The following is a 144,179-nucleotide window of genomic DNA, read 5'->3' on the forward strand; positions in this document are numbered from 1 at the left end:
AGGCGAAATCTGACCTTTCCGTGGTGGAGTGTAGAGCTTCTCTGAACCCGTGTGCTTGCGCCAGTTGGGGAGCGTTGTTCTGGGGCTCGCAGCTGTTCCTGGGGTGCCGCAGTTGTGGATTCTCAGGCTTCAGATAAGCTCCACTTTCCGGATCAAGATGGCGCAGACTCCGCGTCCAAGCCCGCAGCTCCGGGAGGGGACCCAGCCGCAGTTCTTGCTGCCAGGTCAGGGGAACCCCGTTCAGCAGTCCCCCACCTCCTTCTGGAATTCAGCTGTCTCCCAACCAGCCAACAAACACTCCTTGCGCGACCCTCAGCTGTTCTTTCTTTCTGCTCCGGGACAAGGCTCGGAACACGTCTGTCTATTCCGCCGCCATTATTCTCCTCCAATAGCACTGTCTTTAAATGACTACTTCTTGTCAAGGTAGCCTGCTCACAGTGCATTTGCAATGCAACTGTCAGTGATTTTCTCCCATGAATTCTTCACCCAAGTCACAACTTCTTGCAGTTTAGGTTTCACAAAGTTTCCACGCTGATTTCTCTCCATTCTATTTTCAATGTAGTCATTAATTTCCATGCACAAATTGTCTTTGAATGGCTTGTTTATTGCAATATCAAGAGTCTGGAGATAGGCCTTCATTCCTGCAGGAATCATTATCTGATCTATTTTTCTTCCGTGAAGAAATGTCTTCATGTCTTTAGCGCGGTGAGTGCTGGCTGCATCCCAGACTAGCAGACCTCTTTGGCTCCCTCACATAACAAGCGGCAGCATTAAATCGACCCACTTCCTTATAACTGCTTGTGTGGCCCAGGCTTTTTCAGTTTCAGGAATAAAAACACCCAAAACATGTTCAATCTTTTCCTTCTTGCCCTTAGAAATGATTAAAGGTGGGATTTTAGTGCCATCCAGATGAATTGCCAAAATACAGGAAACACGTGCACTTTCGTAAGCAGTGGAGGGAATGTACGCTAAGGAGGCACCCCGCTGTTCAATTGTTGTTTGAGATGATTGGCCCATAAACACTGCAGTTTCATCCATAGCAATCATGTTGGAAAGATTGTATTTAGAGAAGTCAGCATCATCAATAAAGGACTTGAATGCAAGTGCTCGCTTAATAACTTGAGTATCTTCCAACCTAAACAATGTTGTAGATCTTCTTAAAGACAGTTCACTTCACTGAAGGAAATTATCCAGCCAGTGTTGTGATGCTTTGAAGTCTTCGGGGGCTATGTCAAACTGTGGTGCCATTGCAAGGGCAAATTCTTGAATCTGAGCCCTATTCACAACCAAAGCCTTTGCTCTCCTGTCAACAACCCATTCACAGATCAGGTCTTCCAGCTCGGAAAATAATGGTTGCCGACCTGATCCACACTTGCGCTTTTTAGCATTTCCCTTGTCCACTTGTTCAATGAGGTTACCATACTCTGCTCGCCATTTTCGGACCAATTGGATACTCAACATCTTCTCTTTGCAGAAAGCAGTAAGATTTTGGCCCCAAGAGTCTTCCACGATTCCTTTCTTGTACTCCACGGAGTAGCTTTTTCTTTTTGCGCTCATTTCTAGGGGTTAAAAAAAAGGAATTGGGGTATCAAGGTGGGGGGAGGGGGATCACTCAAAATGATACAGGAGAATCAGAGGGGGGATTACCATTTTAGTAACCCCTTTTGATCCTCCTGTCATTTTGATTGTCCCCTCTGATCCTCCTGTGTCATTTTGATTGTCCCCTCTGATCCTCCTGTGTCATTTTGATTGCCCCCTCTGATCCTCCTGTGTCATTTTAAGTGATCCCCCTTCCCCCACCCCTGTGCCACTGAACACCTTCACCAGACATCCCCCCTACCCCTTTATCAGACATTTACCCCCTGGGGCCTGCCTGGGGACTGTCACTGGGCTTGCTGGGGCCTGGATCTGGGCTGGAGCAGGGTCTGCCACTGACTGAGAACCTTCAGTCATCATGAAGGCAGCCATGAGCATCAGGTAGTGTCACCAGAGAAAGACCAGCACTCACCACCTTCGCCGCGTCCCGTCCGCTCTAATCCTCCTGTTCTTCTACATGCATCTGCAAAAGTCTCCTCCTCTCTCCTGCCCCGCGCTCACCGCTCACTCCGACCTCCGCTCCGGCTCCACACAGCAGTGACGTCAGGACTCCGCGTAACGTCACTGGTTGCTAGACGCCAGTCGGGGCGGCCCTAGTGACCAGTTTATGGTAAATTAATTTTCATTCTGAGACAGAGCCTGGGGCCTTATTTTTGGGGGATGCCTTATATTTCACCCAGAAGGAAACCTGTAAGTAGGTCTTATTTTCAGAGGATGTCTTATTTTCGGGGAAACACGGTACTATTTTTTTTTTTTTGTAAATCAATCACAATTATATCTTTTTTTTTAATTCCTCACCTGAGGATATGTTTTTATTGATTTTTAGAGAGAGAGGAAGGGGGGTGACAAGAGAGAGAAACACTGATGTGAGAGAGAAACATTAATTGGTTGCCTCCTGACAGCCGATCGAACTGCAATACAACTCAGGCATGTTCCCTGACCTGGAATCAACCTGCAATCTTTCCGTGTATGGGTGGATGCTCCAACCAACCGAGCCACTGGCCAACGCATACCTATATTTTGGGTCAGATTGGCAAAAATGTATTTTTTGTTGTGCCACAGAATTTTTGTAATTCGTTTATATGTGCCATGAGATTAAAAAAAAAAAAGTTGAAAATTGCTGCTTTAGATGATACAGCTGTTTTAACAATGTTATTTCTTCCAATTCATGAACATGTAATAATGCTTCATTTCTTTGTGTCTCCTTCAATTTCTTTCAACAATGTGTCATCTTTTAGTGTGCAGCTCCTTCACTTCCTTGCTAAGTTTATTTCTATGTATTTTATACTTTTGATTGAAATTGTAAATGGGATTGTTTCCTTTATTTCTCTTTCTAGTATTTCATTGTTAGTATATAGGAATGCAAGTAATTTTTGTATATTGATTCTGTATCCTGTGACTTTACTGTATTTATTTATTGTTTCTAAGAATCTTTTGGTGGAGTCTTTGGGGTTTTCTATATAGAGAATCATGTCATCTACAGATAGTGACAATTTACTTCTCATTCCCAATTTAAATGCTGTTTATTTCTTTTTCTTGCCTGATTGCTCTGGCTAGAACTTACAGTTCTCTGTTAATAACAGTTGTGATAGTGAGCATACTTGTCTTGTTCCTGATCGTACAGGAAAAGCTTTCAGCTTTTCATTGCTGGGTATAATGTTAGCTATTGGCTTGTGATATATGGTTTTTAAAATATATACATATAGGTGTGTGTGTGTGTGTGTGTGTGTGTGTGTGTGTGCGCGTGTGTGTCTACTAGTGTTATTTTTAAGGAAAAATATTTATTTGGATCAGAATAGTCAAATATTAGCTGCCAGCCTTGTCCTTTAAAAGGAGGAAGAAACCACTCATTCCTAAGTGTGGTGCTGAACCAGACCATCCCTCGAATACCTTTCTAGTTGGATATTTCAAATTTCTCCAAAAGCTGTCTATGTGAAGATGTATGCAGATACCTGCTCTCTTTTCTTTTTCTTTTTGAGGAATATAGCAACCAACCATGTTTCAATTGTGGGAATCAGGAAGCACTTTTATGTAGCTGGAAAATAACATATTGCAAGGAGACCAGATATTATTGAGACTAAAAAAATGCAAATCTTAAAACACTACTCTATAGACAAGAAAATATTTCTTTAGGACAATACTTGAGAGGGGAAAAATTCTTGATCTGTAATAGGCAAAGTTGTTAATATTGACAGTAGTAATGATTACTTTAACAATAATGGTGTTTTCCCCCTGGGTTATTATGTTTTTAACACATCTGAAAATGTTTAGCATTCACAAGATATTAATATTATATATATATATTAATATATATATCATATATAGATAATAATATATAGATATTAGTATTAACATCATGGTAACCATTAACAACATGTATTATACTCATATTCCAAAATTTAAAAAAATTCAACAAACGTGTATTAAACAGCTACAACACATTAAATATGATATTATTCTGGACAGGGTAAGTCCTCTTTGCTCATGAATTTCCACGCAATGACAATAACCACTCTGATATTTGTGGTCATTACTTATAATGAAATAATGTTAAAGGACCTAATTTATGAATTTAGTAAGCAAATGGTTACTGACAACTTATTATGCAGATAGTATGCTGAGGAAACAGCATGAACAAAATGAATGGGATCCCTGCTCTCTGGCTGCCTATTAGTAGATAGAGAGAAGTAAATAAACTCTTAAAAAAATATATGTGTATATATATATATATATATATATATATATATATATATATTTATTTATTTATTTATATTGATTTCAGAGACGAAGGAAGAGGGATAGAGAGATAGAATCATTGATTGGATACCCCAATTCCTCTTCTGGGGATGGAGCCCATAATCCAACTATGTGCCTTGACCAAGAATCGAATCATGACCTCCTGGTTCATAGATTGATGCTCAACCACTGAGCCACATTGGCCAGGCATATATGGTACCTTATGCACTCATTATATTGAGAGGTTTTATCATAAAAGGGTATTTTATCTTGTGAAGTGGTTTTTCTGCATCTATTGAATTCATCATGGTTTTTATCTTTCATTTTGTTAATGCGGTCTATCATGTTGATTGACCTGCATACGGTGAACCATCCTTGCATCCCTGGAATGACTCCCACTTGATCGTGATGTGTTATCTTTTTAATATATTGTTGTATTCTATTTGCTAGTATTTTATTGAGGATTTTTGCACTTATGTTCATCAGAAACATTGGCCTGCAATTTTCTTTTGTTGTGATGTCCTTGCCTGACTTTGGCATGAGGGTAATGTTGACCTTGTGAAATGAATTAGGAAGCATTCCCTCTTCATCCACTTTTTAAAAGTGTTTGAGGAAGATAGGTATTAAATCCCCTTTGACTATTTGGTAAAATTCACCATGAAGCCTTCTGGTCCAGGACTTTTGTTTTTGGGGAGGTTTCTGATTACTGTTTCAATTTCCTTACCAATGATCACTCTATTTAGGTTTTACAGTTCATCATGACTCAACTAGGAAGGTGTATGGCTCTAAGAATTTTCCCACTTCTTCTACATTGTCCAATTTGGTGGTGCATCACCTTTTACTGTATTCTTTTCTAATTATTAGTATTTCTGTAGCATTTATCATAACTTCGCATCTTTCATTCTGATTTTTTTTAGTCTTCTCTCTTTTATCTAATGAGTCTAGTGAGATGTTTGTCAATTTTGTTTATCTTTTCAAAGAATCAGTTCTTTGTTTTATTATTTTTTGTCTTTTATTCTGTATTCCCATTATAATTTATATTATTTCCTTTTTTTCTGACTTGGGGCTTAGTTTGTTCTTCATTTTATAGTTTCTTAAGGTAAAATTATTTATTTTTAATTGGAGATTTTTCTTGTTTCTTGAGGTAGTCCCAAGCATTGTGGTGGAACCTGGTGGCAGCAACAGGATGCATCTAGCAGCACAGGGGTACCAATGGCCAACAGGACCAAGAGCCAGTACAGTGGGCTCATGAACCCAACTCCCCCCTCCCACCACATTCCTTTCACCACAGTGCTGGTGCCCCAAGACCAGCAGAAACACCCACCACCATAGTCACCAAAGGTATTAATTTCTGGGACCATGGCAATGCCCCACCACCATGACCCTGGAGGTGCAAGTAATGCCAGTAAGAGAAAATAAAAAGTTGTCCTATATCACCATCTACTGGTAAACGAAAGAAAGACCTCAAATTATCAACCTGTTGAATTAAGATAAAAACAATACCTAAAGAGTTTACTACTGCAGATGTGTTGGCAGAAGAAAAACATATCAGATATCATAAACAACCAAGGCAATCTGGTAACACAAAAAGGTGGCAAGTCTCCAGAAACCAAGCACAAAGTCATGGAAGACTGATTTAAGTGACAGAGAATTCAAGATTGCAGTCCTGAAAAAATTCAACAAGACACAAGAAAATTCAGAAAAGCAGTTCATCGATTCAGGAATAAAATTAATAGACAAAAAGAGTACTTTACCAAAGAGATTGAAACTATAAAAAAGAACAAGACAAATTCTGGAGCTGAATAACTCAATAGATAAGATGAATAATGCTCTAGAAAGCATTGGAAATACTAGTGAAGCAGACCAGATGGAAGAGAGAATTAGTGAGCTCAAAGGTAGAAATCTGGAAATGATTCAGGTGGAAGAAAAGAGAGAACTAAGAGGTGGGTTGTTTTGTGTGTGTGTGTGTGTGTGTGTGTGTGTGTGTGTGTGTGTGTGTGTTAAATGAAAGAACTCTATGAGAATTATCAGATTCCATTAGAAAGAGCGACATAAGGATAATGGCTATCCCAAAAGGATCTGAGAGGGAGAAGAAAATAGTGAGCTTATTCAAAGAAATCATCGATGAGAACTTCCCCAACCTAGAAAAGGAACTGGACATTCGGGTACAAGAAGTTCACAGAACACCTAATGATCTCAGCACAAAAAGACCTTACCTAAGACACATTATAATAAAACTGTCAAAAGTTAATGATAAAGAAAGAATTCTCAAGGCAGCCAGAGAAAAAATGGTAATTTACAAAAGAAATCCCAGCATACCATCATCAGATTTCTCAGAAGAAACCCTACAAACAGGAGAGTGGCATGATATAGTCAAAATATTGAAAGAGGAAAACCACCATTCAAGAATAATATATCCAGCAAAGTTATCCTTCAGATATGAAGGAGAAATAAAGGCTTTCCCAGAAAACAAAAGCTGAGGGAATTTATCACCATAAGACCTGCATTATAAGAAATGTTGAAAGGAGCTTTTCTACCTTAAAAATAAAGTATACAAAACTTTGAGAAAGGTTACAAACAGAAGCAGAAAAATTGCAACTCTATTTCAGAATAGGGTATTAAACAATTATAAAGGTTAAAGAGAAAAATAATAAAACTATTGCTACTGGAATTTGTTAATGAACACACAACAGAAAAAGGGATAATCTGTGAAGACAAAAACAAAGGGGGAGAAGGAAAAGGACTGAATTTGTATAGGAAAATGAAAATCAGATGCAATAAGAAAAAAAAAAAAGACTAGTTTATCTATGGAACATTTTGTACAAACCTCATGATAATCACAAAACAAAAAACCCAGAGCTGTGAGAAAAATATGTACTCTGCTATTGTTTGGTGGTATGTTATGAATATACCTGTTACTTCTAATTGGTGTATATAAGTTGTTCAAATCATCTATATCCTCACTAATCCTCTATCCACCATTGATAGTGAGGTCTCCAACTATTATTGTGGAATTATCTATTTCTCCTTTCAATGTTGTCAATATATGAAGTCATATTTTGGAGGTCTGATGTTCAGTTTATATATATTAATATACATGTATATATTTCTGTGAATTGAACATTTTATTAATAATATTGTCTTTGTCTCTTATAACAAATTCTGACTTAAAGCCTATTTTATCTGATATTACTGGGATATAGCCACCCCAGCTCTCTTTTAGTTGCTGTTTGCATGGAATATCTTTTTCATCCCTTCACTTTCAATATATTTGTGTCCTTAGACCTAAAGTCTTTTGTAAACAACATATACTTGGATCATTTTAAAATTCATTCTGCTGGCCCTGGCCAGGTAGCTCAGTTGGTTAGAGCATCCTCCCGATATAACAAGGTTGTGGTTTGATCCCGGGTCAGGGCATATATAAGAATCAACCAGTGAATGCATAAATAAGTATAATAACATATTGATGTTTCTCTCTCTCTCCCTTTTTTCCCTTCCCCTCTCTCTCTTCCTTCCTATCTCTTCTAAGTCAATAAATTAATTAAAAAAATGTAAATCCATTCTGCTAGTTGCTGGAAACTGATCATTGTCTCACTAATAAGAAAGGTGTGGACAAGGAACCTGGAAGGCGGGTCAACCTTGAAGCTCTGAAAGGTCAGAGCCAACTACTCCCTATCTAATTAAGACAATGGTAGCTGAAGCAACTTCCCCACCAAATAATCATGTAAATCCTTACTGATAAGATAATCTGCCTGTTACTGGAATTGCCTGCCTAAGGGCAATGGGTGTATCCCAAACCTGAATAAAAGGGATGGCAAGGCCAAAGCAAAGCATAGTCCTCCCACTAGAGAGTTGGGCTTCCGCCTGGCCCCCATTTCCCAAATTAATATTTTTCTAGTCTCTTTCATTTGTGTGCGGCCTTCTCCAGAACCTGAACCCTGAGCCGGAGCCCTGAACCACGTGGGATGTGAAAGGGGTTCCCACACTAGTCTCTATCATTTCATTGGAAAGTTTAATACATTTACAGTGAAAATAATTACTAATAAACAAGAACTTACTATCGGTACTTGGCTATTTTTTTTCTGTATATCATTATTTTTTTTGTTCCTCATTTCTTTCATTACTTTTTTCTTTGTATTTACTTGATTTTTATAGTGACACATTTTGATTCTTTTTTCATTTTATTTTGTAGATATTTTAATTGTGATTATCATGGCTATTAAATATAATATCCTAAAGTTATAATAATCTAATTTGATTTGATAGCAAGTTAACTTCCATCACATAGAAAAATGCTACTCCCATACAGCTCCTTTATGCTATTGTACAAGTTACAATATATTGTATATACAGTAGCTTAAACTTATAGTTGTTTTTTATGCATATATTGTATATACAGTAGCTTAAACTTATAGTTGTTTTTTATGCATTTGTCTTTTTATGCATTTGTCTTTTGAAAATATCATAAAATTATAAAAAGATTATAAACCAAAATTGCAATAATACTAGCCTACATATTTGTACACATACTCACTGGGGATCTTTATTTCTTCATATAGCTTTAGTTACTGCCTACCTCTTTTCATTTCAACCTGAAGCACTTCCTTTAGCATTTGTTGTAGGGCATGTGTAGCAGTTATAAACTCCCTCATTGGTAAACTGTGTCTATCAATGACCTTGCTATGTAGTACTTGGTTTTGCTGTGTACCTTTCAGGACCTGCGAGTAATAAATCTTGTTTTTTCAAAGTTGGTTGTTGCTGAGATACATCTTACCATCATAATAAGAACGGTAAGGTCTGGTCTAGCTACAACACTAACTCTGATTGGAGAAATGCCTCTGGGGGCTCCCCACAAGTAGTATGAGCCCAGGTGAGTGCCTCAGGCATCCCTAACCACTAACATTGCTATTGATAAGCTGATAATTACATAAAGCAGGAAGGAACTGCTTCTTTCTTGCTGTGTTGACAGTCTCCTTGTCTTTTGGTAGTATGGTTATAATATGCCTCAGGGTGAGTTTCTTCAAGTTTTTCAACTTGAAATTTGTTTATCTTATTTGATATGTAGATTTAGGTATTTCAGTAAATTTGGGAAAATTTCAGCCATTATTTCTTAAAATAATCTTTCTGCCCATTTTCTCTCTCTTTCTTATCCTTCTCCTTCTTCTGGAACTACCATACGTTCACTTGGTAGTGTCCTAAAAGTCCCCTAGGCTCCTCTTCACTTTTCTTCATTCTTTTTCCTTTTTGCTCCTCAGAATCAATGATTTTAATCACCATATCTTGGAATCATGGATTCTTTCTATTGCCTGTTCAAATTTGCTTTGGAATCTCTCCAGTGGACATTTCATTTCAGTTACAGTACTTCATAGCTCCAAAATTTGTTTGGTCCCTTTTATTTTTATTTATTTATTTATTTTTAAATATATTTTATTGATTTCAGAGAGGAAGGGAGAGGGGGAGAGAGACAGAAACATCAATGATGAGAGAGAACCATTGACTAGCTGTCTCCTGCAGGCCCCACACTGAGGATCGAGCCTACAACCCAGGCATGTGCCTTGACCCAGAATTGAACTGTGACCTCCTGGTTCATGGGTCAACACTCAACCACTGAGCCATACCAGGGCTGCTTTAAAAATACTGTATATAAAGAGAAACCAAGATGGCAGCATAGGTAAACACCTAAACTGCTGCCTCACACAACAATTTCAAAACTACAACTAGAAGACAAAACGGACATTATCCAGAACAACAGGAAGGCTGGATGAGTGGAAATTCTACAACTAGAAGGAAAGAGGAAAGCACACTGAGACTCAGAGGAGCTGCAGAAGTCAGAGGTACCAAGGGGCACGCGCGGAGAGGGCGGGCAACTGAGTACGCGGCTGGCTGCTGGCTATCTCAAGCGGGAGGGAGACAAAAGCTCCTGCCTGTGCTGAACTCCAGTTCTGGGCGAGACTCTGGGGACCCAGACTCATTCGGGGAGAAACTAGACTGTCTGGCAGCAGGCGGAACTCGAGGGCGGCTTTCTCTCAGAGGTGTTTGCAGCAATTATCATGGGACAGTGAGACACAGGGGCCTATAAGGGCAGGGCTGACGGGAAACCAATGCTGTCTGCTCCGTCCTGAGACTCCACCTCATCCAAGCTGAGCACAGAGGTTTTGCAAGTCTTGTCTCATAAGGGTGTCTCCAGCACAGAAGTTCTCCCATCGTAGACACAGCTGATCCTCACAGCCAATTGGCCTGGAGGTCAGTTCCTCCCAGTGATACCAACAACAATCAAGGCTTAACTACAACAAGACTGTGCACACAGCCCACAAAGGGGTGCACCAAGAGTGTCCACCTCAGGTAACTGGAAAGGCTGAGCCACTGGGCCGTATAGGACACCTAGCACACAAAGCCACTCTACCAACTCAGGGAAGCAGCCAAAATTCGGAGACAAAGAAACAGGTCACAAATGAAAGAAATGGAGGAAAGCAAACAACTGGATATAGAGTTCAAAACCACGGTTATAAGGTTTTTCAAGAATTTCCTAGAAAAGGCTGATAAATTTAGCGAGACCCTCGAGAATCTGAAAAAGGACCAATTAGAAATTAAGCATACACTGACTGAAATAAAAATATTATACAGAGATCTAACAGCAGACTATAGGATCGCAAGAATCAAGTCAAAGATTTGAAATACAAAGAAGCAAAAGAACACCCAACCGGAAAAGCAAAAAGAAAAAAAAATCCAAAAATATGAAGATAGTGTAAGGAGCCTGTGGGACAACTTCAAGCGTACCAACATCAGAATTATGGGGGTGCCAAAAGAAGAGAGAGAGCAAGATACTGAAAACCTATTTGAAGAAATAATGATCGAAAACTTCCCCCACCTGGTGAAAGACATAGACTTACAAGTCCAGGAAGTGCAGAGAACCCCAAACAAAAGGAATCCAAAGAGGACCACACCAAGACACATCATAATTAAAATTCCAAGAGCAAAAGACAAAGAGAGAATATTAAAAGCAGCAAGAGAAAAACAGTTAGTTACCTACAAGGGAGCACCCATACGACTGTCAGCTGATTTCTCAACAGAAACTATGCAGGCCAGATGGGAGTGGCAGGAAATATTCAAAGTGATGAATAGCAAGAACCTACAACCAAGATTACTCTACCCAGCAAAGCTATCATTCAGAATTGAAGGCAGATAAAGAGCTTCACAGATAAGAAAAAGCTAAAGGAGTTCATCACCACCAAACCAGTATTATATGAAATGCTGAAAGGTATTCTTTAAGAAGAGGAAGAAGAAGAAAAAGGTAAAGATAAAAATTATGGCCCTAACTGGTTTGGCTCAGTGGATAGAGCATCGGCCTGTGGACTCAAGGGTCCTGGGTTCGATTCTGGTCAAGGGCATGTAACTTGGTTGTGGGCACATACCCAGTAGGGAGTGTGCAGGAGGCAGCTGATCGATGTTTCTCTCTCACTGATGTTTCTGACTCTCTACCCCTCTCCCTTCCTCTCTGTAAAAAATCAATAAAATATATTTAAAAAAAAATTATGAACAACTAATCCATTTCTATCAACAAGTGAATCTAAAAATCAAGTGAATAAAAAATCTGATGAACAGAATAAACTGGTGAATATAATGGAATTAGGGGCATAGAAAGGGAGTGGACTGACAATTCTTGGGGGGAAAAGGGTGTGGGGGTGCAGGAAGAGACTGGACAAAAATTGTACACCTATGGATGAGGACAGTGCGGGGGGGGGGTGGTTTAAGGGCAGTGGGTGGGGTGGGAACTGGGTGGAGGGGAGCTATGGGGGAAAAAAGAGGAACAATTGTAATAATCTGAACAATAAAGATTTATTAAATTAAAAAATACTGTATAATATAAGAGTAACCAACGGATGCAAAACATTGGGGGGTGAGGGCATGTATGGGAGTGGGGTGGGGGGGCAATGGTAAGATATGTACACATATAATACCTTAATAAATAAAAAATACTGTATATATACACTGAGTGGCCAGATTATTATGACCACCCCATCAGTACTTCGTTGGGCCACCTTTTGCCTTCAATACTGCGGCGATTCTTCTTGGCATTGACTCCACGAGATGTTGAAAGGTGATGCGAGGAATCTGACACCATGCCTGATGTATAGCACTGTCCAGTTCTGTGAGATTTGATGGTTGTGGAACCAGCTGCCTGATGGCTCTTTTAACTTTGTCCCACAAATGCTCAATTGGATTGAGATCTGGTGATTGTGGGGGCCACCTAAGCAAGGCAAAGTCTCCCTCATGTTCTTGAAACCACTCCTGCACAATATGAGCACCATGGCATGGCGCATTGTTTTGTTGGAAGAAGCCATTTCTATTGGGATACACCATCAACATGATAGGATGAACTTGATCAACAACGATACTTAGGTATGTTGTGCTATTCAGACATTGTTCCACACGAAATAAAGGGCCCAAATCATGCCAGGAAAACATGCCCCAAACCATAACACTGCCCCCACACCTTGAAGGGTTGTACTCATGCATGTGGGGTGCATGCTTTCATGCTGTTTCAACAAAATTCTCACTCTGCCATCTGCATGATGCAACTGGAAACGTGATTCATCGGACCACATGACTTTTTTCCAATGCTTGACTGTCCAATCCTTGTGTTCCTGTGTGAATTGGAGATATTTTATCTTGGTAACTGCAGACAGCAAAGGTGTTCAAACAGGCCTTCGGCTTCCATATTCCATACGATGCAGTGTATGGCTAATTTGCTTACAAACGTCAGGTGGTCATAATAATCTGGCCACTCAGTGTATTTCTGTGGGGAAACAAAAGCTTGTAGCTTTCTATTCTACAATGTTGCTCAAACATCTGAACAAACAAATGTTTAATGGTTTTGTTCATATTATTTGCAATTTCTAGTTTTTTTTTTTAAATATTTTATTAATTTTTTACAGAGAGGAAAGGAGAGGGAGAAAGAGTTAGAAACATCGATGAGAGAGAAACATCGATCAGCTGCCTCCCGCACACCCCCCACTGGGAATGTGCCCGCAACCAAGGTACATGCCCCTGACCGGAATCGAACCTGGGACCCCTGAGTCCGCAGGCCGACGCTCCATCCACTGAGCCAAACCCGTCAGGGCTGCAATTTCTAGTTTTATTGAACTATAATATTTGTACTCTGTGGAAATTATTTAAGGTGTGTTTTTTTTTAGTTTTACTATACTTTTAAATATTTTCTAAATGCATCATCAACATTGGTTTATTCTTTATTTCCAGAGAACACAGTTTAAAAGACATCCTATATAATAGAAGTGTAATATGCTAAGTGTCTGGTCTTCCGGTCCAGACACTTTGTTCAATCAATCAAAGAGTAATATGCTAATGATATGCTAAGGCTGCTCAACTGCTTGCTATGACATGCACTGACCACCAGGGGGCAGATGCTTCGACCAGTAGGTTAGCTTGCTGCTGGGGTCTGGCCGATGGGGACTGAGTGAGACGGGTTGGACATGCCCTGGAGCCCTCCTGCGGTCCCTCCCCAACTGGCCAACCTCTTGTGTCCTGGCCTTGATTGTGCACCAGTGGGGTCCCTCAGCCTGGCCTGTGCCCTCTCACAATCTGGGAGCCCTCGGGGGATGTCGGAGAGCGGGTTTTGGCTTGATCCCGCTCAATGCAGGAACTGCCTCCTGGTGGTCAGTGTGCTCCCACAGGGGGAGCGCCACTCAGCCAGAAGCGAGCGCAGTGGTGGTGGCGGGAGCCTCTCCTGCCTCCGTAGCAGGGCTAAGGATGTCCAAATGATGGCTTAGGCCCGCTCCCTGCAGGCTCCCGGACTGAGAAGGCACAGGCCAGGCTGAGGGGGCCCCCCTCTCCCGAGTGCAAGAATTTTGTGTATTTAGATATTTATTAGATTCACTTTATAAAATATGCTATGTATATATTCTAGAGCATAGTTTCTCAAATTTATCACTATTAACATTTTGTACTATCATTCTTGCTTGTGTGTTTTTGGTGGTAGTGGGGGTGGTGTATGTGGTTGGCCTGTGCATTATGGGATGTTTGGTGGCATCCCTAGGTTCTACATGAAATAGTAGTAGCATCTCCCCCTCAGTTGTGACAAACAAAAATATCTGCAGACATTGCTAAATGTCCCATAGTGGGAAAAATCACCTTCTGTTGAAAATCATTCTTCTGGAGTTTGGATTGGCAACCTTTTTTTTTTTTTTTTTTCCTGTAAAAGGCTGGGTAATAGGACCTGTATTTGGAAACAGGGCCTTTACGGAGGTAATTAAGTAAAATGAGGTCATTATGTGTTGGGTCTAAACCAACAGGACTAGTTTCTCTGTAAGAGGAAGAGCCCCTAGAGATCTTTCTTTCTCATGTGTCCACAGAGGGCGCATGTGAGCACACGGTGAAGTGGCCATCTGAACGCCAACAGGAGAGTCCTCACAAGAAACCAACAATGATGACAACTTGATCTTGGGCCTCCAGCCTCCAGAACTGTGTGTGTGTGTGTGTGTGTGTGTGTGTGTGTGTGTGTGTGTAGGGGAGGGGGGATGTTTGTTATTTAAGCCACCCAGTCTGTGGTATTCTATTGCGGCAGCCCGACTAAACTAATACACTTATAAAAGAAAAAAAATTGAAAAAATATGATAAATTTAAAACTGCTGATCTTTGAAAGATACTATTAAGAATATTAAAACACACAGAGCCAAGCAGTGGTGGCTGAGCATTGACCTATGAACCAGAAGGTCATGGTTCGATTCCTCATCAGGGCACATGCCTGGGTTACAGGTTTAATCCCCAGTGTGGGGGTGCAGGAGGCAGCTGATCAATGATTCTCTTTCATCATGGATGTTTCTATCTCTCCTCTCTCCCTCTCCCTTCCTCTCTGAGATCAATTTTAAAAAAGAAAAACACAGAAAAATATCTACAAATCACTTACCTGAGGAAAGATTTTTATAGAATATGTATATAACTATGTCAATCAATAAGAAACAAATTTTTAAAGTGGGAAATAAAATCAAACAGATGTTTTACCAAACAGGCAGAGATGGCAAACAAACTAAAGACCTCATTATTACACATTAGAAAAATTTGAATTCAAACTAAAATGAAATATCATTACAAACCTAATATGATGGCTCAAATAAAATACCTGGCATCAAATGTTGGTGGAGATGCATTTATCATTATATTTGTTAATTCACTTTACAAGATTAACAAATTATATTTGTTAATTCACTTTACAATATTTCAGCAAAAACTAACAAAGCAATGTGGTAAAAGGTTAAGGTTTATTACCTGGAGAGCATGCTCATATTAAAATATTTTACTTATCTATGTTTCTCGACTTCCTGTAATCCAGAGAAAAAAGAATTCCCTCTCCAAAATGTGCCGTTTAAACTCCACTGCCCAGAGAAGTCAGGTACAAATAACTCTTGGGAATAAGGCTGGGAAATGTAAATAAGACACTTTGAACATGGAGCACAACAGTACTATAAAAGAATATCTGTTACCAACAGAGTTTATCTCAGGAAAGGGGGAAAAAGGCAAATTAAAACACACATAATATATGAAAATACGTACAATGCAAAATAGGAGAATGGCTTTCAAGCAAATCACATTTCCCAGCTCAAAGCTTATGTGAGCATCTTTTTTAAAAAACAACAACAAACATTTTTATTGATTTCAGAGAGGGAGAGAGAGAGATAGAAACATCAGTGATGAGAGAGAATCATTGATCGGCTGCCTCCTGCACAACCCATACTGGGGATCAAGCCCACAACCCATGCCTTGACTGGGAATCCAACTGTGACCTCCTGGTTCATAAGTCGCTGCTGGACTATGTGAGCAACTTGTTGGATTTTTCTTTTACACCAAGTTAGGGACATATGGGCATAATGTTACATATAGGAACAAATTTTTTCTCTAAATTACAGGTATTGAGCATGTATCTGGTCAATATTATTTCACAGCAATCGTTTCTTCCATGACAATTAATTTTAAAATTGAATCCTAGTGATGGGCGCGGGGAGGGGTGGGAGAGGGGGAGAGAATAGAGTCATCAAGGAGGTAGCGCAATCTATGTGAACAGACGCATAAAGCTTGACTCTTCAGCAGCTTTCCTAGGAAACCTCATCCCGCTCAGCTTGACACCCGACACTGGCGTGGTTTTCCTGGGACTTGCAGAGAGGCCGGCGATGCTCCGCTGGCGGTGGCGAGCGCTGCCTACCCCCAGCCCCGCGGCCTGCCTGCTTGGGTGCACTGCGTTTGGGGGAGTCCCCCGCAGTCCTGCATCTGGGCGCCTCCTCTGGCCTCGCTTGCTGGGCCTGGTCTTGGCGGGTCTCTCATGGTTCAAGGTCTGAGATGACCCCCAATCTCCCTGGCCAGGTCTCCAGCCAAAGTGAAAGGAGCCTGCGTTTACCGCAGCTGGGAAAGGAGCTCTGTATGTTGGTCAGTTCCCAATGATCATGTGAATGTCCCCTTAATCAGGGTGAATTTCCATCTTTGCAAAAATGGACCCTAGGGAGCCCTGTGTCATGTGGGTTCTTTATCCAAAGGACAAAAAAACGTATTTTCCATAAATAACATAATTGGTTTATTAGTAATCAATAGCCCTTCTTTTTCATTAAATGTAGCTTTCTATATAGAAGTACTTTTGAGCTTGCAATGCCAAAGATACATTCGACTATAATAAACAATCACTCCAACTATGTTTATTCGTGTTGTAATTAGCTTTGCAACTTGATATCGTATTGCCCTAAGTTCTGTGCTGAGCAAAGCTGTTTAATAAGCCTTGTCATTTTTTAAACACTTGAGTTGTCCCTGTTTATTTTTCTTTTTTTTTTTTAATATATTTTATTGATTTTTTACAGAGAGGAAGGAAGAAGGATAGATAGTCAGAAACATTGATCAGCTGCCTCCTGCACACCTCCCACTGGGGATGTGCCCGCAACCAAGTTACATGCCCTTGACCGGAATCAAACCTGGGACCTTTCAGTCCGCAGGCTGGCGCTCTATCCACTGAGCCAAACCGGTTTTGGCCCTGTTTATTTTTGAATGAAAATATATTTAAATGTTTCCTTTAAAATTTTAAATAGGTGCTCAATTTGATCAAAATACAGCCATGAGTGATGGAATAATGGAAGCTCCCTCTTACTCATCCCACCATCCTCCGAATAAACTAATAATGACAACTGACATTTAACTCTAGACTATACTAGAGCTAACAATGCAGTTATCAAAAAGCATCATTACTACTTATTTACAACTTGTTTTTACACTTAAAGTGTCTATTGATCCACTTACCTGGTCAGGCTACATAGAACTAAGTCATGCTTTTCCTTAGCTGCATTGTAGGGATATCTAATGTTTAATAAATCTCTCTTTTTTTTTAAAAAAAAAATATGTTTTTATTGATTTCAGAGAGGAAGGAGAGGGAGAGAGAGACAGAAACATCAATGATGAGAGAGAATCATTGATCGGCTGCCTCCTGCATGCCCCCCACTGGGGACCGAGCCCGCAACCTGGGCATGTGCCCCTGACCGGAATCGAACCTGGGACCCTTCAGTCTGCAGGCCGACGCTCTATCCACCGAGCCAAACCAGCCAGGGCTAATAAATCTCTTTGTGATTGATGTTCAGTTGGTTTCTGGTGTTCACTATTATAAATAATATGAACCAAACATCATTGCCTATACATCTTTTGCGTATGTGTCATTATATCTTTGGTACAAATGTCTAAATGATATACTTGTTCAGTAAAAATGTGTACATGTTAAATATTTGATAGATGCTAACAAGTAGACCTCAGAAAGGCTATCCCAGTTTATGCTGCTTCTTCACATCCATTCCAACACCAGATAGCATGCATTGTTGATAAATGATTATTAGTGATGGTTAAGGAATTACTATTCATATTCTAAAGGAGAGAAAGTGGAGCATATCTATCTACATGTATTCATTCAATAAACTTATTGAAAACCTGCTGTATCATAGACATCATTCTAGATGCTACAATAGAAGCAATAAGAGATTAAAATACCCATTCCTGCCCAGCTGATGTGGCTCAGTGGTTGAGTATCTACCTATGAACCCAAGCACATGCCCAGGTTGCTGGCTTGATCTTCAGTAGGGAGCATGCAGGAGGCAGCTAATCACTGATCCTCATTGATGTTTCTGTCGCTCTTTCCCTCTCCCTTCCTCTCTGGAATCAATTAAAAAATATACACATATATATACATATATATGTGTATATTTTTTTTAAGAAAGAGAAAAAAGTTCATGGACATGGACAACATTGTGGTGATTGCTAAGAGGACAGGGAGTGGAGGGGAGGTGGAGGAGGGTATAGGGAGTATAAATGGTGATGGAAGGAGACTTGACTTGGGGTGGTGAACACACAATTTGTGTACAGATGATGTGTTGTGGAATTGTGCACCTGAAACTGTTGCTGGTGGAAATGGGGTTCTGTCACAGAATCTAAGGAAAGCATTCTGGGAGACCCACATATGGGAGGATGTGGTCTAGTTATAAGATTTATTGGGGCAAAAATAGAAGGCCGCCCCCAGGTTCTCAATGCCTCATTTCCATTTGTCCCGTTGTGAAAGAAGTTCAGCCTTGTTTTCTTCAGGCCTAGAAATAGAACCCCGGCCAGGTGACTCAGTTGGTTAGAGCACTGACCCATACATAAAAAGGTTGTGGGTTTCGATTCCCAGTCAGGGCACATACCTAGGTTGGGGGTTCAATCCCCAGTCAGGGCATGTATGGGAGGCAACCAATCCATGTTTCTCTCTCACATCAATGTTTCTCTCTCTCTCTCTCTCTTCTCCCTTCCCATCTCTGTTTAAAACCAATAAAAACATATCCTCAGGTGAGGATTAAAAATATATATAATAAAAATAAAATAATAAAAAATAATACCCAATTTTTAATTAAAAAAAAAGAAAAGGATTGGGCCAGTGTCCAGACAGTTTGCATCATTGGTTCAGTCCATGTCTCTGTCCCCATGCAGCTAGCTTAGCCTGTGTTCCTGGCTGCATTCCATCTGGCACTGTGCCCAGGCCCACATGGTCTGCCTCATGCCCCAGGTGGCTATTAAGCTGGCATGGCTGCCTTGGAGAGAGAATGCATGAGCAAATGGAGCAAGCACATATTACAGAGACAGAAACAGAGAGACAGAGAGACTGAGAGATGGATAGCTCCTTTGTTAGGCTGATTATCAATAAAAATATATTTTATAAAACTAAAATAAAAAAATCCCCACTCCTGTGTGGTTTATGATCAAGGTTGCTGTGGTCCGTTGTTAAGAAACAATGGGATGCCCTAGCTGGTTTGGCTCAATGGAGATTGTTGGCCTGTGGACTGAAGGGTATCAGGTTTGATTCCCGTCAAAGGCATATGCCTGGGTTGGGGGCTCGATCCCCAGTAGGGCATGCAGGAGGCAGCCAATCTCTCATCATTGACGTTTCTCTCTCTCTCTCTCCCTCTCCCTTCCTCTCTGAGATCAATTATATATATATGCATGGGCAGGGTGTGAGGCACCTAGTGACTAGTGGTAGTAGGGAGTCATTAGCACCACTAGACTGCCATGAGGCAGGGAGTACTACTGCAGCCTGGCAGAAAAGACTGCCCTAACCAGAACTGTGGCCTGAAGAGGAGAAACCTTATAACTGCCATCTCATGGATCAGTACAGCAAGCCAAAGCAACAAATACCCAAACCTCGCTTATTTTCCAGCCTCTCATGCCGTGTCCCAGTGGGCATTCACAGAGTCCCACTCTGCACCGTCCTAGGAGAGCACCTACATAGCCTCCTCCAGAGCTGCCTTTAGTTTTCCAGTTGCATTATTTTCTAGCCCTTCCAGTTAATCCACCATGGGTGGGCAAACTTTTTGACTCGAGGGCCACAATGGGTTCTTAAACTGGACCGGAGGGCCGGAACAAAAGCATGGATGGAGTGTTTGTGTGAACTAATATAAATTCAAAGTAAAGGAGCGGAGGGGAGAGCAAGAGAACCGGATAGAACAGCCGGATCCGGCCCGCGGGCCGTAGTTTGCCCACGGCTGCGCCGCTGGTCATGAATCACATCTCCTTCCACACAAAGTGGACAATCACATATACCTCCCCAAACTTGGCCCCCTAAGGGGGATTTCTCTTCACCACAGCCTTTAGGGCCACCCGGAGTGGGGTTTGATGCAACAGCCATTCACTTCCAGAAGATTCCACCAGACCTTGCAGACATATCTGTAATCCAAGGAGTGTGCTTTTTTCCTCTGTTAAATGTTTATGGTGGCCTCCCCATGGGCTGTAAGGTGCATTGAGGGTCATGTGTTGCTGAGGCAGTAGGAATAAGTACCACTGAATGCGAACCAGTAACTATACAGTTTGCTCGTGTCTTCTGGTCCTGTTTTGATCGGATTTTGTATTTATCATTCCATTTCAAAAGGAATAGCCTTGTACACATAATATTTTGATTCAGTGAAACAGACTACACTAGTCAGGATAGATATTTTGGGTCACATAGTTACTTGCTATCCCATGCTCAGGAGTTTAGTCTCTGTCAGTAACAATAGCAAATGAGAAGTTGCTTTTCAAATGAACAACAGTTGTTATGAGTTAAAGGCATATCTCTCAATCCTTAGGAACCTGAGCTACACTTACTGTCTTCCAATCTATAAACATGGCACATCTCTCCATTTACTTAGGTTTTCTTGGATTTTTGAATTAGCATTTTTTTTTTTTCATTATACAGATCCTACACATTTTGTTAAGCTTGCTTTGATTTTTTTGGAGGAATTTTCAATAGTATTGTGTTTCTATTTCAGTCTCCTATGTTCTTTGCTAATTTATAGAAATGTGATTGATATCTGTGCACAGCTTGTATTGGATGATCTTGCTAAACTCACTAATAGTTTTAGGAATTCTTTGATAAATTCTTTGGGATTATTCTACATAGACAGTAATGCAGTCTACAAATAGGGTGAATTTATGTCTTTTTTTTTTGGTAAGTTTTACACTACACATTCAATTTATCTAATATAAGACTATTTAAATTATCTTTCATAATGGGTAAATTTTGTGTTTGTGGTTTTCAAAGAATTGAACCATTTGTTTAAGTTGTTGAATTTTTAAGTATAGACTTCTTCATATTATTCTTTTATTATCCTTTTAATGTCAGTGGGTTCTGTAGTTAGAATTCCTCTTTCATTCCTAATAGTGGTAATTTGCATCTTTCCTTTATCATTGTCAGTCTTACTAGAAGTTATCAAATTTTTTTTTGTTCATCCTCACTTGAGGATATGTTTTCCATTGATTTCTAGAGAGAGTAGAGGGAGGAAGGGAAGGGAAAGAGAGAGATATAGGGGAAGGAAGAGAGAGAGAGAGAGAGAGAGAGAGAGAGAGAGAGAGAGAGAGAGGGAGAGGGAGAGAGAGAAGGGGAGAGAGAGAGAGAGAGAGAGAGAGAGAGAGAGATGTGAGAGAAACCCATCGATTGGTGGCCTCCCTCACGCACCCCGATCAGCGTTGAGGATCAAACCTGCAACCCAGTACATGCCCTTGATCAGGAATCAAACCTGCCACCTTTCAGTGCGTTGGCTGATGCTCTAACCACTTAGCAACACCAGTCAGGGCTAAAAGTTACCAATTGTATTTATCTTTTTTTTAAAAAAATGAAACTGGTTTGATTTTTCTCTTTTGTTTTCATGTTTTAAATTTTATTGACTCCTTATCATTTCCTTTCTTCTAGCCTTCTATTTATTTTGCCTTTCTTTTTCTATATTCTTTTTTATATATTTTTTTATTGATTTCAGAGAGAAGGGGAGAGAGAAAGATAGAAACATCAGTGATGAGAGAAAATCATTGATCGGCTGCCTCTCGCACATCCCCTACTGCGGATCGAGCCCGCAACCTGGGCATATGCCCTTGACTGGAATTGAATCTGGGACCCTTCACTGAGCCAAACCAGCTAGGGCTTCTATATTCTTGTTATAGAAGCTCAGATTGTTGATTTAGGCCTTTTTCTTTTCTAATATAAAAATTTAATGCTCTAAATTTCCTAATAAATGCTGCTTGAGCTACATCCAGCAAGTTGTTATGCTGTATTTTTACTTTCATTCATATATATATGTGTGTGTGTGTGTGTGTTTCGTGAAACTTCCTCTTTGACCACTGGAATGTTGGGAATAAGATTGTTTAATTTCCAAGGTCAGGAGTATTTCCTGTTATTTTTCCATTATTGCTTTCATGTTTAATTCTCCCAAGGTCAGAGAATATATCTGTATGATTTTATTTCTTTTAATATTTTTCATAGTTGTTTATGTGCCAGGACTTCTTGGTGTTCCAGGTGCACTTGACAAGATGTATTCTGCTGTTGTTAGTTGGAGAGGTCAATACATTTCAATTAGATCTTTTTGATTGATGGTGTTGTTCAATTCTTTTATGCTATTCTTATTTCTGTTTACTGCTTCTATCAATTACTGAGGTGTTAACACTTAAAACTTAATTTTAGGTTTGTCTTTTCTCCCAGTTCTGTCAGATTTTGCTTCATATGTTTTGAATCTCTGTTGTTTGGTGCACATTTATTTAGGATTTTTATGTCTTCATGAATTTACTACTTTATAACCATGTAATGTGATTTTCATTCCTGGTAATTTTCTTTGCTTTGAAATCTGCTTGTCTGATATTAATATAATCACTTCGGTTTTAGTGTTTAAATGTTGTATCTTTTCTGTATTTTACTTTTAACATATCCATATCATTTTATTTTAAGTAAGTTTTTGAACAAAGCAGATAGTTTGGTCTTTTTTTTAAAAAAATCCATTTTTCCAATCTATGTAACATATCACTATCTACTGGTATCAATATTTTACTACTTCAAAGATTATGTAGAAGCTTTATTAGCTTCTGGCCCCTTAATCTACCCCCTTTAGAGGGTAGATTGTCTTGCCTGGCCAGCGTGGCTCAGTGGTTAAGTGTCAACCTATGAACCAGGAGGTCACAGTTTGATTCCCAGTCAGGGCACATGCCCGGGTTGCGGGCTCAATCCCTGGTGTGGGGTGTGTAGGAGGTAGTGAATCAATTATTCTCTCTCATCATTGATGTTTCTATCTCTTTTTCCCTCTTCCTTCCTCTCTGAAATCAATTTTTAAAAAGTAGGTCATGCCCTGACTGGTTTGGCTCAGTGAATAGAGTGTCAGCCTGCGGACTCAAGGGTCCTGGGTTCGATTCCGGTCAAGGACACGTACCTTGGTTGGGGGCACATACCCAGTGGAGAGTGTGCAGGAGGCAACTGATCGATGTTTCTCTCTCACTGATGTTTCTGACTCTCTATCCCTCTCCCTTCCTCTCTGTAAAAAATCAATACACATTTTAAAAAAATAAATAAAAAATAAAAAGTAGGTCATAATATAGTCTTAAATATCACGTCTACTTACATTGAGAATCCCATTAGACAATGTTATCATTTTTGCTTTGACACATTAAAAACAATTTAAAAACTCATTTCTTCATTTCTGATGTTCCAAGTTTCCTTCTGTTATTATTTCCTTTCTGTCTGAAGAACGTTCTTTAGTCATTCTTGTAGAGAAGATCTGCTGGTGACAAATTCCTTTAGTTTTGCTTCTTCTGAGAGTGTCATCTTCATTCTCAGAGGATTATTTTTTAATATAAAAATTTGGATTGACAGACCTTTTCTTTTAGAACTTTAAAAATGTGTCACTTCGCCGAAACCGGTTTGGCTCAGTGGATAGAGTGTCGGCCTGTGGACTGAAAGGTCCCGGGTTTGATTCCGGTCAAGGGCATGTACCTTGGTTGCGGGCACATCCCCAGTGGGAGGTGTGCAGGAGGCAGCTGATCGATGTTTCTCTCTCATCGATGTTTCTAGCTCTCTATCCCTCTCCCTTCCTCTCTGTGAAATATCAATAAAATATATTTTTTAAAAAAATGTGTCACTTATTCTGGCTCCCATGGTTTCTAATGAGAAATCCTCTGTCATTTGAATAATTATTCTACTATCAATTCAGCCTCATTTATCTCTGCTGCTTTCAAGGATGTTTCTTTGTGTTTAATTTTCAGAAATTTCATTCTGATATATCTGGCTATGGATTTATGTGGGTTTATCTTGTCTGAGATTTGATTAGTTTCTTAATTTGTAGGTTTTTGTCTTGTGGCTAAGTATTGGAAGTTCACAGTTATTATTTCCTTAAATACTTAGTTTCACACTCTTTCTCCTTTCCTTCTGGGACTTCAGTGAGTAAGCGTTAGACCCTTTGTTTTTGTTCCACAGGTCCCTAAGGCTGTTTTCTCTCTGTCATTCAGATTGGATAATTTCTATTGATATTTACTTGAGTTCACTAGTTCTTTTCTTCTATTTTCTCCTTTCAGCTAGTGAGCCCATCCAGTGAATTTTTATTTCAGTTATATCATTCTCACTTTTACAGAGTTTCACTTATTCTTCCTTATATGTTCTACTTCTTTGCTGATAATTTCTGTTTTCTTATTTGTTTCAAGATTGTTCACAGTTGCTTATTGTAGCATTTTTATGACAGCTACTTTAAAATCCTTGTCAGGTAATTCCCACATCTGCATCTTATCATTGTTGCTGTTTGTTCTATGATTGAATTTTCTCATTTGAGTTGACATTTTTTTTAGCTTTTCAACATGATATGAAATTGTGGATTGAGATTCTGGTTCCTATTTAAATCTTCCATTTTAGCAGCCAATCTTTTGGGTTTAAATGTACTTCTTGGCCCAATTTTGTGGGCAGTGGTTCAAAAATTTAGTTTTCAAAGCCTTTGCAGTGTTATTCTGATCTGTTCCACTGTGTGCTGTTCAGAAGCCCAGCTGAAACCTGGGCCGAATTCCACAAAAGTGTTCAGTTTTCAAACCTTTTATTTCTTGTTGACTACTCATGTGCTGCTCGGAGTTTAGCCCTGGACTTCATGCACAGATAGAGAATATTCCTTCATCTAGCTCAGTTCTCTCTATAGCCTCCCCCCTGTCTCTTCTTGCACACCTCCCCCGCCCCACCCTGGATTATTTAGCTGGGAGGGACATCCCTTTTTCTCGCAGGGTAGTGAGGACGGACTGAACTCTGCGGATGGTCTCTGCAGCTGCAGGTCAGGAATGGAAGACAAGGCTGTTCCCACAGTCTCTGCAGCTGGTCAGCTGGAGATGGTTGGGGTCTACCTAGTTATTGAAGGAAGGGAATGGAAAATAAGTCTTTTTCCACAGTCTCTGTGGCTGTACATGTGGTGCTGCCTTGGTATTACTTGTCAGGGATGAATATCAGATTCCACTCAGTCTCCAGGGCTGAGGAGCTAAGGCCTCCCTGTAATTGCAGGGCAGGGATGAAAGACAGGATGCTGTCCACAATCTCTGCAGCTGCAAACTCAGTGCCAATCAAGGAGACGGTGCTTTTTAATCATGTTTTCCTAGAGTGGGCAGTAATGATCAAAATGTTTCTGCCCTGTCTTTTTCCTAGTCCTTCAACTAGAGAGAGTGGGCTTTTCTGGAAGTTTTGTTTTTCTTGGTGCCTATTGATGTTTCTAGGTTACAGGTCTCTCTCGTGCCCATGCTATGAAACATGCAGCAAAAAACAAAAGCAAACAAAACACCCTACAGGAAATCACCACTGGGCTTTCCTTTAGTCTCATGGTCCTTACACACTGTCTTCTTCCCTCTACCTTCGGAGTCTTTTATCAGTTTCTTTATACATTTTTCTAGGTTTTTCTTTCTTTGCAACAGTAGGAAGAACACACTGGTGTGTGCTTATCCTTCTAGTCTGGAACCAGAAGAGTGACAGTCATTTAATTTTAGCCATACTATAGAATGTGGATTTCACTTGCATTTCTTTAATGGATATTTATGTTGAGGATATTTTCCTGTCATTATTTGCATGCAAAATGTCCTTTATGAGGGGGTCTGTTCATATTTTTGTTCCTTCTTTTATTGAGTTTTTGTTCTTTTTTTTAGCTTTAAATTTTAAAAATATATTTTGTATACAAGTCTTTTGTTAGATATGTATCTTGTAAATATTTTCTCCCTGTCTTTGATGTGCTCTTTTTTAATTAAACTTTTAGTTTGGAGATAAATGTAAATTCACATGCAGTTGTAAAAAATATACAGAGATCCCATATACCCAGTTTCCCCCAATAGTAATATTGAAATAAAAAGAGGTAGTGCCATATCTATAGTGGATATTGACATTGGGAGTCAAGATATAGAACATTTCATCACATGGTTAGGTCTTTATTTTCCTAAGAGTCTCTTTCAAAGAGCAGAAGGTTTAATTTTGATGAAATCTAATTATTGTTTTCTTCTGACTTAATATTATTTGTGATCTAAGCAATGATTGCTATGTCACTGTCAGTAAAAATTTTAGCCTTCCCTCTCGAATTTCAAATGTGTAAAAGAAACTGCAAAACTGTTATTTTCCAGAGCATTTGAGATCTTGCTCCCTGGACTATGTCATCACTTTGACTCAAATAAACTCATAAAAATTTTAGCTCAGTTGACTAGAGTATCATTCCAATACGCCAAGGTTGAGAGTTTGATCCGGGATCAGGGCATATACAAGAATCAACCAATGAATGCATAAATAGGTGGAGAAACAAAATGATGTTTCTCTCTCTCTTCCTCTCTCTCAAATCAATAATAATAATAATAATAATAAAAAGTTAAACATTTTTTTCAACTTTACTCTTTAGAAACTTTCTATTTTTACCTTTTAAATTAAGGATGATGATCCATTTTGTGTTAATTTTTATGCACGATATGGAATAAGGGTTGAGCTCTTTTCTCACTAACTATCCAGTTGTTCAATCACTATTTATGGAAAATCATTCCAGGACCTTGGCACCTGTATAGAAAATCACGTGTTGGTCCGTTTCTGGACTTGCTATTTGCTCCATGGATCTGTATGTCCATCCTTATGCCAAAGTCACACTATCTTGATTACTATATCATATAGTAATTCTTCAAATCAGATAATGTAAGTCCTCCAACTTTGTTTTTGCTTTGTAAAATTGTTTTTGTTATTAAACCTTAGATTTTAAATCTTTTTTTTTTTTTTTTTTTTTAGAAAATCTTTTTTCACAGTTTTATTATTATTATTTTCTTATTGCTTTCAGAGAGGAAGGGAGAGATAGAAACATCAGTGATGAGAGTGAACCATTGACTGGCCGCCTCCCGCACACCCCATACTGGGGATCAAGCCCGCAACCCAGGCATGTGCCCTAGGCTGGAATCGAACCTGGGACCCTTTAATCCACAGGCTGACGCTCTATCCACTGAGCCAAACCAGCTAGGGGCTTAAATCCTTTTTGTTAATTTAAGCAAAAAAGCCTGGATTGTATAAAAATGAAATATTTTAGAAATGTGTATGGGTTTATTTGTTACTTATTTTGACAATGTATTATCAGAGATCTAACAAATAATATGAAAAATGTTAAAAGTGTTCAGAATGTTATTAGTCAACTACTTGACATTTATGTAGTTTGAGGTAACTGAAAAATAGGTTTACAGAAAGATCCTAAATTCATGAGGATAAGTTTGTGTTTTAAGGTCCTACAAGTTTCTGTGAAGAAAGGGATTTCAAAGGTTGAGAATGATGACTAGATCTGAGTTTTTAAAAATAAAAACCATTTGCTGAGATAATGGAGGGAATCAGCCTTAGTTATTTGGAATTTGGGCATATGGGCTATTATCCTATATAATAAAGAGCTAATATGCTAATTAGACGGCCAAACGACCTTCCGGATGAAGCTGGGGCTGTGAGGGCCAAGCCCTTGCACGAATTTCGTGCATTGGGCCTCTAGTCTTCCATAATTTGCATTGGACTCATCCAGTTTAAGTCCTTAAGAGAAAACCTGATGTTTCCTGGAGAAGGATTTCTGCCTTAGACTATAACACAGAAATACTGCCCAAGTTTCTAGCCAGCCAAATTGCCCTAGAAATTTTGGACTTGCCAGCCCCCACATGGCATAAGCTAATTCCTTTAAATGCAAATTTTGTTACTGACATGAGTTCTAGAGGAAGAGAATCTTAAGAGTTTCCTGAATTGGTTTCTGGAACAGATTCTCTAATCTGATTAGATTTAAAGGCACCATTTCCAGTTGCAAAGAGAGCCCTGAGTCTATGACATGATGTGGCAACAGATAGGCAAAACCCCACCAACAGATACGAGGTGAGGTTCTGGGTCACCATGTATTTGATACAGAACATGTTGGTCAAACTAATGAATATAAGATTGACTGTTTGCTTATAACCACACTGGACAGAGCGGGGGAAGAAAAAGGATGAGCTCAGGGCTTCAAATTTCTGGCTCAAGTGTAACCTAAATGACCAGAGCTTCTCTATCTTCCCTAAAGAAATTCCTATCACATAGCCATAGAGCTAAGATTTTTGCAAACCAAAGCCAAAGCCTCATCCTCCAAATGGGCTGAATTACAATGTCCATCGAATTCTCCACTCACAGGGTATGAGCTGCTCAAGTGAGGGCATTGATTGGGAAGGAATGTCCTGAAATCTGGAGTGAGCATATTTGGGCAATTCTGGTGAAGCTGGGGATGTTGAACCCCCAAATCCTGCCGAACCTCTTTGCCAGAAGCAAGCCTTCTCCCTGAGGTTGATCCTGTTTTGCCTGGAGGCAATGACCTTCCCTGACGTAGTTTCCTTGCAAGACACTGCAGACCTTAGGAAGTGCTCTCACTATCCCTCTTTATTTCTGTAACCAGACTCAAGTCCCAGCAGGCCCTAAAAGTGAGGTACAGAGTATGACCCAGGAGGAGGTGCACTATATTCCAGAAGAACTGCCTGATTTTTCCAATCTATACTGACATATCTGGGGAATACGAGAAGGAATGAATATTAAGGATGTGGGGATAACAGTGGAAGGAACACAGATTAGACTGAATTTAGTAATATGGCCCCATTAAGCAGAGATTCAAGATTCAATATTGAAACAAGGGGTTTCCTGTGCAACCATGTGCTTAGGCAGTTTTGTTCCCTTTGAGTTTTTTTTTTTTAAGTATATTTTTATTGATTTCAGAGAAGGGAGAGAGATTGAAACATCAATGATGAGAATCATTGATTAGCTGCCTCCTACACACCCCTACTAGGGATTGAGCCCACAACCCAGGCATGTGCTCTTGACCAGAACTGAACCTGGTACCCCTTGGTCCCTAAGCTGATGCTCTATCCACTGAGCCAAACCAGCCAGGGCATGAGTTTGTTTTTAATTCAAAGATGAGGTAGCTAAACCCACATTTACCTAGTGAACTCTCACCCATCTTCCAAAGTCAGGACTATTTTGTAGCCCAGCCTCATTTCCTGAGATCTTAAAGACATTTCTTCAATTATTAACAAGCACCTGAGATTTGTTCATCACAACCACTAAATTTACTTTTGCTAACACTGGTAACAAATAAGTCTTTTCCTAGCAGAGTTATGTGGAATGCTACCAGAGACCTGGCAATCCTGGCGTCTGGTCCTTATTCAACTGCAAAGTAGTCCCATGGTCTTCCCCAGGGATTCAGGTGGATGCTCTGAGACTCTTACCACATAACCTCCTAGTTACCACCATCTAGAGTGCAAGAAGAGGAGGCCCTCTTCTAGTATCCAAAACCTACGATTCTGTATGTCTATTCATTTTTCTAAAAAGTAAATTGTTTTTCTTTATTAAAACAAGTTTACCTTTGTCCTTCCAGATTGTTTATCACATTTTGCTAGATTCAAGAGTTAGGTCAACACAGCCAATGGGCAGCTGACATAAAATCTGCATGTTTATAACCAGAAGACCCAGAGGGCTACCCAGTATCTTTCTCCTATATACTGGCACATTTACTTATGTCTTTATAGCCCAATTATATTCCCTGACTATGCAAAAAGTTAACGCATTAAAAAACAGAAAGAAGTTCCACTTCTACATATTGGATTAAAATTTATTTTAAAAGGTAAAGTTTTATATATCCTTTTAAAAAATGAAAATTCAAAAGTCTTAGAATTAAGCAATGAGTCTTCAATATTATAAAGCTATTTATAACAGTAATTAAAGTACTGGTAACATTTTACCCTTATAAAAATGTCACAGAATTCACATCACAACTTGGATCCTTAATGACTCAAGTTTCTTATCTTACACAATAAAGGTCTGATCAGTTTAAAGATAAAATTCCTCTGGATGTGCCGTCCTCAAGGCTTCTAGTATCACTATCCATTAGTTCACACAGTAGGATAGCTGGCTGCCGTGGCGATTCCACAGTGGTTGCTCTGGTCTCTGGCCATTTTTACATAGCCATTCATGCCCCATCCTGAACCCCAGCTGAAAGAAGAGCATGTTTTGCATTTTATTCAAAGAATCAAGTACATATTAGCTTCATTAATAATGCTAACTAATACTTAAAATAGTGCCTACCATGTATCAGACACTATTCTGAGGGTTGTTACATATATTTATAATAAGCCTATTCATTCCCCCAGGATCCTTATTTTAACTTACTAAGCTATGAAATTGAGGCAGAACTGGGATTCCAATGTAGCAGTCTATTTCCACAGCTATCTTACATCATCTCAGTTAAAGAACTTTGGCTGTGGAAACTGCTCCTGATAACCTCCTATGCCTGAGATGGGAAGCAGAATACAATGGCAGGACATCAAATGAATGACAACAGGAAGGATGCAAGGAGGCCACTGAACTCTGGGACAATTTTTAGACTTAAAGAATCAGCAGAGGCAGATGTTTCTGCTCACTAAAGCTTGCTGAAAAACTGGAGACAGAGAAAGGAAATCAGCTCTCAACCCTGCAACTAAAAAGTCCTTTACTGGAAATCCTTGGGGCCAGATGTGTTCTTAATTAAGAAAATTTTCAGAATTTTGAAATGTAATGCTACAAATACATAATAATGACACTAACAAGGTTCTACAGAATCTTAAAATCAAACACCAGAACTTCTGTGACTGTAAGTATGAGAAAGACTTCTGGAATTCCAAAACTGAGCATTTTTGGACCTGAAACCAAATACTGGTTCCAAACAAGGATCCCCTTTTGAATTTCAAATATAACATTTGGGGTTTTATACCTGTTCTTGACAATCCAAAATTTATTGTTCTTTGATTCTCCTCCTTCAGAGCCATAGCCAACCACCAGAACACCGTGATCCAGGTCTTTGCTGCTGCAGTTTGGTTCATAATAGATGCCTATGAGAGTAAAATTCAATGTTGGAATGAGAAGCTCCAAGTGACAGGAACTCACCCTATCAACCTCATTTAAGAGAGGCCTCTCAAAATTCAGTATTATGTCATAAATTCCAAATGAGGCTTAAATATATTTGCCAAAAAATAGTAATGGCTGACAAAAAGTAAAAACTCAAACTCAACTCACTAGAAATCAACAAAATTTAACTAAATCCAATATATTTTCTAACCGAAAAAAAATTTCCAATATGATCTAGTTATCAAGACTAATATGATTTAGGCATTAATTTAATATTAATTAGCATAATCCTTCCTACTCCTAGAATGCCACCTAAAGGTTCTATAAAGAACCCTTGAACCAAAGGGCTCTTTATAGTTCTAATTACAATAATAAGAAATTTTTGGAATAAAGGTCCAACAATTGGAGAATAGTCATGCAAGTTTAGGTTATATCTATAGAACTAATTACATAGCCACTTAAAGATATTTATGAACAGTCTGTCATCATGGGAAACTATTTAAAGTGGAAACATCACTATGTTAAATGTACACACTCAAAATTCTACAGTCCTGGAGAGCAGAACTCCATGCCAAAAAGTTAATCATGATGGTGTTTTCCAATTTTGCCTACCCGAATTTCTATAATAAAAAGACAAACACCTACCTTCATTATAAAACTGGAACGATGAATGGCCTGCATCTATAGCAACAGAGATGGGCCCCACAGTTGCCACTGCCTTCAGAAGGGCCTTCTCACGCTGAGGGATATCCACAAAGCCAGTGTCGTTGGCAGCAGAATCCTCAGGTTTATAGTTGCAGGTATTTGATTCCTTTTAAAGGTAAGTGGGAAAGAGACTTGAGTACCACCCACCTCCTGGGGAACATTAGTTCTAAGACCCCAGACTTAGCAGTTTGCACCTTAATTATTTCTAAGTCAACTTTATTTTATAGCAACCTAGGAAGCAAAATGCTATTGGCTGCCTTAAAAAAATTTTCACTATGGAGAAATCTGCATTATATGCAGAATAATGCATATATTATCCATGTTACAGAGAAGAACAGCTACAGTTAACCACCTAATCAGAGATCTGTGCAAAATTTGATAATTTATAGTGACAGTTCTGACAGTTTGCATCTAAAATGTGAATGCTGACTAAGGTGTCTGTTATCTCCGAAAATGTTCAGCTTTCAAAAGCAGAGCTGGAATAACAAGATAAGGAGCTCCATTTACCCTTGCGAGATATGGATAGGATTCCTCTGTGTCCAGGCCTTTGTTGTCCTTGACATACTGGAAGGCATTATCCATTAGGCCACCATTGCAGCCCTCATTGCCCTGAGCGCGAGAGCAGTCCACCAGGTTCTGCTCACTCAGCGAGACAAGTTTGCCAGTTTTCCGGAACATCTGTCCTTCAAGGGAACCAGTTGCACTAAAAGCCCAACAAGAACCACACTGACCCTGAAAATAAAAAAACAACAACAATGATCAGTTTATAAGACAAATACAAAGACTGACAACAGCCCATATACCTGAATGCTCTTAAAAACACCCTAGCAAAAAGCATGTCATTCCAGTGGACCAGAGCAGGGATGCCATTCCTTTTTGGCTTTCCTAAGATAAAAGATTTGAACAAGGTCATACCTGGTTCTTCACAGGAGTTACATAGCCTTTCTCTCTCCAATCCACAGATGAGGGGATCTGAGCAAAGAGAGGTTCTCGGAATACCTTCCCATTCCGTTGCTTCTGGTTTTGAAAGCCATTCATCACCTGCCTGAATTCTTCATTGGTCTATAAGGAAAAGTAAATAAACTGTTGAAAAAGCAAGAGGTTATTTTGCTAAAGTACCAAGGAGAGGAAGCACAAAAAGCGAAGCCTCCCAAGCCACACTCACCATGTCGCCAAAGGCATTCATTGCCATGGTGAAGCCATGTTTCCTTTGGCTGTATTCCCGATTGTGCAGTTCGATCATTTTCATATTCTTCTCCCACACTGCTCTCCTCCATCCTTCTTCATTCTAGAGGCAAGCATAGACCACGTCATCTTCATTTCTAATGAAAACCCAACCTACCCTCACCAAGTGGATTCGCAGCCAGGGAAGGCTTTATACCTCTGGGTGCTGTTCTCTAAGTGCCATCACAGGGATGTATACCCAAACAGTGCTCATTAATGACTGCCATTAAATTACTGCCCTCGGATGGCTGGCCTCTAGAAGCTATTCTCTGGCTATAAACGTCCACCCTCAAGGGCCCTTCTCTGTGGGGTCCCTCTGGGCAGTTTCGGATGTTACCCACCACGCCATATAGTCTCCTGTGTGTTGCCTTCCACTCATACCACTGTGCATCCAAACTTGGATCAAGTTTTGGAGTAGCTGAGGCTATTCCCAAGCAAAGGGCAGTCAGGAGGAGTGAAGGATTCATGTTTCAAAAACCTAGGAAGGGGGGGGGGGAGAAATGAGTGATCTGATTAGACCAATCCTTCTGAAAAGCCATCTTACTTGTGGGATAAAAACATTTACATTACCGTCCCAAATATTTATGAAAGGTCTGCTGAAGGCTAAGGACGTGGGTGGAGAAAAAGAGGCCAAGGACTTACCAAATAGTGGAGGTATATGATTCAGCCATCAAAATGAAAAACAGGCTGACAAGTGCTACAGGAATTGAAATAGACTTAATTGTAATAGTGCAATGATCATTTAGGTTTTGATAAGGGGCTCAGGATACCTTATGGGTCTGAAGCTTAAAGCAAGAGAAAGAGACTGTTGGTCCAGGTTATTTACTCAAGGTACCAAAGTGACCCAGGAAATTATTAATCAGGACTCTGATCCCAAGTAAGAACAGGGGATCCCCAGGAGTTAGGTTTCCGCCTTACACCTTTCTTCTGGACTACTGTACCGCAGGAGGTGCGATATGCCTTCAAGCCTCTGCTTATGGAAATTGAAACCTTTCTGAAAGGCCTCCCTAGGAAAACATGGGCAGCGGGGCACCCAGCACACTTGGCCTCAGGAGCCCACACCCTCAGTCCCTCCCGCAAACCCGCTACACGATCACGTGGTTCGGAGGAGCACCGAGCACAGAGCCCCGGATTCCATTGTCTGCACCGGGCCAAGTTCTCCAGGTGCTCTGACACCGGCCCGGGCCAGGTGACGCCAACGCGGCCGGCGGAGCCGCGCTGCGGGAATGCCGCCCCACCCCCCGCATACGCCCGCGTCCGGAGGTTGTTGAAGCAGCTCAGGGCACCGGGCCCCGCCGACCTGTGGCCGCCACCGGCCTGAGGCTGGCGGCTCCTGCACAGGCCTAGAGCCCGGCGGTCTCCGCGCCGCCCCGGGCTCCCCGAACCCTCCGTCTGCCATACCGGCCTCGAGACCGCAGGTGAGAAGCAGGGCTCGAGCGGCGCCGACAGCCTCCCGGCGCGGGCCGGCCGGCGCTCTCGCTCCCAGGGGTCTCGCCCATCCTTCCGTCCGAGTCCCTGGATGGGCCCCTCCCCGAGCCCCGGCCCCCTACGCGCCGTGGCCATGGACTGACCTCCGGCGGCCACAGCTGGGAGACCGCACTCCGCGGGCGCACGAAACTCCTCAAAGGTCGACGGGCCCGTGGTAGCCCAATCGCCCCTGACTCAGCCTTTTAAGGCCCCGGGCTTTCGGCTCGGCAGCCCCGCCCCCAACGCCTGCACGCGTCGCGATTGGCTGAGCTGGCCGGGGGCGGGGCCTCTGGGGTTGAAACTCCCGGCGCGTGACGCGGCGCTGTCCCAACTCCAATGGGCTTCGGTCGGACCTCGCTCCATGGACCTGGGGGAGGAGAGCTGGGGCCCAGGGACAACTATGAGGAGGGTCCCCCACCTTCCTAGAACCCGGATCAACCAACTACCTGGAATTCATGTGCTTGGTGGGTGGTTCATGGAAAGCTTACAGAGAGCCCCAGTGGATTTCAGTGTAACCCCGAGTGCCCTTTGGTCCTAGTCTAGGTTAAAATCTCCGGAGCGCTGGGAACTGTAACATCTAGTCCAGTGGTTCCTGCTTATCCCGCAGCAAACCGTGGGGCGGGCTGCTGGGAGGAAGAGCCCACAGACAGATGTGTGCTCACTGTTTACAGATGGGCGCAGCTGGGTTTGGGAAGAATCTGGAGTGGAATGACAATGCCCAAAACGCAGACATGATGGGATGGTCAAGGCCCATATCCTTGGGAGGAAAGGGGACGGACTGGGAGGGTCTCCATAGAAGGCTAGCATTTTGTACTTCTCCTTTCCCGTCTTCCCCAGGCAGGGATTCTTCCCTCTCAAGCCTTTCTGAAAACCCACAGGAAGGAGTTATTAGCAAAAGAATTTGGCTTAATAAAAAGAACAGCAGAGGAGAAGGGCGGAGACTGCTTTTATTTTCCTGCTCTTGGCATTATGGATGGATCATTGTCTTCCTTAGTATCCAAAGTGCTTCTCTTGGCTTTAAGAAATGTACTTTCATATATATATATATATATATATATATATATATATACACACACATATATACATATATACATATATACATATACATAAAATTTAAGGATATATAAATATATATATGTATTTAAGGATATTAACTCAGAAATGTTGTTAAAAGTTTCTTTTTAAAATTATTTAAGAAATATATTCATGGTAGAAAATATATTTTATAAAATAAACATCCCTCGTCCCCTCCCTAAACTCTTTTCTAGGCATGTTTTTATTATTATCTGGAGTCATAGTGCATGTCAATTTGTAAATTCTTAGTTAAAATTCAATTGAGAGACTGCAGAAGCACAAATAAATAAATATTTTGAAAACCAATTTATTAAAAATTTCACTTTATGTCCTTTGAAGTAGAATCTCTTTCCTCTCAAACACTACTAAGAGCGAAAGTTCTGAAGTGGTTACAAAGAACCATGTTTTGCATATGGCTGGAGTTGTTCTTTTCTTTTTTAAAAAATTAATCAAGGCAGTCAACACAAGTGGAAGACAGCCCACATGAAAACAAGGGAGACAATTCAAAGCCAGTTGGGGGTGAGGAGAAGCTTTATAATGGAAAAAACAAGGAAGGTTCCCTAAGACCTGATTAAAGGCTGTTGTCTTGGGGAAGATGTAGGAGGAACAACTAGGCATGGAGCATCTTCTGAAAGTGGTTTGGGGAGAATATTTGGATCTCTCTGCTTTGTCCTAGGTGGGAAGTGGAGGCAAAAAGAAATTGGTAGCCACTCAGAAGGTTCTTACTGTTTGGAGGTGGATGCTACAGAGGTTTCTTCTAGAGATCAGAGCACTATAGTCATATGAAACCTAGCCACTGTTCTTTTGTTTACTCAGTCCATCACAAGAAATCCAAGTTATTCTCACACGTGGGCTTTACAGTTCCCTTGGGTCACAGCTCCATAAGATTGCACAGGGTGGAAAAACCTGCTACTGCACGAACGCCTGCACCTTAGGCAATGGCCTCCCCGTAGGCTGTGTGGCAGGTGCCGCTCCAAAGAATGGCATCCCCTTTGTTTCTTGGGATGTGATACAAACACAATGAAACAAAAAATGGACTCTCTTTACTGTAAATATGCTCAAAACCTAAAGTCAAATCAAGAAATACCTAAATCAGGAGAAATACAGGAGAAAGTCATTAAGGCAAGAGAGTGGAAGGTACTACTCCAACTCATGACATCGATTTATACGTAATCTGCTAAGTAATGCATTACAGAAATGGGTTGTTACTAACTATAGTATTCCTTTTCTTCTTCTATGTCACATAACTTTGATGAGTACTAATTATTAAAATGGTCACGTTTTAGTCAAGCAACCAAACCTTAGCCCTGCCTTTGATAAAATGCAGTTAGCAGAACTTCCCGATTCCCATTTAAAATGCAGTGTCTGTGAAAGTATCTTCTTGTGTGCATCTGAATAGATTACTTTTGCTCACTAGGAAGACAGGATATAATTCTTTACCTCATCTCTGGAAGTTTTTAACCACAGGGTAATGAACAAATCTAGTATGGTGTTATTCAAGACCATGAGGCCACTTAAAACTCAATTTGTTGAAATTCACTAAGCCAAGACTTACTCTTAAAAAACATTATCCAGAGCCCTAGCTGGTTTGGCTCAGTGGATAGAGTGTCACCCTGTGGACTGAAGAGTCCCCAGTTCAATTCCGGTCAAGGGCATATGCCCTGGTTGCAGGCTCATTCCCCAGTAGGGGGCATGCAGGAGGCAGCTGATTAATGATTCTCTCTCATCATTGATGTTTCTATCTCTCTCTCCCTCTCCCGTCCTCTCTGAAGTCAATATATATATATATATATATATATATATATATATATATATATATATAAAACATTATCCAGAAAACTGTCCACTTGTAAAGTGGCTTATTACCTATTACCACTTATATTTTTATGGAAAAGAGCCTGTTATGATTAGATGTTCATATGAAGTCACTTATAAAATAACTTACTTTTCTGAACCACTGTAACCTTGCTTTTTTCTATAGGGTTAAACAGTCAGCCAATTCGTTAAGTAAATCACTCAACAAGAATTAATTAAATTCTTACTTTGTGCTCATTGTCCTCTCTTGTAATTCATGCATTTACTTAGACACATCATACATGTAACTTTACCAATGGCTTTTTTAAAGCTTAGCCTTTCCATTTTAAAATCTGATATTAACTATACTAATCTTGATTTTACAGTAAATGAGTATAGCCATGACTGATATATTTAAACTAGAGGCCCAGTGCATGGATTCATGCACTGGTGGGGTCCCTCAGCCTGGCCTGCAGGGATCAGGCCAAAACCAGCAGTCTGACATCCCCCAAGGGGTCCCAGAGTGCGAGAGGGCACTCGGCAAAGTTGCTATAGCTTGGCAGCTTCTGTGTTGAGCGTCTACCCCCTGGTGGTCAGTGCGCGTCATAGCTACTGGCCAGTTGGCCAGTCGCTTAGCCTTTTATATATATAGAAGCCTTTTATATACTAGTATGTAGATTGGGATATGACAAAGCCTCTTGGTGCAGTAGATAACCAAGGTGCTGACCTATAGGGATTTCTCCCCACACCTAAGACTATAACCCACAAACTCTTCTTTGGATGCCAGAGGATCTTTTCCTCCAATCTGAAAAAGACCTCATGAAATAAGGTATATTAGTTTCCTATGGTTGCTGTGACAAATTCCAACAAACTCGATGGCTTCAGACGGCAGGAATTTATTCTCTCACAATTATGGAGGTCGGAAGTCCAAAATAAGCATCACTTGGGCTGAAAACCAGGTATTGCACTGTCTGGAGGCTCTAGGGGAGAGCCTAGTTCTCTTCTCTTATGCTCCTGGTGGCTCCAGGCACTCTGTGACTTGTGGCCACATCATCCCAATCTCTGCCTCTATGGTCATGGTTTCCTCTCCTTTTCTGTCTGTGTCAAATTTCCCTCCATTTCCTTATAAAAACACTTATGAGTGCACTTAGGACCCACCCAGATAACCCACGGTAACCTCTCCTGCCCGGATCCTTACTTTGATCACATTTGCAAAATCTTTGCCACATAAGTAAACATTTACAGATTCCAAGAATTAAGACCCAATATCTTTGGGGTCCATTTTTGAGCCTACTACACAGAGGATAAGTGAAAATCAATTTCCTGTCAAGGTTGATCAAAACTTTGAGTTTAACACACCTTTAGGTTGGCTTGACTAGGGCAGCTAGGCACTAAATTCTATGTGATGTTCCTACACTCTAACTTCTTCTGAGTACAGCCAACATTTCATGCCTCAACTCGGCTGTTAGTGGAAAGTTTGACAGTTTTTTTTTAAAGTTTCAAGACTTCCAAGTCTCTCCCTGGGTAGCTCAGTTGGTTAGAGCATTTACTGATACACCAAGGTTGTGGGTTTGATCCCTGGTCAGGGCACATACAAGAGTCAACCAATGAATGCCTGAATAAATGTAACAACAAATCAATGTTTTTCTCAAATCAATAAATTTAAAAAGAAAAAGAAAAAAGACTTCCGCACTGCAGTTTTTATTACCGCCCCCTTACTTTTCACACAGCCATCTCTCCCATAGTCTCTGCATATCCTAGTAAAAACATTACTTACCCACCCCTTCCTAAGACAGTTCTGGTCTAGTCTCTGCGCATCTCTCTAGTCACTAATGTAATCGTTAATTAATGTAGATTCTTGCGTGTCTTCCCTTGATGCCCTCTGCACAGTAAGTGGTCAAGACAGAGAAGGGCTTGGTGCTGTCAGGAGAGCCAGCTCCCATCTATAGGAGCCAGCGGCTTGTTCCCCAGGAAAGGCGTCTCCATCCGCGGGCACCTGGAGCCACAGCGAATCTCAGCATTATTAGAAAGTGTCCTGTGATGAAGATGGTGGTACTAACAGCTAACTATCAAGCGCCAGGCGCAGTTCTGAGCCCGATACACATGCTCCTTCAGGTACTGTTGACAGCACCCCCATGACGTGGTTCACAGACTTGCACGTGCATCAGTCACCTGAGGGCTTGGGAGGACAGATTCCAGACTCCCATTTCCCGAGTTTCTGTTCCAGGGGGTCTGGGAGGGGTTCCTGAATTGGTTTTTCTAACAAGTTCCCATCGATGCTGCTGCTGCTGGTCAGGGGTCCCACTTTGAGAACCTACACCCTAGGAGAGGGGTGCTGTTGACACAACTGGCTCAAGGCTGCCTGTCACTACTTGAGCCAAATTAAGCACACACAGGGTGGAATCATATTTGAGCATTTATTCTAATAATGCCGGCAGAATGGGAGAGCAGTTCGAAATTCTACTACTCCCCTCGCCAGTTGGCGGATTACATACGGGCAAGAAAGAAGATAACTAGATGCAGCTGTGAGCTACAAATGTAATAGCGGAAGGGGAGGGGAGGGTCTGCAGTCCGACCTTCAGGAGTTAAAAGTCGGATAACAAGTTGACTAATCTATGATGTTACAAACAGCTCAGCCTGTTCCTGAGACCTGAGAATAGTCAGCATTCCTGAGAAAAACTCCCAGATGGGGTGAGAGTTCAGGCACACCAGCCAAATCACAGTGAGTCCTGTCCTTGATCTGCTTTTAAAATGCATTTCCTTTTATAGCACGTCCTCCAGTTTCCCAGGGTCTGTCAGAAAACCTCTTATCTATAGTTAGTAAGGTGAATCATCATTAAACAACTGTATTCCTATTCTTATTATGTGCCCTTCCCCCATCACTATAGTATGCCCATTTTATAGATAAGGGGGTCCCAGCTGGGAGGTGTACAAAATCAAGGGGGGAGTCAGGTTCCTCTCTCCAGTGAAGGAGTGACGTCAATGTGCTTCAGGCCAGCAGGACTTAGAAAGGAAGCTGAGCCTGGGGAAATCTGCCCTCATTTCTTACCACTGGCCCCATCGCTACGTTGCACACTGGCCTCTGGGTGCCAGAAGGCAGCAGGAGAAGCAAATGGAAGCACTGAGATCATCCTGAGATAAAGCACAAAGCTCCCAGGGCCAGGCTCCTGACTTTGATGCCAGCTTACCTGGTGTCATGCCAAAAGGAGGAAAAGACAGGTGAGCCACACAGAAGGCACGCTGCTGCCCACACGGACTGGGCCTCCGCATCTTCCCGCCCCACCAGCTTCCAGGAAGGTGGTTTGCCCTGTGCCTCCTGGGTGTTTCCTTGCTTGATTATTTCTGAGAAAAAAACTCTGCAGCTTCCCTATCTATGATCAAGTCTTTGTCACATGTTTAATCCTACCTCTGATAACAAGGCTTCAATAACTCATGGTTTTAAGAAACTCAGGTATTAAAAAAGCGAGGTTCATTCATTGACCAATTCTAAAGACATACATTAAACATACTTTTAAAAAATGTAAGTCCACAAGAAGGATATAAAACCATATAGTCAAACTCTCTCGATTCCTATATGATTTCCCAAAAGCCAAAAACAGGGAAATGTTTTCAATAGAAGCTTTGAAAATTTTGCTGAGTCACTGACTCCATTCTGGTAGTTTATGTTTTTTTTTTGTTTGTTTTTGTTTTGCTTTCTTATGTCCTCCTGTGTCCCTTCAACCCCCAGTGGTTGCTGCCTCCTGATCTGGGTTTTATTGTCCTCAAAGCATACCTGTAGCTCTGGGTCAAGCACATCTAGACTTTACTCTCAAATCCATAGGGCCCACTGAGCCTCAGTCACTGAGGAATCGAGCTTCCACTCTGAGAACTAACCCATCCTCTGCGTTAGGAATCTGATCTTCCTTCAGATCCCTGCTCACATGGCCAGAGGAAATAGCATGTGAGAGCTCAGTATAGAACACAGTTCCCATCCAAGGAAGCAGCAAATACTTCCTTTAAATGATTTCATTAGTACCAGCATCCTGTGTGCAGATGGTGGTCTCCACTCTATGGGGAGAAATCAGGCAAATGGTAGAATCCCCCCGGTCTCATAGCCCAACCACATGTTGAATTAGTAAAGCTTGTAGTCTGGTTGTTCTGACTGTTTCCTTGTCCAGCATCCCAGGTCTGTAGTCCAGGGAGCAAGGATCACACAGTGTCATTCCAAGGCTAATTAGTGTCTGGCTATATACTATGGATATGGCATGTGTGTCTTCTAAGTCCATCCACCCCTCTGCATAGCATGCTACCCCTCACACATATGTTCCCAGTTGCTAAATCTCCATGGGATCCATGTAAAATGTAACTGACAAGCAGTGATAGTGTCCAGTGATGGTTGCATGACTCCGTGGAAAGTGAGTGGGACTTGATTAAGAAAATTTGGGGAAGAGTACAAGAATCTTTTCTCCGAGTTCAAGAGGGAAATGGGACTAGTGGTAATTTGAATGATGTAAGAAAAGTGTTTTAGTTTCACCAAGAGGAAAGCAAAAAACTAAGTCACATACCTCGTCTCCCCAATGAAAGCTTCTTGAGCACAGATACTTTGTTTTATAGTGCTGGGTTCCCTTGTGATAGACACACAGAAAATGCCACCACGGAATGACAATTATTGGTCTAAGAGAGGACTTGCTGCCAATTTGGCTCAAACTCTCTGGGGACCATGGTACTTGGCCAGAACTCAGTGGGTCTCGGGTGGGTTTGGGAAAAACCTGCTTCCAGGACACAGAAATCCTAGTCTGTCTTATTGCCCTTGGGGATCTTAGAAATGCCACAGAGAGTGTAGAACTACCTCATTCCTTAGTGAGTTCCTAAAACCAGAAACTAGCCAGTAAGGATCCCCTAAAGTCTCATCACCCCATCCTCAGGTTCCTGGTGGATTTGAAAACTCCCAGGGAGTCCAGTAGAGCAGTGCAAGAGGTCGTTGTGGGAGACATCTTGGGGTGCTAAGCCAAGTAGCTATGGTTGCCTGCCTGATCCTCTGAAGTGAGACCTTTTCTTGCCACCCCTCTCCTAGAAAAATCTAGCTGGACATTGTGGAGAAGGAGGAATAATTTGAGGTGCATGAAAAAAAAATGCTAAAAATGAGCATGGAGGCAAAACTCATCTTAATGATGTATTTAATCTCATAATTTCCAAGAATACAAGATAATAATACTGGTATAATATGGTTGCATTTCCCCCCGATGAGCACACTGAAGATCTAGGCATTGCACCCAACAAGCAAACCTTTTTGAAAGCACATTGGGGAGTTGTCATTTGAACATGAATAATTCTATTACTTTAATGAAAGGGTAGAAAATTGGGGATTTTTTCTGAACTTTTCTGTTTTAAGTTTTTGGTTTTTCTTTTGGGTTGCAGAAGCAATGAAAAACCATTTATGCTTCCTTTTCTTTCTGTTTATTATTTTGATTGAGTTAGAGGAGAAGGTTGATAAATAAGAATGTTTTGCTGGAAATACTAAACTTTGATAGCCCAAATTACAGAATATCCCAAAGCTTCTATTTTGAAACCTTTCTACATTATAGTCATGTCAACATTAAAACATTCAGTGGAAAAATGACAAACCAATAAAAGCATAATTTTTAGTACCTCTTGACCCAATTTACTACCCAATTGCACTGGCTTTGGATAACTTCAGTTTCATCTTTGGTAGGCGTAAACTTTGAGCAATGACTTACTCTCTCCAATACTTGGTTTCATTTACCATCTATTATAAAATGTGGATAATATCAATGCACTCAGAGGGTTATATTAAAAATTAAATGAGCCCTGGCCAGGTATCAGTTGGTTACAGTGTCATCCCACTATGCCAAGGTTGCAGGTTTGATCCCCAGTCAGAGCACAAACAAGAAACCAATGAATGCATAAGTAAGTGGAACAACAAATTGATGTTTCTCTCTCTCTCTCTCCCCACCCCCTTCCTCTCTCTTTAAAACCATAATGGGTACAGAACCTATCACCTTCCAGCACTGAAGATATTAGTAGAATATCTAGGATCAAAAATGCTATCGAATAATGCAAACTCCTATTTTAGATGAAATACTATACTATGGACATCTTTCATTCCATTCTTCAGCCTGTGAACAAAGGGACTATGTAGTAAATCAGACACATCCCGTGACCAAAAGTGACCTCACAGGGTGATGTGTTCATGAATTCTTTTTTTAAAAAATAGTTTTTAAAATTGATTTTTAGAGACAGAGGAAGGGAGAGAGAAAGAGAGAAACATTGACCTGAGATGGGCCCAGGTCAACACCAAACCAACTGAGCCATACTGGCCAGGGCTGATTGTAAATTCTTAACTGAGCAGGTCATGGTTGAGCAGTCAGACCTCAGGCCTATAACTTCCTTAGTAAAAGGTTCGTCTTTGCTTTAAGCAGGCCCTGTCCATTGTTCTTGTACACCTAAGTTAACATATCTTAGAAATGTCAGAATAATATTATCTTTTAGACCCTTCCGAAGCCACTCTCAAGGGAGTACATGATCTTGTTACATGAATACCATCCCTATTTACTATAAATGTTAATAATCTTGTACCCACCAATGTAACTGAGGTCTGTATCTCTTCATTTTACTTTTTATTCAATCATAGGGATTTCCTCACTGCTTCCTCCCACCTCCCTAACCTATCAATGGATTTCATGCAATCTTCCTTATGTTCCCGCCTTTGATTCCAAATGCATAAAAAGAACTGAAAAACTGCTATTCTCAGACTGTTGAGATCTTGCTTCCAGACATGTCCTCAGTTTGGCTCAAATACATAAAATTTTATATGGATTTGGACATTCTTATGTCAACAGACCGTATCATAATTTATTTAACACTCTCCTTTTCTCCTGATAGTCACTTAAGTGTTTTGTTTTGTTTTATTGATTGATTTTAGAGAGAGAGGAAGGGGGAGAAAGAGAGAAACATCCATTTGTTGTTCGACTTAGTTATGCATTCATTGGTTGCTTCTTGTACGTGCCCTGACCTGGATTGAATCAGAAAACTTGGTGTGTTGGGAAGACGCTCTATCCAATTGAGCTATCCAGCCAGGGCCATTTAAGTTTAGTGTTTTTTTTTGTTTTTGTTTTTTTCGTTTACAAATAAGATTGCAATGAATATCTTTTCATATCTCTCTCTTTACAGGTGCATACAAATATTATAAAACTAATTCTTGGAACTGGAACTGCTTGCTGAAAAAAGTGATTCCAGCTTGTGCTCCCACCTGTAGTGAGAATGTTCCTTTCCTGCTAACCTGTTAACCAGCATTTTTTATAAGCAAAATGTGGTCTAATCGCTGTTTTCTAACATGGAGAACCCAGTGTGCCAGGAACTTTACATGCACAGTTGGAACTGATTTAATTTACTTCTTGAAACAATAATGAGGTAAGAATTTCTAACCTTTTTACAATTGAAAAACAAAATGTGAGTTAGCTGTGTGCCTTAGGCACACAATTTAAGTGCCCAGTGCTTCTAGTAGAACACAAGTGGTGATACTGTCCTTATGTACTACTTGGGTGCTATGGTGTTTTATGTGCCAATTTAAATAGGCTCTAGTCCCCAGTTATTCAATCAAACAGTAACGTAGGTGTTGTCATGCAGGTATTTTACAGCTGTGATTAAAACTCATCTCAGTTAACTTTATTGTTTCTTTTGTTTTCGTATCAGTTGACTTTAAGTAAAGGAGATTATTTTGGATAGTTTGGGTAAGTCTGATTTAATCAGTCGAAGCATTTTAAGAACAGAGCTGAAACTTCGGGTTTAGCTGTGCCCAGAGTTCCAGCATGCTTTTCCTGATGGCCTGCCTCCCAGATGTCAGGCTTGCCTAGCCAGCCCCACAGTTACATAAACTAATTCCTTTCAATAAATCTCTAGATATATCTCTTAGGGGCTCTGCCTTTCTGATAGAACACGATGGGGATGTGTTAAAAATAAAAGGACTCTACATATGGAAGGTGTTTGATGGTGCCTGTAAGTTGTGTGATGGACATGTTCCTTTCACAGTTTAACTATGCTGGGGAGCGGGCAGCACAGAAAGAAGGTGGAAGACTGGGTGCGGAGCTGTGTTTCGCCATCAGCAGGCTTAATGGTTTTGAATAAATTATGTAATCTCTCTGGGGCGTCCATTTCCTTGCTTATAAAATATAAAAGGAAGGAGTTTCACCAGATGGACTCTAAGTACTTTTTCTGGGCTAAAATGTTTAGAACTTTGAATTTGTTTTATATTCACAGATAGGCTTTAAAATCCTGGGACCAGAGAATGGTCAGCATTCCTGAGGCAATCTCCTGGAAGGGGTGAGAGTCCAGGCACACCAGCCAAATCACAGTGAGTCCTGTCATTGGTTTGTTCTCAAAATGTATTTTTCTGAGTAATGGACCCACTTGGGCTCTGAGGTGTTTTATCTGTTTTGTTTGTTTGCTTGTTTTTAATCCTCATCTGAGGATATTTTTCCCATTGATTTTTAGAGAGTGAAAGGGAAGGAGGTGGAGGGGGAGAGAGAAACATTTATTTGAGAAAGACACATTGACTGGTTGCCTCCTGCACATACCCTGACTGGCACCAGGGATTGAACCTGCAACTGAGGTACATGCCCTTGATTGGGAATCGAATCTGTGACCCTTCAGTCCATGGGCCAACACTCTAACCACTGAGCCAAACTGGCAAGGGTGGTGTTTTATCTTTTTAAAGCCTTTTTTTCCTTCTTGTAATTATATCTTCCAGTGTCCCAGGATCTGTAAGAAAACCTCTTATATATAGTCAGTAAGGTGAATCACCATTAAGCAGCTGTGGTCTTATCCCTATTATGTGCCCTTCCTCCTATCACTTTGTCTGAATCTGGGATCCCCAAAGAGTGGGACCCTCCTCAGCATCCTGTGGAAAGACCATGTGCTCCATTCACAGCTGCAACACAGATAACCCCTGTGAAGCTCAATGGTGAATCTCAATGAGTTTGTTCTATCGCGTGTGACCCAGGCAGGCTCAGACTTACAGGTATGTTTGTTCTGTGTTTCATATTCAAATGCACAGCTCCAACAGTTTACGCTATAAGGGCTGCTCTTTGTTTTCCTTGCATTCTGTCAAGCACCAAGTACAGTGTCATCTCCGTGTGGGTGCTCTGCACATGTAATTGGTGATGACCAGGATAATGATGGTGACGAATGGCCGCATGAAACTGGTGAATCATTTAGTGGAAGAGGCGGTACAGCAGTTATGTAATGTTACTTCACCAAACAGGTAATGTTTCATACCTCAGAGCAATACAGAACACTTTGCCTGTCGGTGCCTAGTCATTATTTCCAGTCACAGCCCAAAAGGCTTCTTTGTAGAGAGTAGAACTTTGGGACAGCCTTGACCCTGTAGGCAGACTCTTACTGCAAGAGATACAACTCTTTCCTTTGATTCAGGCTGTTACCAAAACTTGGCTCCCACATGAGTTGGTAATCAAATAAACAAAAAGAATGTAGCAAGAAGTTTGAGTCAGATAATAAAAGCAAATAAACTAATTCATATGAGTATCAACACTACAATGGCATTGTTCTCATTGTCCTGTGATAAGGTCTGGACCTTTTAAAGTAAAGTAGCTGTGGCATAGGTAGATTTATAGAAGATATTTTGCTTTATTTAATGAGCTTGCTGGTATTCAACTGTTTTGACCTTCAAAATGGCAATTTCAAGTGTTTCAACTTAAAAGAATTAATAATTCTTGACTTATTTAAACCTCGAAGTATTTTCAAATGTTTTTCTCTATATGACATCTCTTTCTTTCCCTTTTCTCTAGTTAGTACATGTATATTCATTTTTTAATATCCAGCTGAAATGCCAGGCACCGAAATACAGGATAGTTCTTTATTTTTTGGCTTTTCCGTAGTGCAGAATGCAAAATTACATTGCAAACAGTTATCAAAACATGTTATAGATATTTTCTTTGTGTCTATTACCCTTAATTGCGTTATGAGGTAATCAAGTAAATGGACTAATTTTTCTAATTGTTTGAATAACATATGAGATGTAGGTAAAAACAATTCACAAAATTATAAAGAATAATGTAAAAATTGTAAAAAAATTATTTTAATTAGAATGTGCCTATATAAACACAGATAAATATTAAAGCAAAGAAACAATTTCTTAATACTTGCTTCCTGGGGAATTCATAATTACTCTCCCTTGATCTTTCATTTAGTTCTAAGTGAGGCAAAAAAGTACTTTACATGTTTTCTAAACATTAAGTTTCACGTTGACTTTTTTTCCCCATTATGACCAAGAGACTTTGCTTAACCATCTTTATTTTTTTTTAAATAAATCTTTATTGTTGAAAGTATTACATATGTCCCCTTTTTTCCCCCATTGATCCCCTTCAGCCTGCTCTTGCCCCCACCCCCGGCCTTCAGCACCCTATTGTCTGTGTCCATGGGTTATGCATATATGCATACAAGGTCTTTGGTTCATTACCTCCCACCTTTCCTCTGAGATTCTGCACTCTGTTCCATGCTTCCATGTCTCTGGATCCACTCTGTTCATCAGTTTATCTTGTTCATTAGATTCCACATATGAGTGAGATCATGTGATACTTGTCTTTCTCTGACTGACTTATTTCACTTAGCATGATATTGTCCAGGTCCCTCCATGCTGTCTCAAAGGTAAGAGATCCTTTTTCCTGCTGCATAGTATTCCATGGTGTAAATGTGCCACAGCTTTTTATCCACTGTCTACTGATGGTCACTTAAGCTGTTTCCAGATATTAGCTATTGTAAATTGTGCTGCTATGAACATAGGGGTGCATAACTTCTTTCTGAATGCAGTGTTTCAGGTTTCTTAGGATATATTCCTAGAAGTGGGATCACTGGGTCGAATGGCAGTTTGATATTTAATTTTTTGAGGAAACTCCATACTGTTTTCATAATGGCTACACCAGTTTGCATTCCCATCAGCAGTGTACTAGGGTTCCCTTTTCTCCACATCCTCATCAGCACTTGTAATTTGTTGATGGTAGCCATTCTGACAGGTGTGAGGTGACAATTCATTGTCATTTTAAGTTGCATCTCTCTGATGATCAGTGACTTTGAGCATTTTTTCATATGTCTCTTGCCATCTGTATGTACACTTTGGAGAAGTATCTATTTAGGTTCTTTGCCCAGTTTTTAATTGGATTTTTTTGTCTTCCTTTTGTTAAGTTGTTTGAGTTCCTTATGTATTTTGGATATTAACCTTTTATCAATTGTATCATTGCCAAGTATGTTCTCTCACACAGTGGGCTCCCTTTTCATTTTGTTTATAGTTTCTTTTGTGCAGAAGCTTTTTATTTTGATGTAGTCTCATGTGTTTATTTTCTCCTTAGTTTTCTTTGCCCTAGGACAAGCATATCAAACATGCTTGCCCTAGGAGATGTATCTGTAAACATATTGCTACAAGAGATGTCTGAGATTTTGCTGCCTCTGGTTTCTACTAGGAGTTTTATGGTTTCACAATGTACATTTAAGTCTTTTATCCATTTTGAGTTTATTCTTGTGTATGGTGTAAGTTGGTGATCTAGTTTCATTTTTTTGCATGAATCTGTCCAATTTTCTGAGTACCATTTATTGAAGAGACTGTCTTGACTCCACTGCATGTTCTTTTCTCCTTTGTCAAATATTAATTGAGCGTAATGGCTTGGGTTGATTTCTGGGATCTCTGTTCTGTTCCATTGATCTATATGTCACCTCTTGTACCAGTAACAGACTGTTTTGATTACGGTGGCTTTGTAGTATAACTTGGTATCTGGTATTGTGATCCCTCCAACTTCATTCTTATTTCTCAAGATTGCTGTGGCAATTTGTTTGTTTGTTTGTTTGGTTCAGTATAAATTTTTGGAGCATTTGTTCTAGCTTTGTGAAATATGCTGCTGGTATTTTAATAAAGATTGCATTGAATTTGCAGATTGCCTTGGGTAGTATGGACATTTTAATGATGTTAATTCTCTAATCCATGAACACGCTAAATTCTTCCATTTGTTTACATCTTCTTCTATCTTTTTTTCAACATCATATAGTTTTCTGAATATAATTCTTTTACCTCTTTGGTTAAGTTTATTCCTAAGTATCTTAATTTTTTTGTTGCAATGGTAAATGGGATTGTTTTAGTTTCTCTTTCTGAGAATTCATTATTGGTGTATAAAAAAGCCATAGATTTTGGTTGTTGATTTTCTATCCTGCCACATTGCCAAATTCATTAATTAAATCCAGTAATTTTTTGGTGGAGTCTTTAGGGTTTTCTATGTACATATCATGTCATCTGTGAATAATGACAGTTTTACTTCCTCCTTTCCAATTTAGATGCCTTTTATGTTTTCTTCTTGTCTGTTCACTGTGGCTATGACTTCCAGTGTTATGTTGAATAAGAGTGGTGAAAGCGGACATCCCTGACTTGTTCCTGTTTTTAGGGGAAATGGTTTTAGTTTTTGCCCATTAAATATGATGTTTGCTGTAGGTTTGTTATCAATGGCCTTTATTATGTTGAGATATGCTCCTTCTATTCCCACTTTGCTGAGAGTGTTTATCAAAATGGGTGTTGGATTTTGTCGAATGCTTTTTCTGTATCTATTGATATGGTCATGTGATTTTTGTCTTTCAGTTTGTTTATGTGATGTATCACGTTTATTGATTTGCGAATATTGTACCATCCTTACATCCCTGGAATAAGTCCCACTTGGTCATGGTGTATGATCTTTTTAATATATTGCTGGATTCGATTTCCTAATAGTTTGTTGAGGATTTTAGCATCTATGGTTATCAGGGATATTGGCCTGTAATTCTCTTTCTTTATAGTGTCTTTATCTGATTTTAGAATTAGATAATACTGGCCTCATAAAAAGAGCTTGGAAGTGTTATCTTCCTCTTGGAATTTTTGAAATAGTTTGAGGAGGATAGGTGTTAGTTCTTTGAATATTTGGTAAAACTCCCTGTGAAGCCATCTGGACCAGGGCTTTTGGTTGGTGGGAGGGTTTTGATTACTGCTTCAATTTCATCCATTGTTATTGGCCTGTTCAGGTTTTCTGATTCTTCCTGATTCAGTTTTAGGAGATTGTATTTTTCTAGGAATTTGTCCATTTCATCCACATTGTCCAGCTTGTTGGCATATAGTTGTTGATAGTATTTTCTTACAATCCTTTGTATTTCTGTGGTGTTTGTTGTTACTTCACTGCTTTCATTTCTGATTTTGTTTATTTGGGTCCTCTCTCTTTGCTTCTTGATGAGTGTGGCTAGGGGTTCATCAATCTTGTTTATCTTTTCAAAGAACCAACTCTTGGTTTTATTGATTTTTTTTTAGTCTCTAGGTCATCTACTTCAGCTCTAATCTTTATTACAATAAATACTATTCCTTTGAAATTAAAATATATGACAGATGTTGGCCCTTGGGGAATGGGTGAGGATTGCAGCTGTGGCGAGGGATTGCTCATCTCTCACAAAGATGGAAATGTCACTTTAGCAGTTGGAAATCTAGATAATATTTCTAAAATTGAGACAAAAATAGTAATTTCAAGTAAAGAAGCATTTATCAGTCAATCATGAATTTGCCCGCTGAGCACTGAGTTTACTCTGCTTAGAAATGTAGTTCCACATCTCCAGACAGTCACTGTCTCCTTGTCTTGAAATACTTCTGTGAAAGCACCCAGTGTTCTTTCTTCACATGTCTGTTCTAAGCACTTCTCTGTTGTGAGAAAGCACTTTACGTGGCTCAGAGTCAGAGCTGGGGCAGAGTGGCCATTATGCAGCTTTCCAGCTGTGAGAACTTAGGCAGGTAATGTAATTCCCTAAGATTGTTTCATGATTGAGGAAATGAAGTAATACTAATAATGTCTTCATAGGATTGTTGTGAAGATTAAATGAGATGATATATGGAAAGCATTAGCACACAGTAGGGATGCTTTATTGTGAAATCAAAGGCAAAATCCTTTCAGAGGTCTTGCTTAATTCAGAAAATATTTATTTGAGGATTTGAGGCTCAGGTTATCCCCACTTATGTCTTTACTTCCTATGAGACAGGTTACCAAATGGGTGATGTGAGCCATAAAACATATATGTTTAAAGCCAATAAATAAATAATTAACATTATCAACTTATGCTCCCAAACTGATAAAATTAGGCAGACATGTCCTAAGACTACACCCCCAGGCCCTAAAATACAACCCATTGTCTCATATGTTTGACCTCACATGATACAGATAAGACCATATTTTAAATCATAGATAACTTTACTTGCCTTATTAGACTTTAGAAGATTGAGGTGTGCTAAGATGGCTCAAGTTTTCTTTTTAAAAATACAAGCAAAAGTTTATTTATAAAGTCACAGAGGTAAAAGAAGGGAGCCATGAAGAAGTGAGCCAGCTAGGCTATGTGGACTCAGGAGGCAAGTTACAGAGGCAAAAAAAGGGCTCTTGGAACTTAGGAGAAAGCAAAGGTATGTGCCTTGAGGGAAGAAAAGGGGAAGGAAGGGCACAGGCATGCTCAAGAGAGAGAGATACCACACTCAAGTATTCTTAAAAACTGTATGACCTGGCCGGCTTGGCTCAGTGGTTGAGCATCGACCTATGAACCAAGAGGTTACAGTTTGATTCCCGGTCAGGGCACATGCCTGGGTTGTGGGTTCGATCCCCAGAGTGGGGAGTGCAGGAGACAGCCAATCAATGATTCTCATTATTGATGTTTCTATTTTTTTCTCTCTCTCCCTTCCTCTCTGAAATCAATAAAAAAATATTTTTAAAAAACTGTATGAGATTACAATGAGATGACATTTCACAACCATGAGAATGGATAAAATTAAAAAGGGGTCCAATACTAAATGTTGGTGAAGATGTAGAACAGCTGGAACTCTCACAATACTAGTGGAGTGTGAAATGGTAAAAGCGCTCTGGAGAGGTGCTCAACAGTTTCTTTCTTTTTTTTAAAATATATTTTATTGATTTTTTTTCAGAGAGGAAGGGAGAGGGATAGAGAGTTAGAAACATCGATGAGAGACAAACATCGATCAGCTGCCTCCTGCACACCTCCCACTGGGGATGTGCCTGCAACCAAGGTACATGCCCTTGACCGGAATCGAACCTGGGACCCTTCAGTCCGCAGGCTGACGCTCTATCCACTGAGCCAAACCAGTTAGGGCTCAACAGTTTCTTGAAACATTAACCACACACCTACCCACTGATGTAGCAACCCCACTTTAGGAGTATACCCAAGTAGGATTGTTCATAGGTAGCAGTTTTACTCATAATGGCTCCCAAATGGAGACTGATGAGCCTATCCATCCACAGGAGAATAGATAGACATACTGTAATATTTTCATACTAGAGGCCCGATGCACGAAATTTGTGCAAGGGGCTCAGCCCTCGCAGCCACAGCAGCTTGCTTTGGCCCTCAAAGCCTCGATGGCTGCTTTGGCCCTCACAGTCCCAGCTTTGTCTGGAAGGTCGTCTGGAAGGACATCTGGAAGGTCATTTGGCTATCCAGTCTGATTAGCATATTATGCTTTTATTATTATAGATTCAACAATAAAAAAATGAACAAACTATCTCTGTGTGCAACAACATGGAAGAATCTCAAAAACACTATGTGGCAAAAGAAGTCACTTATGGAAAAGAACATATTCTATATATAATTTTTATATGAAGTTTAAGAAGAGGCAAGACTCTTCTCTGGTGAGAGATCTCAGAACAGTGGTTGCCTCAGGGGAAGTATTAGCAGGAACAGGCATGAGGTATCTTCCTAGGATGAAGAGAATTTCTATATGTTGATTTGGGGGATAGATAGGCCCATGGGTGTATACATGTGTCAAAATATACACAAGATATGCTAATTTCATTCCATGTAAATCATAGCTACCTCAATAGGAACTTTGTTAGCATAAACATGTCAGATATCAAGGCAAAAAAAAATAATATTAAGAAGATTTATTCCTTTTCTCTGGGGTAAAGAAATCATCTGTAGACAGTTGACAAGAATCTATTGACCTTTGTCCAAAGTAGACTCATAAATAACTGTGCTTATTGACGCTGGTAGAGATAAGGGGGTGAGAGTCATCCTCCCTCTGAAAAGCCGCTGGAAAAGGAAAGGTTGACCTTTGATCTGTTCCTGCAGCCTGGGCTCATCCATAGGCAGATGGGCAGCTGCTCCTACGGAACAGAATGAAGCCTTCTGAACCTAGGATGAGCTTCCAAGAAGCTTCTTCACCACTCTGGGCCTCACTTTCTTCTTCTCTAAACTATTCTGAACTACTCAGCTGACATAGGATTTCAACAGCATTCTTTCATCTTTCGTGCTGCAGGAGAACTTTTTGCTATTGAGTGCACACTTCCTTTGTAAGGCGATATAATTTTCCCCAGGGCCTTAGTCCCTGTTTCTAAAGAGGAGTTTGAGAGCATCTCCCAGGAAGGCTGAGATGCACACAGCTGCCAGGAACAAGAACCGTACTTTCCCTCAGGGACTGAAAAGCCTTTTTTTCCTTCTGTAGTCTATGCCTTTTTTGTGTTCGGAAAGTTTTTCAGCCTGCCCTGCTGTGAAGACCTTGTCTCTACTAAACTATAAGCCCAAGTCATTCCATACAAATTAAAAACTCCAGAACAATGGAGCATTTACAACATGTTTATGTCTCTGGGGAAATATTTCTTTTAAAAAATTATTACTTCAGTCAAACTTATTTAGGGTAGTTATGTGGTCCAGTACATCAAATTTTTGAGACTATGAGTCCTTTAAATATATATATTTCCCCCTCAGATTAGATTAAAAAAAAATGCTCAGTGGCCAGAAATCTGATATTGGAAGTTCTTTCCGTCATTTAAACCACTAATGTACAATTGAATTAAACATTATTTGTTAGTGTTGGTAATAAATATATTAGGAAGTGAAAACTTTAGAGATGCCTAGTTTAGTTCCTTTCTTATCTTTGCCTAGTAAATCATTAATCCTATCTCTATTTATTTATTTTTTATTGATTTTAGAGAGATGAAAGGATATATACAGTATATATATATATATATATATATATATATATATATAGAGAGAGAGAGAGAGAGAGAGAGAGAGTTTGATTTGTTGTACTTATTTATGCATTCATTTGTTGATTCTTGTATGTGTGCTACTGGGAATAGAACCCGAAACCTTGGCATATAGGGAGGATGCTTTAACCAACTGAGATACCTGGCCAGGGCCAATACTACCTTTTTTATTTATTTATTTATTTATTTATTTACTTACTTACTTACTTACTTACTTATTATTTATTTATTTATTTATTTATTTTCTGTAGAGGAACTCGTTTATTTCATGCTGAGGCCCTCATGGGTGACAGGTTCGTGATGGGTACCAATGACGCTGCGTGGCAGATGGCACACAGCAGTAACTGTGTTGGAGAGGCCGCGGGTTGCTGGTGAAATGGTCCAGTCAGGGCGACCCTAAGAAGGTCCGCGGGTGGCCATGCCAGAGCTTGGGGCGTGACGCTGGGGTATGGCCCTGGGTCCCACACGCAAGACAGTCCACCGTGGGCGCTGCAGAAGCCAGTGGGGTCACAGTGTCCCGTGCCGTCTCCAGCAGCATGCTCTCCAGAGCACCTGCTGTTACTCCGCAGGTGGGGCTGGCACAGCCCCAGGGACAGGCAGGGCAGGGTGAGGCCCGCCGGGTGTGCAGCACTGTGCAGCGTGGCTGGCACTGTGGGGGCCAGCTCCTCCACGATGGTGCTTCAGGAAGAGCCTGTTAAAAATGGGCTGTGAAGCCCTAACTGGTTTGGCTCAGTGGATAGAGCGTCGGCCTGCGGACTCACAAGGGTCCCAGGTTCGATTCCGGTTAAGGGCATGTACCTTGGTTGCGGGCACATCCCAGCTGATCGATGTTTCTCTCTCATCAATGTTTCTAACTCTACCTCTCCCTTCCTCTCTGTAAAAAATCAATAAAATATATTGATTGGATGTTTCTAACTCTCTATCCCTCTCCCTTCCGCTCTGTAAAAAAAAATAAAAAAAAATAAAAAATATATATATGAAAAATAAAAAATAAATAAAAATGGGCTGTGAAACAGGGGGAGAAGGGGCATTTGCTGCCCTGCCCATAATGGTAATTTTCCAGCTCACACACTCCCTTGGCAGTTGAAGATAGCTTTTCCATTTCCACCTGTGCTTTGGTCAAACCATCTAAGGAAGCCCGCAGCTCCTGGCACAGCACCTCCAGTTCCCTACTGCATTCCGGAGGCCTCGCTCTGCATTTTCCTCTGCATTTTCATCGCTAGCCGGGCTGCCCCTCTCTGACTATCTTGTCTTTACTCAGTGAATGGATTTTCGTACTGGCAATGTGATTTGCAGGAGCAAAGCCTGCATCATGCATGTGGAGAATGGCATTGGTGGTTGCCACAGGCAGCGAGTGGGGAGTGGGGTAAATGGATGATGTGGGTCACAAGGTAAACAATTAATTTAAAAAAAAAAAAAAGCTCTAAGGAGAAAACTGCTGATTCCTCTTTTTATTTTATGCCCGGTTCCACTTATAGCTTGAATTCCAACTTTAGGCTGGGGTAGAGAATTTAGTGTCCAACCCTGCAAGTAAAAAGATAAACAGAATATAAAATATCTCCAATTGTAGACAGAAAGGGTTTTTCTTAACAAGGTTTAAATTTTGTTTTTCTGTCTCCAGATAGACTAGAACACATAAATGTTTCTTTTTAAAAGAATCTAGGAAGGCTGAGAGGATGGGTAGAAAATTACATCTGGATAATCAGTTATCCCAAGATTCTGCACATGACCTGCTAAAATTTGGACTTTAAAATTCTTTATGAAAACCTTTTTCATTGTATTTTGATGGTAATACCTGTAGTTACTATTGTAGTAGTTTATTAAAACAGCTGTGCATTTATGAATGAGATAAAAGACAAAATAGGAATAGATGATATAACTGACTTACATTCTTATACCTTTCTCCATGCTGTGTCTATATGAAAACTGTATGTGCTTTACCAGGCCCTGTCAACACAAGGACATTCAAACCTATAGAAAATTTTATGAATTTGTTAAAGTTTATTTGATCTAAACAGAGGACATGCCTGGAAGCCAGATCAAGGGACTGAGAAAATGCTCTCTTGAGGGTGATCTAGAAAAGAGGATTATAAGAACAGTGAACAGAACTTGCTTAAGGCAAAGATCAATCTTTTACTAAGAAAGTTATAGGCCTGAGCTCTGACTGCCCACTGTGACTTGTCCAGTTGGGAATTTATGTCAGATCTCTCTGTGAGGTGCTTTAGGTCACCAGACTTGTCATATTTCATACATAGCCCCTTTGCATTCACAATTCTCCCTTTTGGTCCTAAATCCATTCAATGAATGCAGTGATGACCAACCTTTCAGTCAGATAGTGTGGTCCCACAGCACTAGGAAGTCCCAGTGTTGACATTGTTTTGTAGAAATGGTGGACTACTGGGGATGAGGAAATACTCTAACCATAGGATATGATTTGAGTCCAAATTTTGTTTTCAAAAGGGAAAGGCAGTCAGGTCCTATGATCCTTTATTATGAAAAACATTGGATTATTTCTATCCTGTGAACTATGATTATTCAAGTTTTTGCCATTTGTCTCACTTTTCTGTATTTTACATCTAGTATAACTTTTATATAAGTGATAAAAAAAGTACTGAAAGTTATACATCATCAGCAATCATTAACAGTTGGGCTATATAGAAAAAACTCAAAGAACTAGTATAACTATTATTATGACAGATAAAGACAATCAAACAATTGGTTTCTGAGTTAACATCCATCTGTTGGTATACAGGCCTTGTCAGTACCTTGGGATAACTGTCTACCTTTGATGCCAGAAGCTTCCCATACACCAGGAGTCTTTGGTGTTTGTTGTAGGTGGAGGCAAGTATCAGAGACAGGGGTAGATATCCATTTATGGTTAGGTGCCTAATAAGATCCCTTCCAATGAGATGGTATAATGTCTTTTATTTTATTTATTTTCCAATTTTAAAAAAATCTCCTTGTTGTAAGTCATGGTCTTTGAAGTCCTCATCTCCTAAGAGTGTACTGTGAAATAAATCAGTTACTACCAGTAGTTTATCAATTTCTTTAAGCTGTCTAATAATTTTTTGGTAATAAGGCAGAATGTCTTCTATTAGTAAGGTTGGTTCATATGCCCCTTTATAGATGCATAAGATGACTGGTGACTATTTCATTAGGAGAAAGTCTATGCTTATCCAAAGGGGTAGATCTCAGGTTGAGGAGCACCATGGGAAGAGCTTTTGTTCAAGGGAGATTAAAAGCTTCTGAAAATTTAGCTGGTTGAGTTTTGATTGTACCTTGGTATGTTCCAAGGGGGCTATGGGTGATAAGCACCATGAAAATGCTGCACATTAGGTCACATGTTACAAATGGATTGTATTATTTGACTTGTGAAATGGGTCCATAGGCCACTATGTAACTCAGAGGGAATTCACCAATTGGTAATTATTTTAAAAAAATAATACTTTCCCTATCAAGGCTGTTGCTCTTTTTCAAGGGAATTCTGTCTCACCCCTGTCAGAAAACACACAAATCATAACTAATACATATTTGTATCATTGAGATGGTGGCATTGGATAAAATCCAATTGCCAGAGAAAAGGAAGATGGCTGCCAACGGGAAGGCAGGCTGCAAGATAGTGTGTGAGGGAGAGAATGAAAGGAGAGTGTGTGGACTACGGGGAGTGTCTATTTGTGAGTGAGGGACAGCTATATTCCAAGGGACTCTTGGGGACTGCTGGACTGGGCTCCCCTGACTGGGCAGGCTCCACTGCTGCTGAAATCTCTCCTGGAGCAACCAGCTCTGCTGCAGAGACCGCGCCATCTTGAAGAGGAGAGTGGTTGTGATCAGAAGCCTAGCCTTACCTTCAACCAGGAAGAATCGGATACCTGCTGGGACCCTACAACCACAACACCCAGGGACCAGCAGCGAACCCACGAACACTGGGTCTCAAGCAGCACAAATATGTGGACTAGGACGAGCCCTGCACCTTCTCATGGAAAGGTCAGATTTCACCCAGAGAAAGGTGAGGTCTGTGATCCAGGCTGGCGGGAGAAACACGTGCAGCAGGATCTAGAGGTTCAGAGGAAGTCTGCACCCCACAAAATCCATGGCCGTTGGGGCCAGCGTAGTCTGCGAATGTGGAAGGGTGTCCACAGGGCTGCTGGCAGAAGGGAACTTTAGAAATCAACCCAATAGCTGTGCTGGGCATAAAAGGGCAGCCTGAAGTTTTACCAGTATACTAGCTGTGCTGTGCCAGGAGAAAAAGTCGTGCGCAGAGTCGCGCAGAGTGCCGGGGCGAAAAAGTTGCAAGTTTGCGCTCTTACTCTGGCTCTTTTTTTCTCTTTAAATCCTTGCTTTTGATTACTAATCCCAGTACATAGGATCACCCAATTAAAAACACACGCAGAGACTGCAGGGGAAAGTTGTTTTTGTGGAACCTGGGATCAGAGCAGGGAGAAACAATCAGAAAACCAGCTCTGGGGCAGTCCATTCCCCCAAACCAGTATTAAATGCAGCAGGGAAAACAAATTCTAAATACTGGCTAGAGAGGACTTATAGCCCCAGATGTCAATACAGAAACATGCCACCCAGGGGTTGAATTACAAACTGACTCTTATGTAATACAACTAAAGGCAGGCTGAGAAACAAAGAAATACTGCCTGCTTGAAAACAGGATTGTGGTTTATGACACCGAGGAGTGGAGGAACACAGGGAACTTCAATACTGTCCTGACTACCTGACAGGAAGCAGGTGTGCCAAATAGAACAGTAGAGGAAGTGAATGACCTTCACTACTGCACATTTTTATTTTTATTTTTATCTTTTACTTAAGAAACTAAAATGTTTTTCTTACTTGATTTTACCTTGTTAATTATTATATTTTTATTTTTAATCAGTATTATTAATACTATTATTTTACCTTTTTTAAAAGTTTCATTTTATTTTCTCTTTATTTTATTTTGGGATTAATGTTCTACAATCTATTTTCATTTTTCCTTTAGCATCATATTACTCTATCTCAACTTTACCTTTATTCCAACACTTTCTTCTTCACTTTTCCCCTTTTGTTGTCCTGTTTCTCTTACTCTATTCCTGCTTTAGATTTTCCCTATCCTTTTTACCCCCTGTTAAAAATTCATCCTACATATATATCTAATTTCCGATCCCCTGCTCCAAGTCCATACACATTTCTCTCTTCTCTTTCTTCACTATTGAATTTTTTCTCTTCCCTTTTTTTGTTTGTTGTTGTGTTTTTTTTAATGTTTTTTTTTGTTTTATTTTGTATGGTTTTGCCCTTCTTTTTCTCTGTCCTATTGTTGTTGTTTGTTTGATTGTTGATTAGATTGTTTTGTGTTTGTTTGTGTGATTGTTTCTCTTTTTTTTTGCATCTGTTTTTCCTCTCCTCACTTTTTTTTTTAAAATATATTTTATTGATATTTTACAGAGAGGAAGGGAGAGGGATAGAGAGCTAGAAACATCGATGAGAGAGAAACATCGATCAGCTGCCTCCTGCACACCTCCCACTGGGGATGTGCCCGCAACCAAGGTACATGCCCTTGACCAGAATCGAACCCGGGACCCTTCAGTCCACAGGCCGACGCTCTATCCACTGAGCCAAACTGGTTTTGGCAACCTCTCCTCACTTTTTATTAGTTGTTGTTTGTAGTTTGCATTCATCTCTGTGTGTTAGTTGTTTGCATTTTTTTTGGATTAGTTGTTGTTCTATTGAGTTTTTCTCCCCATATAAATAATATTTTCCCCTTCTTTTTAATTCTCTTTCTTTTATCTCTTACTTTTTTTCCTTTCCTCAATATCATTTTTGAACTCTCTCTTTTTTTTTAATCCCTTAGTTCTCTTTTCTCTGGTGGTCACCTTTATTTGGGGTTATTAGTATCAGGAATACATTTGTGTTCAGTGTCTTGTGCGTTGTGCCTTGTTGTGTGGTATTTTGTGCCGTTAAGTCAATGCAGGAGAGAGAGAGCTACATAACCAGACACCCAGAAAGGAGAGATCATGGGGAGACAAAGAAACAGCCTGCATACGAAAGAAAAGGAGGCATCGCCAGAAAAGGAAGTAAACGAAATGGAGGCAAGCAATATGTCAGAGAAATGGTCATAAGGTTGCTGAAAAGGTTGAAAGACAAATTCAACAATATGTGTAAGAACCAAGAGGAAATGAAGAAGAACCAAGAAGAAATGAAAAATGACATCACTGCAATAAAGAACTCAATAGAAAGCATTAACAGTAGACTAGAAGAAGCAGAGGACTGCATCAGTGAGCTAGAAGACAAGGTAGGAAAAAATACCCAAACAGAGCAGTATCTAGAAAAAAACTTAAAAAACAGGAGGAGAGCCTAAGGCAACTTTGGGACAACACGAAATGAAACAACATCTGCATAATAGGGGTCCCAGAAGGAGAGGAAACTGAGCAAGGAATAGAAAACCTGTTTGAAGAAATAATGACAGAAAACTTCCCTAATATAGGGTAGAAAAACTCACACAAGTCCAAGAAGCTCACAGAGTCCCAAACAAAATGAACCCCAAAAGACAGATGCCATGGCACATTATAATTAAATTGGCAAACACCAACGACAAAGTAAGAATCTTAAAAGTGGCCAGAGAGAGACATAAAGTTACCTACAAAGGATCCCCCATCAGACTAGTGACTGATTTCTCAACAGAAACAGAAGGGAATGGAATGAAATATACAAGTAATGCAAAGGGAGGGTCTGAATCCAAGAATACTGTACCCAGCAAGGCTATCAATCTTTAATAAAGGTGAAATCAGGAGCTTCACAGACAAAAAAGGAATAAGGGAGTTTATTACCACCAAACCAACAATGCAAGAAATGCTAAAAGGTCTACTGTAAAAAGAAGAAATAGGAAGGAATGAAGGAACACAGGCATAAAATATAAAAATGGTGACAAACAAGTACCTATTAATAATAACTTTAAATGTAAATGGATTAAATGCATCAATCAACAGACATAGGGTAGCTGAGTGGATAAGAAAACATGACCCATATATCTTCTGTCTACAGGAAACCCACCTCAGAACAAAGGACACACACAGACTGAGGGTGAAGGGATGGAAAAAGGTTTGTTAGGTGAATGGAAATGAAAAAAAAAAGCTAGGGTAGCAATATTTATATCTGACAAGTTAGATCTCTATTGAGTTTTTCTCCCCATATAAATAATATTTCCCCCTTCTTTTTAATTCTCTTTCTTTTATCTCTTACTTTTTTTCCTTTCCTCAATATCATTTTTGAACTCTCTCTTTTTTCAATCCCCTAGTTCTCTTTTCTACCATACTACCCAAAGCAACCTATAGATTCAATGTAATCCCCATTAAAATACCAATGGCATATTTCACAGACCTAGAAAGAACTCTCCAAAAATTCATCTGGGATAAAAAAAAAAAAGACCCCGAATAGCCACAGCAATCTTGAGAAAGAAGAACAAAGTAGGTGGGATCTGATTTTAAGCTGTATTACAAAGCCACTGTTCTCAAAACAGCCTGTTACTGGCACAAAAACAGGCATATAGACTAATGGAATAGAATAGAGAACCCAGAAATCAACCCAAATCACTATGCTCAATTAATATTTGACAAAGGAGGCATGAACATACAGTGGAGTCAAGACAGTCTCTTCAACAAATGGTGTTGGGAAAATTGGACAGATACATGCAAAAAAATGAAACTAGATCACCAACTTACACCATACACAAAAATAAACTCAAAATGGATATAGGACTTAAACATAAGATGGGAAACCATAAAAATACTAGAGGAATCCACAGGCAGAGATATCTCAGACATATGTCGAAGCAGTTTCTTCACCGATACTGCTCCTAGTGCAATGGAAACTAAAGAGAAAATAAACAAATGGGACTACATCAAAATAAAAAGCTTTTGCACAGCAAAAGAAACCATTAACAAAACAAGAAAGCCCACTGTATGGGAGAACATATTTGCAAATGTTATCACTGATAAAGGTTTAATATCCAACATTTACAGGGAACTCATACAACTTAATAAAAGGAAGATAAATGATCCAATCAAAAAATGGGCAATGGACCTAAATAGATACTTTTCAAAAGAAGACAGAAGGAAGGCCAAGAGACATATGAAAACATGCTCAAAGTCAATAATTATCCGAGAGATGCAAATCAAAACAACCATGCGGTACCATCTCACACCTGTCAGAATGGCTATCATCAACAAATCAACAAATGATAAATGTTGGTGAGGATGTGGAGAAAAAGGAACCCTCGTGCACTGTTGGTGGGAATGCAGACTGGTGCAGCCACTTTGGAGAACAGTATGGAGTTTCCTCAAGAAACTAAAAATGAAACGCCCATTTGACCCAGTAATCCCACTTCTAGGAATATATCCCAAGAAACTAGAAACACCAATCAGAAAGGATATATGCACCCCTATGTTCATAGCAGCACAATTCACCATAGCTAAGATTTGGAAACAGCCTAAATGCCCATAAGCAGATGAGTGGATTAGAAACTATGGTCCATCTATACAATAGAATACTACGCTGCTATAAAAAAGAAGGAATTCCTATCATTTGCAGCAGCATGTATGGAACTGGAGAGCATTATGCTAAGTGAAATAAGCCAGGCAATGAAAGAAAAATACCACATGATCTCACTCATTTATGGAAAATAAAGAACATTATAACTTGATGAACAAAAAGATAGATACAGAGCAGCAAAGCATCAAACAGACTTTCAAATTACAACGGGAAAGCTGGGGAGTGTTGGGGAGAGGGGGAAAGAGATCAACCGAAGGACTTGTATGCATGCATATAAGCACAACCAATGGACACAAGACACTGCGGGGGTGGGATGAGGGTATGTCCCGGCGGGTAGGGGAGGCTGGGGGAAGTTCAATGGGGGGGGGAAAAAAGGAGATATATGTACTACTATATGTAATACTTTAAACAACAAAATAAAATTAAAAAAAAAAATAAAATCCTCGAAAAAATTCTAGCAAATCGGATTCAGCAACACATTAGAAAGATCATACACCATGACCAAGTGGGATTTATTTCGGGGATGCAAGGATGGTACAATATCTGCAAATCAATAAATGTGATACATCACATAAACAAACTGAGCGACAAAAAATCACATAATCATATCAATTGATGCAGAAAAAGCATTTGACAAAATCCAACACCCTTTCTTGATAAAAACTCTCAGCAAAGTGGGAATAGAGGGATCATACCTCAACATAATAAAAGCCTTATATGACAAACCTACAGCCAACATCATACTCAATGGGCAAAAACTAAACCCATTTACCCTAAGAACAGGAACAAGACAAGGATGCCCACTTTCACCACTCCTGTTCAACATAGTACAGAAGTACTAGTCATAGCAATTAGACAAGAAGAAGAAAAAAAAGGCATCCAAATTGGAAAAGAAGAAGTAAAACTGTCCTTATTTGCATATGACATGAGACTACACATAGAAAAACCCCAAAAACTCCATAATAAAAACTACTAGACCTAATAAATGAATTTGGCAATGTAGCAGGATACAAAATTAACACCCAGAAATCTATGGCCTTTTTATATGACAATAATGAACTCACAGAAAGAAAAATGAAAAAAACAATCCCATTTACCATTGCACCAAAAAAATTAAGATACCTAGGAATAAACTTAACCAAGGACGTAGAAGACCTGTACTTGGAAAACTACAGGACATTGAAAAAAGAGAGAAGAAGACATAAACAAATGGAAGAACATACCATGTTCATGGATTGGTAAAATCAACATCATTAAAATGTTCATACTACCTAAAGCAATCTATAGATTCAATGCAATACCTATTAAAATACCAATGGCATATTTCAAAGATCTAGAAAAAACTCTCCAAAAATTCATCTGGAATAAAAAAAGACCCTGAATAGCCACAGCTATCCTGAGAAAGAAGAACAAAGTTGGAGGGATCACAATACCAGACATCAAGCTATATTACCAAGCCACGATTCTCAAAACTGCCTGGTACTGGCACAAGAACAGACATATAGACCAATGGAATAGAATAGAGAGCCCAGAAATTGACCCAAGTCATTATACTCAATTAATATTTGACAAAGGAGGCAAGAGCATACAATGGAGTCAAAACAATCTCTTTAATAAATGGTACTGGGAAATTTGGTCAGATACATGCAAAAAAAAAAAAAAGAAACTAGATCACTAACTTACATCATACACAAAAACAAACTCAAAGTGGCTAAAGGACTTGAATATAAGACAGGAAACCATAAAAATCCTACAAGACTCCATAGGCAGCAAAATTGCAGACATATATCGTAGCAATATCTTTACAGACACAGATCCTAGGGCAAGAAAGACTAAGGAGAAAATAAACAAATGGGACTACATCAAAATAAAAAGCTTCTGCACAGCAAAAGAAACCATCAACAAAACAAGAAAGCCCACTGCATGGCAGAACATATTTGTCAATGTTATCTCTGATAAGGTTTAATATCCAGTATTTACAGAGAACTCATACAACTTAACAAAAGGAAGATAATCCAATAAAAAACGGGCAAAGACCTAAATAGACACTTTTAGAAAGAGAACATTCAGAAAGCCAAGAGATAAATGAAAACATACTCAAAGTCAATAATCATCTGAGAGATGCAAATAAAAACAGCAATGAGGTACCACCTCACACCTGTCAGAATGGCTATCATCAACAAATCAACAAATGACAAGTGCTGGTGAAGATGCGGAGAAAAAGGAACCCTCGTGCTTTTTTGGTGGGAATGCAGGATCTTGGAGAGAATGAGGAAAACTTTTAGCTCGATTTCTTAATTCTGTTCTAGTCCAAGGAAGTTAAACAGTTGCTGATTCACCCTTGCTGAAACTGGCTTTTATTTAAAAGGAGATGCCAGAATTTCTTTTCTATTCTTTCTTTTTTTTTTTCCTGGTCTATCTTGATCTAGCTCTCTTTTCTGATTCTCTCCTAGCTCAGTAGGGAGTGATGGTGTGAGAGGTGAAGAGGAGTGAAACGGGAGAAGTAAGAGAGGGTAAGTCTTGACAAGGAAGCTCTGAAACGTAAAGGATATAGAGGGGCAGTTGGAGAAGGGGGAAAGCGTGGTGTTGGCATAGAGCAGCTCAGGAAGCCTTTTTAAGTTCTGAGACAGTCTCTAGAATTTTCTTGTTAACTTCCCATGGAGAAGATAATTTATTTGTGCACTCATTTAGAGGCTTCTATTTGCCAATTGAGATGTTTTTCATTCATATAATTTGATTTTAGAGTTTGCTTTTTCCAATTGAGCACACATAAATTAATTCAGAGGTGTCAAAGAGACCTATTTTGACCATCTTAAGCTGATACCACTTTTAATTAAATCTTCCCATTTCTGTAGCTACTTGCAAGTTAAGACTTCATACAAATTGTACATATAGTTTGCAGGAATATTAGTAGGGGGTTCAGGGTATCTTGGGGCTTGTTGGCCTTGGAGGCATGATTTCTCACATTAATTTTAGTTTTCTTTGAGATCTACAGAGTCTGAAGAAACTTCTAGTAATATTTTGTGGTGGGCTGAAGTGTGCTGCTTGTGGGTTGAGCTCTGAAGGACTGTCTCTTCTCAAGTTGCTGGAACCCTCTTACATGTCTCGATTTCTCTCCCTGACTGTCTAATACAACATTAGGACTCGAAGAACTAAGAAGCCAGCCATTATGTGCACATCCCATGATTATGTAATTACAAAGTCTTGAAGTTCCCTATGGGGCCACTTTGTACCTTGAGCATTCCTCAGGCACTCCCACAGAGATTCTTAGTCACCTAAAATCCCCAATATTGGGGCGGGGGGTGGGGGGCATGGTATGTGCCCCTTATCTTTGGAGTTGAACGAGTTCACTTTCATTTGCCCAGCAAAAAATTTTGTTCAGATCCACAGTATTTCAATTGAAAGACTGAAATTAGAAACACTTGTCCATTTTTTTCCCTCCTGTTCCTGGGTTATCCCAGCTCTTATCCATTAGTGCCACCTTAAGCATTTTCTAAGAATAGCTCAGAAAGTTAAGACCAACCTCAAGTGAGGGAGGTCCAGGATTCCAAAAGAAAACTCACTCAAGCTCACCAGATAGGAAGCAGAGTGCCTGTGGGGCACAATGGGCCCCTGCTGGTACCCAACACTGGATATGGGTCTGCAGGTTGGTTCTGGGTGGACTTCTTTGGAATCTTGCCGACTATGCCAAGTAAATGTTGACGAAAGAATATCCAACATATAGAAAAGTTTTATAAGAGTTTATTTAAGCCAAAGTTTTGAAAACATGTCCAGAAGCAAAATCTCAATAAATTGAGAAAATGTTCTGGAAAATGGCAGTCTTGTTTGCTTATTTATTTATCTCTCTTTGAGAATGGTAGTTTTAAAGCTGATTTTATACATTTAGAATAACAGGAGAAAATGTAAGAAAGGTTACATTAACTCTATTGGAGAAGAAAATGAAGTGGGGAAATGTCTAGGCCTGGATATAAAGCAAAATGGATAAGCACATACTTCTTTTACATTGGTGGGTATGGGAGTTAATATTTAGCGTTTACAGTACATAGAAATGGGCAACGAGGTAACAATGAGGCGTTTTGTGGCCTTGTGGTGCCAGCGGTTGTGCTTTCGAAGAATCTGGAAAAGAAAATTACTCTGACCTTTCGAAGCTATATTAACCTAGATGCATAAGAACAATGGACAGGACTCACTCAAGGTAAAGACTGACCTTTGCTAAGAAAACTATAGGCCTGGCACGTGCCTACCTATGATGACCTGTCCAGTTAGGAATTTATGATGAGACCAAACTGTGTGCTTATTTTTGGTCATCGAGTTTATAACACCTGCCATGCGGCTCCACTTCTAGCTTTGGGTATTGCAGGTCATGAGGTGCTGTTTGTGACAGCTCAGCTTTCTCTCTGAGGGCTTGGACCTCGCCATGTCCTTGGGGATTTTCCTAATGGGGGGTATGAGAGAAAGTACTGAGATGAGTCCTTCTTTCCCAACAGAGAGATGAAAAATAAGAAGAGAGAGAGAGAGAGAGAGAGAGAGAGAGAGAGAGAGAGAATTGCTCTGCAGTATCTGCTTGGTAGAAGTCTCAGAAGCAGGACTCTAGCCTCTCAGCTGTCGCAAACACAGTCCTCAGCCAGCAGGGTTGACACATTAACCCTATTACTCATGGAGGAATTAGAAAACAAACCTTGGGGATGTTAGCTCCAGAGCTGGAAGAGCTGGTTCCTCCACCCTGGAGGCCTGAATCAGCCACCAGCCTGGGCTTTGGTGGAGTGTTGGGCTGACAAAGCCTCTGGCACTGGAGCAAGGGGAGATGCTATTGAATCTGGAGATAAACACATGTTGTTAGTTGTTCTGCCACCTGCCAAAACATGCCCTTTGGGCTTGTCAGTTTCTTGAGGGAAATACTCCAAGACCAGAAGAGCTCAATGAGTCAATGAGCATTATGACACAAAGGCTAAACGCAGGAAGGAAGAATCAAGGGCATTATCTAAACCAGTGGTTCTCAACCTTTCTAATGCCGCAACCCTTTAATATAGTTCCTCATGTTGTGGTGACCCCCAACCATAAAATTATTTTCGTTGCTACTGAATTATGAATTCGTTGCTTCATAACTGTAATTTTGCTACTGTGTTTTCCGATGGTCTTAGGCTCTACAGCAGCGGTTCTCAGCCTGTGGGTTGAGAACCACTAGCAGGGTCGCCTAAGACCATCGGAAAACACAGATATTTACATTACGATTCATAACAGTAGCAAAATTACAGTTATGAAGTAGCAACGAAAATAATTTTATGGTTGGGGGTCACCACAACATGAGGAACTGTATTAAAGGGTCGCAGCATTAGAAAGGTTGAGAACCACTGACACAGAGCCTGAAGAAATGGAGCCTGTTGACTTGCCCAAAGTGACTCATGGATATGTGATGGGGCTCTAGCTCTATTGCTTTCCAAGCTCCTCCCACAGCACTGGTGTTGGTTTTCTTCATTCCTTTTTAAAAATTGTTATCTATTGATTTTAGAGTGAGAGGAAGGTGGGGGGGGACATCAATTTGTAATTCCACTTATTTATGCATTCATTGGTTGCTTCTTGTATGTGCCCTCATCAGGGATTGAACCCGCAATCTTGGCGAATCAATGCTCTAACCAACTGAGCTACCGGACCAGGACCTCTTCATTCTTTTAACCTTGGTTTTTGCCTGTTTTGGATAATATCTCCCACACTTGAAGGAACTGTGTAATTACTGGCAATAACAGCACTGTAGCAGTGAGCTTGTGTTAACTGTAATGCCGACAAAATCTCCTACCAGAACCATTCTAGTGACTGGACAGCTCAGCAGAGGTTGCGGATCAGTACCCAGGCTGATCAGTAGTCAGTGATGAAGGTTTTTCTGCTTAGACCCCAAAACTGAAATTCACAAGGCCAGCCCAAATTTGCCCAAAGCAGTCACTGGGACTCTCACCACACTATCATGCCTCATCTTATATCTTGAGTTACCTTCCCATATAGTCACGTTTATACAGGAACGATGCTCCCTTATGTAAAAAGCGGTACCGGTGCCCTTGAGTGAAGTGTAATAATTCTTCATTCGCTGGGAAACATGCTAGCATTTCAGCAAACATTGAAATGGGGGAAAAACATTAGACTGAAGTCGCTCCTAGTTTTAGGACAAGCTATTCCACTCTTCTACTTGTGAGTAATCATGTTACCAGAGAGGGGACCTGGCCCTGAGCAGGTCTGCCTATGGCCAGCCAGTAGTGTGTGGGTTCTTGACTTCATGCAGGAAAAATGTCACAAGTCCAGGTGAATTTTAGAGGACGTTTATTAAAGTTTCGGACAGTGAAACAAGAAAGGGCTGGGGAAATGGGCCCAGGCTGGTCTGCTCTGGCTCACTAAGAAGTCAGAGAAAAGGAAGCCTTGGGGACAGGTTCAGGGGGTTTGCCCAGGATGAACTGCCACTGCCCATTACTCCCCTGGTTGCAAGCCTGGTGAGTTCCTTAGAGTTTTAAGGAGATGCACGCCTCTGAGGAGAGAAGTGGCGGGGGAGGGACATGTGTGCTCCTGGGAAGCAGAGAGCATACACTGGGACCTTCATTTTGCTGGCTTCAAAGGCTGGTGTTTAGGGGAGATCTTAGGGGAGGATCTCAATAGAATATTCATCAGCTTTATGCTGATGTACCAAAATGAGATTTATTCTTTTAACTTCATCTGTCCTTGGGTGTGGCTGGCAAATGGCACTAATGGATTCCTGCTATCTGTCTCCATGAATAGGGTGATTTAAACTATTTACCTTCTGGTTGGGGAGAAGTGCAAACCATTTACTCTTAAGTGACCCTGCTTTAGGGAAGATAGGGTTTACTGACTACTTGGCATCTAGATTTTCTAGATGGTTGTCTACTGCTGTTTAACTATCTGCCTCAGTTTCCCTATTTCGCTTTGAAGTATGGTAGCAATCATCTCAGGTAGAAACTGCAGTTTTAACTTTAACTTTAACCCTGCTGTTTTGGGTTCTGTACTTATTCGCTTGCTAAAACAATAGAAAAGTTATTTTGATTTTCTGAACTTATGTATGCTATCCCAATCAATTGAATACTTCATGGATGGTGGTTTGAATATCCCATTGATTGTGATCTTACTGGTTATCAAAGCACATTCTTCTGTACCTGGGAACCAGGACAGCACTATTACCCTAAATTGTCTCAGTAGCTACAGATAATGCGTTTTGGTTGACTCAGTGGTCCCAAGACCAGGACAGCACAATTATTCTAAATTGCCTCAGTAGCTCCAGATAATGTGTTTCTGTTGATTCAGTGATCTGTAGACCCAAAACTATACTTAATCTTTATAGATAACTAACTTGCTCAATTTCGCTTCTGTAACTGCTTTGTGCAAACCAGGTTCCTCATTCCAAACCCAAAGATGTAATGGATACCTTTGTGATATTTTGCATATAAGCCAGATGTGGCAAGCATTTTGGGGCTGCGAGATTTGGAGTGCTGATTGCCCCCTCATAAGCCGCCGGCCTTTAATAAATAACTCCATAATTTGACTTCTTGATTGAGGCGTCCTTTGTGAGATTCGGGGTACACTACAACAGCTTGTCCTGGCTTACTGGCTTGTCAGATCAGGTGGATTAAGGGGCAAGAATACATCTTGGACTTCCAACTTGATTAATAACAGCTGTGCCCTGAGAAAGGAAGGTCCAGTCCTTCCTCCTGTGACATGTTTTCTGATGGACAGGCCCTGCTGTTTGCTGCTGCCTCCTGCATTCAGGTGGGGCCTTCTCATCACGCTGACCCAGCATGTGCAGGGCCACTGCTGGGCCTTCCCACTCACACCAGCAACCTCCATCTGACCCTCTCCTTTATGCTCCCTACTGAGTTCATGGTTCTGCACTGAGTGCCTAAAGTAAATGTTCAAAATCCTCTCTAAAAAACTCATTAATAATCCATTGAATGCTTCCCTTTTAAAAACATCTTCAGAAAGCCAGACTTGGTAACTGGCTTCCTGATTGTCTTTAAAAGACCCCAGGTGGCCTTGATGTTCCATAGACAATGCCTTTAGTAGCAAAGTGCCTCTAGAGATGCAGCTGAAGATTTAGCATTCAAAAGTTCCTAGTTTCCAGAGACATAGGGAAGGCATTCAGGAGGAGATGAGCAGAGGTGCACACACCTGCTTAGTGTGGCAAGACTGTCTCTGGGGAGAATGAGCTGGAATAAATAGAAGAACAGGTGATGTAAAACTGGTTGTTGAGAAGAGTCAGGAAGAAGTCATTTTGTGTCAGAGAAATGAGATGTGTGGACACAAGGGGCCACATGCTGACCTGACAAGCTCAGGGGAGGCCTGTATGGCAGTCTTGCAAACTCAGAGACCTAAAGTAACCACAAAGGATGGTCTGAAATGAAACTTTAACTAAAAGCAGTTATGGTGGGTAGTTACCTCCTAGGCTGGTATCGTCACTGACAAGGTCAATCTTTACCTTAACTGAGCCTATCTGTCTTTTTGCATCTATGATAACATGCCCTTGAAATTTCTGGGTAACTTGTAACTTCCCTTTTTCTGGACCCCCTGGGGGACAACCTAATGTGCTGGGAGCCAGGACAGATACCACAAATTCCTTCATTATCATGTTAATTGTTCCTGTACCCACCTAAATATGTGTCTATCATTTTACTTTTTATCTAATCCCAGGGGTTTCCCTCCCCCCCCTTTGCTTTCTCCCGCCTCTCTAGTCTATCACCAATGGATTTCTACGTCCCTTCCTTTGATTGAAATGTATAAATATAGATGTAACCTGCCATTCTCCGGAGTATTATCTCTGTTCATTGAGATTCTGCTTCCCGGCAATTGTCGACAGTTTGGCTCAAATAAACTCACAAAAATTCTCTACAGGTTTGAATGTTTTTATGTTAACAGATGCTTGTAGAAGTTACTTTAATTTTCTGTAGGAAAACAATGCCAGCCATATATTTTTGGGGATTAAATATCTGGGTACAGAAATTCCCCCTTTAAGGCTAGATTTAGTTTTTTCCTCTTGTAAAATATTTTGTTCATGTTTTCTACTTAATTCAACATTTCCAGTTCTATAACAACTTGAGCTGATTGATCTGGCATATATAATATTTTCAAAATAAAAAAAAAAAAATCCTGCAAAAGTTCCAATATAAAGTGTTTCTGCAATGTAACCAGGAGTTCCTGCTTCTGTACCAGGGAGCCACTGAGTTGGCAGGACTTGTTAGGGGCACAAGGATACTGGCCCTGCTATTTCAATGAACTGTGAAACAAACCATGACCTACCATACTGCATTATGCCTCTGTTTCTTAGGTCTTGAGGGGAGATAGCTTTCATTCATACCACAAATAATTATTAGGACCTATTTAATTAGGTAAACACAATGGTGGTCAGGCAAAGACAGGTAATAATCAAATAACAAATATGTAGTTATTAAGGCCACTGATTTGTAATTAAACAGTTCTGGGTCCAAATCTTGGTTCTGTCTCTTAACAGCCATGTAACCATGTGCAAGATATTTCCCCTCATACGGTGTCCATTTTCTCATCTGTGAAAGGGCGATTAAAAATGCTTGTCTCACCCTAGCTGATTTGGCTCAGTGGATAGGGTGTTGGAATGAGGATTGAAAGATCCTGGATTCGATTCCAGTCCAGGTCACGTACCTCAGTTGCAGGCGTATTGGAGGCAACCAATTGATGTGTCTCTCTCACATCAATGTTTCTCTCTGTGTGTCTCTCCCTCTCTCTTCCACTCTTTCTAAAAATCAATGGGAAAATATCCTTGGGTGAAGATTAACCAAAAAATAAAAATTAAAAACAAATGTCTGTGTCTGGGGGTAAGTAATATAGTGCTAACACATAGTCCCTACTACATAGTTACCATTATTATTCTTTTTTAAAAAATATATTTTGTTGATTTTTTACAGAGAGGAAGGGAGAGGGAGAGAGAGTTAGAAACATTGATGAGAGAGAAACATCGATCAGCTGCCTCCTGCACACCCCCTACTGGGGATGTGCCCGCAGCCAAGGTACATGCCCTTGACCGGAATCGAACCTGGGACCCTTGAGTCCACAGGCCGATGCTCTATCCACTGAGCTAAACTGGTTAGGGCCCATTATTATTCTTAATGGTGTTTTGAAATTTTAGAGTGCCCTTATATCATCAAAACATTCTTGCTTGGGTTGTACCTTATGATATATCGCTGAAGATTTAGAATTGTCACACAACAGGGAAAAATTATAAAACACATGAGAAGTCCTTAAAGTCTAGGAAGGGATGACCAACTGAGGACAGATGGACAGAAGATTAGGGACATGAGGCCAAAAGCACTCACCTAGAGTCATTTCAGCACAATGCTTGGATATGGAGTGCACTGTTCTTGTGGTTGGATATGGAGGTAAAGAACTACTATGCCCTTGGACTTTCTCAGCCAAACCAGCTTCCACCATTATTGTTTCCTCCTGCTTTGCTTTGGTTGCTGAGCCCTCAAATAAGTGGGATGCACTGAAATATGTGAGCTGTTGGCAGAACCTCTGGCATAGGAATCCAGACCTTGTCTTGCTAAAACTTATTGACCAGTGATCCATCTGAGAAGCTGGTGTCCTTCCCCTTCTTCCCTTGTGTAGCCTCAGAAAAATAAGAAGGAAATAAAAAATGACATTCTTGCCTTCTATTGGACTGACTTTCCAATTTGTCCTAGCAAACTGGATTTGTCAGTAGACATGAGTGAACTGTGCCTTAATTTCAGTCTGTAACTCCTGACCTATTCATAATCTAATCAGAAAGATACTGGTTTGTTATAAAAGTAGAGTATCCTATTTAATAAAAGCCTAATATAGTAAGTGTCTGGTCATCTGGTGGTCCGTTCAACCAAAACATAATATGCTAATGATATGCTAAGGCCGCTCAACTGCTTGCTATGATGTGCACTGACCACTAGGGGGCAGACAGTTCACTGATCAACTAGTCGCTATGTTGTGCACTGACCACCAGGGGGAAGACACTCTGACCGGTAGGTTAGCTTGCTGCTGGGGTCCGGCCAATCAGGACTGAGTGAGACGGCCGGACATGCCCTGGAGCCCTCCCAGTCCCTCCCTGGCTGGCCAACCTCCCCTGTCCCTCCCCAGTCCCAATCATGCACTGATGGGGTCCCTCGACCTGGCCTGCACCCTCTTGCAATCTGGGACCCATTGGTGGATGTTGGAGAGCCGGTTTCGGCCCTATCCCGCAGGCCAGGCTGAGGGACCCCACTGGTGCACGAATTGGTGCACTGGGCCTCTAGTGTGAATATAAATCACCAAATAAAACAATTAACTAAACCAGTTACCTGGCTCCTGAGAAATAATGTCATCCGTTCCTTATGTCCTGTTCCTGCAGATGGGACAGTAAGCACATCATTAATTTGGCTTGTTTTCCTCCCATTAGAGCTTTCAGTGAATAAATTGGTAGTGGCTGTTTTTAAGGATTCTTAGTGAGACGTTGGCCATTATTCTTCCAGCAGTTTCTCCTGTTACTATTTTTTGTTAGTTAAAAGCAAACAAACAAGTAATCATTATGAAAAACTTAGGAAGTATAGCTAGAAAAGCAAAATGGGGGAGAAAAATGCATCCAAAAATTACTGTGGCATTTACCTGTAGACAGGGCAGATGTATGGTTCACTCACTTTGCTTTGGATTATAGCATTTAATGATCATAATAATAATCCTCATCCCTGTTTCACAGATGAATAGATGGAAGCTTGGTGAGTTTGGGGAACATCCTCAGCTAGTAAGCCAGGAAGCCAGGACTTGATCCAAGATGGGGTAACTTCAGACAAGCCAGCACTTCAGGGCTGGACCAGACCCAGGATTAAAGATTGATGGTCATTAAAAATAATTGAAAACAATTGCAAGAGGACAACAGTTAAATAATAATTTATGCTAGCAGAAAAAAAAGGTGGCTGAATAGGCAGACCTGTCATGCACCTCATCCCAGGGCCAGACTGGAAATACAAAATTGGCCACTGGAATTACCAACTGAGGTCCAGCTGAGGAGACTTATATCAAGGAAGGACAGAAAACACCTGGAGACCAGTAGGAAGGGCGAGGTCACGGAGGGAGCTGACCCAGCTTCCAGAGGCAGCAGGCGGGCAGGCTGTGAGTGAGGAGGGAGCACCTGGCTATGGGAGGGTCTGTTTCCTCAGAAGATAGAGATGGGAACCCAGGCTGGGCTCCACAGCCCTGAGCACCAGAGCCAAGACCTGCAGCCCAGGTAACATCCAGCCATGAAAGGCTGCTGGCCGAGGTGGAGTCTGGAGCCGGTAGACTGGAGCTGGTTGTAGAGAAAGCTACAGTTTCATTTGTTTTTTGTTTTATTTGTTTGTTTTTTAACCTAGAGCACAAGAGTTTTCATTTGCAACTCCTCACCCAAGGCTTTGGTGCAGGGAGGGAGACAGGGACTCGAGGTGCTGAAGGAGATGCTGCAATGGTAATGGAAAAACAGCAGCCAGGAACATTTGCTCATAGGCCCCCAAACGGAAACGGCCATTTTTCCTGGGAGGAAGTAGCCGCTCCCAGCAGCCATAGGACAGGAAAAGAAAAAAATGCACCCTGGGTGACACAGCCTGCCCCACCCGCTGGAGGCCTGCATGCCACACCCTGTATTTTGAGCTTTTCAGAGGAAACAAAGCAGATGCCAAGCTTCTGGGTTTGAACAGTGGCAGGAGTCCTCCGTGACAGGATTGGGGGAGGACTATCCTGGGAACCAGACTGGTACTTTCCCCACACTAGAGAGCTGATAAAAACTGCAGGTTTCCAGCCAACCCAGCTGGTCTCCATATGAGGAGCTCTGTCCAGCTGAGGGCAGAGTAATACTTTGGGCCACTCATGGAGGAGTAGCTCTGGGACAGGGAAACACACCCACCACATTTCCTGAAAGCTAAACAGCACCACCCCCAAGGCCCTTTCAGAAACAGACTTTTGAGTGATTAAGATTGACAGCTGGCTGACAGGCAAAGGCAAGCAGAGGCGGAGCCTGGAGAAGGGCCAGTTTGCAGAGCCAGCCCTGGGCCCCATGCTGCTAACAAACCTACTTTAGAGGACAGACTGGCTCCTCCTGATTTCAGCCAATAACCGTGGGGTCAGACACAAACAGTGGTTCAGTGGATCACTTGGAGCTTCAAGCAGGTGCTGAAAGCCCAAGGGGACAGTGCCTGACAGTGGTCAGCACCTAAGTACCTCCCAGGAAGCCCGGAGTTGGCAGACAGGTGGGATCCAAAGCGAGCCCCCAGAGGGCACCAAACGCTGCTGGAAAGAACACCACTTCATTTTTTTCACTTTCTTTCCCTTTCTTTCTTTTTTTCCTTTTAAAATTTATCTTCTTTATCTGCATTATTGATTTGTTATTATTCTAGTCTCTGTTGTTTCATTCATATATCTAATTTTCCTCTTCCCTTTTCCTACTCATTTGTTCTCTTTTTTTCACTACTCATTTTTTCCCCTCTCCTTTCTTTCTCTCCTGATTTCTCATCTTCTTTCCTTTTTCTTATTTTAGGTCTATCTGCTTTCTCCTCTATTTTCCTTTTCAAACATTTCTTTTCTTTTCTCCCTTCTTCATTTTAAACCATTTTCCTTCCCCTATTCCCCTAGTACTTTATTCTTATTTTCTTTATCTCAGCTCTGTATTTACAAATTCCTTCCACCCTTTTTTGTTTGTGCTTTTTCTTGTTTGATGTAGTACATTCACATTGTTGTGCAGCCATTACCAGCACCCATCTCCAGAATTTTTCATCTTGCAAAACTGAAGCTCTGTACCTATTAAACTAATTCTTAATTACCTTCTCCTCCCAGCTCCTTAATTTCAGATGTGATGAGGACAGTATTTTTGGAATGATAGTGTTCATTTCTTATTTTTTATTTTTTAATTGAGTTTATTGGGGTGACTTTGGCTAATAAAATTATATTAACCAATGGTTTAAGGTGTACAATTCTGTAATACATCATCTGTATATTGTATTGTTTTCACCACCTCAAGTCAAGTCTCCTTCCATCACCATTTATCCTCCTATAACCTCTTTTACCTCTCACCACCCTCCTTTTCCCTCTGGTAATCACTATACTATTGTCCCTGTCTATGAGTTGTTGTTTTCCTTAGTCCCTTCACCATTTTCACCTAGCCCTGCAAACACCCCTCCTCGCCGACAGTTGTCAGTCCGTTCTCTATATACTAGTATGCTCATTTCTTTTCTTCTTCTTTTTTTTTGCATTTTAAAAGGTCTCACACATTTATTACTGAACCAACCTACTATTGCAGAGAAAAAAAATCAACAGAGCAAAATCATGAGTCCATTAATTTTCCAATTACAGTAGCAATCTTTTCAATCATTTAAAGGTGTAGGGCCTACACTGTAGGCAACCTGGATACAGCATAAATAAATATGTGAGTCATCTCTCATGTGTGATTCCTCATAGGCCCAGTTTGGTTCTCCTCCAATGTCTTCTCTTCTAGTTGTACCTGATTTTATTTCCAGTTTTCATCCAAATCCATTAGAGAATGGGCCGATTCTGCTTTTGTTTCTTGGCCAGGAACCTCTTGATCCTGAAAGTATTATGGGAAGACATGGTGAAGGAGAAGCGAATGCACACATCTCGATGACAGAGAAAGAACTATGTTCATTTCTTGTTGACTTTTTTATCCTGGCCTTAGGATATGTTTATTGATTTGGGGGAGAGAGAGAGAGAGAGGTATCAATGTGAGAGAGAAACATTGATTAGTACACACCCCAACTGGGGATGGAACCCAAGACCTAGGTATGTGCCGGGACTAGACATCGAACTGCAACCTTTTTGGTGGGTGGGATGATGTTCTAATCAACTGAGCCACCCAGCCAGGGCTCTTGTTGACTTTCTTATATGCAACCCTCCCTTGATTCAGGCAAGGATAGTCATTGCTTTGGGAAATGTTAGGATTATTAAAGTAGAAATGAAAGGAACAGAGTCAAATGTTCAGGCTGTAAGTTCCAAAATAGGGATCGCCTTGCTTTCCATAAAGAACCAGGTTTCACGGAGAGACAAATGTCTTTCCAAATTCCAAAAGCCCCCGAGAAGCTGGGGTGGCCCCCAGGATGTCCTGACTCCAGATCATCTCGTCTCCACTGGACTTGTCTTCAGGAGATGAACAAAATCAGCAAGCAGCATAATAACTGTTTTTAAAAAACGACTAAGTGCCTGTTGTGGACTAGGAATCTGGATGTCTGTGTAACCTGGAAGACAAAACAAGGATGGGCACTCAGGTGGCAAGTGTCAGTGCACTTATGAATTAAACCTTCTTTTCCAAGTCTCCATCCTTGGACTGTTGGAGCAGAGACGCGTGACCCTTGCATTTCATGGAGGGGCCGTGCTCTGGCCCACCTGCCTGACTTCCAGGTTTCCTTCTAATGCGGAGATCCTGTGACCAGTTTCAGGTGCAGCCAGAGCTCAGGTGAGTCCCAAAGCGCAGCCTCCCCCTGGAGCAGTAGGTGAGTTTATAGTCTTCAGAGGATAGAATCAATGTGGCCACGAAATACTCATGGAAAGGGTCTGTGCGGCTTTCTCTGAGCTTCCATACACAGCAAATTGCAAAGGCTCTGGACAAAAACACAATACACTTTAAGCCCACACAGCCCATGATGACTGGTCACTAGTCCGTTGAAATGGACTAGTTTATCTTGTGTCAATTTGATTAGTATACCAGCCAAACAACTTAGAAGGGGAAGGAAAAAATTTTCTCCTCCAACAACACATATTACATTACAATAGAAATACTTAGCAGAGGAGGATAAAAGACCCCAGTTGTAGTCAGATGGCCTGACAGTCTGAATCATTAGTAATTGAATGCTAACATTTTATTTAAATCTCTTAAACTCACCCCCTCTTTCCTTCCCCCCCACCCCCCCAGTCCCCAAAGAGTGTGGTTAACCCAAACCAGCTGGAAATCTCTTCATTGTAAAATTCTCTGATTTCACTGGGACAATGTGTGTACATGCAGACCCAGGGAAAAGCCCTAAGTCTGAGAATCTATCCCTGTGGGAGGAGGGCAGGGAGAGACTGAAGAAAGGGCAGGCCACTCGGTCAGGTGATTAACAGGGTTTATTAAGGGAAACTGCATACGAGGTGTGTCTTGGTGGTGGCAAGAGGAAGAAGCTATCCCGCATGTGTCTTGGCAGGAGCTAAAGAACGACATAGAGCAGGCAGCATGGAGGGGGTACTGGTATGACTCATGCCAGATGAGGGAAAACGCCTTGCACACTTGCCAGTATAGATGATAGCCTGTTCCAGGAACCAGCGTGCCTGGGGCATGGGGAGGAGAGCAGGGGGGTGAGGGGGGGGGAGGGCGGGGGGCAAGATAGTCTCTGAGGGCATTTACAGGAGGCAATCTCTGTTCAGGCCCAGATCAAGCTCAGGAGTCCAGCAGTGGTCCCATTATCACAAAACAGTCTCTCCTCCACAGACAAGACACTTCACCTACCAAGAGCTTGTCTCGGTCCCTCCTCTGTACCCCTGAGGGGAACACCACTGGCTGGAGTCACAGCATTCAGCACCTGCCAGGCTGCCCTCCCCTCATCAGCCCTGAGAGAGACAATGCATCATCTTGGATCCCAGGGGACCCTGCTGTAGTTGTTTGTGAAACTCTTTTCTTGTTGCTCATCCTCACGCCCTCACACCTCTTCACTCCCTTTGAGAGAAGACTTGTCCTTGTGATCACCAGTCATGAGCCAGCAACCCTCTGAGTCTGGGTGGTTCTGGGAAGATTAGCAGCTGTGTCCTGGGGTCCCTTCCTGCTCTGCTACTGCATTTCCAGGGCTGCACATGGAAGGGGGCGACTACTCCTTAAAATCCCCTTTCAGGGGCACCTCCGTGTCCACCTCAGGCCAGGGGGTTCAGCTGGGACAGACCCTCCTACCCCCGTCCTGGCTGTGTTTGCAAGCTGCTTCCTCCTGGGCCTGAGGGGCTGAGGCTCAGGCCTCTCATCAGTTGTGGCCTTTGCTTGTAACCATCAAGTCGGACCTCACCCTCAGGTTATGACCCACAGCACAGCCTCAGTCCCTCAGGATGCTAATGAGCTGAGCCCCATGACCAGCCTCAGTGAGCAGGTGCCCAGCCTCAGTGAGCAGGTGCTCAGCCTCATTGAGCAGGTGCCCAGCCTCATTGAGCCGGTGCCCAGCCTCAGTGAGCAGGTGCCCAGCCTCAGTGAGCAGGTGCCCAGCCTCAGTGAGCAGGTGACCAGCCTCATTGAGCCGGTGCCCAGCCTCAGTGAGCCGGTGCCCAGCCTCAGTGAGCAGGTGCCCAGCCTCAGTGAGCAGGTGCCCAGCCTCAGTGAGCAGGTGACCAGCCTCAATGAGCAGGCACAGGTGTGCTTGGCTCAGTGACTCTGCTGTGAGCCTGGGGCTGGAGCCCAAAATAGGGGCTCAGCAAACTTCTGGAAAATGATGCAGCAGATCATGTACCTCCTCATGAACAGTTTGTCCTGATTAAGTCTGAAGGAATCCATCTCACATGATCACATGGGACTTGTAAAAAAGTCTCAGTTTTAAAATGAAGAGATGTATAGGTGGTTTGGTTTAACCTCACTCTTTGGGGACTTGGAAAAAAATGAGTTTAAGAGATTTGGATAAAATGTTACCATTCAGTTGAATTCAAACTGAAACAAACAAATAAAAATTAAATAGCAAATAATAAAAAAGCTAAATTAAATTCTTAACCCCCCCCATCATAACCACTTTAAGATATTTTTGAAATAACAAATATAAAATTCTTCTGAAAATCCATTTGTCATTCTTTCTAGCTCCCCTTTGAGGAGTCCTGCTTTGCTGGGTGATGTGAACACAGTGGCAGTCGTGTACATTACCCTGAAGCTCCACGGTTACCTGGGCAGTTTTAGGCTCCAGTTTTATCTTTCTTCTTAAAAAAAAAATGTGGCGAAGGGATATAATAGAAAATTTGTCACTTTAACCATTTGAACTGCACAGTGCAGTGGCATTAAGGACATGTCATATTATTGAGCAACCATCACCACCATCCATCTCCATAACTTCTTTGTTGTTGTAAATCCTCACCTGAGGATATTTTTCCCATTGATTTTTAAGAGAGAGTGGAATGGAGGGAAGGAGGGAAGAGGAGAGGAGAGGAGAGGAGAGGAGAGAGAGAGAGAGAGAGAGAGAGAGAGAGAGAGAGAGAGAAACATCGCTGTGAGAGATGATTGACTCCCTCACATGCTTGGACCGGGGCTGGGGATTGAACCTGCAGTCCAAGTACATGACCTTGACCTGAAATTGAACCCAAGACCCTCTGGTGCTCTGGCTGATGCTCTAACCACTGATCACACTGTCCAGGACTTAAGAACTTGTTTTTGTCTTGCAAAACTGAAACTATCTTTTTACTCTTTGTGGACGTCTTCCATTTCTAAGCTCAGATTTCCACCACACTGTTGGGGTCACAGCCTCCCTGGATGTAGCTGCTGTTTATGCAGGAATAACCAGGTCCTGTTTGCTTTTCTGAGGTCACATCATCAAGGTTTAGTGAGATCGTATGGACTCTAGACTCTGATGGGCTAGCTGTCGCTTTACAATGTCATGGAATCCTGTAATTGTAATTGCAAACCTCTTTCTGCAAAAATCCCACCAAGTCCCACCCTGAGTTCTGATTCTGTTTTGAAGGTCTGGGGTCCAGATTTGGAACCAATCAGAATGCTCAGAAATACCCTCCAGCCCATGCCTTAGAACTTCTGGGTCCCTGGGGTGCTTTTGTCCACATGGGGACCTCAGGCCGGCATGGCAGCTCAAGTTCAGACTTTGTCCTCAGGCCCCCATGGCAGCTCAAGTGCAGCCACAGCCCCGAGGGGATGAGGAGCATGCTGTCCAAGCTCATTTCACAGCAACTCTGAGAACAAGGGCCCATGAAAGGCTCTTCTTCTGGCCCCTAAGAACTTGCACCTTTGGATTTGCAGTGTGGCCGCAGGAGGTGAGCTGTGGTCTGGTTTCCTCCCTCCAGCTGCCCATGGTGGGGTTTGCCAGACAGTTTCAGCCTGACCAGGGATCATGGCACTTAATGTGCCCTGGAATGTCCCCAGGACATTTCTCAGGATGTGGCAGTGAGCTCAATGGTCCTTAAGCTCTTCAAAGTTGGCCTGTCATGAGTCCTAAATGTGGCTTCAGCTATTAGGAGCCCAGCTGGTCCCACAACCTTATGAACAAGTGTTGTCCTCACAGGTACATAGAACAAAAGTATAAAGACTCTTACAGTCTTTGTTTGATTTGCCCAGCAACCTCCCTCTGCACCTTTCTCCTAAACAGAACTCCTTTCTTGGGGAGAACTTCTCCTTCCTCAGCACCGACCCAGGGTTACCAGGGCCAGGCCAGTCAAGTAGCTCTGTCTCCTCCATGCTCCATGTTTGCACAGGGACAGCTCCATGACCCAGGCTGGAGCAGTCACAAGCCTGCTCTGGGTTTTCACACACAGATGCTGTCAAGGTCAAACCTCTTACCGCTGGGCTCCAGGGGTCTGGTACCTTTATCCCTGTGATGGGAAGTTCTCGTTTGAAGTGACAGACAGTGAAGCCGACATTCAGGAGGAAGTTGACACAAGAGAAGGAGGTTTCACTCTTTAAGCCAACCACAATTTCAATGTCAGTGTCACCCTTTCTAGGCACGTGTATGTGTAGTTTTTAATTTATTAGTAGTTCTTTTCTCATTATAAAAGCAAATCATGTTTATTGTCACCAATTTGGGCAAAACAGAGAAAATGATTATTATCTTTTTATTATTTTCCTTCCTTTTTTTTTTTGTTGACCATTTTTTAAAGGCAGCCTTGAGATTTTACTAGATCGGTTGGTCTCTTGGAGCCTTGTCACTCACAGCTCCATGCAGGTGAAACCCAGACTTCCTACTTGGTGGCCTGTGCACAGTGGTCTGTACTGAGAGAAGGGCAGTGAGGTGGGAGTATTTGGCAGGAGGTTTTCTCTTGCTCCTGCAGGACACCATTCCCTCACCTTTGTGCACAATCACAGAGCATCCTATGTCCCCCACTGCTGACACTAAATGACTCCACTTGGGTTTTGGTTCACCCAAGGGAAATGGAAGGACCCTCTTTTCTTTAAAGTGAGAACAAGCCCTAGCTGGTTTGGCTTAGTGGATAGAGCATTGGCCTGTGGACTGAAGTGTCCCAGGTTCAATTCTGGTCAAGGGCACATGACTGGGTTGCGGGCTCAATTCCCAGTAGGGGGCATGCAGGAGGCAGCCAATCAATGATTCTCTCCCTCATCATTGATGTTTCTATCTCTCTCTTTCTCCCTTTCCTCTATGAAATCAATAAAAATATATTTAAAAAAATAAAAATAAAGTGAGAACAAATCTGAAAATCACCTAGGCCAGCCGTGGGCAAACTACGGCCCGCGGGCCGGATCCAGCTGTTCTATCCAGTTCTCTTGCTCTTCCCTCCGCTCCTTTACTTTGAATTTATATTAGTTCACACAAACACTCCATCCATGCTTTTGTTCCGGCCCTCCGGTCCAGCTTAAGAACCCATTGTGGCCCTCGAGTCAAAAAGTTTGCCCACCCCTGATAGGCTCTTTTTACTTCTCCACACCATTCCCAATATTAGTAATAATTATACACCTACATAAACTGGCTGGTTTCCATCACTGGGAGATTAGGTTTAATGACTCTCTTGATTTCAGATTGGTTTTTCCACTATGAGGAGTACTGAGTGAAAACAAAACAAGAAAACATTTTTTTTCTTTGAATTAAAGACCAACATACTTATGTAACAGGCAATAATTTGTTATATAAAAAAGATAAAGGACATCAAAATTACAAATAAACTACAGAGCAACTATCATAGATAGCCTTTGAAATCTATGTGAATAGAAATCCTATAACTAAGGATATACAGAAGAAGAAATCTTGAAACTGGTAGGAATGGCAGAGATGCAGAATGGGTTGGTCCCACACCCATGTGTGGTGGTTAAAAATCGGGAAGGATATCCCAGCTGTGAAGGTGCCCCCTGAGGAGGGGGGTGTGTGTGTCTAGACCCCATATCAGGTCCCCAGCCCAGGATTCCAGTGTCATGAAGAGAAGTCTTTGTAATTTCTAGCTGTGAAAACCAGTGAGGATTGTGGCTGAGTAAGTTCAAGGGCTCCTGGAGTTGCACACATTCCTTTTAAATGGCCTGTGCATGGCCTTACCTGGACTTACTTCCTCTGAGCTCTAGCATGGGGGCAGCTGCTTGAAAGGTGCCAGGAACATATGGGGAGAGACTGAATTGATTGGCATCAGGGTGAGAGATGGAGAGGCAGGTTTCTCCCAGAAAGAAGCATTGGCAGAGGCCATTGTTTCTTTTCTGAGCCCTCCCTCCACAAAACTAGCAGGTGGTGCATGTACAAGTCTCCATCACCCCAGCTAACACTATGGGCCCTGCCCTGGTGGTTCCCTGAAATCTCGCCCTAACCAACTTTTGGGCCAACTCAAGCCATTTCTACAAAGTTTTCCATACAAATGGCCTGTCTTGGTTCATGCTTAAAATTTTGCTAACATCTCTCAAACAAGCCGTATCTTGCTAAGCTGTATCTAGCAGCAGTTGGCCTTGGTTTGCAGCTTGGCCTCTCCTGGGTACTTCCAAGCCTAGCACAAATAGCAATCATCTGAAGATTGCTTTGTAGCTCATCCTGGATGGCCCTAGGCAGGGAACAGATGGTGGCTGACCTTGGCCAGCACCTCCCCAAAGACAGCACCTGGTAGACAGCTTCAGACACACTGAAGCACCACCCAACAACCTTCATGAGCAACAAACTCTAGGGTGGACTCAGTGGGCATCAGAGCCCAGCTGAAGCAGTCCTGCTTTGTGGAGTCAGCCCCTGCACAGTGGTCATAGTCAGTTCTCAAAATCAATGGCTTGGGTGTATATCATTCCCATTGACATGCCAAAAGCAAGCAAAGCTCAATTACATCAGGAATGTGAACAGAGCCCACATGGAAGAAGGGGCATACCCTGAGCACACAGCTCAGGTAAGTGGGGAAGCTGCAACACTGGGCCACACTCCATAATGCTACTCTACCAAGCCTGGGAGATATTGCAGCTCTACCTAATTCATAGAAACAAACATGAGAGGCAGCCAAAATGCAGAGACAAAGAAACAAGTCTCAAATGAAATAATAGAACAAAAATCCAGAAAAAGAACTAAACACAATGGAGACAAGCAATCTACTAGATGCAGAGTTCAAAACACTGGTTATAAGAATGCTCAATGAACTTAGGGGCAGAGTAGAGGAACTTAGTGAAAATTTCAACAAACATCACACAATACAGTGTGCAGATAATGTGTTGTAGAATTGTGCACCTGAAACCCATATAATTTTGTTAACCAGTATCACCCAGTAAATTCAATAAAACAAACAAAGGCTATAACATAAAACTGGAGATAGAAAACATAAAAAAGAACCAGTCAGTAATGAAAATACAATAACTGAAGTGAAGATTACATTACAGGGCATCAACAGTAGAATAGATGAAGCAGAGAATCAAATCAGTCATTTAGAAGATAAAGAAATGGAAAACAATCCGAATAGGAAAAAAAAAAAAGGATAGTTTAAGGAACCCCTGGGACACCTTCCAGCATACCAACATTCACATCACAGGGGTGCCAGAAGAGAAGCAAAAACATTTAAAACCTATTTGAAAAAATAATGATGGAAAACTTCTCTATCCTGGTGAAGGAAATAGACATACATGTTCAAGAACCACAGAGATTTCTAAAGAAGATGACCCCAATAAGGCTCACACAAAGACACATCATAATTAAACTGCCAAAGGTTAAAGACAAATAATTGTAAAAGCAGCAAAAGAAAAGCAGTTACTTGCAAGGGAGCTCCCATAAGATTGTCAGCTGATTTCTCAACAGAAACTTTGCAGGCCAGAAAGGATTGAAGAGAAATATTCAAAGTGATGAAAAGCAAGGATCTTCAACCAAAATTACTCTATGTAGCAAGGTTATCATTTAAAATAGAAGGTGAAATAAAGTGCTAAAGGCGTTCATCAGCACCAAACCAGTATTACAAAAAATGTTAAAGGGTTTTCTTCAAGAAGAAGAAATAAAAAGATAAAAAATATGGATAAAAATGATAATAAATACATACCTATCAACTACTATAAGTGCAAACAGATTAAATGCTTCAGTAAAAAAACATACAGTCATTGAATGGATAACAAAACAAGACCCTTACATAGTCTGTCTACAAGAGACTCACTTCTGATTGAAAGACACACACAGACTGAAAGAAAAGGGGAGAAAAAGATATTTCATGGAAATGGAAATGAAAAGTAAAAAAGCTGGATTTGCAAGAGTTATACCAGACAAAACAGACTTTAAAACAAGGACTATATCTGGGGTGGTGAACACATACTACAGTATATAGATGAAGTGTTGTAGAATTGTGCACCTGAAATCTGTATAATTTTGTTAACCAATATCACCCCAATAATTTCAATAAAAAATAAATAAAACAAAGCCTATAATAAGAGACAATGAAGGACAATTCTACTTCTGGTATTTATCTGAAGAAACCAAAAATACTAAATTGAAAAGACACATATACATCCATATGTTCATTGCAACATTATTTACAATAGCCAAGATATAATGGTAGCCTAAATGTCTATCAGTCGATGAATGTATAAAGAAAAAGTGGTGCATATATACAATGGAATATGACTCAACCATACAAAGAATGAAATCTTGCCATCTGCAACAACATGAATAGATATAGAGGGTATTGTTCTGAGTGAAGTCAGACAGAGAAGGACAAATGCCAGATTTCACTTGTATGTGGAATCTAAAAAAGTAAAACAACAACAACAAAAAACAAAAGAAAAGAAAAAGCAGAACAGAAATAGACTCATAGATACAGAGAATATTTTTATGGTTGTCAGATGGGAGGGTTGCTGGGGGGTTGGGTGAAAAAGGTGATTAAGAAATACAAATTTGCAGTAGCAGAATAGTCATGAGGATGAGCAGTACAATATAGGAAATATAGTCAACAATATTGCAATACCTACTAGTAAATATGGTGTCAGATTTATCAGGGTGGTCGTCACTTCATAAATTATATAAATGTTTAATCACGGGGTTGCACACCTGAAACTAATATAATATTGTGCGTAAACTGTAATTGAAAAATAAAAAGTTATTTAAAAGAAAAATATTTTAAAAAATGAAAAAGGAAAGCTGTGGCTCAGTTGGTAGGAGTGTCATCCCATACACCAAAAACGGTTGCAGGTTCGATTCTCAGTCAGGGTGCATACCACGGTTGTGGGTGTGATCCCTGGAGGCAACCAGTCGATGCTTCTCTCTCTCTCCTCTCTCTCTCTCTCTCTCTCTTTCCTCACCCCGCAACTATATCTTCAGGTGAGGATTAAAAATAAAATAAATAAATAAAAATAAGTAAAACAAATAACTTTTTGCTATACCCTATAGTTAAAGTAAAAATACCTGTGTTACTATTTATGTATATGCATACTCATACATATAGTCATATGATATAACATTAAATTACATGCTTCTCATGACTGAAGAATTCAAACTTGTGTGGAGGAGAGACTACTCCAAGGTATGACCACTGACTGACCCTCGAGCTAATGCCAGGCCAGAAGGGAGGTTGCCATGGACCCCCTCAGAGACTGTTTAATTGTAAACAGTGTTAATTCTGAGAGAATCTAGTAGCCCTCCCCTGCCTCCTGCTATGTGCTGGTTCCTGAACATGTTGTTATCAAGACCTGGTCAAGCATGTAAGCTAATTCCCTGTACCTGTTAGCATTCATGGACTAGAACCTGTGACTATCTCCTTTTTTGCCTTCTATAATTCTTTGGCACCTGCTAAACAGCCTGGGAGTGCATTTTGTCTCGCAGTCATCCAAGATGCAAGTTGTATGTAAGTTTCTCTTAATAAACTCTATTAGTTACCAGACTGAAGTGGTAACTCCAGTCTCTTAAGTTTTATTTTAAATTTAATTTTTTATTAAATTATTGGGGTGACACTGGTTAATAAAATTATATAGGTTTCAGGTGTACAATGATATAATACAGCGATTTTCAATCTTTTCATCTCATGGCACACATAAACTAATAACTAAAATTATGTGGCACACCAAAAAAATATATTATAATTTTTGCCGATCTGGCAAAGAAAAATAGGTATAATTTTGATTCACTCACACTGGACTGCTATTGTGTTGGCTGTTGTCATTTTTTAATTTGACAGTCTAAGGGAAAGGAGGTCAATGCCCCTGACTAAATACTCAGGTAATGCATATTTAAAAAATTCTCATGGCAAACCAGTTGAAAATTGCTGCTATAATACATCACTTGTATATTGTATTGTGTGTTCATCACCCCAAGTCAAGTCTCCTTCCATCACCATTTATCCTCTGTATACCCTCTTCTACCTCCCCACCCCTTCCCTCTGATAATCACCACACTGTTGTCTGTGTCTATGTCTTCAGTTTTTCTTTGCTCTCCACTTATGGTGGTAGATTATTCTGTCCAGGCACCTTTCCTTGGGTCTGCGTGTACTAACATAATGTTCCTTTATATGAATTTAAAACTATCACAATCTGAAATCACTACAAGAAAATTTGCTTTACTTTCTTTCTCAGACTTTATTTTTTTTAATTTAATAAATCTTTATTGTTCAGATTATTACAATTGTTCCTCTTTTTCCCCCCATAGCTCCCCTCCACCCAGTTCCCACCCCACCCTCTGCCCTTACCTCCCCTCCACTGTCCTCATCCATAGGTGTACGATTTTTGTCCAGTCTCTTCCCGCACCCCCCACACCCCTTTCCCCCTGAGAATTGTCAGTCCACTCCCTTTCTATGCCCCTGATCCTATTATATTCACCAGTTTATTCTGTTCATCAGATTTTTTATTCACTTGATTTTTAGTTTCACTTGTTGATAGACATGTATTTGTTGTTCATAATTTTTATCTTTACTTTTTTCTTCTTCTTCCTCTTCTTAAAGAATACCTTTCAGCATTTCATATAATACTGGTTTGGTGTTGATGAACTCCTTTAGCTTTTTCTTATCTGTGAAGCTCTTTATCTGACCTTCAATTCTGAATGATAGCTTTGCTGGGTAGAGTAATCTTGGTTGTAGGTTCTTGCTATTCATCACTTTGAATATTTCTTGCCACTCCCATCTGGCCTGCATAGTTTCTGTTGAGAAATCAGCTGACAGTCATATGGGTGCTCCCTTGTAGGTAACTAACTGTTTTTCTCTTGCTGCTTTTAATATTCTCTCTTTGTCTTTTGCTCTTGGCATTTTAATTATGATGTGTCTTGGTGTGGTCCTCTTTGGATTCCTTTTGTTTGGGGTTCTCTGCACTTCCTGGACTTGTAAGTCTATGTCTTTCACCAGGTGGGGGAAGTTTTCAGTCATTATTTCTTCAAATAGGTTTTCAGTATCTTGCTCTCTCTCTTCTTCTGGCACCCCCATAATTCTGATGTTGGTATGCTTGAAGTTGTCCCAGAGGCTCCTTACACTATCTTCATATTTTTGGATTCTTTTTTCTTTTTGCTTTTCCGGTTGAGTGTTTTTTGCTTCTTTGTATTTCAAATCTTTGACTTGATTCTTGTGGTCCTCTAGTCTGTTGTTGGGTCTCTGTATAATATTTTTTATTTCAGTCAGTGTATGTTTAATTTCTAGTTGGTCCTTTTTCATATCCTTGAGGGTCTCGCTAAATTTATCGGCCTTTTCTAGGAAATTCTTGAAAAACCTTATAACCGTGATTTTGAACTCTATATCCAGTCATTTGCTTTCCTCCATTTCTTTCATTTGTGATCTGTTTCTTTGTCTCTGCATTTTGGTTGCTTCCCTGAGTTGGTAGAGTAGCTTTGTGTGCTAGGTGTCCTATAGAGCTCAGTGGCTCAGCCTCCCCCAGTTACCTGAGGTGGACACTTATGGTCCACCCCTTTGTGGACTGTGTGCACAGCCTTGTTGTAGTTAAGTCTTGATTGTTGTTGGTATCACTGGGAGGAATTGACCTCCAGGCCAATTGGCTGTGAGGATCAGCTGTGTCTACGATGGGAGAACTTCTGTGCTGGAGACACCCTTATGAGACAAGACTTGCAAAATTGCAAAAGCCTCTGTGCTCAGCTTGGATGGGGCGGAGTCTCAAGGCGGAGCAGACAGCCTTGACTTCCCATCACCCCTGCCCTATGAGGCCCCTGGGTCTCAGTGTCCCTTGGTAATCGCTGCAAGCACCTCAGAGAGAAAGCCGCCCTCGAGTTTCACCCGCTGCCAGACAGTCAAGGTTCTCCCTGAATGAGTCTGGGTTCCCAGAAACTCGCCTGGAACTGGAGTTTAGCACAGTCAGGAGCTTCCATCTCCCTCCCACTTTAGAAAGCCAGCCGCACACTCAGCCACCCGTGAACTCAGTAGTCAGTCCTCTCTGCGCGCATGTGCCTCCGGACCTCTGTCTTCCGTAGCTCTCTGGAGTCTCAGTGTGCTTTCTCTTTTCCTGACAGTCCAGATTCCCCCCGAATGAGTTTGGGTTCCCAGAGTCTCGCCTGGGACTGGAGTTCAGTGCAGTTGGGAGCTTCCGTCTCCCTCCCACTTTAGAAAGCCAGCCGTGCACTCAGCCGCCCGTGCACTCAGCTGCCCGTCCTCTCCATGTGCACGTGTCTCAGTACCTCAGCCTTTTGCAGCTCCTCTGAGTCTCAATGTGCTTTCCTCTTTCCTTCTAGTTGTAAAATTTCCACTCAGCCAGCTTTCCTGTGGTTCTGGATGGTGTCCGTTTTGTCTTTTTGTTGTAGTTTTGATATTATTGTGCGAGGCAGCAGTTTAGGTGTTTACCTATGCCACTATCTTGGTTTATCCTCTTTCTCAGACTTTAAGTATACAAAGTTATTAGACTTGGACGTGGAAAACCACATGTGATGCACAGTGACAAAGGACTGCCATGAATCATGCGTCAGGGGTCTTCTGGGCTTGCACACAGGTCTCTGGAATCCTACAACTGTGTCTATCCACCCTCAACCTGAGGTGACAGGAAATGACAGAGCATGACGGTTTGTAGTTTCCATGTGGACATGCGCATTGATGTTCACACAAAAGCAGACGAAAGCATGTCTTATCGTAGCAACAACACAGGCCATGATATCACTCTAGGGGAAGATTCCTTTCTCCCCTGTCCTTGCAAAAAGAAACAAAAATCTCCCCAAAAACGTCAGGGTGAAGCACGTCTGGTGATGATCAGCATACAGCAAGGTACAGAGAGGGAGTGTTTTCTTCATGACAACTCCTGGCTGACTTGGGTCATTTCAAATACACCCTCTTTTGTAAAAGGCACTCGCATATTGTCTGTTTATAAGTAATACACTGGGGTTCCATACATGGGAGTTTTTTCTACAGATATAAAAGAGGTAAGCTCAGACAAGGTATAACAAGGAAAAGAGTATAAAGAATACACATGTGGAATAAATGTGCCCTTTAAAGAACAACCAATATAGTAGCGAAAAATACCATTGAAGGGTTAGGAATTCCCGTGAAATGATCAATGAGGAGCAAGGTGCTAGAGGCTGTGAGATGGAGTACAGAGAAGAGAGACACCAACCTTTCAAGTGGCCGAAGGAGAGGATAAGGTTGGCTCTCCCATAGAAAGACCATTCACATACATTAGAATGTGTGTGTGTGTGTGTGTGTGTGTGGTGGGGGGGGGGGGACGGGGCAGAAAAATGGGTGAAGTGGGAGGAAGGATGGGCATAGGAGTGATGACCTGGAATCTCAATGGGAAAGATGTGTTGCATCCCCCTTGCTACTGCATCCAAAGAGACACTGCCCGAGACGAAGGCTGCCCTCACCGAGACACAACTGAACTCGTGGGATTAGAAGATGTGCCCGGTGGCAGCTCCAGATGTAGGCCCCCTGGCCATCGCCATCAAGGTTGACTTTAAACACAGAGGGCACTTAGAGTAGAAAGTTCGCCGCATCCTAGGCGCCCCGGTTCCCACAGTTTGGACATGAGGTTGCTGGCCACACTTTGGGATTAGGAGGTTCGTTCATGGAGCAGGAGGAACTCCTTGGTGGTATTGTACTTCGCCACAAAGTGAGGAAGCCCAAATTCAGCACCCAAATTTGTTCACCATGGGATGGGGTGGGTCTAGTGGCCGACGGAGTTTCCTCCAGGCTCAGATGTGAAGTGTGGATGACCAGGGGCACCAGCAGCTTGGCTCCCCCTTGTCATTCTTGCAGCTGCTCACCCAGAGGTGGATGTCCCTGTCTAGCTCAGTCAGTGCCCTGCTGGTGGATCAACCCCCAGAGGTTCACCTGGACTTTGTAACAGATGCTGCATGTGAAGGGGTGAGGTGCTGCAGGCACAATGCGCACACCACCAAAGACCTTCACCTCATCCTCCTCATCCGTCCAGGGGCTGCAGGTGTGTGTCTTGATCAGGGCAGGGATGCCCACCAGGGCCTCTCTGCTCAGGTCTTGTGTGCATGCCCTCGGCATGTAGGGTCTGCAGCAGCTCCTCCATCACTGTTGGGCACCAGGAGCTGGATATCCAGGGTGTAGCAGCCCCGGACTGGTGCAGGGCCCATGGAGTCTGGAGGGAAAACAGCTTCTTCAGGACTTTGGTGCAGAGCAGGCGGGGGTCCAGCAGCCACATGTCCTGGACTGCTTCTTTCTGCACGATGTGGATGTGCCCAAGGGCACAGCAGGAGGTCACACATAGGAATGTACATGGACAGAGGCACCAGCTGCACAGAGCACTCAAGGGTCCGAGCAGTGACAAGATCTGTGGGGATGTGAAAAGGAATGACCCAGGGCATTGGTATGGATGGATCTCAAATATCAGTACTGAGCCAAAGATTCAGCTTGTGAATATCATAAGAGAGATTCTGAAAAACTTGCCTCTGACTCTTAAGAAAGGTCAATATAAGAGAGAGAGAGAGAGAGAGAGAGAGAGAGAGAGAGAGAGAGAGAGCCCCCCAAATAAGTGATTTTTGACTGGATTCTGAATCTCAAAATAAATACATAAATGAATAAAACAGCCATAGAATAAATTATTGGGAAAGTGGCACTCACTTGAATGAGTACCATATATTTAATAATAATATGTCAATGTTTCTGCATTGAGATACTTAATTCTATTGTAGTTATGTGGGAGAATGTCCTCCTTAGGAGATCCAGGTTAACACTTGGTTAATTTAGGCAGAGAGCATGTGGATTCATTGTACTATTCTTGTAACTTCTCTGAAGGCTTAAAAATTACAGAAAAAAGATTTATATGGTTATAATATTACACTGTTATATAAAAATTTTAACACATATACATTACGAAGATCTGGAAATAAACACCATGGTAACGGTGATTGGCCTTGGAGATGGGGGAGAGGAATGAGGCTACAGGTGATGGTCAGAGGGGACTGTAGCTTTATATGTCACGTTTATTTCTTTTTCATTTTTTAAAAAATTTTATTGATTTCAGAGAGGAAAGGAGAGGGAGAGAGAGATAGAAACATCAGTGATGAGAGAGAATCGCTGATCAGCTGCCTCCTGCATGCCCCCAACTGGGGATCGAACCCACAGCCCGGCATGTGCCCTTGACTGGAATTGAACCCGGGACGCTTCAGTCCTCAGGCTGACACTCTATCCATGGAGCCAAACCAGTTAGGGCAGGTTTGTTTCTTTAAAAAGCAAAAGTCAGAAAGAAAAAATAATGTGACAAAAATAGAAGCACGTTCCCCTTTGAAACACTTACCATTACCCCCTTGCCTCCCTGTCTGGGCTAGTTCTACAGATAATGATGATCCAGGGTGGACTCCATTCTCACTTGGCGGCTGAGATGCTGGGCCTGTCGGCACCCGGAGTCCCTTTCTGCTCGTTGTCTGGTTTAATCTTTGAGATGCCCTCTGGACACGATTCTTCTCCAAACTGAGCTTCAGAGAAAATTCCTGGAGGGCAGAGAGAGTATGTATTTCTAGATACGGCATTTGGTAGAGCACCATCTGCTTTCAGTCCTAGACACTGCCAACTCCTCAGGGCCATGGAAGACACACTGGTAACCTGTCCATACCCAGGAGACTAGGGAGACAGGTGACTAAGCAGAAAAAAGGCATCAGAAGGTGATATTTGCATAAGATCCAAAGGTTAGTTCCTAGTGGGCAGTGACAGTACTGGAGGAGGGGTTGGTGGCCAGTCATAGTGGAGCCACCTGACTTGGATTTCTATTCTTTTTCCCCTCCTATGTTTAAGTCCTCATTTATTTACTTACTAAAATCTCAGGGACATGGAGGAATGTGATGCCAAATTAAGTGAATTATAGCCCTGGCCAGGTAACTCCGTTGGTTAGACTAGGGGCTTAATCACAAGGAACAACAACAGCCTGTAATTATTGGAATCGAGAGTCTAGAGCAGTGGTCGGCAAACTCATTAGTCAACAGAGCGGCAAACCGCAGCTTGCGAGCCGCGGTTTGCCGACCACTGGACTAGAGCATTGTCCTGATACGCCAAGGTTGCAGGTTCAATCCCTGGTCAGGGCACATATAAGAATCAACCAATGAATGCATAAATAAGTGGAATTACAAACAGATGTTTCCTTCTCTCTTTTTCTTCCTCTTTATCTAAAATAAATTTTTAGCTCCAGCTGGTTTGGCTCAGTGAATAGAGCGTCGGCCTGCGGACTGAAGGGTCCCGGGTTCAATTCCAGTCAAGGTCACATGCCTGGGTTTCGGGCTTGATCCCCAGTAGGGGGTGTGCAGGAGGCAGCCAATCAATGATTTTCTCTCATCATTGATGTTTCTACCTCTCTCTCCCTCTCCCTTTCTCTCTGAAATCAATAAAAATATACTTTAAAAAATAAAATAAAAATTTAAAAAGTGAATTATGTGCTAGGATCTAGAGAGTTGCTGGTTAAATACCAGAAGGCAAGATAATGCTGTGCCAAAGGAGTGAGTTCGTTATTATGATTAAAACATTTTTAATATCTAGTCGCATCTCATCATGTAAGCTTTGATTCTCCTCCTTTCCCCATGCTTGGATTCAGTCTCCTTCCAGTATGGCTGCAGGGGCCTACAGATTAGTCAGTAGTTTCATTGGAATTAAAAAATTCCGGGTCCCTGGCTTCTAGACTCAATTTTAATGTCAAGCCTGTAATATCCATACAAACTGGCCACAGGGTCAGACCAGCACCTGGGCCTGGAGAGGTAGCTTCATCCGCTGACCTGGGGAAAGCGGGCCTACTCCCCACTGGGCAGGGGGCGCGGAGAGATGCTGCTGCAGCTGGCGGTGTGAGAGCAGAGGAGGAGCATGGAAGGCATGCTCTGATCTAAGAAGATGAACAGAAGCCTGAGCTTTTGTGTCAGGAAGAGAACACGCAAGTGTCTTTGGTGGGCAAAGTGAGAATTCAATTTATTAGCATGTGATACAGAGCTGCAGGTCTCAAACTTGTTTGACAGACACTATGTGACACTTTATTTATTTATTTTTTGCATGATGACCCTGTGCACATCCATGTTTACAAATGAAACAAAAGTCTTACAAAATACTTGACATGGAATGCACGCCGATATTTTTCTCATCACTCCACTCTTTTCCTCTCCACCTCACAGGAGAAAGGATTGGAGAGCCCTCTAAATGGAACTCATGACCTCGAGTGGGTTACAGCTTCTTTTCAGAAACATTGATCATGGGTAGGATGATGAGCATCAAAAGAACTGAAGCTAAAACAACCAAAAACCCGAGGATCTACTGTACGATATGGTGACTATCATTGACAACACTTTATTACAGAATTTAAGTTTGTGAAGAGAGTAGAACTTTAATTTTTTCATCAAAAAAAGACAAATACGTGAGGTGATGAATGTTTTGTTTTAATTAACTAAGTGGTGGAAATCCTTTTTACAATGTAAATATATATACAATCATCACAATATACACTTTAAATGTCTTAAAATTTTATTTGTCAATGATCCCTCAATAAAGCTGAAAAAAAAACCCCCAAAAAACAACAACAACAACCATGCACAACAGAACCCCACAAAAAGAAGTTATGTGTGGCAGAGGTGCGGGGGGTGGTGGTGGTGAAGAAAGAAGTCAGAAGACTGCTCCTTTTTATCCCGTGTTGTTCACTTATACATGATTTGTTAATATGTGTATTCATTGCTCTGATAAAAATAACAATTACAGCAAAAAAGTCAACCAACGGAATTGCTTTAATTCCATTCTCTGGTTCACGTAACGCTGGTTGGATTGCTCCTGAAGACGGCGGCTGCCCTCACCTGTTCCTGAGCTCTTCTACAACATCTTGTCTTTGTCATGTCCCAACCCGTCTCCAGCTGGATGAGGAACAGTCATGATGTCAGCATCGGTGGCAATTGAAGCGGCTTCTTTATCTTGCCATCAGAGGCTGGAGGCAGAGAGCCAATGGTGTCAGAGGCAGGCCCTCCTTCCTGGCCTCCTCTCCTTGCCAGGCTCTCAGGGAATATTGCTCAGAGTTGGGTCTTTGGGGCAGGACTATGAGATCCTGAGCAAGTCCCTGCAGAACCAAATGAACAGCTGAGCCTCAGGAAACCTTGGGAGAGGAGACCTTCTAGTAGGAAGGAGGAACAGGGAGCCACAGCTGTTAGTCAGCAGCTGTAGGATCTGAGCATGGCCTACAGGAGGGGTTGCAGGCCAGCAGGAGGGCCCACTCCCTTGGGGACATCTTAGCTTACATATGGTTCTTCTGACACAAGAGACATCAGGACACAGCCAGAAAATCACTTGGTTCAGCTGGATCTTGTCGGGTTCTTCCTGACAAAAACCAATGACATGGACTTGGGCTCATTTGCAGCAAAAGAGTCAGAGAATTTCTACACACTGACCCCACAAACTCCTACAAAGAAACACCATCCCCCAACTTCAATCACAACTTTTCCTAGTATTTAGGCTTCCCAGTAGGAATAATGACATCTGTAGCATCACCTGTGTGGTGGATCTATGGATGTGTGAATCTGCCTACGTAACACTGACATATCTCCATATCTACTGGTATGACTGTGTCTGCTCAGATCCATGACCTTTATCTATACATCTATGCTTATCCATTTTCCTAAACACCTTTGTTATCATATCTGTATCTCTATCTCTATCCTATCTACTTACAGTACCCTGGAGTGGCGCACACACACACACACACACACACACACACACACACAAAACATTCCCCATACCTGCATATATATGCATGCCTATAAGCATACATGGAAATGTCGCTCTGATGTGTAATTCTAATTTTGGTGGAATAGGGATGAAATTCACCTTCCACATGTGAGTGAGGGACCGGTTCAGGTTGGTCAGAAGCCCACAGGCTGCTGTGCACAGGTGTAAGATGCATTAGTTGATTAGCAATTTTGTACATGAAGGATGTGGGTCATATGTGAGGAGGTGACATCTAAAAGGCCACCCAGTCTGGGGGAGGTAGCAAATGAGGCAATCAGGAGAGAAAGACTGTGTGTCTGTGTGGAGGGGCCAGTTGCTCTCCCACGTGGGAACTGGGGCTGCTGCAGGTGTTCCTGGAGGTGCCTGTGGGTGAGAACCGAACCTGGAGATCCTGAGGCACCTGGGACCTCCTCGTGACCATACAGACACACAGACACTCTGCCTCTACGCTGTCACACCCACCAGGATGGTGACCACCCACTCACTGGCCTCGGGGCAGCCAGGTAGGACCAATTAAGTTACAGCCTTTCAGCCTCCCTTTTCCTATTTGAACCCTTGGCTTTTATTTTTTTGCTAGAAATTCTGAGTCAAGAGTCATTTGGATGATCCACAGGGCTTGTCTAGAGCCTCCTCCTGGTGCACAGACAGCCTGGGGATACAGCCCTCTAAGTCTGTCAGCTAAGTCCTTCGTGTGAAGAGTTCTAGAACACAGACACTGGGAGCACTGGGGGCCTGACGTGGGACAGGAAGAGGGCCGTGGAAGAGCAGGAGTGAGGCAAACATGGTGGCTGCTGAGGCACGCTGCTCCTCTCTCCATGCTGCAGGGCCAGCTTTGCTCTGGGAGCTTGGGGAAACACTCGACTTTTGGAGAGCAAAATGCACATGGACTTTAATTCCAGTTCCTTAGGGCCAGTGGTTCTCAGAGTGGGGTTCCCAGGCCACCAGCTGCAGCACACTTGGGAACCCCCAGACCTGATGAGTCAGAAGTTGAAGGCGAAGCCACCATCGGTGTTGGCACAAGTCCTCCAGGGCACTGGTGAGCGAGGTGGGCTTTAAGAACACTGCTGTAGGTCACACACACTGACCAGCTACTTCTCACGGGTTCAGGATAAGAAAAGGAACTTCATGAGAGGCTCCCAGTTGCCTTTTTCTGAGTGCCCCCCTGTGCCAGACACCATTCCAGGCCCTCTGATAACCATCAGCTCATAAAATGATCAGAGGTGGGAAACTGAGCCTCAGAGAAATTGCGTTATCCCGGCTCCAATCTGGGTCTCAACAGGCAGGGGCCGGTGTTCAAGTGGCCTGGACCCAGCTGGGGACTGCAGCTCGGGGTGCAGCGTGGAGAACTCGCTGGGTGTGGAGGGAGTAAACCCTCCTGGAAGCATTTCAAACTGCACCCCCTGTGAATGTTTGAGAGCAAAGAACAGACTTGACATATAAGCCAATGAAAAAATTAAGCTGTGTGTCATATCAGAGTATTAGCTATGAGTGCAGATGCATTTAAAAATAATTCTTCTCGTACTTGGGCACAACAAACTGCTTGTGAGATGGCATTTATGAGATTCCCATCCACGTGGGAATGGGAATCTCATAAAATGAGATTTTTTAAAGCTCTACTTTAAAAAATGTGTTAACTTACTCAGCAGTCACTTATTAAGCACCTGCCGTGTGTTTATGGCTGTGCTAGGTGCTGGGGACTCCAGGGTCTTTATTTTACTTTATTGTACTTATTAACCAGTCATGCTCCAGCCTGGATTGCTCCCAACATCACTCCGCACTGGAGTTTCCTGTCTTATGTTTAGCTGTGACAGCCAAGGCACCGGGCCAAGGCAAACACTGAGATCACCCTCAGGTCTTCCTCCTACCGCTGCTGGCTGTTGAAGGGGAGGTGGTGTGTCTCTCAGAACGAGGGGCGGGGGAAGGGGGAACGGGATAAACAGAGATTTGCAAGGTGAGGGCAGAATCTCAAAGCGAGGTCAGCCGATGAGTTCCAAGCATGGGGAGTATCCAAGAAACTTCCAAGTGAGTGCGTGGTCTCCAGGACGATGCTGCTGCAGGAGCATCTTGACTTAACGTAGGTTTTAAGTCATTGCCGCAGAAAGGCAAGGAGGAGAGGCCCTCCTGCTCCGGACTCTCACAGACACAGGGCCCCTCTCATTTCAGCCCCGCATGTTTCCTAAGCACATGAGGCGGATTGCTGCCCGTGGTAGCATGTCCTGGGTTTGCTGCGGGGGCAGGGACTGCAATGTGTCTCAGACACGCAGTTTGAGCCGTCATCCCAGGGGCTGAGCTCATCCCAGGATCAGTTACAAGCTCACATGCTGTTCCCCCAGAACTAATCATCCAGGAAATAGTGCTCTGCTGGTTTCAGAGCTCGGCATTTATGATGTCCTCCATTCAGGATGAGCATACAAACACGCTCACACATTCTCACCTTTCATTCAGGCACGAGAGAGAGCAGGTGGGTAAAGGATTTCACAGCCACCACAGCTAAAGGGGCTTCAGGGGTCCCACCGTCCCTCCTGTTCCTCCGCCTGGGCCTTTCATTTCTCCCCTCCCCCCCCCCCCCCGTACCCCACCCCCTCCTTTCCCCCAGGAGCTGCGGACCTGGGCGGGACTGCCTCAACCCCTCCCTCTTTGTCTTGGGAGGGTAAACCGGAACCTCTTCTCTGTACCCAGACTGGCAGAATCTGCCATAGTCTTGGAAAGGTGAGGAAGAACAAAATATACTTAAGTCCTCTCCTTTCTGAGAAACGAACCTCTCCTGCAGGCAGGTCCCTCTGAACCCCACAGTGACCAGTACACATGTTCAGGCATTAGATCACGGTGCCCAGGCATACAGGTACAGGCTTTAACTACATGTTTCAAGTGGTTTGGTTGTCATGTAGCTTATCGTCAAAGATTAAGAAAGTAGGTTAGTCATGCCATAAGGCCTGCTTGCAAAGCAAGTTTCCAGGAAAAATGTTTAAGCAGACACCTTGCTTGAGACAATAGAAAAATGGAATGAGTTAAGCACGAAGCAATGACAGCTTAAACAATAGCAATGGTCACAAGATGCCTCGTTTCTGCCTTTTGCTTTAACATCACTGACACACAATCATGAGATCTTTTATAGAATCGTGGTTCTTCAACCCGGTTAGATCACCTGACCACAGTTGTGAGGGTTCCAGGCAAGACAACCTCAGGAACTAAATTAATCAGACTAAGGAAAACTGCTGAGGCTAGACAAGAACTAGCCAATCAGCTCCACCCATGACGCCTAGCCCCTAATTCGCAATCTTTGCCTTTATGAATCCTTGGTCAAAAGCATTGGGAAATTCGGCCCTAGCTGGTTCGGCTCAGTGGATAGAGCGTCGGCCTTGGGACTGAAGTGTCCCGGGTTCCATTCTGGTCAAGGGCACATGCTCAGTTTGCAGGCTCGATCCCCAGTAGGGGGCTTGCAAGAGGAAGCCCATCAATGATTCTCTCTCATCATTGATGTTCCCCCCTCTCTCTCCCTTCCTCTCTGAAATCAATAAAAATATATTTTAAAAAAATGGATTGGGAAATCCAGTTTTAATCAAGTCTTCTGTTCTCCTGGCTTGGAGCACAGCCAATGAACTGCTTTAATTTCTCCACTGCAAAACTCAGTGTTCAGGGTTTGGCTCCACTGTGCACTGGTGGGCAGACCCTCTTTTGGTTTGGTAACACACCCTCCTGCTGCTCTCAAAGAACCTTGAGGAATTTGAACAGAACCTAATTGCTATAGATGACCTGCAGAAGTTTCTAAAATCTCTCCTGGAGGGTGGACCCGTGTCTTCACTTTTCCCCACCAGATGGTGTAGCAGGGCCAGATGGCAGGCTCGGATCTGCAGCAATGCACTTTATACCATAGATGAGGGATGAATGTTTAATACTGAACAAATGACTTCAATATTTGTAGAACTATTAAAGTCATGGATGCATTATAAACATTTAGAGATCACCTCAAGGAGAAGATCAGAGATCTGCAAGTCCCACCCCAGAGGTGACCATCATGTATGGCCTGGTGAGAATATCTCAGGCTCCGCCTCTTGTCTGTCTCTTTCTTGTCACTGGCAGACTCATGTTCACAAATGCATGTCTGCCTGTTGAAATCTCATGCATGTGGTCTAATAGGTGGGATCCTGGATGTGGAAGGCTAGTCCACGTGTCTCACGTGAGAAGACCCCTAAGGTCTTTGTCTGGCAGCAGAGACCTCTGCACCCACTTTAGCGGCGGCTCAGCTTCCCTCGCCCATGTGGGCCAGGAGTGGTGAATCCCATCCCCTCTCCATGCACATTAGTGTGTGGGTTTTAAATTTCAGCTGTTTCACCAGTGCTCTGCTGGGTGGTCTCAAAAAGACATCTTTGAAGTATTTGTGCAAGAACTTGTGTGGGGTAACCTTCTAGGGTGAGTCCTGCCAGGTGAAGGGGTGCACCTGTGGAACCTTGATGGGTCCTGCCCACTGTTCTCCCAGAGGAGGGGCCTTTCCTCTCTCCTCAGGGGATTTGCCGGGGCCTTGGCCCCAGGCTAGTCAGCTCAGACCAGAAGCTTGCCAACTTGATGGAGACAGTGCCCTCCCCCCAGTGTTGACAGTGTGGGCCCGATCAGGGAGGTGGGGCATCTCTGACATGTATTGGCTTGTGCACAGCCTCTCATTGGAAGTGCCTGTGTTTGCCCTCTGTCCCCTTAGAAAACACCAACTTTGGAGAGTTTTCTGCACCACAGGGATGTGACACCTCTCTCTGGCCTTGGGCTGTGAGAATGCTTTTTAGCTTGGGGTTTGTCTTTCCAGTTTTTTATATTTTTCTCCTTTTTCCTTTAGGGCACAGGAAGAGCCAGCCATTCCTCACTGGATTCTGGCCCTGGGGTCACACTTAGCACTGTGGTCTCTACCTGGAGATGATGCTCACCCTTCCTAAAAGGGCTCCCCCCCCTTTTTTTTTTTTTACATCTGATCTCTAATCCATCTGGGATTTCCCTTCCAAATAACAAAAATGCTATTTCAGATGAAAACAAACCAAAGAATTTGAGCAGACAAAAAGACACTTATAGTAAGATTCCATTTATAGGAAACATACAGAATCAGTAAAAGATCCCAGACGGAAAGCAGATCTGGAGCTGCCGGGGGCGGGAGGAGAAGGGAGTGAGCAGTTCTGGTGAGGGTGAGGGTTTCCATTTGAGGGGAGGGAACATTCTATAACCAGATAGTAGTGCTGGTTGCACAGCATCATGAATGTACTTCATGCTCAGCAATGCCACGTTGATAGAAACAATCACTTTTATTTAATATAAATACATTTTATTAATATAAACAATAAAAATATAAACAATGACTTTTATTTATTATTTGAAATGAATCATGCCATAGAAAAACAAAGGATAAGAAAATAAAAAAGAACCCCCTCCAAAACCCTAATAATGATAACTAATAAATAAAATACTGAATCACGCAATGGAGTAAAGAAAGATATGACAATTAAAAAAAAGAAAAGAGAGCCCTAACAGGTTTGGCTCAGTGGATAGAGCGTCGGCCTGCGGACTCAAGGGTCCCAGGTTCGATTCCGGTCAAGGGCATGTACCTTGGTTGCGGGCACATCCCCAGTAGGAGGTGTGCAGGAGGCAGCTGATCGATGTTTCTCTCTCATCGATGTTTCTAACTCTCTATCCCTCTCCCTTCCTCTCTTTAAAAAAACAATAAAATATATTTAAAAAAAAAAGAAAAGAAAAGAGAAAGGTCAAATTATTCGGGTGGGAGAGGGTGAGCAGATACAAGCGGCTCTCATGCTGGCCCTGATGCATTTTATTAAAAATATCTTTATTGTTGAACGTATTACATATGTCCCCTTTTCCTCCCATTGACCCCCTCTAGCCCTGAGATTTCAGACTGCAGACATGGACAATGGGGACACCCAACATAATGAGGGGCTGAGGGGCTGAGGAGAAAAAATGTGGAGCTCTGGGGCAGGTTCAGGCAAACACAGAAATGTAAAGAACTCAGTGCCAAAGTGGTATTTTAGTGTATTTCTTCGCACATCATTAGTGCAAGTCTGACAAAAGCCATGGGGTTTCCCAAGCATGGGTTCGGCCATTTATTTCCTTGAGCCATGAAACCTGTGTGTGGGATGCCCATTGTCAGGCTCAAACCTTGTCTCCGTGACCAGGTGGGCTGTGGACTGCTACCTGTCGATGGAAAACTGGTCAGATTTGGTAAATGACAGGCATTCCTGCACCTCCCAACTGTTTCTCTTGGGAGGATAAAAGGCTGGGACTGGTTTGTATTTGGTATTAATAAAACAATTTCACAGGGAAACTTGATTATGGGAGGAAAACATTTTTTGCTAACTCCTGCCCCCTGGTGGTAAAAGCTGGCAGGCACAGATGGAGAAGCCCCTTGCTCCCAGTTGCTCCTCTCTGGTGAGAGCAGAGCAGTCTCCTGCAGAGCTCCTCCTGCAACCTCCTTCCTCACTGACACTGGCGTTTCCTTCCACCGTGAAACCCGGTTCAGCCACTGTCCAGAGAGAGTGTGTGTGTGGCAGTCAGACAAGCGGGGTGGGGTAGACCACCAAGTGTCCTGGGTAAATGCAGGCTGGGGTGGCCTCGCTTCACCCACACCCCCGGGTCTCCTCCCTTGGCGGTGACTTAGCCTTTAGTCTCGGGCTGTCAGGAGAGGGCAAAGAAGAGGCCAGTCTCTGAAGGTCCAGCGCCTCCCTGCTGTGTGAGGGGTGGACCTGTGCCTGCGGGGACACTGCTCATGGGAAGGGAGAGGCCTGCCGATCAGGAGTGTCCAGAGGGTGGCCTGGGAGACAGAAATGCATGACCCGCAGGCTGTCGCTGTGCCACTGTGGAGTGACCATGCCGCTGTTTCCCAAACCAGACTTTCTTCCCCAAGGCCATGCTCCAGGGTGCTCTGTCCTCAGGGGTCTAACAAAGAAGCCCATGCCATCCAATCTGCAAGGTCCATTCCCCTCCCACATAGGAGCCCCCTCATGCATTCCTTTCTTCCCACAGCGGTTTCCACCCTGGGGCCCTCATGGTGTCTCCTATTTGTGCCATGCTCTGCTTTTCCCTCTACTCCCTTAGTGCTGTTTGCGAGGGACAGGAAGTGACAGGTGAGCTGCCTGGTCTAGGACTGAGGCTCCAGCCCCACATGCTTCTGCCTCCTGCCTGCACTCCCTCAGTCCAAGCCTGCTTGCCCCTCCTGGACCGGAGGAGGGCCTGCTCCAGCACCGGCAGGCAGAGCTCCTGGCTCCTCCCCGGCCTTAGGTAGGTCTAGGTTCCACTGCAGATCAGCCATGCCTCTTCCAGGGACTGTTTGGATGGAAACTCTACCACCCCTTGGAGCAGACCAGCCACCTGGGCAGCAAGCAGCATGGGTGTCTATGGGTTACACATCTCTTCCATCCTGCCTAGGCCCTCGGGGAGCCCACCTGGCTTTGGATGGACAGGTTTGGGACTGAATTCTACCCCTGGCACTGACCTTATCCCAGTGGTCACACTCTCCAATGCAATGTGATTTCTGTCACAGGCAAAATTTCATACATGGAGGTGGGGAGTCTGCTTTTGAGCTCTCTTTCCTGGTCTTTTGGCCTGCTGAAGTTAGGGGGCCACCCTCCTCCCCACTGACTGGCATCAGGCAAGACTGTGAAGCCAATGTGGCCAGAACTTCCAATTTTTCAGAAGAAGCCAAACAGTCAAACTACGGTGAAATTTCTTAATTTTTCTTTTCTTTTTTTTAAATTCTCACCCAAGGATATGTTTCCATTGATTTTAGAGAGAGTAGAAGAGAGAGGGAAATACAGAGAGAAATATTGATGTGAGAGAAACACATCAATTGGTTGCCTCCTGCACTCGCTCTAACCAGGGCCTGGGTCGGGGAAGAGCCTGCAACTGAGGTACATGCCCTTGACCAGAATTGAACCCGGGACCCTTCAGTCTTCAGGCCAATGCTCTATCCTCCGAGCCAAACTGGCTAGGGTGAAATCTCTTAATTTTTCTTCTCTTTGTTAAAAAAATATATTTTTATTGATTTCAGAGAGGAAGGGAGAGGGAGAAGGAGATAGAAACATCAATGATGAGAGAGGATCATTGATTGGCTGCATCCTGCACGCCTCCTACTGGGGATCGAGCCTGCAATCCGGGCATGTGCCCTCGGTCTGAATTGAACTCAGGACCCTTCAATCCGCAGGCCAACGCTCTACGCACTGAACCAAATCAACTAGGGCTCTTAATTTTTCAATGTTGGCAGCTAATTCCATTGTTTTGCTTCCTGCCCTCCCACACACAGACACTGCAGCTGACCAGGCTGCTGGCTTGGGTCTCTGCCTTAGGCAGACACACTTTATTTAGGTCTCTGAGACTCAGATACTTTCTCTGAAATTAGTTTAGGACACAACCTTGCACAGTGATGAGAATCCAATGAGACACGCCTGCCTTTTGCCCCTTTCTTGCTTCTACCTGGGTTTTGGTTTTGTCCCCCAAGGATCAGCAACTTTGCCAGTTGGGACAGCATTTTGGTATCCCTTGGCCTTCTCTTACATCTCTCTGGCATTTGTGACTGTTCAGTCTTGCAAGTGCCTGAGGGGACTTTCAGGCAAGTGCCCACAGACAGCGGAGGTGAGCTTCCCAAGAGAATGCTGACAGTAGCTCCCAGGAGCAGGGGTGTACTTAGAGGATTTCCCCCCCTTCAGTTCCTTCTGGTAGCAAAGCTACTCCTCTGAGATGACAGGAAGCCAGCGATTCTGAAAAACAAAGTCCCATGGGACATAAGAAAGGGCAGTGCTGACCTCTTCACAAACCTTTCAGAGAAACTGGTCCCACATGAGTTACCTTGACATTGAAGGTGCAGGTTGGACCTGGAAGGCAGTTTTGAATGAAAGGAGCCGAGACAACAGGACAAGAGCCTCCCAGGACACCAGCTGTGTCCCTTTGCTGACCGCAGGGGGGTTCACAGGGCCGAGAGCACACACTGTCAGCAGGGGACTCTGTCACGTGCCCGTGACCCACGTTCCCCCAGCACTGGCTGAGGGCTTTGTTGCACACGATGTGACTTGCTGGTAACCTGGCCACCCCGAGTCACATTTTATCAAGGACTTTCTTCCTTCCTTCCAGATCCTCCGGATGTGGGAAAATGAGTGGAGATATGAAGGAAGATGAATGGAGATATTGCTCCCGAAGGGTGAGGGTTGAGCAGCAGAGAAAAGCTCTTTCTCCAGGGGAAACCATCTGCCACTTGAAGTGTGACTCCTTTTGATTAGCTCAAGGGCTCCTGCGGCATAATCTCCATATGCAATGAGATTTATAAAATTTCAGGTCATAGATCTGAATAGATCTCTTTACTGCTCTCTGTCTCTGTCTGTCTGTCTGTCTGTCTCTCTCTCTCTCACATATACACACAGGCACACATACATGGTCTCCTACCCCACTCGCAACACTGGTTCAGACCCTAGTAACTAACCTTAACTCATAGCAGAAGAGAACTGCCTCCCTCTAGGGGTGACACCAGGAACTGCTGGAGAAGTTGACCTTGAACTAGAAACACTGGCCTGGACCACACCCTAATCATTAAATCTGAAAAACTGTTGCCTCCAGAGAAGGTCCAACCCATCTTACATCCCCAAATCGAGCCAAAACGACAGTGGAAAATGGAAAATGTGCATCAAAATGCCCTTCTCAGGAGTGATGAGCATCATCAATGAGCAGTGGCTCAGGAAGCACACTTCCTCCTCTGCCGCCTGAGTGACCCCGGGCAGCCCCTGTGCCCCCCAGGCTTCAGTAAGACGTGGGACAAATACCCTGTAAGGCTTCCTGCGGACAAAACGAGGTTTCACATGCGCCACACTTTGTCACTTCCTGGCACACAGGCGGTGCTCAATCAGGATTAGCACTGTGTGGTAGCAACACTATAATCACACTCATTATAAACCCGTTTTGTTATTATTTGTTCCCCAAATTCCTATTTTATTGCTGTCGCTGCCCCACAGGCTTCTCAGACATCCTTCTTTGGAGACACAAATACATAGGAACACAAACTTCAAAACATTTCCTTTCCACTGGGGAACAGACACGGCCGCTTTGTGAAAGCATGTACAGAAAGTGCATCCAAGGTCCAAAGATCACAACTGCCGTCTCCAGAAACTCCTTGAGGGTCTCTGTTTATCTCCACGGAACTTCCTCCCTGGGTTCAGACTGCATGGTCTCCTGGTGCTCATTGCGCTGTGTCCCTGGGGCAGGACAGGCGACCCTGCGATTCTGGGGGTGAATCCCCCATAGTCGTGTCGCCGAAGGTGGGGGAGGACAGCACAGCCAGCTTCCCAAGGAGGGCTCGTGAGCGGAGGGCCCGCCTGGAACCACGAGGCCTTTCCATTCGCCAATTGGCTTCTCCAGTGAGGTTGCCCGTGAGCCGTGGCTGTCGCCGGAGGAGTCCTCCGCGCATCTGGGAGCGTGGACCGAGGAGAGCCTGAGTCACAGGCCAGGGGAACACGCTGGGCAAACTGCCCGCTGGCTCTCAGGCCTCAGAACCCTGGGCTGCAGCCTTCCCGGCTGTGGTTTTCACCAACGCTGAATATACATTTTGCTGTGTCCTTTTACATGTTTACAAATTCATGTAAAATGCACATAACATGTTTAACCGTTTAAAATGTCAAAATTTTAACATCTAAAGTGCACAATTCAGAGGCTTTTAGTCGTACAACCTCCACTGCTATGGAGTTCCAGAGCATTTTCACCCCGGGAAGGAAACCCTGCTCCCACGGGCAGCCCTGCCCATGCCCCTCTCTGCCCCGCCCCCAGGCAACCTCCATGCTGTGTCTCTGCAGATTCCTGACTTCCCTTGCATTTGATGCATAAAGAACCAGATGGAGCAGATCCTGTAAAGAAATTAATTTAAAAGTGAACCTTTGTCAGCCTGTCAGGCTGGCCGGGGCGCCTCACCTCTTTGTGGAGGCCTGGTCCTTAAGGGCACTGGGATGCACAAGGCGACAGAGCATGGGCATCAGTAGGTACAAAGCTGAATGTTCCGGAGGGGCTGTGGGGCACATTAACCTTTCCACTTCCGTCTTTCTCAGTCCTACAGGGCGATCAAAGAGTCTCCCCAACACCGGATAATTCACTCACTTATTCATTCATTCATTCATTCATTCATTCATTCATTCATCAACAACATTTGTGGAGGGCATCTAGTATGTGGTAAGCACAGTGCTAGGAACAGAAAGGTCTAGACCAGCCCCAGTCCGTGGTCTTGGGAAGATGCAGACATATGAACACTTGACATCAAATAGAACATGAGTGCTTTTAATACTAGTATATTTTTATTGATTTCAGAGAGGAAGGAGAGGGACAGAGAGATAGAAACATCAATGAGAAGAGAGAAAGATCAATGATTGGCTGCCTTTTGCGCACCTCTCACTGGGATCAAGCCCGCAACCTGGGCATACGCCCTGACCAGGAATCAAACTGTGACCTCCTGGTTCATAGGTGGATGCTCAACCACTGAGCCACGCCGGCGGGGCAATATGAGCGCTTTTAATAGGACGGTGTTGGAAGGTGCTCTGTGCACTCAGAGAACCTACCTTAAGGTCTACATAGTGGGGTACTGCCAATCATGCCACCTGACTCCATCTTGGCCTCACATGCCAGCCAGCCTCATTTTCACCCCCATGTCCGAGCTCCTAGCTCATTAACAAGGGCCTGTAGGGGCTGTGACAGGCAGCCTGAGGTGGGTCCCTTCTCCTTGGCTCAGGATGACCCATGTGCTTTCGACTCTTAGCTTCCGTGCATCCCACAAAATTTATTTTGCTGTGGTCTCTGCTGGAAGTTTCCTCCCCAGAGGCTCAGGCCACTCGTGGTTCTCCATTGTGATCCCATTAGACTGCAGGGCGATTGTGTGATGCGCTTCCCTCTAGACTAGGAGTCAACTTGAGGGAAGAAAGGAAATCCCCAGCAACAATGAGTTGTTGTAGCTTGGTGGGCATGGCACAGTGGTTGATCATTGACCTATGAACAAGGAGGTCCTGGTTCAACTCCCAGTCAGGGCACATGTACGAGACTGCAGGAGGCAGCTGATCAATGGTTCTCTCTGATCATTGATGTTTCTCTCTCTCGACCTCTCCCTTCCTCTCTGAAATCAATAAAAAATATATTTTTAAATAAAAGAGTTGTATCAATGACTTGACTCCGAGGTGAGCCAGGCAAGAGTGGTTCACATGTAAACACCTGTCTTTCCATCTCAGGTTGACCTTAGACCTGACAGGACCATTGCTTCCAGCTCTAAATCCTGGGAGACACTGATGTTCTGCTGATCTCTTCCAGCTGAGCCACTGCTACTTTCCCCACTGACTTCTGAGCAAGCTCATACAGCAAAGTCACAACTCCCCTGAAGGCTGTGACTTTCTACCCCCTTCCACAGGATGATCCCTCATCCTGCTCACCATGAGCCTTGGTGAATCTAAACACAACAGATTTTGATACAGAGGTTACACCCAAAAGTTTCTGGCATCTCTCCCCACTTTGCAGGTTGGCATGTTCTCACTTGTGACCACGAGATGGCGGAGCAGAGCGGGTGTCAGCACTACTGAGTTTTTATTTTATTTTTTGAAAAGTATAGAAATGTTTCATTAGATAGTAACTAAGAAAAGTTTAGGCAGTACTTTAAAAATATTTTTTCTCTTTTTCTTTATTGATTACATATGTGTCCTTATCGCCCCATTGCCCCTACTCATGCTCTCACCCTCCTGGTGTCTGTGTCCATTGGTTAGGCTTATATGCATGCATACAAGTCCTTTGGTTGATCTCTGAGTCTTGGGAGGCAGCTTCCACCAAGCTAAGGGTGTGTGTTCTCCAATGGGGACTGTGGTTTTGATGCAGAGAGTGCAGGAGGAAGACACTGGGTTGGCTCCTGGTTATCTCTGAAGGTGGGAGGATATCTATTTCTTTGGAAAAGAAGCACAACAGTCCATCCATGGTCAGGCCCTCACTGCAGTAACACCACCAGGGAAGTGGAGAATTGGGACTATGGTGCTACCTAAATTCTGGCTCATGCCTTTAAATATTTTCCTGTACCTGCCCAACCCCTGTGGCCTGTGGTGTGGCTGGAAGGCAGACACGAGGCCCAGCGTGTCTGTGGGTGTGAGAATCTCACATGCAGGCTGCCAGGGTTGGGAAGAGGAGGGAAAAGTGGCATCTAATGCCAAGAATCCAAATTCTAACCCGGAACCCGGCCTTCAGGTGGTCAGAAGGGTGTCTGTGTGAAAGTAGGAGGCTAAAACATGTGTTTCCCCATTTGTTAGCTTTAATCGTTTACTTATGTGGACAAAAAAGGGTTCTATGGAAAGTAACCTCAAAGGTGATCTGATCATAAATTCCTACCTGGAAAGGTCATGGTGTGTAGACACACTCCAGGCCCATAACTTCTGTAGTAAAAGGCTTATCTTTGCCTTAATCAAGATGCCTTGGTTTTGTGCATCTAGGTTAACACACCTTTGACATGCCCCCTTTCAGACTCCTCCTTCCAACACTGACCACCCTCAAAGACAGCGCAAAATCGTAACTATTCTGGTATCGTATCCCCACCTTGCTTCTCCCACCTCCACGTAATCTTCCTTATGTTTCCTCCTTAATCTCAAATGCATACAAACCTGCAAAGCTGTTATTCTCCGGAGTACTTGAGATCTTGTTCTGCAGCAGGTGCCTTCCGTTTGGCTCAAATAGACTTTTGTAAAAGTTCTCTACGGGTTTGGACATTTTTTTACACGGACAAAGATATATCAAATCAGATGTGTAGCCATTTCAATATACAGGTGACCCTTGAACAATACAGATTTGGACTGTGTGTTCTTCTTATAGTGAGATTTTTCTATACTAGTAATTCCTGTTGTTACTAAATCACCAACCAAAATATAGGTTCGTGTGACAATGTGCTAGTAAGCGCAACAAGGAGACACAGGTGCTTGGAGGTAGAGAAGGTTTATTTGATTTGGGCAAAGTGAGAGGACAGAGAGAAAGATCTCCCAATGTCATCTTTCCTCAATAAGCAAAGGCAGGGAGTGTTCCCTCAGCCAGGGAGTAAGGGAGGGGAGTTCAGGGAACCGAGGGGAGAGTGTACTTCTCAGTTACAGGTAACATTTTGTGCAGCAAGGCTCCTGGGTGTCAGGAACTGGTCATAACTTCCTTACAGACACAGTTCTCTGCAAGGCAAACACCTAATTCCCTTCAATACCCTGAGGTTATCTCTTCTGCTTGACCAGAAGACAGCACATCAGCAATTCACAGTTATAGTTTGAGAACAAGAATTGCTGGGCTGCAGAACCACGGTTCTGCAACATATCTCATAATTATTCATCAGTGACGTTACCTTAAAGCGAAAACCAGGAACTGGACATCTTGTGACCCTTGTTATTATTTCAGGTGTCATTGTCTTGCACTTAGCTAGCTCAGTTTTTCCATTATCACAAGCAAAGTGTACTTGTAAGCATTTCTCCTGGAACTTGCGTTATAGGCAGCCTTCAGAACATGACCAGCATGCTTTCTTACTCCTCGTCTGTGAGCTGTGTGACAACCACAGCAAATAAAGCATGCAGTGGGAGCCCATGCCTGTACCCCTGGACTCTATGATCTAACACCTAAACATGCTTGCTGTCAACTCTCAGCTTCACTGTAAAGTATTTTCTCTTCCCTGTGTTTTCTTCATAAAATTTCCTTTCCCCTGGCTTACTTTATTGTAACAATACAGTATTGTAATACATGTGACATACAGACTATGTGTTAACTGACTGTTTATGTTCCTAGTAAGGCTTCCTTCCCGCCATGAGTAGGCTTTCAGTGTATATTTGGAAGAGTAAAAATTATACACACATTTTCTACTGCAAAGGTGGTTGGTACTTTTAACTCCATGTTGTTCAAGGGCCAATTCTATTTATGAAACACTTAAAATAATGGACATATGGTTCAAGTAATGTCAAATGGAAACATAAGGCACAAATATTACATCTACAAATATGTTAAATCCACACACTTAAAACATTCTGCATTGAATTCTACATACCGAAGAGTCCATCTAGCTTTATGTTGTTGTTGTTTCCCAATTGTTCTGATAAATATATATATAGACAAATCTTACCTTTTTTATAGAACCGGCAGGTAATCTGGTTTGAATCTCTACCCACAGAGGGAGAACCCACATTGAATACTGAGGGCTGTATTTTCAAGATTTATCCTTAAAAGGTAAAGGGCAGGACACTTGATTACCACCACCAACCTAATGAGAAATAGGAGTTCCAGACAGTTTGCAGCTTGAAGTTTTCCAAGTCAAGTTGGTTATAAAGCATCGCAGGAGGTGAAATGCTTTTCTGAAATTGAAAAATTAGCTGGTTTCTATTCACTGAGACACTCTTGGTTCACCTGGTCATAAAACATGATTCATCTGGAGAAATATGAATGATAGATAGAATATGATAAATATCTCCACATCACATAGAAGTAAGAACAGCTATGTGGTAACCACTGAAACAGAAATCCGAACAAGGTAAGACATTTTAATGGCAGTTCTGACAGTGTGCACGTATAGATTCCACAATCTAAAATGAGAATTCTAAATATGGGATCTGTTTTATGAACCTATTTATAGTTTACAAGCAGAGCTGGAATGGGGGACATAAGCAGCTCTGTTTACCACGCAGGGGACGGCGAGCGTAACTCTGAGTCCAGGCCTCCATTGGCCTTCACACCCTGAAAGGCGTCATCCCTTAGGCAGCATGGCCACCCTCACTGCCTTGAGACCGAGAGAGTCAGCCAGGCTCTGCTCACTCAGGAAAGTAAGTTTCCACTTTTCCAGAACATCTGTCCTTCAAGGGCACCAGTTATACTAACAGCCCAACAAGAGCCACACTGACCGAGAAAACCAATGAAAAAGCTCAGTCTCCAAGGGCAAACTGCGTATTGGTCAACAGTCTACCCTAGAAAGGACACAATTTCATTTTTTAAAAATTTGTTACTTTTTATCCCAGTTTTATTAAGAAATAATGACACACGTGACTACATACATTTAAGCTATTGATCATGATGGTTTGATGTCCATATACTGTGGAATAATTACCACATTAGACTCAGCTACCATCTATCTTCTCAAGTAGATAAAAGAAAAAAGGAAAAAAGAATAAAGGGAAATGTTTTATCCTGTGATGAGATCTCTTAGGATTTACCTCCTTAATGACTTTCCTTTACACCTGACAGTCATGGTAGTCACAGTCATCATGCTGTACGTTCCATCCCACACACTGACACCTGGAATTCCTGCTTCTCACCATCTTCCTCCAATCCCCTGTCCCCACCTCCACCTTGGTAACCACAGTCTAACTCCTGATTCTCTGAGTTTCTTGGATTGTTTGTTGGATTCCAGACAGAAGAGAGATCATACAGTATTTTACTTGCTCTGCTGACTTATTGCATGGAGTGTAATGCCTTTACAGTCCATCCTTGTTGACACAAATGGTAGGATTTTCGCATTTTTTATGGCAGGTTCTTTTTGCTTTCCTCTTGGAGAGAGAGCTGCTGCATGTGGTCACACCTGTTCTTCACAGGGATGTGCTGGGCCCAGAGATGATGTATTAAATTAGGGACATGGGGATTATGACCTGCTGGAGGAGGAGCCATGTCACCCTCAGGTCAGCAGGCAGCTCCCGCAGCCCCCAGTTCCCACTTTGGAGAAATGAAAACTGTGGTGTGGTTTTCATTGAAGGCGCAATTTGAATGAACTCACACAAAGGAAGTAAAGTCAAAGATTTATTAGTTACAGGTCCCATAATTGGGGGAGGGGAAAGGAGGAGCCAGAGAAGGTGCTGCCCTCCAGCTCAGATCACAAACCAACAGGAGGGGAGAGAGCACATAGCAAGAACCTATTATAGCTTCAAAGGTGGTGGGGTGAGCTTTTCTAGGGCTCAACTTTAGTGGTTATTTTAAAGGGGATCCTGAGAAATCAAAGCCGGTATTTGAGTCAGGAATCCGAATGTTCAGTCTTTATCTCACGTCCAGACCCTGGGTGTGAGCAGGGTGGCCACGCTGTAGATTCCCAGGCTGCAGGTCCAAACAGCTATTTCCTCATCGCAGGAGTTCCATAGCCATCCTCTCCCAAACCCACGGACAAGGGGGTCTGAACAGCGGCTCTTTCCACTTTCTGTGCTTCTGGCTCTGGGATCAGTACATCTCCTGCCTGGAATTCTGCAGCGATCTTCAAGGAAAAGGAAATAGCGTGTTGAGAAGCAAGAGATGATTTTGCTAATAAACTAGGAGAGGACACAAAGAGTCCAGCCAACCATGTCACACTCACCTCATCAGCGGGGGCATTTACTACTGTCTCCAAGCTCAGTGCTTTTCCCCCAACAATTGTCTTAACTACGCTGCCAATGGCCGACTTGAGCACACCTGTGAGTATATCTTTAAGCTAAAAGCAAACATATAATATATCATGTTTATTTCTATTTCAAACTAACTCACCTTCCCCAAGGGATTTGGAGACAGAGAGGAAGAGAAACCAGGACCAGGGAAGGGTTTATAGGTTAGGGAGCTGTTCTCTAGCACCCACACAACAGGGATGCAGGCCCTATAGTGTCAGTAACGGGGGGGGGGGGGGGGGGGGCGGGGGGATGGGGATGAAGTTATGACCTTGGGAAGAGCTTGTCTGAAGAAGTTACTCTGCTGTAAACCCCCAACAGCATGGACCCTTCCCTTCAGGGTCCCTCTGGACAGTTTCACATGGTACCTACCACGCCAAGTATAGTTCCGGGTATTGCGATCAATTCATTTGCTTCTGCATGCAAACTGTGATCAACTGTTGGAGCAGCGGAGGCTATTCCCAAGCAAAGAAGTACCAGGAAGATTGAAGCATTCATGGTTCAAAAACCTAGGGAGAAAAAATAAATGAGTCTGATGAGAGCGATCCTTCTAAAAACCCAACATACCTTCTTCTGAAGAAAGTAGGTGGGACAAAAAGATTGAATTCACTCTCCCAAGAACTTATCCAAGGACTGTGCAGGAAGAATGAGGATTTGCGTGGAGAAAATCAGTCCAGGTGGAGGTATGTGATTCAGTCACTGAAGGAAAAGCAGCAGAGAAGGACTCTAGGTTTGAAACATGATGTGCAAAGATCATTTAGGTTGGGAGAAGGTTGTGAGGGTGGCTTATAGGTCAGGATCTTGAGGCTCCAAAGAGGAACCAGGTAAAGGCTGGTCTAGGGATTTAGCAACAGTGCCAAGCTGACCCAGGAGAGCCTCCCTAACGAGGACTCCTGACCCCAGGTAGGGACAGAGGTCCCAGGAGTTAGGTGGCCACTTCCCACTTCCTCTCTGACTACTGCATGGCAGGATGAGATGTGCCTTCCAACTGCCTCTCCTTGAATTGGAATCTCTCCTAAAGGCCCTTCCAGGGGAAGGTGGGCAGGAGGACAGCCAGGGCTCAGCTGCCCCCACCTGGCCTGGGCCACCCATCCTCCCACTCCTCCCCCAACCAGGGAAGTGCTCACCTGGCATGATGGAGCCCAGAGACACCCACCCCACACACACCAGTTCCTGCCTCCTGACAGGGCCCGGCTCTTCTGAGGCTCAGATCACTGGCCAGGGACAAGGGGCAGGAAAGCAGGCAGGACCTGGGGGAGTGCAGCCCTGCTCCCTGCCCACCCACACTCCTGCCTCTTCCACAGATGCTGAAACAGTCAGGCAGCAGCGGGCCCAGCAGCGGATGGGCTGTGCTCAGGCTGCTGTGTCCTGCCCAGCAATGGAAGAGGATCATTCCCATTGGGGGCCTAGAATCCTGTCCCCCAAGGTGGTGGATGGGCTGGTTCCTGGGGTGGCCTAGCCCAGCCTGGCCTGGCAGAAGCACTCACCTGCGGTGGACGCAGCTGAGAAGGTGCAGTCAGCAGTGGCAGGTCCAGGAGTCTCTGATGGATGATTGTGGCCCCAAGGCCTCCCATTTAAGGATCCTGAGAAGCCTGGCCAGCCCTGCCCCCATCTCTTACCCATGCCTCATTGGCTAAGATAGCCTGTGGGCGGGGCCGCCAAATTCTGTGACTACAGGTGAGTGACAAATCTTAACTCTTGGGGATGGGAATGACCAGGGAGAGGTCAATGGGGGAAAAGGGAGACGTATGTGATACTTTAAACAATAAATAATTTAAATTAAAAAAGAAAAAAGCTCACTTGGTCCTAACTGGTCCCTGGGCAGATCCTACCTGCCTTGGTGACACCTGAGGGTGACCAGCTAGGTAGAACCAGGAAAACACTGAGAAGCACTCCAGGGAGGAACTGGAACCCATGTCAATCAATTACCTGCAGTTCACACCCTGGGCAGGGGTTCAGGAACAAGAGCTTACAGGGAACCCCAAGTGGTATTTCAGCATAACCCTGCCTTTCCTCTCAGTTCTAGGGGTTTTGGTTAAAACCTCAGGAGGGCTGAGAACAGTGCCATCTATCTGGTGGCTCCTGTTTATTCTGCAGCAAAGGAGGGGCATGTGGGGGAAGGTGGGGTTCACAGGCACATGTGCTCACTGTCTCAGGAGGGGTGCAGCTGGGCTTGGGAAGAATGGGGAGTGGGATGGCCATGCACAAAGCACAGATATGCAAGTCCAGGCCCTAGTGCTGGAATGACTGGGACGGACTGGGAGGGCTCCAGGGAAGGTGGGCACTCCTAGTGCTCCTGTCCTGTCCCTCTAGGCAGGGAGTCTCCTCCCTCCCAGGCCTTTCTCCAGGTCCCCAGGAAGGACTCATTTACAGAGAAACATGGCTTAGTAATGGAGGAGAGGGGGAAGCAAATGGCTTTTACCTGACCACTTTGTGTATCATGAGTCATTATGTCTTCCTCATTGTCCAACCGGCTGCTCTTGAGATTTCACTCAAGAAACTTACTTTAGACTTTTATTCAATGAAGTTTTACTTTGATTTACATTTAATGTCAGCATTTTCATGACATTTGGTGAAAATGTTTTAAATGGAGAAAGTATATTTCTATATTACATATTAATTTCTATAGTTAAGTATTTAGGGAACACAAACCAGAAATGTATGTTTGTTTGTATTCATTATAGAAAATACTTGTGAGACAATTTTATTCTTATCTCACGTCCCTTCCCACATCAGTTTTTTCTATGCATATTTTCATTTTAAAAAATAAAGATGAAGTCATAGTTTATGAAGACTAGTAACTATTTTCTACTTACAATTAGATTGAAAACTTTCTAGAACCTCAATGAGGCACATAATTTTGTTTTTCACTCTGGCGATATAGAAATAACATAAAAATACTGATTATCACCATTTTTAAGCGTACAGTTCAGTGGCATGAAGCTCATTCATATTGTCCTCAGCTGTCACCACCATCCATTCAGAACCTGTTCATCTCCTCAAACTCAAGCTCTGTCCCCTTTAAGCAGTTCTCTGCATTCCTCCCCCAGTGCCTGGAAATAAAATAGAAATGTTTTACTTTCTGTCTCTTTGAATTTGACTACTCTACATATATATATCACATTAGTGAAATCATGTAATATTTTCTTTTGTACCTGGCTATTTCACTTAACATAATACCCTCAATGTTCATCCATATTTTAGCACATGTCAGAATTTTCATTTTTCAAAAGTGAATAATATTTTGTGAGTAAATGTATTATGTTTGTTTCTCTAGTCATCCCTGGATGGGAATGTGGCTTACACCCATATTAGGCTACTTTGAATAATGCTGCTGTCCTCCTAGTTGTACAAATGTTTGAGTTCCTCCTTCCAATTCTTTGGGTGCAAACCCAGAAGTGGAATAAATTGTTGGGTCTGAAAATTCTATGCTTTAAAATATATATATATATATTATTTAAAATATATATATTATTGATTTTTTACAGAGAGGAAGGGAGAGGAATAGAGAGTTAGAAACACAGATGAGAGAGAAATATATCAATCAGCTGCCTCCTGCACACCCTCTACTGGGGATGTGCCTACAACCAAGGTACATGCCCTTGACCGGAATCGAATTTGGGACCCTTCAGTCCACAGGCCGACGCTCCATCCACTGAGCCAAACTGGCCAGGGCTGAAAATTCAGGGCTTATTTTCTTCTATGATTACCACAGGGGCCACACAATTTTAAATTCTTACCAGCATTGCAACAGGTTTCCAATCTGATATGATTTGCAAGAATTTTCTCAAATCCTCTGATTTGCCATTTTATTATGTCAATAGTGACCTTAGATGGACATTTAAAAATTTTTATTTGATCATATGAAACATTTATTTTTTGGCTGCCTATTCTTTTAATGTATTTTTTTTTTTTTGCCAAAAATTACTAATACATTTAATATTATGAGGTTTTTCCTTTGTGTTTTTATTTTAAGTTTTATAATTTTAGTGTTCATGCTTTGGTCTTTGATTCATTTTTTGTTTATTTTTGCATAGGTTTAAGGTAAGAGTCTAATTTTATTCTTTTGCATGTGGATATTTGATTTTCCAAGCATCATTTGTTGAAAAGATCATCCTACCTCTATTGAATAATCCTGGCAACCCCATACAATTTTTAAAAATTAGTTCATTTGAATTTCACTTTAAAATCATTGAGGATATAGAAGCTCTCCTTTCTCAAACACTGGAACCTGAATCTCTTAGGTGATTAAAAAATATGTTATATTCTAAATCAGTGTTGTATTTTTTGAATACACCATGCATTTCAACCCAATCAGTGATCACTGTATCTAAGTACATATTCTGATATATGGCTTTACAGTTTCCCTGGGGTCACAGATGGATAAGATAGTTAAACCTGCTACTGCAGGAACCCCTGCCCCTCAGGCAATTACCTCACAGGAGGCTGTGTGGCAGGTGCTGCTCCAAAGAATGGTATCCCCTTTGGGTTTGAGGAAATTCCAGACCACTTTCCTCAGTGGCTCCTCTATTTTACACCCCCCTCCGTTGTGAGGGTCCTGATTCCTGCACATCTTCTCTAATACATCCTACTGTCCATTTTTAAACTGTGTCCCTGCTAATAGGTAGAAGTGGTATCTCATTTTGGATTGGATTTGCATTTCTCTGATAAATGATGATGTTGAATATCTTTACAAGTACTTATGCATATGTGCATAAATTCTTTGGGGAAATAGGTATTCAAGTCATTTACCCATTTAAAAATTGGGTTATTTGTTCTTTTATTGTTGAGTTGTAAGGGTTCTTTATGTATTCTAGATATTATTCATTTATGCGATACATGATTTGCAAATACTTTTTCCCACTCTGCTGTTGCATTTTATCTCTTGGGAATGTTTTCTTTTAAAATCATGGTAAAATAAACATAACATAAAATTACCACTTAAGCCATTTTAAGTGTACAGTTCAGTGGCATTAGGTACTCGCATTTGAATTCTCGTGTCTGAAAATATGCACCCGTTCAATACAATTCTCCATTTCTCCCTCCCACCAGCCTCTGGCAACCATCATTCCACTTTCTGTGAATATAACAAAACCAGTGGATTGTATATGCTTATATGGTGAACTTTCTCATATGAGAATCATATCTCAGTTTAGAAAATAAAGAGGGGAATATATTGAAGTCATTAGACACTATGATGCCTCATAACATTGCTGTAGGTTGACTAGCAATTGCCTGCCCCTCTCCCAAGATAGATCTTCAGGGAAGTTCAAGAGAAAGAGGAACAATTTGTGGAGAAGTAGTAAAGAATGTGGCAAATATACGGGTTAGTCAAATGTCTCCCCTGGTGATTTCCAAGAGTGACAGCATGGTAAAATCAGATGGTAAATGTTGCATTACTCCTGTTGAGCACTCTGATATAGAGGCATTGCACCCCACAGGCAGAAATTTTTGATAAGCATAATGGAGAATTGCCACCTCAGCATGGATAGTTTGATGGCTCTGCCCAGCTGATGAAATGGGAAAAAAATGAAGACTTGGCTGAACTTTCTGTTTATGAAAAAGGGGTCCTATGTAAAGTAATCCCTTTACACGGTGATCTGATCATAAATTCCCAAGTGGGCAGGTCATGGTGGGTAGTGACATCCCAGGTATCTAACTTTTTATTAAAATATTTATCTTTGACTTAAGCAAGCCCTGTCCATTGTTTCTGTGCATCTAGATGAACACATCTTTGCCATAGCGCTAACCAACCTCAAGAGAGCATATGATCTTGTTAACTATCCTGTACTCACATTCCCGTCTTGCTTTCTGCCACCTTCATGTAATCTCCCTTACTTTCCATTTTAAATTTCAAACACATAAAAGAAGCCGCACAACTGTTATTTTCTGGAGCACGTGAGATCTTGCTCCCCAGCATATGTTGTCAGCTGGCTCAAATAAACTCTTATAAAAATTCTCTATGGGTTTGGATTTTATTTTTAGGTCAGCACTTCTGATTTAGACTTTTGCTTTTCCTTTTGGATAGGAGAAGCAATGAAGATCATTTATGCTTTATCTCCTAGTTCATTTCTTTAATTGGACTGGAAGAGAACATTGATAACTTTTGCCTAAAATAGTGAATGTCGTTAACTAAAATTACAGAATATCTCAAAGCTTCTATTTTAAAACCATTTTATGTTACTGCCTTGTCTGCGTTAAAATAGGTAATGGAAAAATGACACAATAATTGAAACATTTTTTTTTTTTTTACTTCTTGATTTCACGGTTTTACCACCCAAATGCAGATAAATCCAACATCATCTCTCACAGACATAAATTTGGGGCTAATGACCTATCTTCTCCAAACCTTGGTTTTATTCACCATAAATGTGGTGAATACCAATAATTTCATAAGTTTGGTTAAAAATTAAGTGAGGCAACACAGGTGATGACAGAACCAGCCATGCCTAGAATTTCTCGCTTGAAAGTGGACATGTCCTTGGTTAAATGACATTTAATCCAAAGGCCTAGTAACATGGAAGTGACTACTGTTGCCTATAAGTACTTCATCGGCGTTGGATCATGCTTATTGTATATATGTATCACATCTTCTTTATCATTGTCTATTGATGATATTGGGTTTCTTCCATATTTTGGCTATTGTAAATAGTGAAGCAATGAAAATAGAGGTCCACACACCTTTTAAATATGTATTTTGAATAAGAAACAGTTTTTTTTATCCATTTACTGATTCATGAACATTTAGGTTGTTACCATACCTTGATTCTCTCATAATACACACACGCACAAACACGCATACACACAATGTGATAATGCTAACTATTAGAAAAATGAAATCTTGCAACACAGAAGGACCTTGATGGTATTACTGTAAGTGAAATAAGTTTGACTAAGAAAATTAAATGCCATATGGTCTCTCTCTATTACATTTTTCTTATTGACTAGTCTGTTGATGGACACTTGGGTTGTTTCCATATCTTGAATATTGTAAATAACTCGGCAATAAAGATTGCCCACAGATCTTTTCAAATTAGTGTTTTGCATATGAAAAAGCTTCTTTACCCATTCATTGACTCATGGACAATTAAGTTGTTACTATACCTTGACTATCCCATAATACACACACACACACACACATTGGGATAATGCTCAGCCATTAAAAAAATGAAATCTTGCAATTTTCTACAACATGGATGGACCTTGATGCTATTACTGCTATTACTCGAAGTGAAATAAGTTTGACAAAGAAAATCAAATACCATATGGTCGCTCTAATACATGAATATTCAACACAAAATAAATCAAAACATAACAAACAGAAAACAAGCTAATAGATATAAGAACAGATTGGTGGGTGGTTGGTTGCCAGATTCTGGTGGTAAGTGAAATAAATGGGTGAAGGGTTCAAAAAGTAAAAAAAAAAAAATTAATTAAATTAATATTTTAAAAGCCCCAGGTAAAAAACAAAACAAAAGCTCTGGTTTCTTACCCTTATCTAATCTCCTGTCCTACTTTATTCTCAATTCCCCCTTTAGCCAGGGGCAGGGAATTTAGTATCTCAAAATCTGCAAGTAAAAAGATGAACTGAATCTAAAACATCTTCAATTACTCCCATTCAGAAAGGGTCTTTCACACAAATTTTTCTTTCCTTTCCTCTGCTTCCAGGTGTGCTAGCATGCCGAGAATTTTCTCTGTAAAATAAATAATTTACTTGCTGGAGCTCAGAGAAGGCTGTAAAGAGTCATCAATCCATCCCTACATTCTAAATTTTCTCTGCAGTTTCCTAGTTTTCCAGCCTGGTTAGCTGTTTTCTATATCCCAGGTACAATAGGTGTTGGGTCAACCACCTAGTAACAAATATTTTCAAATTCTTAGCTTAGTAAGAACAGAAATTTTCTTACTGCCATTCACCATATTACAGCGCTGCCCATTGCCCATTTTATGGACGTTTTTTGATAATACCCTATTTCTAAGGACTGGTTTCTGCATTAGACATACCTTTTTCATGTTCTGGTGACTGAAACCTAACTCAATAAGCTTTGAAAGAGCCTTCTGTATGTGATATAGGGTAGTTTTTCTTAAAGTAGAGCTGGATTCCACCAAAAGCTTAGTAGGTTTGGTATTAATCACCTTGGTTGATGTCACAACCAGGTGTCCTTTTTTTTTTGCACCCAGGCATTCTACTTCCTTGTTTTTGGTTTTCTTCACAGAATTCTTACATCCACATTTGGTGATTATAAGCTTACATCGCTCCAAGGAGGTGTCCTGAGAAGAAAGAGAAAGGCTCTTGGCTATTAGCTTGACATTGCCTCTAGGTGGCCAACATGAGCTCACCCGAAGAGGTGACTGCAGGTTGCACATGATGAGCAGGTCTGGGCAGGTTAGGTCAGCCACACCTGAAACACTTTCAGGGACCCTGGGGTGATAGAAAAAAAAATTGCATTTCAAGGTCATATGAAAATTGCATGGTTAGTTTTATAAGAAATTTCTTGTGGTTGGGGGAATTGGTGAATGTGGTCAAAGGTGCAAACTTTCACTTATAAATAAATAAGCTCTGGAATGTAAAGTAAAGCATGGGCCCTGGTTAACAAAACTGTGTTGTACACAGGCATATCGCATTCTGTTGTGCTATCCGGACACTGCTCTCTTGATAAACTGAAAGAGCATCCACCATCAAATAGATAATGAGATGCTGAAGGCTCAGGTGATGGTTAGCTGTTTTTAGCAATAAGATCTTTATATTTATTATTTCTTTTAATCCTCACCCAAGGATATTTTCCCATTTATTTTAGAGAGAATGGAAGAGAGAGGGAAAGACAGAGAGAAACATCGATGTGAGGGAAACATATTGACTGGTTGCCTTTTGCTCGCCCTCCAACCAGGGCCCAGGCCAGAGAGGAGCCTGCAACTGAGGTACGTGCCCGTGATCACAATCGAACCCAGGACCCTTCAGGTTGTGAGATAAGAGACTGTGGAGCAGCTCTTTGTAAATCATTTTACATTTGAACTCATTTACAAAAAGAGATGACTGTGACCATTTGTGAAATTCAGTGTTTAAATTGACGAAACTTGGGATCTATATATGTTTAATCACTAGTAATATTTTTCTTTAAAATACACGTGTTTTCTTTTCTTTGTAGACTTTTATATCAGCTTAAAGAAAAATAAATTTAAAAACAAAACCACTTTTAATTTTTTAGGGAAACACACAAATGTGGCCTAATTACCATTAATGTTTTCTTCCATCATTAGGTGTTGGAACAGGACGGATTTTAATAACTTCTGATTTGTAACGATACTTGGTGATAATAATAGAAATACATGTAATGCTTTGAAGAGTTTCCTAACTACTCTGAGTCCTTGTCTTCTCCTATATGATACACAAGGTTGAAACTACACACCCACACACCTGAATTACTCTTCATAATATTTTGATCACCTGCCTTCTTTGCGATTTAAATCCAATAGAAATTATGAAGATATGGAATATGAGAAGTACTGGTAGTAAGTCTATGTATGCTACAGGTAAGTCTTGTGTATTAATTCAATTTGTTTCTCTTTTATGTATTTCATAGTATTGGCTCCTTTTATAATGCTCTTTTATAGATGCGGTTTGGAACTTTTTACAAGTTTAAATAAGTATAAATGTCTTTGAAAGTTACAGAGGCTTCTAATGTCTGTTTCATCGCTAGGCCCCGCTCGGCCACTCACATCTCTCTCACTCACATCAGCATGAGGCTCTGCTCAGGGTCTTGGCTGAACTTGCAGGACCCGTGAGGAGCAGCCAGAGCTGGCCTGTCCTGGGGAGGCCAGATGACAGCCACAAGGAGACGTCTTTAGTGGTTTATCAGAGACTGAATGGGGCAGATTGCATTTTCCAAAGGTGGCCACAGCCATAGCTCCCCCCTCCTCCCATGCTCTCCTGCTAAGAGAAACAGCAAATGGAGTTGGTTTGGTTAAGAGTGCAGGAGGCCTAAAACGGAGCCAGGCGGCCTCAGGAAAGCTGAGCCGACTCGCCACCCTCCATGTGAATCTGAACTTTTCCAAACCAAACGGCTACATCCTGATACAGTTCCTGGAACTGGCTCTGCATCACTGATCGCTATAAAAAATAAATGTTCACCTGGCAATAACCGTGCGTACCATCGTGCACGCCTGCTGGCCAGCCCTGGTCACAGCTATTTCAAAGCAGTTTGTGTAATCCCTTTGGAAGCCCCCTTTTTTTTCTTTTTATAAATATGTTCCTCTTTCTACCCCCATCTGTGTTTCTTGAAATTCAATTGCTAAAATAGAGCTTTGGTTCGCCTTTCGCTTTTGGTCAAAATTGATTGCCATTATGAGGTGTCAGAGGCATGGGACCTGGGGTGACTTGCCTCCTGCTCTGGCCCCTTCGCAGATGAGTAAGGAACCAACAAGGGTCCATTGCACTGTCTCCTTCCTGCTGGTCCAGGATCCAAAGATATTTCCTGCTGGACCTGAACTTCCCATCTTGTTTGAGGTTCAGGCCTATTTGGGTGTCCTCTGTGTAGTCTTATGTCCATGGGACTGAAAATGCCTGTCTGGCGAGTAATAATTTTTTTGAAACATGAAAAGGTCACTTTCTAAGGGAAGAATTGCTACAACTTGTGGACCTCCTGCTGTATTTATGCACAAAAATCACAGGCACCCATTGTGCAACTTTCCCTTTCATGGGCCATAGTTTTCTGGGATGGTTTACAGTTACACTGGGCTACTGGGGGATCTTTTCAAATCCCTCAATTAGTTTATCTGCTCAGCCAATTGAAAAAACAAAAAGACTACAAAACTAAGCACCTGAATGAAAAGCCTATTTTAATTGGCACTTGAGACCCCCAAAGTTTAAGTGGTTCAGAATTTTCTTTTCCCCAATCTGAAATTCTAAATTAACTGAAACAAATGCTCCACTCTCTCAGAGGCTGACTAAACCTGAGGAAACTTGTAAGTGTCCTCCCGACCTCTCATTATCTGCCACTTCTGCTCCTGAGCGGCTTTCCTGTCCCCCTCTTTGCCCTGCAGTCACTAAGCTCCCTTTTTATTCTGATGGCTCCATTGGAACCCCTGCTCTTACTGCCCCATGTAAAGTTACCCTGTCACATGGACCGGGCCCAGGAAAAAGCCCTCATTTTTTACACCCTGTGGACTGAAGATGAGCTCTGTGCCATTCTTAAAAGAGTTCCTAAACCCAAGGATGACTATGTGGTTTCACCTGTGAATTTCTGCTCAGTATGCAAAAATATGAGCCAGGGATCTGTACCTCTGTCAGCTTTACCTATGCTTGGGGAAAAAGGACATTGTAGTCATCAATTGCCCTTCTTACTTCTTTGTCTATGAAAGAGAAGGAAATGCCTCAGGTGTCTTGATCCAACAACATGGAAGCCAATACAGGCCCATTGGGTACTATAGTCAACAATTAGGTTTGGTTATCAAAGCCTCTTTCCCTGAGTGAGAGCTATGGAGGCCATCGCCAAAGCACTACAACATGTAGCAGAAGTACTAGTGGGCTCCACAGACTTTTCATGTGCCTCATTCAGTGGCAGCCCTACCTCACACCCATCATACTCAGTGCCTCTCTGCATGCAGAGTTCTTTTATTGTCTTCATCCAATGTGACTCTTGATCACTGTGACACTGGGAACCCTGCTACTCTCCTTCATCTGCCATCAGACAACACCCCTTATGACTCCCTGACTTTAACAGACCGACTACTAACTCTTCAGATTGATTTATGGAAAATATCTCTTAAAATGTTGAATTAGTTTGGTTTGCTCATGGTTCTTACCCAGAAGGTGAAGAAGGCCACAATCTAGCTGGCTGTGCAATTGTCTGTCTGAATAAAACCACCAAGGCCAGTGTAATGCCTTAGGCCAGTGGTTGGCAAACTGTGGCTCGCAAGCCACATGCGGCTCTTTGGCCCCTTGAGTGTGGCTCTTCCACAAAATACCATGGCCTGGGTGAGTCTATTTTGAAAAAGTGGCGTTAGAAGAAGTTTAAGTTTAAAAAATTTGGCTCTCAAAAGAAATTTCAATTGTTGTACTGTTGATATTTGTCTCTGTTGACTAATGAGTTTGCCAACCACTGCCTTAGGCAACTTCTGTTCAACAAATAGAGCTCTCTGTAGCCATATGAGCTTGCAGTTGGCCCAATTGTACAACGGCGACCATTTATACTGATAGCAGGAGCACCTTTGGTGCTGCCCATGACTTCCGTATGCTCTGCAAACAGAGACATCTTGACTTCTTCTGGACAAAAGATAGACGACAGCTTTTATGTTTTAAAACTCTTAGAGGCTATCCAATTGCTAAGTCTTTAGCAATCATAAAAATCCCTGGACATTCAATGACATACACGAAGAAAACTAGAGGTAATCATTTGGTGGCAGCATTAAAACGATCTCAGACCCCAATACAGCACCTGAGCTGAAGCAATTGCAGATTTCAAGGATAACATTATGGAAGCACAACCTTTAGTTGTTCTATAAAATAGAAAGAAAAAACATGCTTGAAACATGGATCAAATTTGACCCCACAAGAATCTTATAGTAGGTCCAAACAACTGACCACTCCTCCCCGATTACATTCAACATCACATGTACATCACTTAACTCACTGGAACACTGACAACATCGTTTTATGGGGAAAGCAATAGTACTGGGAGACATCTCTAGAGATAGCTCCCAGGTATACCCCAAATGCCAAGTCTGCCCAAAGCACAAGCCTGGAAAGCTCATTCATACTTCCATGGGGGAGTTTTCTCTTGCCTTTAGGACCCTTTGAGATCTGGCACATGGACATTATTTAGTCAATCCCATATTTAGAATACAGGTATGTGTTAGTAATAATTTGTTTTCTCATTGGGTGGAAGCATTCCCATGCCACAGAGGCACAGCCTCAGCAGTCAGTAAAATACTCCCACAAATGAGCTTCCCACTTTGGGAACCTTGTCAGAGCCCCTTAGATACCAGGTAACTCCTTTCACCAGACATGTTGTACAATCTGTAAGATATGCCGATTTTGCAACCTTTCCACTGTGCTTATCATCCACAGTCCTCTGCTCTTGTGGAATGACTATGAGGGTAATTAAAACTCAATTGGAAAAACCTGTGATTCTTTTAATCTGCCTTGCTCTGAGGCATTTCCCTTGGCGTTGCTCAACCCAAGGTCTGCTCCTTTCGGCAAAGACCGATGGTCTCATTTTGAAATGATTATGGACCAGCAGACCCATGAGATTAGATCAAGGAATGTGTAAACCTGCACTGCTGGAAGGAAACCTCCTGGTTTACTATAAAGAACTTGCAGGGGTTCCTAACTCCAACTCTCAGCTGATGGTGCAATCTTTCCATAGTGTGCTTCTGGAGACCAAGGTCTACATTATGATCTCCAACCCCAATGTCTACATTATGTCTATTGGAAACTCCATCCCCATAAGGTTGCCCTTCAGTTTTAATCAACAGGGCCAAAATCAGGTATTACTTATTAATCCTCATGTTGCTACACTTAAGGGCATTCACTCAGGCATTCATGATGATCATTTAAAAAGGACACCCAAACCTGATTAGTTATCTCGGCCTCATTATCCACTCTCACTTGAGGGCACTGGGTGTTTTTTTTATTTTTTATTTTTTATGCAGAACCCATATATACTAGTATCACCTTGCCAACCCGATGGTGAGGCAGATGTGGTATTGTTATGTTAGTATCTGATACTGAAATCAGAAAGAATCCCCTTCCTCTGCCATTATCCCCAATCTAGGCTCTTTTGTCTGTAAACTGCAACCAAAATTGACTCCTCAAAAATTGAGATTTGGGACATGGCCTCTTCAGGCCTCTCTCCTCCCCAAGCCCCATAATACACTAGAGAGGCCTTTGATATGCCCTCACTAGAGCTTTCTTTCTTGGCATGGAATAGCTGAAATAGAAAAGTCTACCAGAAATCCTTCTGGTAGCACAACTAGTATGGAATTCTACTGCAACTGCTCTATAAGAACAGCAAGAAATGACGGGCAGTCTGGCTGAAATAGTCCTAAACCACAGGCCTGTAATGTGTTGGTTGCCAAGTGAGGCAGTCCTTTGCCCTATGGGACATTGTTTCTTTGTTAACAAATCAGGTAAAGTGGAGCAACAGCTTGAGGTTCTGAAACAAAATGTTTAAATCCTTGAACAGACAGAACTTTATCCTATAATTTGTTGGACAGATTGATGTAGCTGGCTGATGGAAGAATAGGGACCTAGCTTTATTCTATATTACAGGCATCAATGATATTGATTTTCATGATTATTATTTGCCCCCTTAATTAGGTGTCTTGCCAGATTCACTGAACAATGACTAACAGCCACTACTAGAATAATGGTAGCACAATGCCTAGAGATGTTACAACAAATAAATCCAATGAGACCACCTCTACCAAGGAACTTTGATCTGAGGAATATGTGCCATAGAGGGTGCTTCCTACCTGCATCCTTGTGGCTGAAATGGGGCCGTAAGCTTTCTTACTGCACACTCAGGAGATTGCTTTCTCTCCCACATGCAACAGAACATACTGGGAATAAACATTCCTAGCATTGAGGGATCAATGTCGCTGTTTCAATGATGGACTGCAATATCCATCCATATTTCCTAATAATTGATCACCAATGATGTCTAAGAAAATATCATAGTGGAAAGGGGAACTGTGAGAGAAAAGCAGCAAAATAAAGGCGACACTGTCCAGAGAGCAATGTGAACTGGAGCCAGGAGGCCTCTGGAAAGTTGAGCGAAGGCACTGGCTCCTTATGAAATGGCTTTTCTAAACCCAATGGCTACATCCTGAGACAGTTTCTGTGGCCGGCTCTGCATCACTGAGCTCTCTATTAAAAAAGACATTTTTTTTAATCCAGCAATAAGCATAAGCAATTAATCATATGTAGCACATGTAAGTTGGCTGGTCAGCACCAATCACTGCTTTTTCTTTTTTTTTTTTTAATTTCTTTATTGATTAAGGTATTACATATATGTCCTCATCCCTCCATTAACCTCCACTCCCCCGACTCATGCCCTCACCCCGCTGGTGTTCATGTCCATTGGTTAGGCTTATATGCATGCATACAAGTCCTTTGGTTGATCTCTCCCTCTTACCCCCACCCTCCCCTACCTTCCCTCTGAGGTTTGACAGTCTGATCGATGCTTCTCTGTCTCTGGATCTGTCCCTGTTCATCAGTTTATGTTGTTCATTATATTCCATAAATGAGTGAGATCATGTGGTATTTATCTCTCTCTGACTGGCTTATTTCACTTAGCATAATGCTCTCCAGGTCCATCCATGCTGTTGCAAATGGTAAGAATTTCTTTTTTTTTTTTTTTTTTAACCACAGCATAGTATTCCATTGTGTAGATGTACCACAGTTTTTAAATCCATTCATCTGCTGATGGGCACTTAGGCTGTTCCAAATCTTAGCTATGGTGAATTGTGCTGCTATGAACATAGAGGTGCATATATCCTTTCTGATTGGTGTTTCTAGCTTCTTGGGGTATATTCCTAGAAGTGGGATTGCAGGGTCAAATGGGAGTTCCATTTTTATTTTTTTGAGGAAACTCCACACTGTTCTCCACAGTGGCTGCACCAGTCTGCATTCCCACCAGCAGTGCACGAGGGTTCCTTTTTCTCTGCATCCTCACCAGAATTTGTCGTTTGTTGATTTGTTGATGATAGCCATTCTGACAGGTGTGAGATGATACCTCATTGTCATTTTGATTTGCATCTCTAGGATAATTAGTGACTTTGAGCATGTTTTCATATGTCTCTTGGTCTTCCTTCTGTCTTCTTTCGAAAAGTATCTATTTAGGTCCATTGCCCATTTTTTGATTGGATTGTTTATCTTCCTTTTGTTAAGTTGTATGAGTTCCCTGTAAATGTTGGAGATTAAACCTTTATCAGTGATGACATTGGCAAATATGTTCTCTCATGCAGTGGGCTTTCTTGTAGTTTTGTTGATGGTTTCTTTTGCTGTGCAGAAACTTTTTATTTTGATGTAGTCCCATTTGTTTATTTTCTCTTTAGTTTCCATTGCTCTAGGTCCTAGGGCCTAGGAGCAGTATCAGTGAAGAAATTGCTTCGGCATATGTCTAAGATTTCACTGCCAGTGGATTCCTCTAGTATTTTTATGGTTTCCCGTCTTATGTTTAAGTCCTTTATCCATTTTGAGTTTATTTTTGTGTATGGTGTAAGTTGGTGGTCTAGTTTCATTTTTTTTTGCATGTATCTGTCCAATTTTCTCAACACCATTTGTTGAAGAGACTGTTTTGACTCCATAGTATGTTCATGCCTCCTTTGTCAAATATTAATTGGGCATAGTGGTTTGGGTTGATTTCTGAGTTCTCTATTCTATTCCATTGATCTATATGTCTGTTCTTGTGCCAGGACCAGGCTACCAGGCTGTTTTAAGAACAGTGGCTTTGTAATACAGCTTGATATCTGGTATTGAGATCCCACCTACTTTGTTCTTCTTTCTCAGGATTGCTGTGGCTATTCGGGGTCTTTTTTTATTCCAGATGAATTTTTGGAAAGTTCGTTCTAGGTCTGCAAAATGTGCCGTTGGTATTTTAATGGGGAGTGCATTGAATCTATAGATTGCTTTGGGTAGTATGGACATTTTGATGATGTTGATTCTACCAATCCATGCACAAGGCATGTTCTTCCATCTGTTTATGTCTTTCTCTATCTCTTTTTTCAATGTCCTGTAGTTTTCCACATATAGGTGTTTTACCTCCTTAGTTAAGTTTATTCCTAGGTATCTTAATTTTTTTGGTGCGATGGTAAATGGGATTGCTTTTTTAGTCTCTCTTTCTGTAAGTTCACTATTGGTGTAAAGAAATGCCATAGATTTCTTGGCATTAATTTTGTATCCTGCTACATTGCCGAATTCATTTATTAAGTCTAATAATTTTTTGATGGAGTCTTTAGGGTTTTCTATGTACAGTATCATGTCATCTGTGAATAAGGACAGTTTTACTTCTTCTTTTCCAATTTGGATGCCTTTTATTTCTTCTTCTTGTTTGATCACAATGGCTAGTACTTCCAGTACTATGTCGAACAGGAGTGGTGAGAGTGGGCATCCCTGTCTTGTTCCTGTTCTTAGGGGAAATGGTTTTAGTTTTTGTCCATTGAGTATAATGTTGGCTGTGGGTTTGTCATATATGGCTTTTATTATGTTGAGGTATGATCCTTCTATTACCACCTTGCTGAGAGTTTTTATCAAGAAAGGGTGTTGGATTTTGTCAAATGCTTTTTCTGCGTCAATTGATATGACTATGTGATTTTTTCCCCTCAATTTGTTTATGTGATGTATCACGTTTATTGATTTGCAGATATTGTACCATCCTTGCATTCCTGGGATAATTCCTACTTGGTCATGGTGTATGATCTTTCTGATGTATTGCTGGATCTGATTTGCTAGAATTTTGTTGAGGATTTTGGCATCTATGTTCATGAGGGATATTGGCCTGTAATTCTCTTTCATTGTGTTGTCTTTATCTGGTTTTGGGATTAGGGTAATGCTGGCTTCATAGAAAGAGGTTGGAAGTGTGCCTTCCTCTTGAATTTTTTGTAATAGTCTGAGGAGGATAGGTTTTAGTTCTTCCTTGAGTGTTTGGTATAACTCCCCTGTGAAGCTGTCTGGCCCCGGGCTTCTGTTTGCTGGGAGCTTTTTGATGACTGCTTCAATTTCTTCCATAGTTATTGGCTTATTGAGATTTTTAGAATCTTCCTGATTGAGTTTTGGAAGGTTGTATTTTTCTAGGAATATGTCCATTTCCTCCAGGTTGTCTAGTTTGTTGGAGTAGAGTTGTTCATAGTATTTTTTAACAATCCTTTGTATTTCTGTGGGGTCTGTTGTTATTTCACCTCTCTCATTTCTGATTTTGTTTATTTGAATCCTCTCTCTTTGCTTCTGGGTGAGCCTGGCTAGAGGTTCATCAATCTTGTTTATCCTTTCAAAGAACCAGCTCTTGGTTTCATTGATCTTTTGTATTGTTTTTTTGGTCTCTATGTCATTCATTTCTGCCCTGATCTTTATTATCTCCTTCCTTCTGATCACTCTGGGCTTTTCTTGTTGCTCTCTTTCTAATTCTTTGAGTTGTAGAGTTAGATGATTTACTACCATTTTTTCTTTTTCTTTCTTTCTTTCTTTCTTTTTTTTTTTTTTTTTTTTTTGAGGTAGGCCTATAGAGCTACAAACTTCCCTCTCAGGACTGCTTTCATTGTGTCCCATAGATTTTGGATTGTTGTGTTTTTATTGTCATTAGTTTCCAGGATGTTTTTAATTTCTTCTTTGATCTCATTGGTAACCCAATCATTATTTAATAGCATGCTATTCAGCTTCCAATTGTTTGAGATTTTTGGATTGTTTTTATTGTAGTTTATTTCTAATTTTATGCCATTGTGGTCTGAGAAGATACTTGGTATGATTTTAATCTTCTTGAATTTGGGGAGACTTTGCTTGTAACCCAATGTGTGGTCTGTTTTTGAAAATGTCTCATGTGCACTTGAGAAGAATGTATACTCAGTGGCTTTGGGGTGAAATGTTCTGAAGATGTCAGTTAAGTCCTTCTGATCTAGTGAGTCATTTAGGATTGCTGTATCTTTGCTGATTTTTTGTCTAGAGGATTTATCCAGTGATGTCAGTGGTGTATTAAAGTCCCCTACTATGATTGTATTGTTGTTGATCTCTCCCTTGATATCTTCCAGGAGTTTTCTTATGTATTTGGGTGCTCCTGCATTGGGTACATATATGTTTATCAGGGTTATATCCTGTTGTTGTATTGATCCCTTTAGTATTATGAAGTGGCCTTCCTTATCTCTTGTTATGGCCTTCACTTTGAGGTCTATTTTGTCAGATATAATTATTGCTAACCCAGCTTTTTTTTTTTTTTCATTTCTATTTGCCTGAAATATATTTTTCTATCCCTTCACTTTCAGTCTGTGTGAGTCCCTTGTTCTGAGGTGGGTCTCTTATAGACAGCATATATATGGGTCCTGTTTTTTTATCCATTCAGCCACTCAATGTCTTTTTTTTTTTTTTCCAAAATATTTTTATTGATATTTTTTTACAGAGAGGAAGGGAGAGGGATAGAGAGTCAGAAACATCGATGAAAGAGAAACATCGATCAGCTGCCTCCTGCACACCTCCTACTGGGGATGTGCCCACAACCAAGGTACATGCCCTTGACCGGAATCAAACCTGGGACCCTTCAGTCCGCAGGCCGACGCTCTATCCACTGAGCCAAACCGGTTTCGGCCACTCAATGTCTTTTGATTGGAGCATTTAGTCCTTTTATGTTTAAAGTTGTTACTGAAAGGTACTTGTTTGTAGTTATTTCTATTTTTGTGCCTGTGTTCCTTCTTACCTTTTTATTTATTCTTGTTACAGCATTCCCTTTAGCATTTCTTGCATTGCTGGTTTGGTGGTGATAAACTCCCTTAGCCTTTTTTTTTTTTTTTGTCTGTGAAGCTCCTGATTTCCCCTTCAATTTTGGTTGATAGTCTTGCTGGACAGAGTATTCTTGGATTCAGTCCTTTGCTTTGCAACACTTTGTATACCTCCTTCCATTCCCTTCTAGCTTGATGTGTTTCTGTTGAGAAATCATTTGATAATCTGATGGAGGATCCTTTGTAGGTAACTGTCTCTCTCTTGCAGCCTTTAAGATTCTCTCTTTGTTGTTAATATTTGCCATTGAAATTATGACGTGTCTTGGTGTGGGTCTTTTGGGATTGATCTTGCTTGGGACTCTCTGTACTTGTGTAACTTTTTTCTTCCCCATATCCGGGAAGTTTTCTGTCATTATTTCTTCAAATAGATTTCCTAATCCTTGCTGCTTTTCTTGTCCTTCTGGCAGCCCCATTATATGTATGTTACTTCGTTTTATGTTGTCCCAAAGCTCCTTTAGGCTCTCCTCCTGCTTTTTAATTTTTTCCTACAGTTGCTGTTCAGATTGAGCTTGTTTCTCTACCTTATCTTCTAATTTACTAATTCAGTCCTCTGCTTCTTCTAGTCTACTGTTGAAACTTTCCATGGTGTTTTTGATTGTAGCTATATCACTTTTCATTTCTTACTGATTCTTGCATAGGTTGCTGATTTTCTCATCCATCCGATGTATGAATTGCACAACCATTACTCTGAATTCTTTTTCGGTCATGCTGCATGTTTCAATTTCACTAATTTCCTTTCCTGGAGACTCCTCACTTTCTTTCCTCTGGGGATTGTGTTGTCTCCCCATTCTGACTATCACCATAAGGTTCAAACTTCGAGTTGTGTGTACCTGGGCCATGTGCAGTGGGAGCTTCGCACCACCAGAGTGTCACTGAAGTGCTCCTACACTAAGACATGTGGCTGCCATGGGTTGGTGGGAACCAGGCTCATGCAGGGTCAGTGTTACCAGTGCTCAGTGTTACCAGTGCTCAGTGTGGTCTCATATGCACACTTAGAATCAGGGACCCCGCCTGCACCGTGCTGTTGGCATGTGCAGAAAATCAGAGTTCCCTATTGCGTGCCAGGAGTCAGAGTTCCCCTGTGTCTGCACCAGGAATCAAGTATCAGAGTCTCTGTTGCTTCATGCAGCCTCTCACTGAGAATCAGGGTTCCTGTGTGAGCATGCACCAAGAATTGGAGTCACTGGCTCTTAGTGTGAATGCACTGGGAGTCAGGGATCCCAGGTGCACACAATAAGAAACATAGTCAAGTCAGTGGTGCTTAGTGCTGCCTTCCACCTGGAGAATCAGGGTCCCGGTTGGCTTGGGGGACTGGGTTGCACAGTAGCACTGTGTTGGCCGGATGTCTGCTCCTGTGCTGTGGAAAACAGACTTCCGTGTGCACTTGCCCAGAATTGAAGTCAGGTGGCACTGCCGCCCTGCGTAGGCTTCGGGTTTGGTCACCCGATTGCGTTGCGGGGAGCAGATTCCCAGTGTCCAACAGGCTCAAATTCCTGTAGTGGTGCTGAGGCCCTTGCGAGGGGCGGGTATATCAGTTACTATGGCGCTACCCGCGAGCCTGCAGGGAGGGGGATAGGCTCCTTGACTCACAGAAATCTGCGGCTGGGATGTCTGGATTCTTGTTGTCTGTTGGTCTGCAGCTGTGGTCGCAGGTCTTTGTCCCTAGTGGCTGCAGGGTCCTGGTTTGCGTCTGAGACCAGACTGGGTGGTGCTAAGGCCAGGATCCTAGTCTCAAGCAGCTCTGTTTCTCAAGATGGCGTGGTCTCTGTGCCCTCACTGGCCACCCAGAAGTGTCTGCGTTGTTCGCGGGGCTCCGCCATCTAAGACTGCCCGGTTTGGCAGCCACTTGGAAGACCTGCAGAATCTAACTGTCCCTAGCTCATACACACACACATCCACACACGTCCACACACTCCTCTATCGCTCCCTCACTCTCTCCCTCCCTACCTTCCTGCCAGTCACCATCTTCCAATCACTGCTTTTTTAATGCAACTTGTGAAATCCTTTTTAAACCTTCCCTCCCTTTCTAACTTTTTAAACTCTATCAATTTCTTTCCACCTGGAAACACAGTTTGGCTTCTACCTAATTCTGTGTCCCATTGTAATTATTTAAAAATGAGTCCCTAATAAAGCTTTTCTTTGCCTCACAGTTTTGGTCAAAGTCGATGGACATCACGAGGTAGACTGTCAGTCCCTTCCCTTAGAACCTGGGATGTCCTCCAAATTCAGTGCAGCAGCAGAGGTTTTCCTGGGGTTTAAGGCCAGGTCCTAGGAGCCTTGAGTCCCTCCTGGGCATTCTGGAACACTGTGTCTCGGGATGTTCCTCTCAGAGCCAGTGCACATGCTGAGGGAGCCCAAGCCATGGAGAGAGCCGTCAGCTGCCTGCTCAGCAGCCAGGGCTGAATGTCCGGCTCACAGCAGCATCTAGGACAGGCATGGGCGTGAGCCCGTCGGAATGTCAGCCCTGTCAAGCATAGAGATTATCCCATATATCTGAGAGACTTCCAAGGAAATGCCACCAGCTAAGCCCAGTTAGGAGATGGGAAAGCATCTATGTTTCTGGCTAGTTTGTTTTATGGTAACATAACCAAACAGTCTTTTCACGGCACTCCCAGTGGTCCCTGGGTCTGTAAAGCCTGAGTGTGGATCCAGCCTCATCTCCCACATCTCAGCTCACTCTCTTCCCTCTTTCCCTAAACGTGATTTTTCTTTTTTCAGGGATGCTGATCACAACTCTCTGCTCAGACACCACCTTTATCCTGTCTCATTCCCTGGCTCCCCTGGGTTCATATCAGATTCCTCCTCCTCCTGGTGTTCCTAGGCCTGCCTCTCCCTAAAGCACCAGCTCCCGCTTGTCACTCCCACAGCTGATGGCTGGGACACAGTGGGGGCACATCAACTCCAGATGTTTCAATATAGGTCCAAACCGGCACCACTGATTCATCTCAGGAGCCTCCAAAACTTCCTGTGACAGAGCTTGATGATATGATCTCAAATCCCACAGAATCCCCCCAAGTACATTTTCTTCATTTTAGGTCAAAGTTCAAAATTACAGCCCCTGTGAAGGAAGACCACATTGATTGTTCAGCATGGCAGGTGGTCCAGGAGAGATGAACTTGACTACAGGCTGCTGGGGGCCTGTGAGCAGAGTCCCGAGTTCACCTCTATCTCATATCCTAACAAGGAATGACAAGGTCTATTAACTCAATACTTCCATCTACTCCCTACTCTGGGCATTTCCTTGAGTGGAAACATGAGAATTTTAAACACACTGGGAACAAATGGAACCATATGCTTCTTTGACCTGCAGAATGTCACAAGGTTTTTTCTTTTTTACAATAAATTCATGGAAGAGGTAGCCAGGTTAGGCCTCAGACTCTTTCTTCTGATGCTCTTACCTGTCACCCACCTCTGAGACCATAGAACTATTTTGAAGTTCAGCTTCAAACCCTGAAGCTCATCCTTCACTTCATTTCTTATTCTTTTTTTTGTTTGTTTGTTTTTGTTAATCCTCACTGGAGGATATTTTTCCCAATGATTTTTAGAGAGAATGGAAGGGAGAGAGGGAGGGGGAGGAAAAGGGAGAGTGAGAAAGAGAAATGGAGAGAAAGAGCGTCAGAGAGAGAGAAAGAGAGAGAGAGACACATGGATGTGAGAGAGAGAGAGAAAGAGAGAGAGAGAGAGAGAGAGAGAGACATCTATGTGAGAGAGACACATTGATTGGTTGCCTCCAGGCCCTGGTCAACCCAAGTATGTACCCTTGACTGGGAATCAACCCCATGACCCTTTGGGGCTCAGGCTGATGCTCTAACCATTGGAAAACACTGGCCAAGGGCTCATCTCTTATCTTTCATCCCCAGTGGACAAACACTCCTATAATCCCCTGTGTCTGGTCCTTTCTCAATGGCAAAGTAGCCACGCACTCTTCACTAGCATTTGGGGGAAATGCCCAGAAACTGGCTCTGTGATATTCATCCTGTAACTTGGTGGTTTATAATCAGCTTGGGTCAAATGACCATGACAGCTGAGTCCCTATGCTACTTTGGAATCCTAAGTCTGTCTGTTCACATTTCTAAAATGTAATTTTTCTTTATTAAAATGATTTACCATTATCTGTATGGATTGTTTGTCAAATTTTGCTCCATTCCAGGGTTGGATTAGACAGCCAATGGGCATCTGACCTAAGATCTCCATATTTGTCACTAGAGCAGCCAGAAGGCCCAGCCCTTCTCCTAAGGACCACGGATGCATTCAGGAACGTCTTTAGAGCCCAGTTACCTTTTTCACTATACCAAATGTTAATGCATTAAAATGAAAGAGCCCCACCTGCACTTTACACTTGTTTTATTTTTATAGGTAAAACTTTACACATCTTTTTAATACATGAAAATTCAGAAGTTATTAGGCAAGTCAATCATGCAAAGTTGTTGATAGCAGTAATTAAAGAAGTGGTAACATTAGACCAGTGTAAAATGTCACAGAATTCAAATCACAGCTTAGATCTTCAATGACTCAACTGTTTAATCCCACACAACAAGGTCTGATCAGTTTTAAGATAAAATTCCTCCTCTGGATATTCTGTCCCCATCATGCCTCTCCCTCCACCATCTCACACAGCAGGAGAGCTGGCCACGCTGGCCATCCCACAGTGGTTGTCCAGGTGGTTGGCCACTTTATGTCGCCATCCATGCCCCACGCTGTACCCCAGCTGAGCAAAGAGAGTGTTTCCATTTCATACAAAGAAGCAAACACAGTTATCTTTATTAACAATAGCACCTGATGCTTAAACAGTGCACCCAAGGCCCAGACAGATTCAGAAAGAAGCAGGAGAGGCCGTTGCTCTTGATTCCCTTCCTCATATCAAATAGAAGTATTTGTGTCATTTTATACCTGTTCTTGACAATCCAATATTTATTGGTACCCTACTGTGTTCCTTCAAAGCCATAGCCAACCCCCAGAACACCACATCTTCATTGCTGCGGTCCGGATCAGATTAAAGGACTTGGAGAGCAATAGTCAGTGCTGGGTGAGGATCTGCAGCGACACACGGCAGGAACTTAGTTCTCAAAGTGGAAGCTGCATTTTCCAGCAGAGCTTATTTGAGGATAAACTTATTTATTTACTTAATTTTTTATTTTTTCTCCTTTGAATATATTGGAGTGGTATGGTTAATAAAATTATATACGTTTCAGGTGTACACTTCTATCATACATCATCTCTGTACTGTATTGTGTGTTGACCAGCCCAAGTCAAGTCTTTTTTCATCATAATTTATCCTTCCTGTTTCATCCTCTATGTCCCCCTACCCTCCATTCCATCTAGAATCACTAAAGGTTATCTGTGTCTATGAATTGTTTTCTTTTTTTTATCCTCACCCCAGGATATGTTTATTGATTTTTTAGAGATTGAGGAAGGGAGAGAGAGAGAGAGAGAGAGAGAGAGAGGGAGAGAGAGAGAGAGGAGAGAGAAACATCAGTTGCCTCCCATACTCGCTGAATGGAGATGGAACCTGAAAACTCTGGTGTATGTAACAACATTCCAACAAACCGGGCCCCCTGACCGGGTCTATGAGTTTTTGTTGTTGTTGTTGTTGTTGTTTTTTTTTTTTTTTTCCATGTGTGTGTTTTGCTTAATACCTTAACCTTTTTAACAACCTCACAACCTCTTTCCTTTTTGCCAGGTGTCAGTCTGTTCTCTATCTATGAGGCTGTTTCTATTTTGTTGGTTAGTTCATTTTTAAAAAATTAAAAATGGAACTACCTATGACCCAGTGATTCTACTTCTGGGAATATATCCGAAGAAACCTGAAACACTAATTCGAAAGACTATGTGCTCCCCTATGTCCATAGCAGCGTTATTTACAATAGCCAAGATCTGGAAACAGCCCAAGTGCCCATCAGTAGATGAGTGGATAAAAAAGCAGTGGCGCAACCCTGGCCAGATGGCTCAATTGGTTGGAGCATCATCCCATGCACTGGAAGCTTGTGGGTTCGATTTCCGTCAGAGCACATACTTAGGTGTGGGTTCAATCCCTGGTTGCGGCTTGTATGGGGCCTGTATGGGAGGACGCTGGATTAGTGTTTCTCTTGCACATTGATGTTTCCCTCTCTCTCTGAAAATCAATAAAAACATACCTTCAGGTGAGGATTAAAACAAAACAAAACCATGTTACATTTATGCAATGGAATACTACTAAGCCATAAAGAGAAGGAAATCTTACCCTCTCGACAGCGTGGATGGACCTGCAGAGCATTATGTTAAGTGAAGAAAGCCAGTCAGAGAAATAAAAGTCCCATGTGATTTCACTCACATGTGGAATCTAATAAAATACATAACAAACAAAGTAGAAACAGAGGATGAGCTTTAGTTGTGCTTGACTCACAGCTATAGGTCTGCTTTGAGGACAGTAAAGTCAAGATAATGAGTCAGTCCCCACTGGGATTTGGGGGATGCATAGTGCAGAAGGCAAACAAACTAGACCACCAGAGTGGAGTCAGTAACTCAGCAAAAGTCCAAAGTGTATCTAGAAGTTTTTCTTGTGTTGAAAGTGATGACCACATCCATCTTATATTCTGGACTCTATCTTTGTTGGACAAACAAACTTCCCTGACCTTGCTGACTTCCCAAAAGAAGTTATTTGCTGAGAAAGGACTTTTCCAGGTCTGCAAGAATAGCTGTGCTTTTTAAGAGTGCTGCGAAATAGGTTTCATCCTCAGGAATGGGAAGAGATGTTCTTGAGAAACAAGTGACTTGTAAAGTATAGAATGCTCTATTTTTCCCTAATCATAGTTCTTGGTAAATAATTAATGAAACCTGAATACTCTTTTTCTCCTTTTTGCAAAAGCCCCTGCTCCTAATCCTTGCATCAAGCATGTCAAACTCGCGGCCCGCAGGCCACGTGCCTCGTTTATTTGGCCAGTGTTAGCCTTTGAATTGGACATGTTTGCGTTGGATGGAACACTTTCTGGTTGCTGCCAGCTTCTTTGTTCCCAAAGTGCAATTCAGGACCCTGAATACTGCTTTTCTTGCCCTGCAGCCTTGACTTTTCTCTCTTTCCACATTCAGCACTTGTTTTGGTTTAGTAGGTTTGTGATGAGCCTACTTGAGAGATATTGTCACACCCAGATGCCCTTTCTTTCTGTTTCCGTGTTGGCTTCATTTTCAGACTACTTTCCTCACTTTGGGAATTACAGACTTACATATTTCTAAGGACGGTATCCTCAGAAGAATGAGAAAAGCTCTTACAACAGCACAAACAGTCTGGGAATTGTTTCATGGCCTCTGGTTAGCCTGACTGAGATGTGAGCTCATCCTGAACAGATCCCCGTGGGTTGCAGATGATTGGCAGGTCTCTTGCTCATGATGCAGCAAGGTTTGATCAGCTGCACCTGAAACACTTTCAAGGCGGAGCAATGGATAGCAAAGAAAGAGTACAATTGACAACTGAAATGGCAATTGTGTGCTTAGTTGTATAGGAATTGCTTTAGTTATAAGATAAATAAGTTCTGATGATGTAATGAACATCATGTGACTATGGTTAATAATATTGTATTGTGTTTTCAAAAGTTGCTAAGAGTAAATTTTAAAAGTTTGCATTACAAGGAAAATATGTAACTACGTGAAGAGATGGATGTTAATGAAACAGATTCTGGCAAACATTTTGTAACATATACATATATTAAATTATTATGTTTTACAACTTAAACTAATACAAATACTTACATTTATATGACAATTACACTACAAAATTATATCTGAGAATAGCTGTGCTATTTTATATTCCTACGAGCAGGGAGGAGCAATCCAGTTTCTCTGCATCCTCACAAGCATTAGGTGTTGACACTATATTTTATTTAAGCCAGTCTAATAGGTCTGTAGTGACATATCACCGTGGCTTTAATTTGCATTTTCTGAATGGCTAGTTGTGTTTTCATGGGCTTATTTGCCATTTGCATACCCTCCTTGGTGGAGATAGACTGTTGGTCACACTCCCCCTTTACACATATGGTGCACGGATGTCAGAAGCCCACTTGGTGTCAAATGGATGGCTGTGGTTCCTGCATAAGTTTGGCTGGTGGTTGATCTAAGGCATCTGAGCTGGAAAGGCCCATTCACACTCTATGCCCATGAGACCTGATGTTCAAAGTCACACCTGATAGAGAAATGGAGCAAAGAGTGTCCTCTTTTCATTTTAAAAAAATATTTGTTATTGATTTTTTACAGAGAGGAAGGGAGAGGGATAGAGAGTTAGAAACATCAATGAGAGAGAAATATCTATCAGCTGCCTCCTGCACACCCCCCACTGGGGATGTGCCTGCAACCAAGGTACATGCCCATTACCGGAATCGAACCTGGGACCCTCCATCTGCAGACCTATGCTCTATCCACTGAGCAAAACCGGCCAGGGCCTTCTTTTCGTCTTAACTTACTATTCACATGAGTGTTGTGGTCACTTTGATGAGCTTCTCAGGAGGCGTGTGATGGTGACTGTCTCTGCCGCAGGGAGGCTGTGCCTGTGCCTCTGCAGTTCTGGGCTCTTCTCTGTGTTTAGTGACAGACTCACTGGGGCTGCACGGGAATGCACGAGGAGTGGCGTAAGACATACCCCCAGCTGCTTCACTAGCAAGTGACTTTGCTTTAGGTGAAGCAACAAGAGAGCTTTAAAAGCTCCATGCCAACATTTAACAAGAATTTCTAATGCAAAGTGTATCGAGTCCATGAATCCAGTGGACTGCTGTTGCTATAAAATCCAATTTTTCAGATTTTGTGATCACATGTTGATTTATATTTTATTTATTACTTTTTGCCCTTTCATACAATGTCACCAACATCACAGATTCACTGAGTTGCCTCAGCACACATCAGTTCACATCCTATGTAATAAAGAGCTATATGCTAATTAGACCAGATGGTGGAACGACCTTCCTGGACAACCAGTGGGTGGGGCATGAATTTCATGCATCCGGCCTCTAGTTCTATTATAATTCTTGAGGCTTTTTTTTTTATTATTTAGATACATAATTATAATTTGATGTGGTGAGAAGCTAAGTGAGATCATTCTTGTTTTCTCCCCAAATCTAAATTAAGCCCACAGTTGGAGTTCAGATAACCTCTAGCTATGAGGTCAGTGCCTTTTTTCTGGGTTTGTCATGTCAGCAGGACTCAAATATCCCAACCCCCTGTATTAATGACCTGTGGCTGTAACACAACATTCCAACACTCTTCCTGAAAACAAGGGTCATTCACAGGTCTGTGGTTTGCTGCACGTCTTCTAATCCGGGTGATCAGCCAGCTCTCCGCCATGCATCCCTCATCCTCCTTGGATTGGCCAAGTCATGCTCTACATGTGGCCATGACACAGGTGAGTGGAAACACACCTGGCCTCATAAGGCTCAAGCTCCGGACTGGCACAATGGTCTTCCACAGAGTCTATCAGATAAAGCGAGTCACACAGCCAAACCCAACACCGAAGAAGCAGGGAAGTGTTACTGCCCATGCAAGCGAGGTGGAGAGAATGAATATTTCTGAATAAGAATTCTACTACAGATGGGTGTGAAGATACATGTCCTCACACAGTAAGGAGGAAATGTTCGCCATTTTATGCCCCAGCCTCAGAAGTCACATTACACGACTACCTCTGTGCTTCTCAGGGGCTGTCAGAAGATTCCACCAGGTTCAAGGGGAAAAAAAACATAGACCCCATTGTGCAGTGGATGGAGTAAAATGTCATTTCAATAAAAGGCTACATAT

General features: G+C 42.2%; 1 protein-coding gene and 1 long non-coding RNA gene across 2 annotated transcripts; one reads left to right on the plus strand and one right to left on the minus strand.

Annotated features, from left to right (window-relative positions):
• Positions 1-29,337: 29,337 nt before the first annotated feature.
• LOC308249475 (procathepsin L) lies at positions 29,338-35,292 on the minus strand. Its single transcript, XM_080671039.1, has 8 exons — positions 35,023-35,292; positions 33,793-33,929; positions 33,393-33,515; positions 33,143-33,289; positions 32,735-32,959; positions 32,168-32,333; positions 31,389-31,506; positions 29,338-30,631 (listed from the first exon to the last, which is right to left on the minus strand). Exons 2-8 carry the CDS (start codon positions 33,916-33,918, stop codon positions 30,532-30,534), a joined length of 1,005 nt encoding a protein of 334 aa, XP_080527165.1. The 5' UTR covers positions 33,919-33,929; positions 35,023-35,292; the 3' UTR covers positions 29,338-30,531.
• On the plus strand, positions 34,543-96,566 carry LOC308249476. Its single transcript, XR_013960732.1, has 4 exons — positions 34,543-34,869; positions 44,957-45,196; positions 46,043-46,136; positions 95,976-96,566. It is a non-coding gene; the product is annotated as an uncharacterized lncRNA (long non-coding RNA).
• The last annotated feature ends 47,613 nt before the right edge of the window (positions 96,567-144,179 follow it).

The sequence above is a fragment of the Plecotus auritus genome (assembly GCF_963455305.1).
Source record: "Plecotus auritus genome assembly, chromosome: 5".
Classification (NCBI taxonomy): Eukaryota; Metazoa; Chordata; class Mammalia; order Chiroptera; family Vespertilionidae; genus Plecotus; species Plecotus auritus.

Excerpts from the sequence above, each read along its gene's own strand:
- LOC308249475 (XM_080671039.1), bottom strand. The coding sequence starts at position 33,918 with ATGAATCCTTCACTCCTCCTGACTGCCCTTTGCTTGGGAATAGCCTCA. Across the intron at positions 33,290-33,392 it reads TGAATGCCTTTGGCGACATG|ACCAATGAAGAATTCAGGCA; the intron begins GTGAGTGTGGCT and ends TTTTCCTTATAG. Across the intron at positions 32,334-32,734 it reads CCTATCCATATCTCGCAAGG|GAATCAAATACCTGCAACTA; the intron begins GTAAATGGAGCT and ends TACCTTTAAAAG.